The sequence below is a fragment of the Macrosteles quadrilineatus genome, unplaced genomic scaffold (assembly GCF_028750875.1).
Source record: "Macrosteles quadrilineatus isolate MER2022 unplaced genomic scaffold, UCM_ALF_1.0 Scaffold_5__1_contigs__length_97177068, whole genome shotgun sequence".
Classification (NCBI taxonomy): domain Eukaryota; kingdom Metazoa; phylum Arthropoda; class Insecta; order Hemiptera; family Cicadellidae; genus Macrosteles; species Macrosteles quadrilineatus.
In genome coordinates, this window is record NW_026542598.1 from 1,333,616 (window position 1) to 1,470,865 (window position 137,250).

Sequence of the window (137,250 nt, forward strand, 5' to 3'; positions counted from 1 at the left end):
GGCCGTTGGCGTAAATCCGTATCGTTGCGGTAATGATGTTCCCTCAGCCAATCAGAAAATAAGCCTCAAAATAATACTGTAGGCAACACTAAACCTGAAATAAAAATTCAGCGGCCCAGACTGTACCGTTGGAGGTTATGAAATTTGGACATTATGAACCGCTCTGTTTATTTGGTATCTAAACGTTGGAGTTTGTGAAACTTGGACATTGTGAAACAGTGATTATTTGAATGTTATAGATTTGGAGCTTATGAAATTTGGAGGTTATGAACCGCTCTGTTTATTTAATATTTAAACGTTGGAGTTTGTAAAACTTGGACATTGTGAAACAGTGATTATTTGAATGTTATAGTTTTGGAGCTTATGAAATTTGGACATTATGAAACGCGCTGTTCATTTAATATTTTAAGCGTTGGAGTTTGTGAAATTTTGAGTTTATGAAACGCTCCCCTTAAGGATAAAATTAAACTGTCATAACCGAACTAAACCAACCAAACTTGCTGATAATGAAAAAATCTTGGACAAAAAGTTAATGTCACCAGCGGGATTTGAACCCGGGATCATCAGCATATTGGCCTGGCACGCAGACCACTAGACCACCGAGGCCAATGGCCACAGCCCGTATTGTTTGTTACGGTAATAGCGTTGCTTCAGCTAATAAGAAGTCCACAGCCAGCTGTCTAGCTGTCATCGTAGGCTCTTCTATACCTCCCCTGAGTAAATACCGACTTGATAGTCACTAGTCAGTTCACCGGTGGGACACACGGGAGGGACTAAGGCTAACATATCTTGTAGTGTCAGCGTTCGCCGCTAGAACTGCTTAGTTGAAAAATTTTTTTATTTTTTTATTTTTAGTTATAAAATTAACTTTTTAATTATAAAATGCAGTTTTAAAATTATAAAATAAATTTTTAATTTTTAAAATTAAACTGTCATAACATAACCTAACCAACCAGACTTGCTGATAATATAAAAACTATATAAGATAAAAATCTAATTAATGATTACTTATAATTTTTAATTAATTATAAAATTAATTTTAAAATTTAGTATTATCAAATTAAACTGTCATAACCTAACCTAACCAACCAAACTTGCTGATATGAAAAATTTGTTTGATAAAAAGTTAATGCTGCCAGCGGGATTCGAACCCGGGACCTCCAGAATATCAATACGTAACGCTACCAACTATGCCACGAACGCCGCTGAAATCACATCGTGTCGTTACGGTAATCGTGTCGCCTCAAGAGAAGACATTAGCCACTAGAGATATGACGTCACTACACCTTTAGCCTTAGTCCCTCCCGTGTGCCTAATCCGTCAGTTCACTCACTTCACTCTCACGTCTCACTTTGTTCAGTTTCTTCTTCTTCGTGTTCGTGTTCAGTTCATGTTCTTGATTTGATTTCGGATTTCGGTTCGTTGGTTCGTTCTCGTTCGGCCATTTTGAGAATTAGTTTGGGAGTTGAGTTGATAACTGGTTGAAAATTTTTAATAACTTCGTAAATCTGTGAACTGCTGCGCTTTGCAAGTGTTTAATTTCCTGTGGATACTTTTTATATCGTATGTCAATCCAGAACCTCAACACATTTGGTAGGTTGGCCTAGTTAAGTGTAAACCTATTTATGTATGTTGTCAGTGAGTGAGTCTTGGGATAGGCTGCAATTAGTTATTGTTCTGAAATTTATACTTTACCGAGGAATCCTTTCCAGGTTCAGATTTATATTAAAGATACAAGTTTACCATAAAGTAACAACAGTAGACTAGGTGTAAGTTATTCCCGTGATAAGGTAGGGTACATAGGCTTAACACGTTCGCTGCTACGGACGTTCCGGAACGTCAGCCGGGCCACGGCGCCAGGAGCTAAGAACGTTCCAGAACGTCACCGTTCATTGTTGTTTAACGTTGCTATGGATAAGCCAGCACGTCACAAGCGTTCTATATTTCTTTGCAGCTCGTGGGGACGTACTTTTCTGACAATAAAAAATATAGTTTTTCCAAATCACCACCAGGGTCGTTTGGAACAGGGCTTTGTTTTACCTCTTTCCTGCTAGATAGCGATACTACTTTAACGACTGTAACCTGGGTAGTGCTGCTATCTATCAGAATCACTTAGTACTATATCCAAAGCCAGTTGTATTGCAGAACATTGCCATCCAGTATAACTACTGTTGTTTTTATTGTAATTCAGTGTATCGGTGGCAATGTCACGCAGCGGCCGAGCGTTAGTTCAGCAACTGGCGCCGTCCCGGCATCTAGTGCTCAGCAGCGAACGTGTTAAGTCACAAAACATAATAAGTTATGGTACAGCTTAACCTTGGTAGGCTAAGCAAGAGTCTTAAGGCCTTTTCACACCGGCGTACTGGACGTACTGTACGTTTGGTACGGCCAGTACGTCCAGTACGCGCAGTGTTTCCATTCGCGGGGTTATTATCCCGAAAACGGGATTTTTAGACCTTGAGCGGGATTAAAACGGGATGCGGGATAAAACGGGATTTTTGGCTGTGACGACTATTTTTATCTTTTCCACTCAATTTTAGAGAAAACTAACTCAAATTGTTTAAATACTGTAGCAAAATATAATAGTGATGTTTAAACAACTTATAAAAATGATACGTAAAGTTTAATATTGGGAATTGTACCAAAAAAATCATGCGGGATAAAACGGGATTTTTCACCGATTTAAAAGCGGGATAAAACGGGATTTCTCAACCCAGGAAGCGGGATTATTTTTTTGGTCGTGTGGAAACACTGAGTACGCGATCCATTCACACCGCACAGAAACTTTCAAAACGTACACTTGTTCGTTTGCAGTCAGACAAGTAGGCTAACACTGGCTGAGCACGTGGTTTTGAAGTGTTCACTGCGCATGCGCGAGTCCATGTCACGTACGTTTTAGAAAAATCGCTCTCCGAGCGATTCACACAAAACCATCACGTACGTAACTTACTGGACGTTTTGTACGTTCTGTACGCGGTGTGTGAACGAGCTCAAATGATAACATGGGCAGCGATTTGTTGAAAAAAAACGTACCAAACGTACAGTACGTCCAGTACGCCGGTGTGAAAAGGCCTTTAAGGTTTAACTAAGCTCATGCATCACTTAAATTTCATTTCCGAGTAGGTAGGCCTAGGCTATTTTGCTTAGGCCTAACGTGTGTGTATATAATGGATAGGCATAAGGGTACGCTACCGTAAAACGGGGTGAATTGAGGCCTGTGGGGTGACTTGAAACCATAAGCTAAAAAACGTTTTAAACTTTTTTAATTTTGTAACTACTAATAAATTACCTGTACACTTCAACTTTTTTTGAAGCCTAATACCTTAGCTTCAATATGGTATAATAATATCTTCAATTGAAACAAAATTGAATGTAAATGAAAATAAAATTTAAAAGCTAAAAAGTTTCCCGAAAATTTTAACCCGAATAATGTTATACTTTTTTTCAGAACAATAACTCTGTGAAACCTGTGGCATTTTTTTTCTCTTTTTTCAACTTCTCAAATTACATTATCAGCATAGTTTTATCTCTTATCTATTTGATTGTCATAAACCTCGTACCTATTATTAAAACTCAACATAATTTTCATGTCGTCGGGGTGACTTGATACCACATTGACTGTACATGATAGATGCCCTTCTTACAATAATTTTAGTTTCTGGGGAGGACTACAAAATAACTTCAATGAGTGGCCCAAACCATTTTAAATGGCCTACCAATCCAGATGTATGCTGTTATAACAAATGTGATATGAAAGAACCATTAAACCTCCATTACCCATTAACGCGAGGGGAATGTTTGCAGTCCCCGAGATGAAAAAATTGAGGCTGAAGGACAAAATCAATGAATAAATGTGTTTAAGAAGCCCTGTAAATAGTGTATATATAATGAACATTTTAATTAAGTTACTTTAAAGCTGACAGTTCTTGAATTTTAAAAAAAGAAACCTTTTTAAAATTTAAACCACTTTTTCAAGAAGTATAACTGCGGCGACATGTAAAATTTCAACATTTCACTAAGAAGAATAAAATGTAAAATAAGTAATTAAAATTTTGTTTGAACACACCACTCTTCTAGTTTATGTTAAGGTAAGTAATACTGTGTTTCGGTCCAATATTATTTTTTACAGATTTTTTTATAGTTTTACCAACAAACCCCGCGTTTTGGTGTATAATTTTATTAATAACTTCAGTAATAATTATGCTAAAAATATGTAAAAAATATCAAAAGATTCAGAACAAAAAGATGGACTCAAATCACCCCTTAAATAAGCCTAATATTGTATTACATTAAAATCACTTGCAATCATATAGGCTGGTATCAAGTGACCCCACTTGCAGGGGTGACTTGAACCAGCAATATTTATTTTTTTTCTTTTACTTGTAACCATGGTAAAAATATATTACTTTGTAAATAGTTAGTATACGCTAAGACTGTAATAAGTATATAAAAAATATTAGTTTTAATGTGCTTAGTTACAAACATACAATGGTGTAAACTTCAAAAGTGGTATCAAGTCACCCCGTTTTACGGTACCTATTTATTCCCATTAACATGACCATTGGAGCCTAGGGGCCTAACATAGGCCTATATGGTAAACGATCACAGATGTCACGTTAAAATAGTAGGTAGCCTATTTTTTACACTAGAATAGGCCTAGCTAAATGCTAAATTTTTTACTAGTGTTGCCAACTCAAACCGGCCTAGTTAAGTTAAGTTTACCTGTTATCTCCGCAATCAAGACTTGAGTATCCAAATATGACTGAGAATCCTAATTTAATATAACATTTCTGCAATCCTAGGGTTCTGTTTTTTAGCTGGGCTTTGCTAATATCGATTGAAACTAGGCCTACCTATCTTAAGTTATCGAATTAACAATTGAAGTTATCGATCAATAAGTTAATCTTAGCCTATTTTTAACAGGCTCTTTATTAAGTTAGCCTATAATCTGTTAGTTATAAAATGAAACTGTAACGAATGAACTGTAATGAAACCTAACCTAACTAACTAAACTTGCTGATGATGAAAAAATCTAGTCCTATATAGTTTCAATCGATTTCAGAATAACTTAAGCAGGCCCTAACCCAGTTGAAAAACTGTACCCCAATCCTAAGCAACGTTGCCAGTAACGTCAGGCCAGGAGAGATGGTTAGTCTCATGGTGGCAGAACCTTTCACTGAGTCGTTGACCCCGTGGATGATAGAACTCTAGCAGGAAATTTACACGGCGACTAGGTCAATGTGGGGCCTCTGACAAACTAGTGATGTGACGAGTCGAGTACTTTCCCTACTCGAATCAATTCGACTCGATACCACAACTACTCGAGTCGGTACTCGAGTACTGGACTCGATTCTTACCTGTATAGCACCGAAGCTCTGTTGACTCGTTCGTAGCTGCCGTGCGAATACTGGAAATGGAACTTGTTTGACTCGGACTCGAGTCCCTTTACTCGAGTCGGACAGACTTGGCTCGGACTCGTTTTATACTCTGTGTAGATTTAAGATGAGAGCGAGATAGGTTATTTATCTCACATTGAGTTGATAATTAATTATGGATTTTATTCGTCATTATAAAACTTAGATTAATAACAAACAGTGTCTTGACTCGAGTAAGCAAATTACTCGAGCGCTATGTACTCGTAGCGGATAGTTTTGAAACTATATCTTGAACATTCAGCAGTGTATTAATACGAACTGTCAGTGTCAAGCACACTAAGCGCTGTCGACTCGTAGTGGCAAAATCTGGAACAACATCCGAGTCTCGACTCGAGTAGTAGACATGCACCCAACCCAAGCGCTATGGACTCGTAGCGGCGGATCTAGTAAGCTTAGTTCACGAGTAATAGTACTCGAGTATCGCCGATTCGGTATCGAGTCGACTCGATACTTCATTGGACTCGATACTCAACGAGTCAAGTACTCGACTCGTCACATCACTATGACAAACATAGGAAACTTTCTCTAAAGGAAACCTTCGCCGGAAATTGAACCCCGTTTTCAGAAAACTTATAGAACCAAGAAACTTTGAGAATACGGGTGTCATACAAGTTACCAGACGAAACATCCGGCAATGGAGGCAGTGTGCCAACTGTGCAACAACTAACTTAAACCTGTGCCGTTGAGCGTTGAGCACGTACACACGGCACACTAGGCCTACAAAGATTGTTATGTAATCGAGTCTCCCCTTTTATTGATACTGACCCAGACAGGTTCGATGTTGTCCACAAAGTAGGTACTTCTTGAGGCTTGTTTTTATACTTAGGCTTAACTTTAGTTACCCACCCCATCCACTTTAAAAGCTGGTTTCAGAAATGACTTAAGTTATAAAGTGGATGACAAATGACTCCAGGACTTCCTTTCAACCAAAATGAAGGGGATGGTCATTCAAGATCACTGAAATTCCAGTTAAAAAGTTATTTTTCTAGCAATTAATGAGAATATGACACAATAATAATGTAGCCTAACTTTAGTGGGCTTATCTTGTAAGATAAGTGATGGCCGAAAAAACATAACCGTACTGTTAAATCTTAAGACATGACATACAACTAGCCTAGAACTATTAGACACTGTACTAATCTAGTCTTTGTTTCAGACCCCTTTGCTGATGCAATCAAGGGTTCTGAAGATGATGTTCAAGATGGTCTTGTTCACATAAGAATTCAACAGCGCAATGGTCGAAAGACCTTGACTACAGTGCAGGGGCTTTCTTCAGAATATGACCTGAAAAAAATTGTCCGAGCATGCAAAAAGGTAAGCTTGCTTTGCAAGTTTTTTTATAGTATCAGTAATTATTTACACTTGACCATTGAAACCTGCTATAGAACTTTACTAATTTATATTACCAGTAACTTGATTCTTAGAAGAAGATAATGAAGCAAAAATGTTTCCGCGCTCACAAATACCAACTGAACTACAGTTTTGTTTACTTTTTTTGTAATTCTACTGACTAGGCCTATTTGTCTAGTACCTATTTCTTCCAACGATCACATAAGACCAATAGTTGGAGCACGCATATCTAACTAGCATTCAAACAGCTGAAGTCTGGTCCGCCATCTTACTTTAGGATAGTAGCTCTAGATGCCGATGAAAACAGCTCCAAAACCCAATCTTCCGTTTCAAAATAACTTGACATTTAGCCTACATATTTAGACTAAAGGCAAATCGTTGAAACTTCATATGGGTAATTTCAATAAGTCTAGGACACTATTGGTTCTAATTAAAAGCCTAAGAGTTAATATTTTCTATTTTAATCTTCAAATAAAGTCGATACTTTTAAATGAGTTTTAAAATTTGACATGAAAAGGTCGGCCAGTTTTTTCTCCATAAAAAAAGGTAAAACTCTTGTCGTGACCGCAAAATTTGTGGGATATTTTGTTCTCTGTAAACTGAACTTTGTTGTAGTTCTCTAAATTTTCAATAGAATGTGCAGGACAGTTCATTTTTTGGACTAAAGTCTGTTTAAAAATTGAATATTATAAATGGGACATCTTGTGGTTATGGCGAAATAACATTGAGCGACAAGAGGTACCTTTTCTCAGACCGTGCAGAGGTTAACACAATGATTTATTTTGGCCATTTACATCTTCGATTTGATATTTTAACCAAAACTGTCCTGTTCTATGTTAACTTAAATGAGGTACAACAATCGATAAAATCCGAATTTTGATATTTTCAACCTTAATTAGGTACTTATATTGACTGTACTGAAAACTTTGCATCGCCGACAAGAGGTCCCTTTTCGCTTTCCATATTACAAATGTAGGATTAAGAAATTAAACTGTTCTAAACTAGGCCTAACATAGCAAAGCAACCAAACTTGCTACTATTACAAAATTCCATTTAATAACAGAAAAGGCAAGAGGGTAAAATAAGATTTGGAAATAGTAACTTAATACCTGTTTAACGATTTGTAGAAGTTTTTTACATCTTAAAAACATTAGGCTAAATCATTTCTACACTGATTACAGTTTTGTGATGTTTGTGTCGATGCTGATGTGTGACCCTTTATTATCTTGCAAACACTTAAATGTACTAATTTACTAGCCTATTAGAATAATTTAACTTATTTGTGTCCACATTTTAGTAGAACCTACTGAAAAAAACTTAACATGTTTCAATACCACCAAATAGAAACATTAAACAATGTTTGTACTCTTTTGCGGTAACGGTAAAGCAAAAGCTAGGACCTTACTAACATCTCAACATTAGGCTACACAATTTCAGTTAACATATTTACTCATATATAATTTTAAAAACAAGTAGGCACTTGCAGTCGATCCCAAGAGCCAACAGAGCCGTTTCTGGTCCAAAAAATTTGATATCTGAGTTAGTAGTATCATAATTGTTCAAGTTGCACTTGACACATTTTCTTAAACTACCTTACTCTTGTTTCAAACATAGGCCTAACTAGACTTGTACAAAAATTCTGGCTTCAAAGGGGTACCTGGCCACCCGTGTCACCCCTTGTGGACACACCTTTGATGCCTGGATTGGTTTGATGAGAATTGCAGCCAAACATTTATAGTTTTACAGTTATTCTACCAGGGATTCATTGTCTCTCATAGCTTAGGGCCTTCTGGCAGGGGAAGATTAAGACTGCCTACAAGATTTATTGTCCTCTTAAACTTATTTACATATATCAAATCTGAATTAATTGATTATTGAAGAAGCAGCCATACATGTTTAGCCTAATTATATTACAGTGTTTTTGTTTTCCTTTTTGTGTAGGTCTACTTAACTGGTGCTGAATTTTTCTTTTGTTTTCTACAAGTTTTTTTTTTTACTTGTTAAATGTGATTTGAGCACAATATTTCTAGGGTTTAATTTTTAGGTTCTAAAAACCCTTTAGATGTGCAGAATTAGGCTGTCAGAAAGCCATGCCAATTTGTGTATTTAATAATAATTTAAAAGGAATAAATTTAAGGATACTTGTAAATGTCACTTTTATTTAAGTCCCACAGAAGTAATCCTAAAAGTATTTTTTTTTGCCTGTAGGAGTTTGCTTGCAACGGGACTGTGATCGAGCACCCAGAATACGGTGAAGTGTTGCAGTTGCAGGGAGACCAGCGAGAGAACATTTGCCAGTGGCTCACCAAGACTGGACTCGCTAAATCAGACCAACTCAAAGTTCACGGTTTCTAAAGCAAAAATGCAGAGAAAATTCAATTTTTTACTAAATTCCTTACAATCCTTCAAGTAGACATTTAGAACAAATTTTCCGTAACGGATTAACTTGGTATAGAAATACATTTTTACAATCGTACTTTTTTATTTTCCTCTTTGTCTTTTTTATTGAAATCCCAACTATAACTGGAAGTTGAATTTCCACTATGTATCCGCTTTACTGGAGGTAGTATGTATTTGGATGCGATCGACATATTTAGAGAAAAGTCGTAAAAAGCTAAATAAGAATGCAGTCTTTAGGCACAAATGACAGAATCGGCAAAAAAGTAACCTGTTTCCATAGCGAATGGTATCCACTGTGCCTTTACGATGGGGCTTTGGTCCGTCGCTGTCACATGACGATATTTCACTACTCCATAGTTTGCTGTAACGTTCTCAGTACGTACATTAGATCTATCACAATTAATTGTGATGCATGACATTTATTTATTCCTGTATACCATGTCTGTGAATGAACAGTGTTGTATAAAATGCAAGTTGCTTTTTCAGTTGCATATTAATTCCAGTAAAAATGGTGTTAAACGCTAATGAGTGATTTTATTTTCCACCCTTGTCTCATGTTTGTACTTATCTCTGATTGGTCACCTAATGCATTACAGTACACTCCTCATAAACCGAGGTTGGAACCAAGGTACCAAAGTATATATGAATTTGACAAATGGTGTTTTTGGCCTCTGGGGACCTCAACAAGAAAAAGTAAATTAATCTCAGACCCAGGTAAGCTTCATATTCGTAATAGGTCCATGAGACTACGGTAATAGCTAAAAAGAAGGAAAATTCACTAAAAGGGACTTGGAAGAAAAATTAAACATGAAAGATTTAATTATCTACTTTTTTTACAGCCTCCAAATTAATTAAGAAACAAGTTTTTTTACAAATCTTTCAATACCAACACCATTGCCAAGCCACTAAAAGGAAGTTGTTGGGCAGTAAGATTAACTTCAGATTGGTCTACTACGACTAATTTAATCGGTAACCACTACAGTTCTGGTAAACTGAGGTCATTTTAGGCCTAAATGTGTTTTATTTTCTGCCAGAAAAATTACTTATTCTTATTAATTTATTAACATATTTTTCTTTACAAAGAAAAGCAAAAATAGCAAGTAGCCTAGTTTTTGATTTGTTAAATTTATAATGTACACTTAAAATAACCACAAGACATTATATTTACATAAGAATGATCTACAATAACCTAGGAAATGAAAATCACACAATACTAGGTCGGCCGCCAACTGCTTTGTAAACAATGCCAGTGTCAGTCTTTGTCAAGTTAAAGCTCAGGCCAAACTCAAAGAAAATTTAATTTTATGCTTCTTATAACTAACTTTAAAGATCCATCTTATTGTTTTTATTCAAATACTATTTATTGGTTTTGGATGTCTAATAAGACAGTGTTTAAAGTTGGTTGAAGAAGTGTTTTAAGCATGTTTGAGTTATTGTTTTCTTTAATAGCACTATCTAAGATAGTACAAGATTCTTGTGTACATATGTGTGTGTGTGTGTCCATTAGTGTGATAACTCGAGCTTTACTCATACAAGTTTGCGATCAGCATTGATTGGACTATGGGAACGGGGTTTTGTGGGGCATTTTCTTTCTAAACCGTTTGAGTATATAATACGTACATTTTTTCCGGTAGAATTGAACAAACTGAAATAAAACATATTGTAAGTAAAATATTTTATATAAATACAGTTTGATTTAATTTAATTATTGCTGTTTGATATTTATTTAAGTGCTGATGACCAGGTATGCCAGCCGCAACAGACGGTCTTAATGATCATTGTTGTATGTAGTGCTAAGAAAGTCATTGTACTAACTTATTTTGAAAAAAAATAGGACTTTTTCATTCATTCATAAATATTGTAATAGTTATATTACATTACTAGTAGTGATGGTCAAAACCAAAAATTTTGAATCTCAAAACCGAAACCCAAACTTTAAAAAATCGAACCCCGAATCTCAAAACCTAAACGCGAAAATTTTTTACTTAGCTGGTTACAAAGGTCAAGGTTACAAAAAAATACACATAATAATAAAATGTTAAGTATGCAATCAAAACTGAAAGAGATCGACTCCTGACCGTGGCATAACATAAATATGTGAATGTGACTGATAATCTTAAAACCCAATACAACATAATTTTTCATTAACAACAACAACAAAAAAAAAAATTAATTAAACTTCCAACACCAACATAAACATGAATATTAGATTAATTAGAACATTTAGTGGTCAATATTTCTTAGTGTTTAGTAAATATTGATGTGAAACTGAATTGTACTAGTTATAGTATTTAAGATACCTTTTGAAGTTCAGAATAAACTTCAACTTCAACTTGTTTCATTACTGTTAATGGTGATGTTTGCTCTTTTACTACCAGATTGTTTGGAAACAGCGTTGAAAACAATAACAATGGCACAAAAAAATTTCAGCAGTTTCAAAAATAAAACTGCCAAAATCTTTAATTTCAAAACTTTTGAATCTCAACTTGGTGATCGAATCTCGAAACCGAAACTTTTCCTAAGTTTTGATGGTTTTGAGATTCGGTTTTGACACATCACTAGTTACTAGTCCTCAAAAATAGCTGTTTATGGGACGAGTGTGGCCGTTCCTGTGCGAGACGAAGTCAAGTGTGGGATTACCATAGGAGTCCGGTAAACATGTTTTGGATGAGTGATATTTTACACCATACTCTAAGCTGATGGTGTACTATGGATATGTTTATCCTATTCTTAATTATGGAATCATTTTTTTTTTTTTTGGCAATTCTGACAAAAGGAAAAAGGTATTTAAATTTAAAAAACAAATCATTAGAATAATTTATTCTCTCGAAGCTAGAGATTCATGTGAAGATATATTTAAAATCAATAACATTCTTACTTTTCCTAGCCTGTACATCTATAATTTACTAATTTTTATGAAACAAAATCTCTCTAAATTTTCTGTTAGTTCAAACAATCACAATTATGACACCAGACACAAAGACTGCCTTTCATTTACCAAACAAATCTTCTACCTTTGAACTTTTGCCCCACTACTCTGGTATTAAATTGTATAATAACCTGCCTGATTCCATTAAGTCTGCACCTTCCCTCATGTCATTTTAAAAAAAACATTTATTTAAGTTGCTATGTAACATATGTTGCTATAAAGCTCAAAGATTTTTCGCTGACTTTTGTACAGCTTACATTTTATTTTTATTTTGGTATTCTTAATAATTGACACTATTCATGTATATTTTGTACAAAATGAATAAAGGATGATTTGATTTGATTTAACTGAACAATAACAAAATCCTTATACATACCCACTGACTAAAGGACTAACAATCACTACTCATAACCTCTAAGAGAGGTTATGTTTTTGTTTATAACCACTCATTGCCAAATATAATCAGCTGGTTGGTGTCCGGTGAAACTCATTTCAGTACAGTAGTACGTAATGAAACCCCATTTGATTAAGCTGGTGGCAAACAGCTGTTTTCAGGATTAAATCCTTGCGTGGGAAGTTCTGTAGTGTTGTGTAATAGTATATTTCATTACTAGGACCGAAAGTGGCACTTTCCGGCGCGCGCTCAAGTTTTTGTGTGAGGCGAAGCCGAACACAGGGAACACCAATTTCACGTGCGAGGCGAAGCCGAGTACGTGAGAGCTATTTTCACGTACGAGGCGAAGCCGAGGACGGGAATAATGGAGCAAGTGCCGGATAATAACTTTCGGGACGAGTTATGAACGATACTTTTCATCACGACGCAAAAATACACTAACACAGAATAGCAGACCTCATCAGTAATATTACAATAATTATCTATCAAACAATTTGTTTAAACATAAAAATATAATAAAATCTTCTAAAAGTAAACCTATGTTCATTTTTGTTTGATTTTTAAAACATAAAATAAAATAAAATATTCTAAAGGAAACCTTCGTATATTTCTCAATACTTCAAACAAAAAAAAAAAGATTAAAACTACTTTGAACAATACATACAGCTGATTTGAATCATTAAATTAAACCGTAACAAAACACTAGCGCGCGTAGTGAATAAATGGAAAACTAATTGAGAGCGAGGGAAAGTAAATTTAGAGCGAGGGAAAATCAGCTGATCGATTTTCCCTTGCCCTAAATTAGAGCTTAGGAAACGGCTACTTTCATTGATGTCAGCTGTTATCGAAAATAGTTACTTTCGGTGAGGAGTGATGAAAATACATTTCCAAGGCAGTTAAAATAAACTCCTTAAGAACCAAGAGATTTTTTAAAATTTTATTACTACAAATAAAATTATGAACATGAATAAGTAACTAAAACAAGGCTATTGATTTAAAAAAGTATACATGTATATATTAAATAATAAAGAAATAAATACTCTGAATATCAATATAAAATTAATTTATCACCATGAAACAATTAGAAACATTTATGGTCAGTACAATTGAAAACAAATATAAAATCAACAAATAATAATAATGTTAGACATACACAATTATTGTACCTATTGCATATTGAAATAACTATGAGATTAGACTAAAACTATTTAAACAGTATGAAATTATCGTCATATCAACATTTCTTCTTCAACAATTTACATTTAATCCTCTAGTAGCCTAGTATAAATATTTATATGTATTTACACACATAATTAACCATAGTAAAGACTACATAAAATTATAGTAAAAATTAAAAATAAATATAGGCGACCCTTTTATGACCGAAAACAAATTTCATAGCAGTTACAAAATTGCATAATCTAAACAAATTAACTAACCATAATTTTCAAAGAAAAACCATCACTTGCCCTACATAACATTTTAAGTAGCCGAAAATATCGTAAAAGATATCCTATACCTTAAATAATACTACCTGTTTCATGCAACATTTTTGACTAAGGATTCCTCTTGAAAGACTATATATAACCATGGTCTATAAAAGGGTGAGTAAAATTTATTACGATAATAATACACTGAGAATAAAAATTAATGTTATCACAAAATCAACCGAGTGAAGTGATGCGAGTTCAGTTGAACAGCACGGTACTGGGGTCCTCGTTGTCTATTTGCTTGATGTACCGCAACACATCTTTCTTGGTGATCACACCCAACAAGCGACTGAAACACACCATGTAACATATCCAATGAATCCATAAAAACAGTTCTTTAGAACATTTGTAACAATACATACATTGAAAATACTAATCCACCCTTTGCCATGATCTTGGCGTACAGGGCAGGATCGATGGGTTTTAATACTTATAGATGATATTAGTTAAATTTCATAGGTTATTGTAAAAGCCAACCAATCAATAAATATGTTTGTAAAAGGTAGCAAACAAAATGGACACTAAATAAAGGTTAATGCCTAAGGAGCATATACAATAGTTATTTTTCGCTGCACATGACAGAAATGTTAATGGTAGAGCCGCAGGCGTGTGTGGGAAGCTTCTCGAGTGTGTCACGTTACACATATTTTTCCTATAGTTACTATAAGGCTTATAAATAATTAGTCTTTCAAACACTAAACATCAAGTTTTTTCAGGTTAGGTGAAATCCAAGCACTGAACGAAAATAGAATGTTGACACGAAACAACAGGTTAAGTCTTAGTATCAATACTCAAAAGGATGTGAAACACTGTACCAGCTGATCGTAGTCTCAGTATAATAAGTGTTGCCAACTTATTTTCAAGCGTACATGTATTACGTGCCTTAAAAAAGCACACTGTTTTGTTTTGTGTTGTGTGGTTGGAATACTGGACAGCGGCAAAACGTTTCTTACACGTATTGCGCGCCTTATAAAAAAACACTGTTTTGTTTTGTGTTGTTTGATTGGAATACTGGAGAGCGGCAAAGCAGAAAGTAAAGGCGGCAATAAGCTACTTGGCATTCTATGACCTACCTTATATGCATTTTTTCTACGGTGAGCTAACTGCTACCCCTTTATTGAACAAATTAAATTCTTGGCATAGAGACTGTTTTAGCTATTATTGATGTCTTGCATAAAATTATATTTTTGAAAAGTTATTTTTAACTAAAATAGCTTATTCCCTAAGAGGGGAGTTTACGGAGTAATTATAAACAAATTACCCCCCCACCCCTTCACGCTTTGATAAGGGAAGTTTCTTTAGTTTGTTTGTTCTGAGGTGTCAAAGAGCCTATAATATGCAAAAATTAGCCAATGAAGTGCCACGGTGTACAAGAAAAATTAATTTAAGACAATGCATAATTCAGTGTTTATTTTTAGCTATAAAAATGCTACAATGGGTTAGAAAATACTTTAAATTAAACAACTGAAGTTGCTAAAGCATTTTACAGCTCTGTATTATTTTATGGAACAATTTTGGTTAACCCGGGTTTCGAAACCCGGTTAAATTAGGTTAACAGGGGTTTTACTGTAAATTAATGCAGGTAGTCCTCAAAATATGTGGTTCCAGTTTTTGTGGTTTTGTGTACCCGCAGTTCATAATTTTTGCTGTGTTAAAAGTAGACCTCAAATTACGCAGTTTTCTTTTACATACCACTTTGCTGTATCACATCTACCGCATACTGCAAAGACTTGTAGCCTACTGTACACCAAATTTGGTTAGGTCTGTACAAATTACTACTTAGTGAAGATCTAAAAACTCACCCATTATGAGTGACCAGAGTCTGCCGCAGTCCCAGTTTGCGGAACATGTCTATGACAGTCTCCATGGGTGTCTGGTCAGTGATGGCGATGGGTGCCATGTCCAGTATCCGCGCCAGTGGCAGCGGTGCCGGCGCTCCTGGTGCCAACCCTGGCGCTTCCGGCACAAACAGCACCAAAGAGTCTCCCCGTAGGCCTTCCATTGTACGCTTAGCATTCTCTGTACACAGAGTCATGTTGTAACTAGATTGACTAAGTTATACAATTTTGTAAGATTTTGTGTTTGGCAGCTCTTTTTTATAAAACTTAACTACACTTAAGTATTAATCTAATTCGAACATGACTTAACTGCAACACTTACTGTTTAGTGTTTGGCAATCATTGATACAATGAACAAAAGTTACTAGGACAAAAGCACATACCGATGGCGAGATTGAGATCCCTCCTGAGCACAAAACCGACCAGGTACTGAGATTCTCGTGAGACTACGACAGGGAAGCCCTTGTGTTCTGTGTCTTTCAACAGAATTTCTACGTCTTCTACAGTCATTGAGTCCTGAGTCAGGATGCTGAGTGGCTCACTTCTCCTGCAAACACAACGTGTGTCAGTGGAATATTTAATTAAGTTCAATATCAGCTTGTTGTTATGTATAAAAACATAAAATCAATAATAAGCATTAAATAATAATAATTTGGAGACATTCAGTAAAAGTTTTAAAAGGAAAAATGTAAGTTGTATGTTTGGTCATAAATAATGGATGAAGTAGATCTACATCAATAATTAATGGACTCTCCTAAAGGACAACATGCGAGATTAAGTACTGCTTTTATTTCTCAACTAGCTGTTGTACCCGTGCTTTGCAACGGGAAGAGGACACAAAATAGAAACATTTTAATCATTATCTCTTGCATATAATAGTTACAGATCCGCCAATGCTTTTAGAAACAAAATTCGACTTTTATAGCCTTAATAGAAACGTTTAAGTTATGACTTTTAAATCTGGTAAGTAGTGGATACCACCATTTTGGTTTTGATTAATTTGAAATCTTGTGGAGGCTGATATGAGAAAAACTGACCAAATCTTCGAGTAAAACTTGAACATGATTTACCTTCATCTCCCTTAATTACACATCTTTTAATTTATTATTGACATTTTAAATTTCAATTTTGAAGTTGCAAAAATACTAATTATTAAATTTAAATATCTTTATATTAAGTCTTCTTTATATTAACCCTCCGAGTGTCACGTGTTTTGGCCTTAATGTCAGCCTATTTTTTGCTCATTTGCAAGATTTTATTAAAACTGATCTGAGAAGCTTAAAAACAATGTTAATTATACTGTTCTATATACCATTTTGTTTGGAAAATCTTGGGCTTCAATATTATATATAAAACATAAGGAAGATTTTTTTTTTAAAAATTTTTTAGGTAAAAAAAATGTATAATTTCGAAAATTTAAAAAAAAAATAACTTTGCGCTCAATGAAATTGTATAAATTATAGGCCTATAAATATTTGAAAATAGCCACTTTGTTAAAAATTTTATGAGGATTACAAATATATAATAATATAAGGAAGTAGATTTGCAAATAAATAAGTTATGGGCAAAAAACAGATTTCAGTACATAGCGTTTAGCTAAGAATGCATAGCCCAACCATAGCTAGGAATCTGGCTGATAATTTACATCAATATCACTACCTACTTCTTCAGGATCATCAACCAGCACTTCAAAACCACTTAAATCTTCTTATAATGCACCACGTATATCACTACTTCTGATTTTTAACAATAAAACAATGATAAATGTAATAAAACACATCAGTCATCGGTCCGAGGGTAACCTAGCTGTTTACAAATACACGCACGTCAGCTCAGTCAGCTGTCTGCTACAATATTTTCGGAACTAAAATGAATAGTGCTTAGAGACAGACCTCTGGAGAAAGCTTAGAATATTACGGAAAGAACGATACCTAACTCAATCCAGTACAGTCCGATTCAGTTAGTCATAGAGCCTTCGCCGTAAACAGTGTTCGCGAGTCGCTGTAGCGACGCACGACACTATACAAAGTGCGTTACGCGTCGCTGCAGCGACGCATGACACTCGGAGGGTTAAATCACAAATCCTTTCATCTTCAGTTTTTTCACTCACAATAAATCATTAGCAAAACTAAGTCAGCTGTTATAAACTTTAGAAATATTACTGTGCCTTATCAATACAGTCTTTTGAAATATTAAAGAAACTATATCCATAGGTACTATAAAAAATTTCAAACAAATAATTTAGTATTAAAGACAGCAGACAAAACTAATATGATTATCAAAGCATCAAGGACTAAAAAATGTAATAGCAAATACAGAATATGTTTCATTGCATCTCTGATTCTACTATACAAAAATATCAACAAACAACTTAATATACAAACCAGTTCTTTTGTTCAGTTCCATCGTCCATTGCCTTTACATTTTCACACTTACCATTAGGAAAACATAGTAACAGATATTTCATTGATTTTAGAAACAAAAGAACACTGTGTACTGCCATAGACTAACCAACACAAGTAGACTTCTCATCCCATTGTAAATTTTGAAGCTCGTTTTTCATGTCTAGTTCATGTACGCCACACTGGGCGCTAGTGTCAACAATTTTTTTTCTATTATTTTAGGGCTAATTTCTTGGTTTGTGCTTTACTGTTTGGTTAAATAACTAAGGGACAATTTATTGTTTATGATTAGATCGTATTATTTGGTTAAACGAGGTTTTAAATGACTGTATTAACGGGAAACAAATTGTAAACAAAACACGACCTCTACATAAACCGTACAGAACTAACAATAAAATTTGTCTTCAGCTGTTCCATTAGGATGAGAAATCTACTAAGGGAGTATGTTTTATCTATGGTACTGCTTAGTTTTATGATATTTTCCTTGGTTTAATTTAATCAGTGGTGTGGCAAAACACAAACAATAAATTTATCAAATAAAGTAAAATTTGAACTGAAAGCTATGTTAAGATAAAATAAGAGTATTTTGTATTACCGCACATATACAACAGATTTTAGAAAACAAAAATCAAAGACAATTTAGTTATTGATGGTATTCTTTAGTTTAATTTGAGCATAGGTTTAGCAAAACACAATAACTTAATTTACCTAAATATACATATAAAAAACAATGTGATATGCAAATTATAGTTAATCTAACACATATGAAGCAGTTTGAATTTATTTAAAGTAGCCTCCAAATTCATACAAAACATCAATACATTGTAATTTTCATACTGTTTCCATGAAAACATATCAATAACATTATTTTCACTTAAGATTATTAACTTAAGACGCTTTAAAAAATCCAAAGCAGAGCCGGAGTTGATACAGCAACGGTTATAAAATCTTTTTTTCTATAATCATTGACATAGTTTTAGAATAAATAATCCATGATAAAATGTTAGATCAAAATAAACCTACCTCATATTTATGTAAAATATTATTTCTTTGTATCAGCTGTCTGAAATTGTGAAATATGCAGTTTAGCAGTTCTTCTTGTTTATATTTAAATGTCAAAGCAAATGTAAACAAACATTGTTAGTGTTCTCATCACAACCATGGAGACCAATCAATATTTACTTTTAAAATGTTCACCTAAGAACTTTTAAAACCAAAGGGGCGAAGCCTACGGTCAGTATCGAAATGTGAATAGTCCTATAATGTTCCTTGGTATGGTAACTATATTTTTGTAAAATTTAAGCCCAGTTAGTTCAGTAGTTTTTGCACCTATTAGTAATACACATACAGACAGACACCATTAGATTTTTATAGAATAGTATAGAATAGATAGTTAATGGCATAGAATAACAATGAGCAATAGTTATTTGTGTAACTAGTGGTGAAAGTGGCACTTTGCTGCACATGAGAGCAATGTTTACGCACGAGCCGCAGGCGAGTGGGGAATGATCTCGAGTGCAGCAAAGGCCTTTTTCACTCGTGTTACACATTATATTTTTCCTACAGTCACTATAAAGCATATAAATAATTAGTCTTTCAAACACTATACAACACGTTTTTAGGTTCAGCTGGCAACACAAATGGTGCCCTAGAGAAAGTAGTACCCGCGGTCCGTATCACTCCGCTATTTTTCCTCGTTTTTTTTTCCGCGTTTTGAGAATATAGTTCCGTATGTTTTTGTAATTTTAAGTGGTTTCCGCGCCTAAAAAAATGCTTTTAAGGTATTTTCTTGTGTATTAAGATCGTAGGAATGTTTTAAAAACATTTTAAAAGAAATGTCCAGAAAGTTCAGAAATACCGAAACTATAAACACTAAATGACAGGTTAAATCGAAGTTATAATAGTCAATCAGCTGCTCATAGTATTATTATCTTTAAGTGTTGCCAACCTATTTCCAAGCGTACACGGATTACGTGCATTATAGAACCACGCTGTTTTGTGTTGTTTCGTTGGAATCCTGATGTGCGGCAAAGTATAAACCGTACGACAAAGTATAAACCGTACGGCAAAGTATAAATATGCAGCAATTAGCAGCTTTCTGTACTATAAACAGTACAAGGAAGCCAACTTTGTCGGGTGACTGTAGGAAAAATAAATGCTTGGATTTGGTGGTTTGAATGGTAAAATATCTTTTACATTTTAGAGAAAATACAGTTTTTTGGGTACAAAATATCCTGCAGCCTGATTTGACCGGTTAAAAAACTCATTCAAATAGATAATGGTTTACAAGATATATTGAATCCCAAGAAAATTGGAATTCCATCCCCATGTTAAAGTTTTTGTCAGGTTTTTGATCAAATGTGTCTTAGTTAATGTGAGCCACCTACAGATTGCACTGATATGAATTACTGATTTCTGCCAATTACACGATGGTTTTTACCAAGTCAAACTGATGAAATGACTTATTATGAGCTATATTAACTGTTATGACCCAGTAACTACGTCAGTAACAAAAAATAAGGTACAAAATAGAGTTTTAGACACTAGAGCAATCTGTGACTGGCTCACACAACTACACTAGTTTTTAGTAAAAAATTGGCGACAGCTGTTCCATATTAATAGATGGGATTCTTCTTCTGTATCCAATAGTCAATGATATAGGTTACAGTGCATACAGAAGTGTACAAATAATATCATTTGATTGTTTGTTTTTTTTCTGGGAACTATAAAACAAAAAAAGTATAGTTAGTGGACGTATAATGGCTACTTCCCATTGAGGAAATTCACTACGAGTGAAACGAACAACAACTAATTTAACAGTAATTTCATCATAGGAAATAATATATACATGACTAGTTTAAAATACTCAAGAATTGAGCGAGAAAAGTTCATACTTGGGTTGCATGACGTCAGCGGCTAGAGCAGTGTGAGCATACTCTTCCTTGCTGTCCAGGAAGGGATAGCCGTTGAGGTTGATGTGAGCGTCATAGACACCCTGGCGGCCTAGAGCGTCACCTACCCACTTGCTGGCCATTGCTGCAGCCATGAGAGGCACGATGTAGCGGACTCCACCCGTCAATTCAAACATGATCACCACCAGCGACACTACACCACACAAAGTAAATGTTATAACACAACAATACAAATACTAATAGACATTACTTTAATAATGAAAAGGATTATGGTTACTCCCAATCGTCATACTAAAACCTTCCAACTGGATATGATGATTGGTAAAATTGATGTCAAAGATTACGAGCTTTAACAGTAATTCCTGTACACAGGACTAAGATAAATGTAGGTGTAGTAAAAATTCAAAATATTCTGTAAGTCAATGTTATGGTGAAATAATGTGCAAATTAAATAGTTTTCTAGTAGTTCTGAGTCTGACACCAGAACCATCCAAATGTAAAATTATTCTCGACAAACACTGATTAATTACTAATTAAATACTCAAATGCCTAACCATTATACACTTTGAAAGGTGACAAGCATTTAGTCATTGTAATTTTGCGTTCAAACCATTTATCAAGGCCATCGGTCCAACTTGTGGACAATAGACAGTTAGATTTCAAAATGTTTTGCCAATCTTTGTTAAACATCAAAGTTTTCTGATTCAAAAACATAGCATTAGGCTATACGGAACACGTATTAATTTAACAGCTGATAGTTGTATTATTATTTCCTTGAGTTTTTTTTTGTTTACACTTTTTTGTAAATAAAGCATAGTACTACTTTTCCAGAGACCATTGTATTCAACCCTCCGAGTGTCCCTTGTTTTGGCCTTAATGTCTGGCTATTTTTTGCTCATTTGCAAGGTTTCATTAAAACGTATCTGAGAAGCTTGAAAACAATGTTAATTATACTGTTCTACATACCATTTTGTTTGGAAAATCATGGGCTTCAATATTATACATAAAACATAAGGAACATTTGTTTCAAAAAATTTTTTTAGGTAAAAAAAAATATTTTGGAAAATTAAAAAAAAAATAAGTTTGCGCTCAGTGAAATTGTATAAATTATAGGCCTATAAATATTTGAAAATAGCCACTTTGTTCTGAATTTTATGAGGATTACAAATATATAATAATATAAGGAAGTAGATTTGCAAATAAATAAGTTATGGGCAAAAAACAGATTTCAGTACATAGCGTTTAGCTAAGAATGCATAGCCTAACCATAGCTAGGAATCTGGCTGATAATTTACATCAATATATTATTTATTTATTTATTTGGAAAATCTCAAAAATATTACAACATTTCATAAACAAAGCTTGCTGCAAAAGCCAGGAAAAATTGGCTTGTCTGCAGCTCATAGAGATAAACTTGTTCTAGATAACAATGTACTTTGTCCCTTGGTCAGTCTTCTCCATATTACACTCTGGTTTTCCTTGTTTCTTGTCAAGATCTGCTATTTGTTGTTTTGACTTATTCTCTACCTTTCTATATAAGACTAGCTTGCTTTAAAAACAACTTGAAACAATTATCTTAAATAAATAAAATATTAAATAACTAATATAAATTAAATATAAATATTAAATAAATAAAATATCACTACCTACTTCTTCAGGATCATCAACCAGCCATTCAAAATCGCTTAAATCTTCTTATAATGCACCACGTATATCACTACTTTTGATTTTTAACACTAAAACAATGATAAACGTAATAAAACACATCAGTCATTGGTTTAAGGTTAACCAAGCTGTTTACAAATACGCACATCAGCTGTCTGCTACAATATTTTCGGAACTAAAATGAAAAGCGCTTAGAGACAGACCTCTGGAGAAAGCTCTGAATCTGTAAAATAAAACAATACCTAACTCGATCCCACAGCGTGCTCTGTTGCTAGTAAATGACATAAAACTGACTACGAAGTAATGTAGTTTCAAATTTTACTCGGTTACACAGATATTGTTTATTATTTAATTACAAAAGTAAATGCTAAAGTAAAAAACACACCTGTCATCCGGGTGACCCCTCCAAGTACTGCGGCTGCCCCGACCATAGCGTAGAGTCCGGGTGTGATACAGTCATCACCCGAGACACACTCTCCCCCAAACACCCAAATATGAGGGTAGTGATAGGCCAACTGTTGTACACAGATGCCCACTATCCGTCCAATGATACCTCCCAGACATAGGCTGGGTATGAACAATCCACACGGCACCTGCACACAAGCACAACAATACGTTTCATCATAGTGAAAAACATTTTAAAAACCGTTTTGTTAATGGTCCTAAATTGATTAAATCATGATAAAAATAGTATTCTGATTTTACTTTTTCTCGTTACTCATCACAGTACTGAGGTGGAAAAAACATCTAAATTGTAAGGAGATAACCCAAATTAATAACCATTTGGGCTACAACGTTAGATTTATCTGACACAGGACTAACTGAGCCAAACTTACATTACAATTATTATCAATGCCATGTACAACTCAACCAAAACGGCTGTAAACTACTAGCATTGACATACTAGCATTGTGCGTCATCATGGATTGTCAAGACATGATCAGAGATTTAGTGAAGTGTTATGGAAAGCAAAGCGGGTGGTTCGCGTGCTCGCAGTGAGCATTCATGTTTACAAACTAGCTGCCAGCTAAAGAGCTCACCCTGAGGCAGATGGCACGAGGCATTCGCAGCGAGCAGCCTCACACTGTGGATACCGGCCTTTAGTAATTTAGATCAGCGCAATCTGTAGGTGGCTCACATCAACTGTGACGACTTTGAAAAAAAATTTGGCTACAAATTTAACATGGGGATGGAATATCTAGTTGTATTGATAGTCAAAGCTACTAGGTTCAAGTTTTAGAGCTAGGTTTAGGCTCGGTAGGCTGTTAAATCTGATCAATGGCCGAAGATCTAAGGAGTTGCAGACAGGTGATTGAGGATTTAAATCTTATCACAGTGTACACTGTATAACTTTCAAATGGGGTCTCACAGACCGGGGGTTTCGGTTAACGTCAGCCTAGGTAGGGCTTCGGTATTAGTGTTAATGATAATCCAGCTGCTTTCAAACAGACCTACCTTCATGCCGAAAGTGAAGATGACAGTCACCAGTTTGAATATAAGGGCCAATATGAGCAGAATGACAGCATGATAGACCCCTGATCCCGCTGAGGACTCTTCTACTGCTTGTGTCACATTGTTGCGTGTGTACACATAGTCACTGTCAAACATTTACAATCTTCAATTATTAATTATGTTCAAATAGTCCACTTCAAAGATATCTTCAATATGTTCAAAGTATCTTGGTGTAATTGATGAACAATTATGCAATTTTTTTACACAATTACAGGCAAGCAATATCAAATTGAAGATGTTGGAGGTCTTTTTTTTAGCCTTGAATTTGTTCATACACATGGGTCTCATATGTCTGGGTGAAGAGTGTACGAAGCAAAGCAAGGGGCGAGCCTGTACAGTATGAAAATGAACTGTGGAAATTACAGTGATTTTAAATAGCACTAACTGGACGCAAACCCTGCCTTGGTATCACAGCTTATGGTGCGGCTCGACTGACTGAGCCACTGACTCATAAATTAACTTTTTAAGGTAAACTGAAACTCCCTCAATTACTTTTTGTGGGTACCTTGACTAAAAGTTCCTGTAAAAATACCTCATTTTAACTGAGAAAAAGTCTGTTATCAATAGTCTTTTAATTAGGGGTCACTTTACAGTATAGTCTTTTTTTAAAGAGTAGTCTGTGTCTACATACAAAAAGGTTCTGTATTTTTTACTTTCTCCCCCCATACATAGTATTTTTATAGAGGAAGTATTGTTTTCGTAAAAAATTTTGAGTTTGAGTTTTAAGTGGATATATTTGGGTCCCCCTGAAATGAACCCAAAAAAGTGGTTTTGGAGGTGACGTCTGTCTATATGTGTGGATGTGTACAGAGATACAGACCACACCTGTAGTCCGATTTTGATGAAATTTAGTATATAGACACTAACCCATCTCCAGACATTTTTTAAATTTTTTGCAATTTGATGTTTTAAAGGTGGGTTTTCCATAAAAACCCATAAAATAATAAAACAATTGAATTTTCTAAAAAATGGCTGATCGATTTTGATAAAAATTTAGTCAGTTATATCCCTTTTAACTCTGAACTAAATGGTATTCCATTTCTGTAAAAATAACCTACGGTTTAAAAGTTATTGTAACCTATGTTATTTGCAAAAAAAAAACCATAAAATGACGGAAAACCGGATTTTGAAAAAAAAACAGTTTTAATTAAAATTAGTAGGTATGTTATGGCCCTTAAACTAAACAAAATAGTGCAATATACATTAGCCATTGCTGTAAAACTTTCATTTTCAAAGTTGCCTATTGCAACTGTTGTGATTTTCTCTATAAAATATAAAAGTTACTCCCACCACTTACCCAAGATAAAGGTTGTTGTTGACATGCTAATGGGGACAAGTATGTGTCAGATTGCTGATACCATTTATTTTATTTAGCAACTAAGAACTAACATTTGATTTTATAAGTAAATTGGCAGTATTGCTATAAGTTTTTTCTATTTAAAGCAATAAAGATAATTCAGTGTGAGTTTAAGCATGTAAAGTATTGTAGAGCAAAATGTCCTTGATTTTAAGAATTTTTGAGTGGAAAGGAGGCTTATCTAGAGAAGTAGTCCATTCTAGCACTAGAAACACAAAACTTTACACTATACACAAAATTTACAACATTTCATTGTCACAACAAATGATGTTTAATACATCTACTAACTCACAATTTTCTTGGTTGAAGCAACACTGAAATATTCTAATAATTGTGTAGGCCAATGCAGTTTTGTGTTTCTGTGCCAGAATAAATAAATAAATAAATAAATCTTTATTGTCACATAACGTTTACAAAATATAGCAATGCTATAAAACAGGTGACATTGTCAATACAGTATACAAATACCTTAAAACTAAGGAGTTATCTTACTAATATTATAAATGTAAGAGTTTGTTTGTTTGTTTGAAGTTCAATCACGCATAACCCACTGGATGGATTGGGCTGAAATTTGGCATGATGATAGCCCACATCCCCGATTAACATATAGGCATATTCTTATCTCAAAAATGCTCTCGGGCTCCGCCCCAGTGGCTCTGTAATTCCCCATGTTAACCTTATTAGTATTCATATTTAAATGGAATTAAAGAATTTAGTCAGCTGTTTCAACTAAAAAGTTGATTCTATTATATACAAAAGCATTAAATAGTTGTAAGATTTACCAACAGGGTGCAGCACTATATATTTTTTTGCATTTAAGTAAACAGCTAATATGAACTACAGCAAAAAAACACTCTGATACTCAATGAGAACTGTCAAAGTGGAATGGATGGCACAATGAAAAATTGGTGATTTTTTGTGAATTTGTAATAGTTTATTTTTATTTATTGTTTAGGTGAAGTGGTAGAACATAATGCTATGGTAGATGTGTAATCTATATATTAATTTGAAACTGTTTTTCTTTGTCATAGCTAAATTGAGAGAACGGCTGGGCGTAGAAACTCGGTAGAGGTGTCTAAAGAAAGGTCTTGGTCTGTAGATGAGCCATCAAAAGAGAAAAATGGTAAATTCCCTTGGGGCTCTGCCCCAGAGGCCTTTGAATTCCCATCCTATGTTATTCTTATGGAGGAAAAACTGGGTTTTTGTCCCAGCTAATTTGAGAGAATGGCTGGGCGTAGAAACTTGGTAGGGGTCTCTAAAGAAAGGTCTTGGTCTATAGATGAGCCATCAAAAGAGGAACGAGGTAAATTCCCTTGGGGCTCTGCCCCAGAAGCATTTAAAGTTGCCTCTTCAAATTTGTTTACCATATGCATAATTCTACACTACTTTTTAATGAAACAGCTGTTAATATTTAAATTGTGATTTATTGAATTTTTCAAAATTAAGTACAGTATTTGCAATGGGTTTTTCTGATTTTAAAAATGATTTTATTCTGCATCGTGTCATGTTTTGCAATACAATGTTCTATTACCAAATCAGTGGAAAATCCTAATATCACAGTAACTCTTAAAATTATTTCTTATGGAGTTAACTTATATCTATTGTATGGCTTGGTTTCTGCCTTTTTTTACCACTTCATGGAGATTGTACGTAGGTGATATTCTTTGGCCTATTGCATCTGTAGACGAAACTTGGGTTGGTTAAATTATTACAATGGAAAAAAGCGAGAAATCCTGGACAATTTGATATAGGCCTAGGCTAAAAATAAAACTGAATTAACAATATGCTACATTTCTTGAGCAATCATTGAAATAACCGATTTGCGAACAATGGAAACATAAAAATAGTCATAGAACACAACCAAGTAGAAGAAAAGAAATAATGTTTTTTTTTCATTTATAATCGTTATTATAGACAACCTAATGCGGCTATGAGAGGGAAAAATTTGTAGAAACACTAAAAAATACCCCCGCCGCAGCAAACCTGCAGACTAAGCGAATTTCCATTTGACTCATTGGATTTACACTGAAATGTCTACTTAAAAATATAACATTTATTCCCGATTTAAATAGAATTAGTTTAAAAAGTACTTAGGTTTGCTGCATCAGGAAGGGTAAAACTGTTTTTTTTTTTTTTTTTATAAAATGTTAATAGTTAGTAAGAAATAAAAACATTTTCCAAATTTGATCAAAATATGTTCATAAACAAGCAAACTACAACAGTTTACTTATTCTCCATAAGAATAACATGGGAATTTTAAATTTACAATTTTTTGAAATTTTCTCCGTAACCATTAGGCGCATAATAACGCTTCAATATACTAAATTATTTGTTTTTTTAAGCTCTACAAAATGGTATAGAAAGAAATTGCAAAATTTTATGTTTTTTGAGTCAAAAATGGGAAAAACCTATTTTTACCCCATAAAACCCCCCATAAACCCCCGTTCCCATGGTCCGATCATGCTGGATCGCGAACTCGTTCAAATAAGCGTAGGTTTACACGTTTGTACCAAATTTAATCAAAATCGGATCATTTTTGCTCGAGTTATCGTGCTAACGGACACATATATATATATATATAAATATATATATATAAATATATATATATATATGAATTTGAACGAATGGTGTTTTTGGCCTCTAGGGACCTCAAAACGAAAAAAAAAATCGGTCCCGCGTCCAGGTCTTACCATGAGTACTACGGTAATAGCTTATTCCCTATATGGGAAATTCGCTAACAAGATCAGCTTTTTGAAAAAAGATTTAAGATATTTACAAAAGATTTTGATTATATCTAACTGTTGCGTAGATCGTGAGTATTTCCATAATCTTCGCCTGTAATGCTTCACAATTGCTCGAATTCGAGCAACAGGTACACTAGTACCATAGTATACCGTAAATTCAAAGAAGCAAATCTTATCAAACTTTGTCCTCTCCCATTGCAAACGCAAAGCTTGAGTATAACTGCAATTTAAGCATTTTTAACTTATAAGCCAACCCCGTACGAAGGACGGTTACTCTGCTAGTAAAAGAATAAAATAAACTAACGCTATGAAAATAGAAATAATTGTTGTAGACAAAATAGATAAACTTAAACATTGCATTTAAAATACCAAATAATTACACATCTTGATCACATAAAAACTCATCTATACTATTATATGTTTTCCTTAAAAGAAAATTAGTAAGGCTGCTCTTGAAATGCTTAGACTGTATTCTGTTTTTGAGCTCTTGGGACAATTTATTAAAAAACTTTTTGCCCATGTATGTCGGAGTTTTTTCTACTAATGAAAGACGGTGCCGCGGATATTGAAAATTATATTTAAACCTAGTATCGTACTTATGCTTGACATTTTCACTAGATAATTTTTCAAAATTTCCCTCCACCATCAAAAGTGTTTTAAAAATGGTTAAACTCGGAACAGTCATTATCCCTAATTCTTTAAAAATAGGTTTACATGATGTTCTCCAAGGAGCAAATATCATTATTCTTAAAAACCTTTTCTGTATCTTAAAAATTAAATCTATGTTTGATGCAAAGCCCCAGAATTCAATTCCATACTGAAGAATAGAATAGAAGTATGCATAATATAACATCAAACGAGTTTTTAAGTCAATTGTGTTTCTTAAACATATCATTTGATAACATGCCGAATTCAGTCTACTAATCAAATGTTCAATGCTTTTATTCCAATTTAAATTTGAGTCTACGTACAATCCCAGAAATTTTGCATCATCTTGAACACATAAATTTTGGTCACTAAACTCTCTTGCCTGAGCAGTACAAAACTTTACCAATTGGGTTTTATTTTGATTCATTTTTAAACCGTTAATATTGAACCACCGTTCCAATTCCGATAGGGCTTGTTTAACTTTGAGAGATAGTTCTGAATCATTTTTAGATTTGACAACTGCAGTTGTATCGTTGGCATATAAAACAAGGTTGTTGGAAACATTTTTAGGCAAGTCATTTATATATAAAATAAAGAGTAAAGGTCCGAGAATTGACCCTTGGGGAACACCAACTGTAATTCTTTCCCATTCTGATATTGATTTTTCATTATTTTTAAAAATTACTGTTCTTTGAAATCGATTTGAGATTCTTTTGAAAAGTTATAAATTTTTAGCTTTTTTAAAAGTATATCATGGTTGACACAGTCAAATGCCTTGGATAGGTCACAAAACACTCCCATTGTGCTCTGTGACCCATCCAAAGCCCATGAAACCTCACTAATAAAATCTGATAAAGCTTTCATTGTGCTTAAGCCCTTTCTAAAACCAAATTGTTCATTAGCCAAAATAGGTGGCATAGTAAACAAAAAGAATGATTTAGAAATAATACTATCTGATTCTAACATTTCAGTGGTTTGCTTGAACGAGCACTGGCTAAAAAAAGATAATATAATAAATTATATTATATTATAAACTCCAGATATTATATATTATAAACCAGAATAAACTCTTCCCCATTCTGGTAAGCCTACTAACTCGTAGGATAATAAAGATAATTCAGTTGATGTTGATATACCGGTCCCACAAATTGTCTAATACTATTCTCCTGTAGCACCCTTCCCACAACATTTACATGTGATCTGTGGTATTTGACTCACCAGAGGCCGTAAGAGTCACCCACCCCGCACTGACTGAACAACAGCAGTATCAGCTGACTGGTGCTCATGCGTGTGAATCTATTAAGGTAGCCAACAACAGCTGTGATGGCCGTCACTATCAACACCTCCGTCACTGGGTACTGGCCCAGCCTAGACACCTTGCGGTACCGGCACCAGTACAGGTTGGCCTTGATGAATATGGTGGCTATCACACCCTGGAGAAAATTATGACATCACAGTTACAAATTGAAATATGACTAAAGTAAGCAGGAGTAGACATACTGTACTTCAATATTGAAAAACTATTTTTTCCTACAGTCACCCGACAAAGTTGGCTTCCTTGTACTGTTTATAGTACAGAAAGCTGCTAATTGCTGCATATTTATACTTTGCCGTACGGTTTATACTTTGCCGTACGGTTTATACTTTGCCGTACGGTTTATACTTTGCCGTACGGTTTATACTTTGCCGCACATCAGGATTCCAACGAAACAACACAAAACAGCGTGGTTCTATTATGCACGTAAACCGTGTACGCTCGGAAATAGGTTGGCAACACTCAAAGATAATAATACTATGAGCAGCTGATTGACTATTATAACTACGATTTAACCTGTCATTTCGTGTTTATAGTTTCGGTATTTCTGAACTTCCTGGACTTTTCTTTTAAACGTTTTTAAAACATTCCTACGATCTTAATAAACAAAAAAATACATTTAAAGCATTTTTTTAGGCGCGGAAACCACTTTAAATTACAAAAACATACGGAACTATATTCTCGAAACGCGGAGCACATTTCTTGCCGAGGAAAAATAGCAAAGTGATACGGACCGCGGGTACTACTTTCTCTAAGGGCACCATTTGTGTTGCCAGCTGAATCTAAAAACGTGTTGTATAGTGTTTGAAAGACTAATTGTTTATATGATTTATAGTGACTGTAGGAAAAATATAATGTGTAACACGAGTGAAAAAGGCCTTTGCTGCACTCGAGATCATTCCGCACTCACCTGCGGCTTGTGCGTAAACATTGCTCTCGTGTGCAGCAAAGTGCCACTTTCACCACTAGTTACACAAATAACTATATTAAATTTTAATTCACACGAAAGCAGTTTGGCTGGTTAACATTATTTTTAAAAGGAATAGATTTAAGCTAGATTACCTGAAACAATCAAGAGGTAATAGATAAAAATGGTGTGCAAGCCGCTTGATTTTTTGAGCTGAGCCGAGCCCAGCCTAAAAGTTTGAGATCGAATGCCAAGTCAGAAAATCAACCTCAAGACAAGCTTTTACGATCAGCCAAGATAGTGATAAAGAAAATTTCACACTTCTGCCCTGACTGCTGTAGATGAGGATACATTTTCTGTGATTTTGGGAGACAATGATGTATTTTCCACGACCACAGGAGATTTCCAGGATTTTGCCGCAATGATTATTTTCCTGTTACTGCAGAAGATATTCAGGATTTGGCTGTGATTGTGTAATACGACTAATGATGTTTCTGCGACCACAAGATATGTTCCATATTTTGCCCCGAATGGGGTAGGAGGGGGGGGGGGGGGGGTGGGGAGGACAGTGATGTTATCTATACAGCCAAGTGAAATGTTCAGGATTTTGTGGCGATCACACAAAAAAAATGTTGGTTTCTACACAAGTGCGGCAGATGTTCAGAATCACGGCAGAATCCTTGATATCTCCTCCGGTCATCTAGACATCGCCATCGTGTCTTGCGATTATAGAAACGTTATAGACGTCATCCACAATTGCGAAAAAGCAGGAGCTTTTCAATCGCACGATCTTCGCAAAAGCTCGGCTAAACCTTCATTTTCTGACTGGTGCTTAATCTTTTGAGCTTATAGGCAAGAGCCGTAATGCTACAGTTTTAATCACAAAAAGAATAATAAACTCATTCATTTAGGAAAAATTGTTCTTGAACTTTCATATACACTGTATTTTTAAAATTACACCCATTTCTGTGTGGAGCTTACACCCCTCAGTTAAAATCAAACAATAAACTTGTAACAAACATTTGATAACCCTAAAAATCTTCAATATTACAGATACTGTAAAAAAAAACTGTTATTACTTACACCAATAACTCCTAAGCCCACGAAAGGAACCAGTTCAAAGAACATGAACGGCTTGTTGTATTCAACGTAGAACAACACAGAATGCTCGTTGCCGAAGGGGTTGATGGAACGAAGGACAAAAGCGGCGACCAGAGCACAGAAGAAGGATCTCCACAGAGTCTTCAGAGGAAAGTAGTAACTCACCTGCAGAGAATGAGTGGTTTTTTTTTATATCACATAAAATTCGCATGTACAATCAAATCTATAGCCTATGAGGCTTAATAGCCTCACTTAAAGCACTTCACTACTACAAACATCCACAATGTTGATGGAAGCTGACTTCGAGGGACAGTAGGATTTCATAAGCAACTCCTTTCCAGATGGGAATAGATTTTTTACATTTAACCCCACAACTTCCTCGGAAGCAACAGACTTGGCTCAGTTATCAGATTGTTGCCATAGAGCTTTACATTATGGAGCTCATAGTCAATACCTAGGCATCAATTGCTTACTGCCTATAATTTAGGTAGCTCTTTGATTTTTTTTTATATGCATAACATTTATGTCATTTATTTATATCTATTTATAAACAACCTCACTTTAAGACGGTACACTGAAAAGATTTCAAAATGTACTATGACAGCTCTATAATATTCTACATTAATAAAGAATAACTTTAACCTACTATACATTGTAAAAAAACACACACTCATTGAATAGGGTTTCATTGAATATGATATATAGGATATTTTACAATTTATGATTGTTTAACTGTGACGCATAGCGGCACGCTATATTTTGTATAGTGTCAGCAGTTTGCGAGTCAGGGCTTCATGTTGAGCTCGTCAGCCCACCGCAAATGCTTCCCCCCACCGATTCTCTCCCCACTTCTCTACTCCTCGGAAAACGTTGAACACACAATCTAATCGTCTAGAAAGAATCCTTCAGAAAATGGATGAGTATTTATTTATGTTAATTATAGGTTTAGATACCAAGGCTAGTTAGCAAACCAAAGGGGGAGACCTCCAAGGGTCGCCCCGACATTGGTTATGTATACTCCTTGCCACCCTAACTTGAGGCAGCCCAAGGCCGCACTAGCTATACGGCGTACGGTCTTGTGCTGCCTCAAGTTAGGGTGGCAAGGACTATAGGAATTAAATAATTGCCAGTTGAGGCCTTCAGCCTAGACCATTTCCAACATGAAAAAAGGAACACATTTTTCCCAGTAGGCTTCCACAGTTTATCTGAGTTTTCGATTTAGGTACCCTAGTTCATTTCCAACCAAATTATCTCGCACATTGTCATTTTCTAGGTCACCGGTTTTTTGGAAGGATAAAACAGTAAATTAATTCTATTAAGGTCAACCAAAGCTGGCTAGCTAGCTTCCGGTCTGGGTAAAAGATCTCCGTCCTCTGGTCCCCAACACGTCTTTCATGTAAATTATTTGGTAGCAGATTCAGCAAGCTTAAGTTAGTCTCAGAAGTATCACACATTTCCAAATTACACACTCACACACACACCCCAAGCCATCGCTAGGCCTACATAATTGTTGTGGTTCTATGTGCATAACAATTTATTAAACCAGTAGATTTAATGATGAGGTTTGATTAGTAAAATTATGATAACCTTTACAAATTGAGATATTACTAGGCCTATTATTGAAAATATGAATCAGGGAATACAAATGCAAATTATATTTAACATGGTGCTTGAAAATATATCTATGTACAAACAGATTTTGTGATAAATACATATTTGAGGTTGTGTAAAAATTAATTGAATGGACAGGTGGAAAATCCATATCAAAATGAGACAAACAAGTTTTTGGTAGCAGATTGGAAAATTAAACCAATTATTTATTCCAAACAGTGCCTATGTCAACAAATTAAAATGACATTGACAAACAAGAGCTCAATTTACTGAGACAGACTGTTTCATCTTGTATATAACTATAAAATATTTTCCTTTTTTGTATAGATCCCTTTATTATAAAAACATGAGTTCAACACATTATTTGATTTTAACCTTCCTTTATCACCAGTGTAAGGATAATTAACACTCAGTTATTAATTGCCTCAAACAAATGTTCAACTTACTTCTTCAAGACTGAAAAGCACTCCTCCAATCGGAGCTCCGAAAGCAACAGACACCCCAGCTGCAGCGGCAGCTGACAAAATCTCTCGTTTTTTAGCTTCATTTTTCCCATACTTTGGGAAGAGATAGGATAAAATGTTACCTGTAAATAGAGTAAAAAATAATATAATGTAAACCTACTTGAAAATGTAACAGCACTATGTATAAGTATGCTAAGCACACACAAAAGGGTTTGACTGAACTGAAGTTGATTATGCTGGCAATAATGTAAGAATAGTAGTTGGTAGGCATACTCTTTTGTTATACTGACCACACCAGGGTTTTGCTGTTCTATCCACCACAAAAAGTTAAGTTGTAAATTTAAAAATTGACTTTCATTTAAAATGTTTTGTTACTAACCTAACCTACTGGTGTGGTCGGTTTAACAAAACAGTACGGAATAACTTATAAGGTGATTTTTACAAATTTGAAATCTATATATATAATTCCGTAAGTCAAATTTTTGTAAAGAAATTGTGAGTGACTGGATGGCCGTAGAAGGATGGGAGGGGTCTTATTTTAAAGGTCTTGACGTGAATTTTGAGGGAAAACTATTCATTTTCTTATTTTTTTACCATAAATTCGCAACAGAATAAAACTTTTCCCATTAAAACAACATGGGGTTTAATTTGTTTACATCTTTTGAAATTAAAACAGCTGTGCCACAGATTTGAAAACAGTGATCAATACACGCATTTGGTTTACTTTTAGCCAGTCAACTATGAAATGTATACTATAATAAAACTGAAATATTGAAGATTAGTCGGAAAAACGTCTGCATTCTTTGTTTATATTTAAATCATATACCGGTACGCGAGTTTCATTTTTTCATGCTTTTACGTTATTGTCGTGTTAAAGGAATAAACGACATAGAATAAATATTCTGTATAAATAATCAAAGAGTCGAAATTAAATCTAACTTCTGTTTTGTTTTTATTTTTAAATCATATGTTCAAGTTTATTTTAAATGATGTTGATTTGCATTCCTTCGTAAGTAAATTTTTTTAGTGCAGTGAATATACAACGTAGAGTAATCATATTCGATCATACTTTTATAAAATCACCAGGGATTCAAGATTTTTTGGTATGTAGGCTGCTGGATATATATTCTTTTCATTATAAGTACTGTAATTAATATGAACGCCAGGGGAATACCACAAAGGCGGGGAACTGTTCATAGGAATGACAGTGCGCGTAGGAGAGCAAGAGTAGATAATGACGAACTTAATCAAGATATGTTACAACCCCTTTTTAGGAGACCCATGGTAGACGAGAGAAATGTAAAGATCCATGATGCAGGATTACTGGACCAAGAGTGCTCTTCATTTTAGAGAAGAACTAACGAATAATCATTTTAGTTGCCATAACGGACTTATTAACCTTCCTCAGTCAAAAACTAATGTAGAACTTAAAAGTTTGTTTGAAGAGAGCCCACAACTGTATAAATTCATTCGACAATGCAACAGTGCGATGGCTTTTGCTTATTTTTTCAGCCAGTAAGAAAGATATTCCAGGACCATACTGTTTCAAAATTCAAGGACAGATTTATTGTTCAATCTCAGATTTGCTGCCTCAACATGATGAAGACCCCGTGTATGGCCAATTGTACATTATTGACACATCAACAGCAACAGAAATTCGTCAAAGGCATCGAGAAAATAGTGACTTAAAACCTGAAATATTGTCAAAACTAGCTGAAATTCTATTAGAAAATCCATTTGCACAAATTTACAAAAGAGCTTCGGTTGTAGAAGGAAAATGGAAGAAATGGTTGTACAAGGTGACAGTGAATTAGAACTTAGGTTTGTAGACAGGATAAATATGGATCGTCGTAGGTATAATAAGCTACTGCAGATGAAATTGCAGGCGTCTTCAATTCATCTGAAGGCGAACCTCCAATGAATTTTTAAAATTCCAAACAGGGAAGCTTTTATTTATCCTCATTAACCACAAGACCAAAGCTACCTTAGAAAACCAGTATTTATTCACAAACAATGATATGTTTGCTGCCTTTTCATGTTAAACCACTGGAGTGATTCAAATTATTTATTGAAAATGACATCAACAAAAGCAAACAAAGAAGAACAACAAACTGGTTTTTACACAAAAGATATGGTGTAGGGATGCCTATTCTGACACATAGATAATGTTATTCTGAGTTTGTTTAAATACCGGTATTGCAAAAAGTTGTTTTACATTTGAGCTTTTTAGGGACTTATGTCCCTACAAGCCACTAGTTTACATGAAAACTCAAGATCTTTTATATATAAAAAAAAGTCAAAATGACAACTGACTTTAAATTCTGATCTAGGGTTCCAATCCATCACAAAATATTTATAGTTTAGCTCACAAAACGTTCTTAAAACACGTTAATTGGGTGTTAGTTTTGACTGACCTATACAGCAGGCGATGTGCACCATAGGGCCCTCCTTGCCCAGGCTGAGGCCGGCAGACACTGCCAACATGATGCCTACAGACTTTATGATCAATGTCCACTTGCCCAGATACCCTCTGATGATAAACCCACTCAGAATCGTCTTGATCTACAACCAACAACGTAATTATGTAGACTACTAGTAAATCAAAGTTTTGCCTCTGTGTGGGACAACCATTCAACACTTTGGATATGTCTGAAATTTTTGCAAAAACAACTCAATATTAAGCAGATTAAAACAGATCAATTAGTTTTTGTTAAATCCAGGAATTACAGGTAGCATTACATTGACTGGGAAGGTGGTGAAGTCCTGTAATCCAGCTACTAGGAGGTCAAAGATTGTGGATATTTATAGGCATGCACTGTGAATGCAATACTCCCCGGTGAGGATTAACGTTTGCACTAGTGAGTACTACGACAATCCGCAGTAGTATCCTGATAATTAGACAAATTGGTTAATTACTAGGCAAAATGTGGTTCGGATTCCACTGTAAACTGTAGGTCCCCTAGTTGCCATTGGCTATGGGTTTATTAATTAACAGCTGTGTCTGAGGAACATGTCAGCCTTAGTCCCTAACAAGACTACAAGACTTCATTCTACACTCATCTCCATTCATACTTGGCTTAAAATACCTACAATTGTATGGTCACCATTTAAGATTAAAGCATTGAAGTATTAAAGTAAAGTACATATACCGAACCTTTGAAAATATCAATAAGGCTTATTTACCTCAGGAATACCAGAGCCACAAGCGTAAGGGGCGAACATCCTGACTAGGGATGCGGCCAGTAGAGCAAACAGCAATGCCCACAACACGTAGAAGATGTACTGTATGATGTAGGCTCCAGCACCAATCTTTGTATCAGCTATCAGCTCTGACCAAGTAAGCCACTGAAACATTCACATTTCTCGGTAATTTTTATATTCTATTTAACCATCTACTATTTATTTTTGCTATTCTTGGTGTGCAAAAATTGATCTAGGTGTAAGTGGAACTTTTGACTACGGAACAGGCCATTGTATTCCCGTGTTAAAGTTGTAAAAACTTGTAAAAATTTGTGATAGTTCAATTGTGTTTTTGACAGAATGCAGAAAAGAATTTTTACTGAGGAGACAAAACTGAATTCTAGATCAGTAAGTAGACCTACCTGAGAGCAGTTTCCTTTGTCGTCAAACGAGGTTTCATTGGAAGACCAGCAGCATTGCTCCTCGTTGAGCCAGAACGCTTGGGGACACAGGCCATACTTGAGGTCTGACATCCATGTAGCTCCTATGTCTATGACACCAGCCACACAACCAGTGACTAGACCTACCAGCAGCACACACAACCAGCCAGACCAGGCGTCATGGGCCCCTCTCACCTACACAAATAATAATTTTATCATAGATTGGGAGGGGTTTGCAGGACCAATTTATTTTACTTCAAGTCAGATTGTTTTGGAAAGTATTAATTTAAATAAAATTAATATTAACTGTCAAGGGTTTGTATATAACTTTTGTACATGATCTCCCACATATTGCAGTAAAATCGCACATCTTCTGCAGTCACAGCGAAATCATACATGTCTATGATCTGATCACGTGGGTGATCTATGCAAAATTGAGGGGACCACGTCTCGTTGTCCCTCCGTCTCGTTGTCCCTCCGTCTACTTGTACCTCGAGGCCTAGAGACAACTAGTCGTAGGTACAACTAGACGTAGGTACAAGTAGACGGTGGCTCACCCGACTAGTTGTACCTGCAGATTTTTAGGAGGTACAACTAGACGTAGGTACAAGTAGACGTAGGTACAACTAGACGTGTATCCCACCGACAAGTAGTATCACCTAGCTTGTACGGATGCGACCAGTTGTCCCTACGACTAGTAGTCTCTACGACTAGTAGTCTCTACGACTAGTGGTCCCTCCGTCTAGTAGTCCCTACGTCTAGTTGTACCTACGCGTATTTTGCGTCATTATAGTCTAGTTGTATCTATCCTTCAATTCGTTACCCTGTTTAATTGATTACTGCACGAGTACTTTTTAATAATACCCTTAATTAAATCAGGAACTGCAGTGTTCCGAGTCGATTGAGTATGATTGGCAAATATTTTTCACCGCAATACGATGTTTTAGTAGTTTTACAGACGTTAATTGGAGGCTGAAAGCTACGCATTGCTGTCCAGTACCTATATCACCTATATCATGTATAAATAAAAACATACAATAGCATCATGTGTAAGTGTATTCTGTAAAACTTTAAACAAATATTAGTAAAATAGTTTTCAGGTAAACTATTGTTGAATGAATTAGTTTTAAGTTGTTAAATTAACCTCGACCCGTGCTATATGTTTAATGGAGTTTGTCCGGAAAAATACCATAGTAAAATTAAATCAAATAAATAAAATCAAAAGCAATTCATAACAAAAGAATAATAGATACAGAATGAACGTAATTTCTGAAAATCGACAGGGCCCACATATGCGAAGCCTGTGCGTGGGGACCAAGTTGGCTCAATAATTGGCAATTTGTCATAGTCTTGTAACATAATTAACTACCACTACTATAATTATCAATACATTTTCAAAGGAGAAACAAACGTCCGATTATTTCTAGGCAGCCACAACAGATAACTTTAGAAAACTACGTTATAATAATTAGAACAACTCAAAAATTAAATTGTTAACATGATTTGTTTAGCCTAACGAAGAAAATCATGAAAACCAAATTTAACTCCCATTAGAAAAACATGGGGAGCAATTCCGTTTACGTATAAGCCGAGTGAGATAATAGAAAAATATCCGCCGATGCTTGATGGCAAATCTGTGCGTGCATACCTTTAATTTGAGACCTCAATAATAAATACCCCTGTCGCAGCAAACCTGCATACTACGCGAATTTCCATTTACCCGGCTTGATTTCTACTAAAATATTCCCTAAAAATTTACAGATTTATATCCTATCTATAATATTAAAACGAAACAGTGTTTTTTTATTTCACGATTCTGAATCAACCATTCTACGGATTTTCATGATTTTTGTATTGAAAGAAAGATAATTTTGAGAACTAGGGAATGTCGAAGCCATAATTTTAGTTTAGGGTCCCAGTTTTTTAGAAATTAAGTTTTAATTTTTAAAAAGTCTAGCAGCCGACGCTAAGATTCTAAACTAGCTTTTGGCATAAAATAATTTGCTTAACATAACAGCTGTAAACATTCAGCGTAGTGGGGCCTTGGTTTGTAACAAAAATTCAGCATTTGGATAAGATTAAAAGACATACTAAGGGTTGACTTATTTATACTATGTGTAATGCTAATCATTGATACGTTCAATACTTCGATAAGAGGATGACAGATTATTTAAATATACATAGTAAAATACTAGGATGTTCAAATTATTCTTTTAAGTAATCTTTGTTTGTTTTAGTGAAATATAATTTATTTTAACTAACAGCTGGTTAAATATAAAAATTCTCTATAGAACTATGATGAGGTTATTTTATTTAATAATTTGCTTAACATAACAGCTGTAATCATTTAACTTTTGTGTCACAAATTCAGCATTTGGATAAAAATGTAAAGCCATACTTAGGGTTGACTTATTTATACTATGTGTAATGCTAATCATTGATATGTTCAATTCTTCTGTAAGAGGATGACAGATTAATTAAATATACATAGTAAAATACTAGGATGTTCAAATTATTTTTTAAAGCAATCTTTGTAATCTTCGAATTGTTTTAGAGCAATATAATTAGTTTTAACTAACAGCTGGTTAAATATAAACTATGGAACTATGAGGATAATATTATTTACTCTTATTTATTTTGTCATTGATTATAGGAAATAAGTAAGATTAGTAGAGATAATTAGACCACAGTTTTAACCTAAATTAATTAAACCATAGTACAAATCGAGGCTCTGTACACGAGTCTTAATAAAAAAGGATAAATGCAAATTATTTTACTGCTACACTTTTCGAGGAAAGATTAGGAAAATAACAATGCTTACAAGTTTTAATTCTTCATAGTAGCTTTTTGTTTACAATTAATGTTTGTCTGCTTTAACTTTGTTTGGATTAGGCCCGGAAATATTGATGTCATAAAAAGAAGATCAAGAATAATCAGAAATCACGATTTTAAATTACCACCACAACCTCAGCCGGGTTTTATACAAAGATAAACAGATGGATGACATAGATTGAAATCTGTAACGGGTCTTATGATGATAACACCCAGAGTTACAAAGGATTTGTTTAGGCTATGTAATTGAAAAAGGAAAAGAATTAGTTAGGCTATAGGCCTACTAATTTTAAGTAACTAGCCTAGACAGTCTTGGCCTAAGCCTAGTACGATGGCATATTATGATCTGAGATTCTCATAAAAACAATAAATCTAAAGGAAAATAGGGGTAAATACAAATATATATTTAATTAAACGATAAATCAACTCACTTAAACGCCGGTAATAACTTCGAAATTAATAATAAGTCACCATTGCACAATGGATAATAACCGATCATGAAATACGTCGTAACTCAATAAATAACCAATAAAATCGAAATTTCTCAAGAATAAAAAGGTTTTAGAATCACTTTTTAATAAATAATAAACAGTTTTTAACATCAAAATCAATAATAATAATAATTGTAATAAACATAACCTGAAATGTCAAAACAAAATCAATATCTAGATACAAGATGACTGAGGTATCTGGGGCTATCTTTCAGTAAAAAAAAAGTACAGGGAAGACGAAAAATATGTAAAACATAGAGTTTTGATTAGGTGCAAAGATGAATTTTGACCTCTATGACGATTTTTCCATGTCACGTGGTTAGCTCTCAGCCAATAGCAAAATAGAAAATTAAATGAAACCAAAATTCTGAGTTTTGGAAGGGACGGAGATGTCCATTACGTGAAATCATGAGAGGGGACGCCTCGATCGGTCTCCTTTCTTCCCAGACTTGGCTCAGAGCTGTCGCGTTGCGACTTTGCTCTCCGATTTATTATCATGAAATTTAATTAATATTAATCTTTTAAAAGTGATTGATTGTGAAGTACTAAAAATATGTTTATAATTTCAAATAGTAAAAGTGAAACAGTATAAATAAGTGAATTATAAGAGAATTGTAAGTACACTAGGAAATTGCACCACATGCTGCAAGTCAATGAGTAGGGATTAAATTACGCCCTTTGAAATAATAATCTGCTTTTCTACAACAAGGAAGTTTAATACGAGACTTAAAAACATTTATTACACAAAAGAAACTATAAATTCAATAGCCTCTGTGTCACCCTACCCTGTAATATAAGTTAGGTGTAGGATAGCCTCTTTGTTCCTATCCCTGAAATAATATAAGTTAGGCTTGATTATTAATCATAAATTCGATCATAATTTGTCCGAAATTTTTTTTTGTAAAATGAAGTAACTTTTAATAAACCAATGTTAACATCAATTTGCCTTTTTATTGATATGTAGCTCCACCACGCACCCATAAAACGACCCTGAGATATTAAAGAGCCCAAGCCCAATTAACTTACATGTGATCATTTAATAAGAGTACTTTATTTTTATTTTTTACTAAAAGGCATAGACCTTACAGTCAAAGCAAGTAAAGTAGAGTCAGTCAAATTAAAGTAAAATAAAGTAAGATAAAACAAAACGTTACAACACAACGTCAACATTGACCTAGGATACTGCAATTAGACAAACCATCCTTTTATGAAATCGTGTTCAGTTGTGGTTACGTTTGGGGGTGCACTATATCAGCGCCCCCAAACGTGAAAATATCACTTTTATTTCAACTATGAATATATTGTAGTTTAAATTAACCAATATGGGAAATTACGAAGTACATTTATTCAATGAGGGTGGGTAATTATCAAGGATAGAACTGATAAAGGTATTGATAATAAACATTGACAATTATGTCATTAGCTTTACTAGCGTGTTTACTTTTTATATTACTGCTACATGTAACCAGTACTTTTTTTCAAATGAATGTTATTTGAACCAAACAGCTGTTTCAAAACAAACTGTTATTGTTTTTACTTTTCTTTTTTTACGCTTATTTATTTAGCAATTAATGAAATTGATATAAAGGATAGGTGTGACGATTAGTTTTGATGTTAGAACATCAAAGTTAAATTATGTGTACTGTGAATTTTATTGGATATTATCCAATAAAATCTCGAAAATAAAATAAAATTTGCGAATCGGCTGCAAATCTCACTTCAACGCTTTTCACATCGTAAAAATTGCAGAATTGCTGTTTTATTGTAAAATTATCGGATTTAAAATGCATATCGTATAGGCCTATGATGGAATAAAACATATTTGGTCACACAACATTTGTTTACAAGATGATTTTTCACATTAAAACTGCAAGAAACTTTGTCTTTACATGTGTAAACTAGCTGATCTGAATTGTACACGATTTTAACTGACTACTGAATTTCCGTACGTAGGACGGGCTAACACCTCGTTTAAATAACATTAATTTTAGTGAGTAGTTAGGTTTGCTGCTACGGGGAAGATGTTGAGATGTGTTTTTTTCAATTGAAATATTGATAGCTTAGTATGAAATAAGCCAAATTGCCAAATTTGATTACTTAAAATATATCCATAAACAAGCAAACTAGAACAGTTTATTTATTCTCCATAAGAATAACATGGGAATTTTAAATTTACAATTTTTTGAATTTTCTCCGTAGTCAATGAACATTCAAAAAAACTTCAATATACTAAATTATTTGTTTTTTTAAGCTCTTCAAAATGGTCTAGAGAGAAATTTAGAAATTTAAAGTTTTTAGGGGCAAAAACGAGAAAAACCCATTTTTACCCCATAAAACCCCCCATAAACCCCTGATCCCATGGTCCGATTATGCTGGTTCGCGAACTCGTTCGAATAAATGTAGGTTTACACGTTTGTACCAAATTTCATCGAAATCGGGTCAATTTTGCTCGAGTTATCGCGCTAACGGACACATACAGTATATAAATATATATATATATATAAATATATATATATATATGAATTTGAACGGATGGTGTTTTTGGCCTCTGGGGACCTCAAAACGAAAAAGTAAATCGGTCCCGGGTCAAGGTCTTACCATGAGACCTACGGTAATAGCTTATTCCCTATATGGGAAATTCGCTAAAATGGTCGGGTAGCAGAGCCAAACGAATAACCCATTTTCTTAAATTTATAACATTATTTAATTATTTATTTATTTTAATTATTTATTTATTTTACTTGACTGTTAATACCAAAGCAAAAGCTTCAACTTCGTATGCGTCCGGATTACGAATAAACCTAAAACAATCTTACACCAATTTACCAATAAGTTTAATAAACCAAAATTGCACATACTCCGGACAGATTTCTTATAAAGAGATGCTATGACAATATGATCAAATCTCTATTTAATATCGTTTAGGTTGTGTATTGATTAGTCAGGACATTGATTGAATAAATAAATATTTAAACAGTATATATATATATATACTAAAACATAAATACAGCACAAAACAAACATATAAAACATAAATGTAAAACATAAAACATAAATGTACAGTACATAAATAGCCTAATTGTTACAATAAATTAACAATGATCATTTGTTAAATTAATCAGTTCAATGTTATTTATATAATACGACCATAAAGATAGGCGAATGTCTCTCGTGTTTAATAGGACAATAACACGATATACCTTATTGTTGATTCAGGAACACGCCATGAACAGCTATTTCTGAGAAAGGTGAACGAAATACCTGTTGTAAAATGCAGCTAAAGACATCTGCTACACGATGAACAGCTATTTCTGAGAAAGGTGAACGAAATACCTGTTGTAAAATGCAGCTAAAGACATCTGCTACAACGTATTTGACTTATTGTTTAATATAAGCAAAACCATATAGATTCAGTACTTGGAAAGGCAAAGGAAATATTTTGTAAACAGCGTACAGAATGTCCCGTTAATCCCCACACGTTACTCAGAATGGACTTCATTTGCAAATTCTTAGAGTTTCCTTTCACAACAATCCATTCCAGTTATTGGGGTGTTGGGTCAGCCCTCTATCGCGTAGTTGCGAGAAAGTGATTGACCTCCAATCAACCTAAATATTGTTTTGATTTTACAAAAGTAGTACTGTGGTAGTTGCTAAAAAAAAACTCTTTCACTCACAGTATTAAACATTTAAAAAAAAATTTTGATTATATCAAACTGTTATGAACAGTGTGATTTTTTTATTAATAACATAAGCTTTTAGTTGAGTATTTTAAACTCCTTGAATGACAAAAGTTTTAATGTAAAACAGATCTATAATCTGATGTACGCTGCCCAACAAAGACGTTATTTATTTATTAGTTTTGAAATAATTCCTGGTAATACACATAGCTTAAAAATTAGTCGATTTCGAGAAACAGGTACACTACATTATAGTGCAAACAAAACGTAAATAACACTTAGATTTTCAATCCATTACTGATTTTATACTGATTTTAAGTCTAAATCTACACAGGCAACGTAACTTATGAAATACTCTTAGTTTATGAAGGCTGGGACCGCGTCTCGTTGTCCCTCCGTCTCGTTGTCCCTCCGTCTACTTGTACCTCGAGGCCTAGAGACAACTAGTCGTAGGTACAACTAGACGTAGGTACAAGTAGACGGTGGCTCACCCGACTAGTTGTACCTGCAGATTTTTAGGAGGTACAACTAGACGTAGGTACAAGTAGACGTAGGTACAACTAGACGTGTATCCCACCGACAAGTAGTATCACCTAGCTTGTACGGATGCGACCAGTTGTCCCTACGACTAGTAGTCTCTACGACTAGTAGTCTCTACGACTAGTGGTCCCTCCGTCTAGTAGTCCCTACGTCTAGTTGTACCTACGCGTATTTTGCGTCCTTATAGTCTAGTTGTATCCATCCTTCAATTCGTTACCCTGTTTAATTGATTACTGCACGAGTACTTTTTAATAATACCCTTAATTAAATCAGGAACTGCAGTCGATTGAGTATGATTGGCAAATATTTTTCACCGCAATACGATGTTTTAGTAGTTTTACAGACGTTAATTGGAGGCTGAAAGCTACGCATTGCTGTCCAGGGTCGAAATGGCAGCTATAGTTGTGATTACAATTTTCCAGCCCTAGTACCGAAAATCGCTTATTTAATTAAAACATTTATATATATATCATTAAATATACAAGCAGTATATCCCTAATGAATTGCAATAGACCGCTGCCCAGCAATTATGTATTACTATTTTTGCTGATTCCTTTAAATATTTTTTCACATAACCTTAAAGTATTTGCATTGATTAGTGTGCATATCTTATAGTTTACAATGGATTTCCCAGTGATCAATGAACAATGAAGTGTACAATGAAGTTGAGGTCCAGCGGTTGAAAACTCGACAAAAACTATGCAATGTACTACACATACTTCTCCTTTTAACATACACTGTAAATAATAAATGTGATTGGAATATGTTCCATTTGTATTGATTTTATTTTCATAATTAGTTGTTATTTCGTCACCAGCATAGCAACCCGTTAAACCCATGTTAGTTTTAAACATTTGTAATTCTTTTTTTTATGTCTTTTTAGCCTATTTTAATTTATAAAGGCATTCTGTAGATCGACAGGAAAATACATTTCCACCGATATGCGGATATTTTCTCGGTGATGTTCACGAGCTGATAAAAAGGTTGTAAAGAAACATGCTTGCCTACATTATTGATATATTTTCTCAGTTTTGTATAGTTTGGTGAAAAACAGCAATCGTACCACGGACCGATTTCATCTTCGTCTCGAACTTAAAAATGATCCCGAGCTGAAAAAAAGTCATTTTCGGCCCTAGGTACGAAATATACTCTTAAACTATCGTAGGATCGGTGAATACTAAACTCTATCTTGGAATTGCATACACTCGCTCCTATCTTTAAGTTTACGTTGTTGCCATACAATAAATGTATAAATAAACACAAAAATTCACAAGTTTTGTTGTAAGTACCTATATCATGTATAAATAAAAACATACAATAGCATCATGTGTAAGTGTATTCTGTAAAACTTTAAACAAATATTAGTAAAATAGTTTTCAGGTAAACTATTGTTGAATGAATTAGTTTTAAGTTGTTAAATTAACCTCGACCCGTGCTATATGTTTAATGGAGTTTGTCCGGAAAAATACCATAGTAAAATTAAATCAAATAAATAAAATCAAAAGCAATTCATAACAAAAGAATAATAGATACAGAATGAACGTAATTTCTGAAAATCGACAGGGCCCACATATGCGAAGCCTGTGCGTGGGGACCAAGTTGACTCAATAATTGGCAATTTGTCATAGTCTTGTAACATAACTAACTACCACTACTATAATTATCAATACATTTTCAAAGGAGAAACAAACGTCCGATTATTTCTAGGCAGCCACAACAGATAACTTTAGAAAACTACGTTATAAGAATTAGAACAACTCAAAAATTAAATTGTTAACATGATTTGTTTAGCCTAACGAAGAAAATCATGAAAACCAAATTTAACTCCCATAAGAAAAACATGGGGAGCAATTTCGTTTACGTATAAGCCGAGTGAGATAATAGAAAAATATACGCCGATGCTTGATGGCAAATCTGTGCGTGCATACCTTTAATTTGAGACCTCAATAATAAAAATGGTCGGGTAGCAGAGCCAAACGAATAACCCATTTTCTTAAATTTATAAGATTATTTAATTATTTATTTATTTTAATTATTTATTTATTTTACTTGACTGTTAATACCAAAGCAAAAGCTTCAACTTCGTATGCGTCGGGATTACGAATAAACCTAAAACAATCTTACACCAATTTACCAATAAGTTTAATAAACCAAAATTGCACATACTCCGGACAGATTTCTTATAAAGAGATGCTATGACAATATGATCAAATCTCTATTTAATATCGTTTAGGTTGTGTATTGATTAGTCAGGACATTGATTGAATAAATAAATATTTAAACAGTATATATACTAAAACATAAATACAGTACAAAACAAACATAAATGTAAAACATAAAACATAAATGTACAGTACATAAATATCCTAAGTGTTACAATAAATTAACAATGATCATTTGTTAAATTAATCAGTTCAATGTTATTTATATAATACGACCATAAAGATAGGCGAATGTCTCTCGTGTTTATTAGGACAATAACACAATATACCTTATTGTTGATTCAGGAACACGCCATGAACAGCTATTTCTGAGAAAGGTGAACGAAATACCTGTTGTAAAATGCAGCCAAAGACATCTGCTACAACGTATTTGACTTATTGTTTAATATAAGCAAAACCATATAGATTCAGTACTTGGAAAGGCAAAGGAAATATTTTGTAAACAGCGTACAGAATGTCCCGTTAATCCCCACACGTTACTCAGAATGGACTTCATTTGCAAATTCTTAGAGTTTCCTTTCACAACAATCCATTCCAGTTATTGGGGTGTTGGGTCAGCCCTCTATCGCGTAGTTGCGAGAAAGTGATTGACCTCCAATCAACCTAAATATTGTTTTGATTTTACGTAGTACTGTAGTAGTTGCTAAAAAAAAAACTCTTTCACTCACAGTATTAAACATTTTCAAAAAAATGTTGATTATATCAAACTGTTATGAACAGTGTGATTTTTTTATTAATAACATAAGCTTTTAGTTGAGTATTTTAAACTCCTTGAATGACAAAAGTTTTAATGTAAAACAGATCTATAATCTGATGTACGCTGCCCAACAAAGACGTTATTTATTTATTAGTTTTGAAATAATTCCTGGTAATACACATAGCTTAAAAATTAGTCGATTTCGAGAAACAGGTACACTACATTATAGTGCAAACAAAACGTAAATAACACTTAGATTTTCAATCCATTACTGATTTTATACTGATTTTAAGTCTAAATCTACACAGGCAACGTAACTTATGAAATACTCTTAGTTTATGAAGGCTTGGTATAAAAAGTCTTGTAAAGTGCCATTCTTGTGTGTTCTCTGGTTAGGAAACTAGCCTTAATATTTAGTTGTTTATGATATAAGCGGTCTGATTCATACCTACAGTGTATTCAGGTTTTGGACTGGCTAGGCCTATATACAAATATGCATGAGTGTTCGATGTCATCATGAGCGTTGGAATGTTAACCTAAAAAAAATGTCGTAGTAGAGGGTGATAGTGTAAATCATAGCTGTTCCCTGGTCCATCGGCCGGTGCCTCGAGGGGTAATGACCGACGGACTAGGGATAGAGCTGATGACACATCCGGTCATGTGAACATCGATATATTAACTAATACTATTTAATAGTAACTAGGTGAAACCCGTCGAAATCGACGGTTACTTTCAAGGATTACATTAATTCACCTAACTGCGATAAATTGGATGAAATATAGGCTACATATTTTGAGCATTTAGCATTGTTTAAAGAATAATAAGTGTAAAAACAATATTGATATTAATTGCGTTAGTCGCCAAATTCGGTTGATCATTCAATGAATAAAATATTCCCCTTACCATACGTCATCGGAGTTATTATTAGTATGTTATCTGGTATCTCTTCCTTTGGAAGAACCTTTAAATAGTATTAAAATCGTATTGGTGGATCTTTTGTAGTTAAACACTTCCGTGATTTCATCAGTGTAATATGATTTTATTTGAAAAGAAAACTTTTTTTGGGAAGACATATTCAAAGGGAGGTATATCCGTTACAGTGTAAGTTTGATTTTTCCTTCGTCACGTCGCGTCAGTTCATATCTTACTTCTGTGCCAACGAATGCACCCTCTAGCTTACTTTTGAGAAATTTATTTTGAGGTTACTGTTGAAGCTGGAATTTCTTGACATGGGGGATGTCAGTTTCTTAAATAGGTGACATACGTAATTTTGATCACCACAGTCCATATTACAATAATCAGCAATAACATTGCGTACTCCTTTATGCATGCTCAAACCCCCTCAGCTCCTGGACTACAAGGCCTGGCCTTTGTGTCAGTGGAATTTGACAAGCGAAGTTTGCGTACACCACCAAGAACCACGGCTAGGGCTAGGTGTTGACTATTTGACTAAAGCAACCAATCAGTTCTCACTGATCAAATAAAACTTACTAACTATATTAAGTAGTAATAAAAATATACCGCTTTTAAATTACTATCTAGATAAATAAATGTATATGTAACTTGGTCTTATGTGATTGTTGGATGTAACAGCCGCTCATACACTAGACAGAATTGTCACGTATGGAAATGTATAAGCGGTCTTTCGGCCTTGACGGTTTTATTCATATTTACAGTTCTGATTATGTAAATACTTAGCGGCTACTATTACAATTAACGTTATTAGTAATCTACAATAGTACAGTTTCTAAATTAAAACTATTTACATTAGTCAGTTCTTTTGGTCTTAACAAACTTATATATAGTTAAATATAGTTACTACCCAAGTTTGTGGAGGTATAATATCGCTTTAAACACGGAGCTATGTCTCTATTGTAATGATACCGGTATTGTTTGCGTATTCTTTCGATCCTTTGGTCCAGCATAAGATAGCGACCAGAAATCATAACGTAGCCAAAATAAAGTGTCTCCTAAAAGTAATAATGTTTAATGGTAGCTCAACGTTATTATCTGAAGCAACATTGATTGAAACCCAGATTTGTGTATGTTAAAAATAGTATTTATATGTTACTATAACTTTTACAGTTAAAGATATTTAACAAGGGATTGCGACGTTGTATTCCGCGTTGGATGGTTACTACATTTAGCCATGTAAAACAGGTTAGTTAAACCTTCAACCCTAACAGAACAGAGCGATAAATAATTAATTGTAATTAAGAAACTGTAAATATTGTACATTACTAATAACGTTGATGTAAATAGTGGCCGCTAAGAATGTACATGGTAAGAACAGCATATAGGAATACAACTGATAAGACCAAAAGGCTGCTTCATACATTTCCAGACTTGAATTTGGCTTAAGTAAAATTTGTCTAGTAATGTATGAGCGACTGTTACATCTACACTCTATCTATTCTATCTATATATTAATTACGTAAGCCGATTCTTTGCGTCAAAATTGTGGTGAGAGACTGGGAAATCGTAGAACGATTGTGGCATCTGTTGTGGCTGCCTAGAAATAATCGGACGTTTGTTTCTCCTTTGAAAATGTATTGATAATTATAATTAAAAAATAAATGATTTAGGATTTAATGAAAAACTTTTGCTTTGTTTTAATTTCAAAACATATGTTCAAGATTTATTCAATTTTTTTTATATTTTATTTTACCAATTTTAATTTTAGATTAATTTATTGTGGTGTTTAATCAATTATTGTATAAAGGGATAAACCTCAACGGCCACTCTTGGAAATCAACCTGGGAATAAAGATGAAATAGGTTCGTTCAGGACAGGCAATATATTTGTTCATTAATCATCAAGTAAGTACTATGACAAGTTCCAATGGGCGGAAACACATAATTTTTTAGAGGAGATTTTAACCAGGTACTCCAAAAAAGGTTCAAATAATATAGCCCAGCATGTACGGTTTTGAAGTAAGCATCCATATATAACAGTAAAACCTAGAGGTAGTTTCCGTTTCTTAAAACCAACCAAAAATATGCATGTCGATGATTCTGATGAAAAGTAATTAATTGTTTTTTAACTGGGTAATGGAAACCTAACCAGTCGCAAAATAGTTAGGAATCAGCCGTTGAATAGACCCCTTTTTGATAGAATATTTAAAATCAATCGCACCTTTAGGAGGAATACCACCACATAATCTTACACTAGGCTAATAGTAGTTTTTATGTTGATCAGAAACAAATCTAGCGATACGTTTGGTCAATGGGATGCTTTTACTTTACACTAATTTTGTTAAACCTTTCCAAAAGGAGCATAAACGTAGAAATAATAACTTCGTAGGGATGCTAATTTAGCGGTTTTGACCAAGAACTAAGCTTATCTCAACACACCTTTATTTGCCTTTTCATTTTTGACGAAGACGATTTCCAATCTTTCAATCAGGGAAGCCTTTTTATTATCATTATCATCAAACACAAGACCAAAGCTACCTTAGTAAACCAATATTTATTCACAAACATGTTTGCTGCCTTTAGTAGTAGAGTTAAACCTCTGGAGTGATATAAATTATTTATTAAAAATAACGTCAACAAAAGCAAAGAAAGACTAATAACAAACTGTTTCTCAATGAGCTGCAGACAAGCCAAATTTTCCTGGCTTTTGTAGCAAGTTGTTTATAATAAATTGTTGTAAGATTGTATGATTTTTAAAGAAATAAAATAAATCTCTTAAACCGGTGACAAGTTGAAGGGGAGATACAACTAGCCGCAGGTACAACTAGACGTAGGTACAAGTGGGCGTAGGTACAACTAGTCGTAGGTACAAGTAGTCGTAGGTACAAGTAGTCGTAGGTACAAGTAGTCGTAGGTACAAGTAGTCGTAGGTACAAGTAGACGCAGACGTATGAGGTACAAGTAGACGGTGACGTTCCCGACTAGTTGTACCTGTAGATTTTTAAGAGGTACAACTAGACGTAGAGACAACTAGACGTCCGCACCATCGTCAAGTTGTCTCTACAGCTTTGGACGGGGTACAACTAGACGCCTGTCACCAAAATGCAGCAGGTACAACTAGACGCCGGTACAAGTAGACATCGCCCCTGAAGGCTTGGTATAAAAAGTCTTGTAAAGTGCCATTCTTGTGTGTTCTCTGGTTAGGAAACTAGCCTTAATATTTAGTTGTTTATGATATAAGTGGTCTGATTCATACCTACAGGGTATGAATCATTCAGGGGTGAGTGTATTCAGGTTTTGGACTGGCTAGGCCTGGCCTATATACAAATATGCATGAGTGTTCGATGTCATCATGAGCGTTGGAATGTTTACCTAAAAAAAATGTCGTAGTAGAGGGTAATAGTGTAAATCATAGCTGTTCCCTGGTCCATCGGGCGGTGCCTCGAGGGATAATGACCGACGGACTAGGGATAGAGCTGATGACTCATCCGGTCATGTGAACATCGATATATTAACTAATACTATTTAATAGTAACTAGGTGAAACCCGTCGAAATCGACGGTTACTTTCAAGGATTACGTTAATTCACCTAACTGCGATAAATTGTATAAAATATAGGCTACATATTTTGAGCATTTAGCATTGTTTAAAGAATAATAAGTGTAAAAACAATATTGATATTAATTGCGTTAGTCACCAAATTCGGTTGATCATTCAATGAATAAAATATTCCCCTTACCGTACGTCATCGGAGTTATTATTAGTATGTTATCTGGTATCTCTTCCTTTGGAAGAACCTTTAAATAGTATTAAAATCGTATTGGTGGATCTTTTGTAGTTAAACACTTCCGTGATTTCATCAGTGTAATATGATTTTATTTGAAAAGAAAACTTTTTTTGGGAAGACATATTCAAAGGGAGGTATATCCGTTACAGTGTAAGTTTGATTTTTCCTTCGTCACGTCGCGTCAGTTCATATCTTACTTCTGTGCCAACGAATGCACCCTCTAGCTTACTTTTGAGAAATTTATTTTGAGGTTACTGTTGAAGCTGGAATAACGGATAACGAGACCCTTCAGCTGTGGACGAGGATGGCGAGGATATGGAGCTACACGGCCTCGATGAATCTCAAGGTAGGTAGATAAATTTAATGTCTTCATAATTAAAATAATAATGTAAGCTAACGTTTGCATACTTTGTAATTTAAAGCAAAACTAAGTACAAGTATAGATATTTTTGGTGTGGAACCATAAGAAGGCTAAATTAAATTATTTGTAATAATCAAGCGATCTGTTAACCATTCCATCCGTTTGGATTTGTTTCCGAGCTGTACATTAATTTCTTATGAAATTAATATTCAGAACTTTGAAATGTTAACTTTAAATAAGGGACCGAGCATCATGCCAGATTAGATTGGATTAATTAGATTCATAATACAGTATTAGGTATTTCGATTGCAAAGCAATATAAAGGGAACTCACGTTAAATTCACAAATTTTGGCGCTTATTAGTTAAGTTTCAATGGAATTTCAATTTATGATTATGAACAATTTTAACATGGCAACCACAACACATTAATTTATTTACTGCAACAAGAACAGCCGTATTTAATGCATGCGTTGCGAGCAATATTTTTATTCTCTAGAGAGTAAAATGCGTTTTAGCCCCTGGGGAGTAAAAATCTGCTGTTGTCAACTGAGTTGTTAATTTTGTTTGTAAACAATTGCATGTACCGAAAGTACCGGTATGTATATATTGTTTAATGGATTGTAGTTAACTGTCACCCTGTTGTAAATAGTTCAAAATATATTAACAATGTAGTAGGCCTATAATGTACACATTGAACAAAATTGTAATTTTACTATAATATTATAAATGTGAAAGTGTGTGTTTGTTTGTTTGCTGTTCAATCACGCATTAACTACTCGACGGATTTGGCTGAAATTTTGCATAATGATAGCTCATATTCCCGATTAACATATAGGCATATTATTAACTCAAAAATCCTTTCGAGCTCTGCCCCAGTGGATCTGAAGTTTCTCATGTTAACCTTATGATTTACTTCATTTGAAGGAAACAGTCGAAGCCGTTTTCGAGAGCAAACATTGCAAGAGGATAGGATATTTTAATCAACCAACAATTATAAAATTCACACACAACAGTAGTAAGTCAAAACTAACTTTGTTTTTGTACGTTTGAAATGGAAGCCTTTTCATAACAATTAACATTTATTACAGCTTTTACTTTGCATTTTGACAGACCAATCACTGAAAACTGAATATTCGTGGAACTAAAATCTTACTATTAGTTTCGTAATAACACTGATTTAACTGTAGCACATGCAAAGGGTTTTTGAACGATTTAGAAAATAATTGTCCCCGCTTCTTAATAGTATGTCATAACAAAATCTACCAAATTTATCTACGAGTAAAAAGCCATGGATTACGTATAAATTAGACACGAACTCATACTATCAGATTTTAGCACAAAAACAAATCACCTAGGTTTCAGTTGACCTAACTTCAACGAATGGTAAATCTTCTTTGTGGGTTTACCTTACAGCCAGGATAAGCGTTGTAATTATACTATTTTCTTATACAATTTTTATTTTTCCGAAACAGAAGAAACTGTAGCAGTTCCTGTCCTAAGAGGACCAAGACTACAGGTGGGAAGCAACCTACCTACAGGACGAGGTTTTCATGGCTATTGGAACCATCCTCCAACAACTAATGGAAATTGAAAGAGTGCTCGTCGCCGCAATGGATGAGACGCCTGAGCTTGCATCAGAGGGTCAGCAAGCATGCCTCGTGTGCTCCACAAATCGACCAACGAGAGTGTGCATCCCTTGTGGCCACAACGTGCTGTGTTGTGACTGTGTCACACGTTTCGTGCGCCAAGAGGTGTACTACTCCGTCACCACTGCTGATGGCAACATTATGGAGACCCAAACACGCCTCCCACTGACCTGCCCAAGCTGCCGTGCCATAATTGGCCAAATAGTTAGATTTTACAATATTCTATAAATTGTTATTTCATTTTTAATTTCAATAAGTGTTTGATAGAGTTCATTCAATTGTATTTTCCTTATACTGTATATTTCTAACAACATAATATATTTTTTTATTTTTATAATAAGTCTGTTTTGAATCTTGAAATTATTACCAGAAATGAAAAAATAATTATTTCCCAAACGGATTAGTAAGCTTCTTTATTTATCTTTAAGTTTTAACTGAACCTTTCAATAGCTATTACGTAGGAAGGGCCAACAGCTCGTAATGATTAAACTTAACTGAATTTTAATTTCTATTATAGTATATTTTTCCCTTTGAATACATGTTCTTGTTAAATTCAATTATATGTAAATTATTTTTTACATTCATAATTATTTTGTTCTTTTTATATATTTCTTCATTACATTTAAACTATATAAACTAAATTTTATACTGAGCTAGGTATGTGTACACTGGCTATGTAGTCTGCAACTAAACCAAGATTAGTTTTACTAAGAACTAATAAGCGCGCGCAAAAAAAGTCATATCTGGGTTATTTTTTTAAATGGTATTTCAATACTGAGCTTTAATTACGTTTGCGTAGAAGGTAATTAAGATGTTTTTTTTTAGAAAAGTTTGTAGTTAAGTGTGAAATAAACTAATTTGTCAAAGTATATGCATCAACTACCAAACTACGCCTGTTTACGTAATATCCATAAGAATAACATATACATTTTTAATTTGAACTTGTTGTAATATTCTCCGTGACTAATACCGTACAAAAACACTTTATTATACTCAATTACTTGTTTTTGTAAACTCTGAATTTATTTATTTAAGATAATTGTTTAAAGTTGTTGTTTAAGCTAGTTAATGTTAGTTTTATATAGAAAGGTAGAGTTTAAGTGGAAAAAACAATGATAGCAGATCTTGACAAGAAATAAGGAAAACCAAAGTGTAATATGGATAAGGACTGACCAAGGGACACAAGTACGTTGTTGTCAAGAACAGGGGTTTCTCAATGAGCTGCAGACAAGCCAAATTTTCCTGGCTTTTGTAGCAAGTTGTTTATAATAAATTGTTGTAAGATTGTATGATTTTTAAAGAAATAAAATAAATCTCTTAAACCGGTGACAAGTTGAAGGGGAGATACAACTAGCCGCAGGTACAACTAGACGTAGGTACAAGTAGGCGTAGGTACAACTAGTCGTAGGTACAAGTAGTCGTAGGTACAAGTAGTCGTAGGTACAAGTAGTCGTAGGTACAAGTAGTCGTAGGTACAAGTAGACGCAGACGTATGAGGTACAAGTAGACGGTGACGTTCCCGACTAGTTGTACCTGTAGATTTTTAAGAGGTACAACTAGACGTAGAGACAACTAGACGTCCGCACCATCGTCAAGTTGTCTCTACAGCTTTGGACGGGGTACAACTAGACGCCTGTCACCAAAATGCAGCAGGTACAACTAGACGCCGGTACAAGTAGACATCGCCCCAAATTGAGAGCATCTTCTGTGGTCACAGTACACTTGTGAACGTATTCTACCATCACAACATAATCTTCATTAAACTGTGAACTTCCCATGTGATTGTTGATTTTTGAAAGTGCATCTTCGCAGACGCTTTCTACGATCGCAAAAATTAACATTCCGCCTGAAAATTGTTTCCAGCCCAAACCAATTCCTGAGGCCAACTGTCGACTCGACCCAACCCGAAAATATCAGGGGCAGTTTTCTATAGCCTATTTTGGTCTTTGGACCATCAGAATGAACAAATCTAAATTCATATTGCGTGTGTGGTTAAATCTAAATGAAGAATAATTTTTACTACAAATTTTTCTGTCAACAGAAAATGAAGCTCTTTGCACCGAAAGAACCTTAACTTTCAGACCATTGATAAACCGAAAAAATGGGCTATCCGAACCAGCTCTCTTTATTTTGGTTAGTCATGGTTTTACTATACATACTACAGCATTTCAACTAATCATTCAACAACTACTAAATTCATTCTCAATGTGAATGAAAACATTATTTAAATAAACATCTTACCAAATCAAAGATGGAGTTTTGCTTTCGCTTGACGATGTACCTATGGCGCATTCTATCTCTGGCGATGTCTCTCTGCCAATCGATGGTGTGGAAGTCCTCATACTGACCAATGCCCGGAATGTCATCTGTATCTAGAACAGTGCAATACATGTAATACTAAAACATGTAGGGAAATAGTTTCACTGATAAATAATCTAGTATATGGTGATATTATGTTTCCTAATAATAAAGAAGAGCATTGCACAAGTGTTACTATTTTGCTGTTGCATAGAATTTACATCAGAGATTGAACCGCACTCAAAAAATGTTTATTTAATAGAATCATGTGTTTTGTACAAACGTTTTTGGTACAATTGAATGTGGATTGAAATGCAGACTTCAGCAAGTATTCTGTGACATGAATAATCATAATTTTTCAAATAGATATGTCTCAATTTAGACCTCAGTTTCAAAATAACATCGTATATGTAGGAAAGTGATTTCATAGTTACCTGTACATAGTGTGACATTTGTACATTATGAGCTACATATAATTCTAGTAATTATTGTTATTCCTGTCAAACAGAAACAGTGGGAAATGATTCACATGGAGACAAAAATCTAAGCAAATTCTTTTTCTTTAGTTAAGAAATAAGTTATTTTGTTATGAAACTATTTTTATTTAATGAGAAACAAATCTATATAAATAGTATCTCATAAGTGAGTAAGCATCTAATATATAAAGTTAAATCAACATATAAAATATACTTTACAGGGTTATGTATAGTGATATGATTTTTTGTGTGGTAATTTTATAATAAAAAAACAGAAACTGAAAATTAGAATGAATCATGTTTGCTGTTTAGTAAACTGTAAGCTACAGACTACAAAGGTACATTGCATGATAGAGCATGGCAATGTTGCTCAACAGAGTATAATCCAGTAACCTAACGCATTTTACCTTGCATGAAATGGGGTAGTAGGTTTCTTTTTTTATGTTGTTTGTAATAGTACCGAGTTGCTAAATCCAAATTTTCGACCTCGGCGACCTTCCGGATCACCTCCAAAAAGCTTAAAAATCGGCAGAATTACGCACTATTTTTACGTTTGTCCGATTTTGACCCTGAAGCATCACTTTTTCATCAAGAACAACCATGATCATTTTTAAAGTATATTAAATTACCTATCATATAAGACCAAAATGGTTATTACAGGCCTAATAGTTTTCAAGATATGACTCCGCAAACAACGGCTAAAATTACCAAATTTTGAATTTTTTTTATGTTTGGCTAACGTTAACCCTAAAGCATAACTTTATCGTTATTTTTCATTAAAACAACCATAATTACTTTGAAACTGCATTAAATTACTCACAATTTAAGACCAAAACGGTAATTATAGGCCTAACACATTGAGAGATATGCCTCTTCAAGGTTCATAAAATCTTCCATAAATGTTTGTATTTTAAGATTCAAGTTGTTCAATTTGATCAAATTTTATAAAAGAACCATAATAAGAATATAAACAAATTTATTATATTTCAACAACATATTATAAGTTTTTTATGGAAGAAATCTATTGTAATTAAAATGTTTATAAAGTACTATCAAGAGGAATTGATATAAAGAATGAAGATGCAACAGTGAAAAAAGGTTTCAACTTTGCTGTCGTTCTGCCATGCAATATATTACTTCTTTTATGCCAGGATTTACTGGCATTCCTCAGGACCTCCTGTCCTGTCTGTGCTGTATGAATTGAGCAGTAGTGGGGGGAAGGACCAACTTGTTCAAACTACAGCACTGACACTAGAAGGACATGGGTATAGGTATCCTTACATGAACCTGATAAGGAACTCTTACACTGGATCTGCCTGCCTGCATGCCTATGAATTTTCACAATTTCTTGATAAGGAATAAGATTAAACAACCTTTAGGTATGCTTTACCTTTAAGCATTAAATCAAGAGGACAAATTGTAACAAATTTCAAGAATTTAATTGAAATTAAGACCAATAATATGATTTTTTGGGTGAAAAAAATTGTCTCAATTTGAAATTTCAAAGTCCCATAACTTTTGAACGCTTCAACCCATCAGTATGGGATTAACTGCAGGATGTCTATGATTCAAATATCTACAATATCTGACAAAAAAAACTATATGTCATCATGAGTCATATCATGGTTGTTTGTAGGTAATAATAGCACAGAAAACGTACTACTATAACCCAGAATGCCAACTGCATGGTAAAAAGCATTAAGCGGTTTGAGGGAGCTTTGCCTGTCAATCCGTAGGCAGCGCCACCAGCGTTGCCATGCAATAGCATAGCAACGCTGGTGGCGCTGCCTACCGATTGACAGGCAAAGCTCTCTCAAAACACTTAATGCTTTTTACCATGCGGTTGGCATTCTGGGTTATAGTAGTACGTTTTCTGTGGTAATAGTGACCACAGGTGTCCATAGTCCTCTTGGCACTGTGGGTGGTCTTTAGCTCTTTCCTATGTTAAAACTTAATTCTTGCGTAAACTATAGGTTTTTATTGGTATTTTTTGGTTTCTTACCTTGCTCCAACTAGTACTCTTTTGATATATGAGGTTTAAAAAGTCAATCGTGGATAATTTGAAAAATATTAACAAATAATGTATGGTTTGCACAACAAAACTCGCTTAAATTCTTGTAAATCTGACTTTGTTTTTGAATTATGAAGCAAACTATTGACTTTTTATAGTCTAAATTGGTTCTATACCATTAAGTATATAGTCCTTCAGTAATAAAGCATTTTCAAGCGTTAAAAATATATGAACTGCAAGGAAATAAACAAAAAAAGTAAAATGTTAGCAAAAATAATTTGAGTATTTTGTTTACGTGATGTTTTGCACTCATTAAATATGAATTTTTGTTTAAGTTAGAATTGTATTCCATTTATATACTCTTTGTGTAATTTATAATACCATTATCCTATTCAAAATTATTAAATTTAAGCTTTTTTACCATTTTAAAGTTGAAATCAGAAAATCTGTTACGCAAAATCTGTTACGTAATGTTTTTCACCTATTAAATGAGCTTTATTTGTATACCTTTTAGTTGTATTCATTTTATACACTTTTTATGCAATTAAAAAAAACCATAATTGTATTCAAAATTGTAATATTTAAGCCAATTTTAAGCATTTCAAAGTTTAAGACAAAATGTGTTAGGCCAAATTAATTAATTTACGTAATGTTTTTGACCCCTTAAATGGGGTTTATTTGGAAAAAATATAATTGTAATCCTTTTATACTTTTTTTTATGCTATTACAGAAGCCATATCTGTATTCAAAATCATAGTATTTAAGCCATTATTAGGTATTTCTATGTTGTAAACAGTTTAATTTAAAATCAAAACTACGTAAAAATGAATACCGTTCATCACAGGCCTGTCCGAGAACCAATTATTGTAACAATGTACGTGTGTGTTTATGTAGATAGATAAAATAGATTTATTTCAATTTATAATAAATTAATTTTAAATTACTATTTTAAATTAATTTAAAAATAAATTGTTATAACACAATCTGTACTTGAAATGAAATAAATTTGTTTATTTATTGTTATGGTTCTTTTATAAAACTTGACCAAATTGAATAAATTGAAAGTTGAATCTTAAATTACAAACATTTATGGAAGATTTTATAAACCTTGAAGAGGCATATCTCTCAATGTGTTAGGCCTATAATCACCATTTTGGTCTTAAATTGTGAGTAATTTAATGCAGTTTCAAAGTAATTATGGTTGTTTTAATGAAAAATAACGATAAAGTTATGCTTAAGGGTTAACGTTAGCCAAACTTAAAAAAAAAATCAAAATTTGGTAATTTTAGCCGTTGTTTGCGGAGTCATATCTTGAAAACTATTAGGCCTGTAATAACCATTTTGGTCTTATATGATAGGTAATTTAATATACTTTAAAAATGATTATGGTTGTTCTTTATGAAAAAGTGATGCTTCAGGGTCAAAATCGGACAAACGTAAAAAAAGTGCGTAATTCTGCCGATTTTTAAGCTTTTTGGAGGTGATCCGGAAGGTTGCCAAGGTCGAAAATTTGGATTTAGCAACTCGGTACTATTACAAACAACATAAAAAAAAGAAACCTACTACCCCATTTCATGCAAGGTAGACCCTGATTTTTATAACAAGGTTACTGGGTTAAGTAAACTCAAGGTCAAAACCAGTTTGCTGTACTCTTGTATCCTGTATTGAAACTCTTCATTTGAAACTACCTTTGGCCTTCTAAATCTATTTAATAAAACTGGTTGATGTCAGTCCAAACACAGTCCAAGTCTTAGTATTTTATATATTTACGATACGGTATCAATTTTTCCTGAATGAAAATGTACAGTTCCAAAGTTATTATAGGCCTATAATAATTTTTATGGGCAGTGTGGCTACAAAAATCAGTTTCAGCCAACAACTAAACAACAAAGAAATTTCGCTTTACTAATGCTGGGGTTTTTTTTAAGTAGATGTACTGAATAGATAAAAAAACTGTTTTTGATGGATTGGTCGTTACTTTGGGTTGTAATAATGGGTTGTAACATAATAATTTTACTAAAAAATCTTAAAATTTAGAATAATTTAAAAACAAACAAACTGATTTGTGTTACAATAATTGAATCCGTCTGTCTCTTGAACCATACAAATTTGATAAGTTCTGGATTTTGGTAATTATCAAGTGATACGAAACACGAATAAAAAATTATCAGTTTCATTTAAATTATAACTAATTTTAACCTTACCGGTAAAAGATATTGCCTTGATTTGCAGGATTACAAATTGTTATGATAATTACCATGAGTGGTAGCGTCTTGGGCCAAAACCGATAGCATGTATATTATGACTACAATCAACAATGGTAAGGACACCCATATCAAATCAGCACTGATTACATCCATGCACATATAAATGACTCTTGTGATAGGATATTGATTATGTTAGAGCATTTTAAAGTTTCAAGATCCACTTACATTGAGACGAAACAAACTCGTCCTGGAAAGCTTGGTTAGACATTCCTGTAGTGATGTCGATCATGTCGTCGTCTGAACTTCCGGCAAAATGTGTTTGTTTGTCTCCGTTAGATATCTGAAAAGAGGGAAATGAGATGTTAAACTAGTCAAATTCTGCAATCAATCAAAAAATCGTTAAAAAAATGGTTAACAGAAAAAAATATATGTGTTCAGATTAGGATTCAATGTGGAGTAACTTTCATTAGCCATGACATAATGTGAAATAAGATTTAAGTCAACAGTGCATAATTTATCGTCAAGCTAGGGAACCGGTAAAGTAAATAAGCAGGTTTTCATATACACCTTACTATGTACTCAAATTTTAAATAATTTAAAATGCTTTTATAAGTAGTATCCATAGTTCACATGAGATATTTTACATAATCTATAGAACAAATTGGCCTACAACTGTCTAATTTTTTAAAGTGAATTAATCAAATAACAAAATGGTCATGAGAAACCAACATTGCATTCAGTAAAAGAACTCGGCTATGATAGTTTTCCCAAGATCCTCTTCCCCAGCAGAAAAAGGGAAAAAACATTTACAGCATGTTAAACTTCAATTGTTATACAATTTAAAATATTTTAAACTATCCAATTTGCAACGACAAAACATAAGCAGAATATAAACAAATTACCAAAAACCTCTTTGATTATACAAGTGACTAAGTTGATTTTTTGTGTACCGGTAGCAAAAATTCATACAAAAATATTTTAAATATTCTGAGCGTTATTTTTTCAGCTAGACTACAAAAGAAGTTTCAATTCCCTACTATACGTTAATGTAAATCACCAAGAATCTCCTATCTCAAAGCATCAAAAATGTAAACTTTATAACCTTTGTTTTTTTTAGTTAGTAAACCTGCTCATTCACTTACTCGGACGTAAACACCCCGGTTGTGAGAGCCACTACAAAACCTTAAGTGCCACTTGACTGGGATCAGCCTCATAACCCTTGAACAAATTAAAAACCAAAAATGCAATGACTGACAGAAAATAAGCTCACTCACACGCAATGGGGCAGTGCAAAAAAAATCCTACCAAAGCACAGGCCAACAAAAATTCCTCCAAAATACCATATAAGCCAAACAAAGAATATAAAAAAATTCAGACAAATAAAGAGCATTTGTGACCAAACTTTGTGTAAAAAAAAAGAAATTTGTCAAGGTGAAAGAACAACATTGTAGTGAAATGAATAGGTTGGACTAGCTAATTTAGAGTTTCATTTGAGTGAAAATCATATGTTTGACCAGGTACACATTGGTTTGCAAAATCACAAATTAATAATTTTCTGACAGTTTTGTTCGCATTCTTTCATAAAATAATGTTCTTCTAGCCAAATTAAAAGTTGCATGGTTCTTCTCAATTAATTAAGAGTGGCTAAATATTTGAGGATATAAGGTAAAATTATTATTATTATTTTGGTACTTTCTTTCAATGTATAACTGATTAAGCCTATTATAATCTTGTATTACTTACTTGATTCTTGTAAAATGACATGTTACCAACATTTACCACACTATTAAAAGATCCTAAGCCTCAATATCTGTTAGCGAATTATTTGAAAATTTAAACTACTTTGCTTTACACTTTTATGCTATATGCCTTCTAAACATCTAGCTGACAATAGTAACAACCATCTGTTTAAGATTAAGGAACTATAAGTGTACCAGAATAGACCTAGAAATTACAAAATCAATAATCTGCTACAAATAGAAATTACTCAATACCTGTTTGCGCTGTTTTTCAGAGGTCTGTGGCCCATAAAATACTACCAAGTTGGGCTGAAATAGAACAGAACACAAAATGGTTTGAATGCATTAAATTATAAATAATTGTAAACATGCTGCAAAATGAATACAAAAATAAATCAGTACTTGTGGTTCTAAAACATATAGGTGCAAAGACAAACACCGGTATGATTCTGATTGTATTAACAAAAAAATTCAGCAATTGCACAAATGCCAATAATATATTGTCTACAAACTAACTAGTCCAGTCAAGGAATGAGGTGTAGAGTGCATGAGCAGGTAACTAAGCGATTCCTTCAGAAACTTGTTCAGGGGGCTTAGGGTGTTAACATACCAAAAGTCCTGACTCCTAGGTGGTGAGCCAGGGGGTGGAGGGGGGTAAAAGGGGGGGGAAAAGGTACGCATTTTGGGTTTTTTGATTATATCTCGAAAACTATCAACTTTTTGTATAATATAGTAAATTATAAAATTGAAGAAGATTAAATTTTCTACAAGAAAAGTATATAATGTGTTTATTTTGGTTCAACAGATTACGAGTTATAACTTATTTAATTGATATCTTATTAAAATCTCCTTCCATAAGAAATACATGTAAATTAGTATGCGAAATGGGGCAAATCCTATCCGCCCAAAGGAAATATAAATGATATTCTGGAAATCTTGACAAAATTTCCAGTAATTTGACACTTTAATCATTAAAATTGATCCAAAATTAAGGCGAGGGCGAGGTAACAAAATGTCGAGTTTTAGTGTTTTTTTATTGGAAATGTAAAAAAAAACCTTTAATCATCCCATTTTTAAACGCTCACCCTCGCTTTAATTTTTGACAAAATTTCATGATTAAAGTGTCAAATTACTGGAAATTTTGTCAAGATTTCCAGAATATCAGTTATATTTCCTTTGGGCGGATAGGATTCGCCCCATTTCCCATACTAATTTACATGTATTTCTTATGGAAGGAGTATTTTTATAAGATATCAATTAAATAAGTTATAACTCGTAATCTGTTGAACCAAAATAAACACATTATATACTTTTCTTGTAGAAAATTTAATCTTCTTTAATTTTATAATTTACTATAGTATACAAAAAGTTGATAGTTTTCGAGATATAATCAAAAAACCCAAAATGCGTACCTTTCCCCCCCCCTTTTTCCCCCCTCCACCCCCTGGCTCACCACCTAGGAGTCAGGACTTTTGGTATGTTAACACCCTAAGCCCCCTGAACAAATTTCTGAAGGAATCGCTTAGTTACCTGCTTACGCACTCTACACCTACTTTTGGATCATTCATTGACTGGACTAAACAGATTCTTCAACAGAAAAAAATGACAAAGAAAGATTAGAGAGTTTGTTGTCAAAAGAATGTGTTGCATTCACAAAAAATCCATTCAATAGGCCCACATGCAGATTTGTCAACATACTAAATCAGACACTTATACCATAGATAAAACAATACTGTATCTGAAGCCTCTTATTGATGTACCAAAGGGTTGTTACAACAAATAAAAAATACAGCATCCATTTTGATCATAAAATTTTAATTCAGCTGCAGCAAGTATACAGAAAAACTGCTGCAAAAAGTGCATTAAGTCCCAAAGTTGGTAAATATTTTTTTGCCTAGATACTTTGTAGGTTGATGGTTTCACTAGTAAGGAATAAAGGTCACAAATCTTTTTAAATATATGAAACCATATAAATTGTGGTTTACATCAAAATAAATCATTTTTTTACATCAAACTTTATACTAACAAGCTTCAAAATGTTTTTCTAACAAAATAAAAGGAGTTTGCAACCACAACATCTCTGCAAATCATAGACAAAGTTTATTAGATTGTGATACATATTCAATACAAATTATAAATCACACCAGAAACCAATATGTTTACACCTTAGATCCCTCAAATTAAAGTTTTTAAAATATCTATTTTTACCTAGACTCATCAATGTGGTGGCTTAGATACAAACACAAATTCACGCTACATAGTCAACAGGTTCAGTATCCTCTAGGTGAATTTACTGTTTACTCATTCATCAAATCATATCGAGTAGGACTAAGTGTACACTAATCAGTAACTGTACACAAATCACAATTGTACGCATAAAATTCACAAACTTCACAGTACATTCACAACACCTGGTAGCAATTGTATAGCATCAACACCATCACACCGTAGTGCCAGGCGGTATTGGCTTGTATTACAAGTGATAAGATAAATATGACCTGGTAAATATCTCTCTCGCTCTCACACACACACATTCACAACACATACACACTCTGTTGTATGTTACAGATTGATTCAAAATATCCAAATACTTTTGAGTCATTACTGAATCATTCTATGAAAAAAAAAACACATTTAATGTATCTAAAGGGTAATAGATTACATAAAATGTTAGTAAAATAGTATTTAAGATGATGTGTAAGGAGTATAGAAAGAGGTTTGTAATTAAAGATAAACGTTTTTTAACCTTTAAAGAGGCTCACAAGGCTTGTCTGCAACTATAATAATAATAAAAATATAATAACTATAATAAACAAAAGTACTAAAATTTCTTTAGCCAGAAACTTACTTCCCCCCAAAAAAAAATCCTCAAATATGGCCAGATTGGTCAAGTTGATACAATTTATAATATATGTTTATGACCTGCAAAACAACAAATTTTGAATACCGTACACTAGCATGCACAAATCAAATCAAATCAAATCAATTTATTCATCACAAAAATTCATAATACAGAGGCTGAATATCAGCAATGAATATGTGACATGTCAGTACAAATCATGCATTATAAATAGTTTACACATAATAAATATATACAAATATTAAGATTACAGTTGACAGGATAAAAATGAATTCATGTCATAAGGACAAAGTGCAATCAGTTTTTCTGAAAGTTTCTTTTTAAAATTATTAAGGCTCAAAGACTGGTCTGTGAAATAAAAGGACAATTTGTTGTAGACTTGTATGCATTGATAATAGGGTCCATTGTGAAACAAAGCTAATCTGTGGCTTGGAATTTCCAAAAGTTGTTTGTGTCTAGTTTCATAACTTTACAACAGTGCACAGTTACTTTACCATTACTACTTAGTCCTACACATGGTCCTACACAATATCAGATTAGAATCGTGCAAATAAGCAGTTATTTGGTAATAAATCAACACTCAAATAATTTTACTTCTCAATATTACTTCATGCAAAGAGTTGTGATGATAAAGATTAGTTTGTATCATTTTTACAGAACCTTAAACAATTTCCAAGAGAAAAAAATAATTAAATATTTTTTCTTAGGTTCTAAAAAACAATCCCCATGATAATTCTACTAATTATTCAAATTATAACAAAATAACGTAAGAGTTTTGAAATTTCAGTGAGGTAAATTGCAGCATTCTCAAATGTTAAACAGTTACATTAAAGAAGTAGTCTTAAATTAAAAAACAACAGAACGCATCCAAAGTAAAAACTAGCATCTCAATTTTTTTTGCAAGCCATAACTTTATTGTGTATTGTGTATAGTGTGTATTGACTTTATGGTTGGAATTGCCTAATATTACCAACCTCTAACTGCTATAGGCCTATTTCTCTTTGCTTTAATCAAAAATATTTACCCCAGATTTTAATTTTCAAACTAAAATCAACTACTCAATCCCTTGTAAAGACTCTTAAATCGACAATCATTAAAGAGGCTATATATAAATTTAAAAAAAAACCTTAAACCTTATATCATAGAAACCTTTTAAAATCTAAAGATCAATAAGTGGGATATAAGGAGTAGGGCCAGTTATAAATTATTTCACAAATAATTTAGCAATTCTACCAAAATGGGGTATGATACGACTGTTTTAATACTATATTTGCCCATTGATGATTTTGAAAGCTACCTATTTTTGAGAGAAAAATGTGTAGGAAAGCAAAATAATAATATTAGCGACAACGGTCAAGCGTTTAATGCACACTACTGCAACCAAAGCACAATCTGTGACTGCTAATACCACCACAACCAAAAGCGAAACCGAACAAGCTGTGCAGATGAAAAGCCAGTGTGAACAAATACTCGTTAGCGACTTACTTTCTCACCAACAGATTGATAAGTCGGTTTTGGAGGAACGGTCAATGGAATGGATGAACCATTCTCTCTTAGAGGTTGTTTTTCCATATTTCCCATTCAAAGACTAGCTGAAACCACATTCACGATCAATCATGCAACTCCTCAGCAAAATAGTTCTCAAAAAGTTAATTTTTGACAGCGGGATTGTAGCAATTTAAAGGGGTAAAGGGAACATTTTTTATTGAACCAAGGACAGTTGTGTTAGAAAAAATAGAAATTTTTATTGTATTTTCTATTTTGTGCACATTACCAATTAGAACTTTTCACGCTTTTCAACATAGAAGGTATAAACCATCTGTGATTATTCAACACCAATCTGTTATTTGAAAGCATCATTAATAAACAGCCCAGTGACAAATGGGTACATGATTAATCTTTGTTAGGACCAAACCTTAGAGCTTGAAGGCAAGTCCTTTAAATTACTAAGGTTCCCATTCAACACTTTGCTATTGGTCTAAATATGATGCTTTCTAACAACAGGCTTTCGATCATTCCCCAACAAAATGCATAAAATTGACACACTTTGATGAACACAAAAATTAATTAAAATGCCTAGTTACAATTTTCTAAGAACAGCTTATATAAAAATGTGAACAAATAAATGAAGGGTGAAAATTTAGGAGTATCCACTAAAATTGAAAATTACAAGGTATTGTTTTAAAATCAATTTACAAGGTCGATACCAACTAACAAAGTTGCAGGCTTACAGCATTAGGAAGTTGGTTTTAACTAAAAATTTTACTTCATGACACATATTTTTGTCAAGAAATTAGTTTTCATAAATTTAATTATTTAGTAAAAGCATGATAGTAAAAGATTTGTGTTTTCTAGCCGACAAGTTTATTCAAGAATGTAAAAAAGTGGGTTTGGAACTAAATGAGGAAAAAACCAAAATAATAAAGTTTGGACGACATCCCATCAATAGAGGCACCAATTTCAATATAGCCAACTATTTAATTGAACCAGTAGAAAGCTTTAAATACTTAGGAGTTACTGTAAATAGCTTTAACATAGAAGATACAGAAATATTAAGTAAATTAGCAAATGCCAATAAATGTTTAGGTGCATGTATGAAGCTCCTGTCATCAAAACTCCTATCATCTGATACAAAAATAAGAATATATAAAACCATTATTCAACCAGTATTATTGTATGGAAGTGAGACCTGGGTCCTATCCAAGAGAAATGAAGGACGCTTGATTGTTTTTGAAAACAAGGTCCTAAGAAAAATATTCGGCCCAGTAAACGAAGAAGGAGAATGGCGGATTAGAAAAAACAGAGAGCTGCGAGCGTTATACCAGGACCCTGATATAATAGCTTTGATAAAGGCAAAAAGATTAGGTTGGCTAGGTCATGTATTGCGAAGGGAAGAAGGAACAAGACTGAAGGAAGTATGTTCTGCTGTACCAACTGGAAAGCGTCCACTGGGTAGACCAAAAATGAGATGGTATGACCAAGTTAAGAGAGATGTGAGTCAGTGTGGAGGGACAGTGGAGATGGCAGCGGACAGAGAAGCGTGGAAGAGGCTGATCTACGAGGCGAAGAATCGACTGCGATTTGTAGCGCCCCAGCAGTAAGTAAGTAAGTAAGTAAGTAAGTAAAAGCATGACCGGGGATGAATATAGGTAAACCCATGACTCTTATAATAAATCATCGCTCTAATGTCATGTTTTCCTCATTGCTGATAATGCTACCCCGGACCACGCTTGCCTATGGTGGCATGTTGTATTCCGCGTAACTTACCATATGGTTCTTATAAAAATGTCTCTTGTAGTTACAAATTATGTTACAAAACTAGCATGCGGTAAAAATGTTTCAAGGATTAATGAAAATAAGGTAATGTAACATATTTATTCCCTGAATTCATTACATTATCTAGATATGCCTGCTTATACCCCACAAGTTTTAATGAAATTTAGTAACCTAAGGAAGATTTATCAATATATCTTGGACTAATAGTATACTTTTGTGTAAAATAATTTATTAATTAAATTTCACAATTTTTTTGAGTGGAGGGTTAAAAGGACAAGTAGTTAAACATGTGTAACTGGATAATCAATGTCATGGGTTCTAAATTGTTGTCAACAAGTTTAATGGTAAGAATACTTATTTTTTGCGTCATCGGTATTGAACTAAACAATGTCCGAATTGCATACTCAGCATTACACAATATGACAATACATAACAAAATTGATCCCCCACAAACTTACACAACAAATAGAGGTATCATGCATTTTTTAATAAATACAATGTTTATGTTTTATAATATTGCAAACAAATTCATATTCTTGTTACAATCTATTTTACTTACACGTCAACGCTTCAATGTTCATCTAATTTTTTAAACTAACGGGTGTGTCACATAGAGGTTTACGATCTTGAATTTTCTTCAAAATTAAACAACGCTATTGGCAAAAATTACAACAAAATAATTCACTGATGTGCATCAGCTTAACTATTTTTTTTCCAAAGGAGAAAATTTATTTTTACACACTATGATAGTTTATTGGAACATTATAAAAGGATTATGAAGTTTTAGTTAACTTGCCCTTACAATCTGGCATGATGAAATAACCCTGCAGCAGCAAACTTGCAGACTACCGTTTCAAGCAATTCCTATTGCCGGATTGAATTTTACTAAAATTATTTCCTTAAATGAGTCGGGTTCAATCCCTATTTAAATAACGTTAAATTTCATTAGTTCCTAGGTTTGTTGCTGCAGGAAAGGACATTTTTTTTGTAAAATGTTAAAATGGAATAATATGTTGCAAAATTTGTTCAAAATATTAAGCAAACTAAAACAGTTTACTTTCACCATAAAAATAACATGGAAATTTTAAATATACAGTACCTACACAGTTTTTTGGAATTTTTTTAGTAACCTTTAGACCTACAACAACACTTTAATGTACAAAATTACAGATTTCTTTTGTTTTGATATCTCCAGGGACCAAAAACACCATCCGTTCAAATTCTTATAGGCCTATGTATGTGTCCAAACCTAAGGTAGGTACCATGTCTGCACAGCATAAAGTAAATTCAACAAATTTTTATTAAATTTGGTACAAACGTGTAAATTTCCGTTTTTTTTTTCTTCATTGAATTCATTAAACAACTAGCATGATTGGACAATGGGAAGGGAGTTTTATGTGCCCGTTTTAATGCGGTAAATATTTGTTTTCCCATTTTTGAGCCTCCTTGAATGTTGCAATTTCTTTCTAAAAACCAGTTTGTAGTAGCCTACTTGAAAAAAAATTTGCATTATTATTATTACACCATTGAGTATAGGCCTACACGTTTTTTTTTGTGTATACTCAATGTATACACTAAAGCATTATTTAAACGTAGGTATACTGGTTACAGAGAAAAATTAAAAAAAAATGACAATTTAAAATTCCTAGATTATTCTAACAGGGAATGAATATAAACTATTGTAGTTTGCTTGTTTATGGATATATTTTGATCAAATTTTTAAAATTTGTATTTTATAATAAGCTATAGCCTACCTATTACATTTTACTAAAACCACTATATTACCTTACCTTTCCTGTAGCAGAAGTCCTTAACACTCGTTAAACCAAACGTTAGCCTAACTTATTTAAATATGGAATGGAAATTAATATTTTGGTGAAAATCCAATCAAGGCAAATATATAAATTTAGTCACTTAGTTTGCAACAGGGGGTACATTTATTTTACACATAAGTTTATGCCTGCACATAAGTTAAATGCACAGGTGACTTTGTAGGCTAATCTTCAAACATATTTGGTTCAATACTACGAGAAAGAGGACCCTGCACAGTCCCAAAATGCAATAGCCCACACAAAAACACATAATGTTAACGAATAGCAAGCATTAGTTACCAACAACTGTTTCTTCAAAATAGAAAAATTAGATAGCCTACTAAACCTGGAATTGGTGTTAAATACATTAGGCCAACTTACAATAAAATAAAATAAAGAAAATGATGGCTGTGAAATCTAAACCTGGAATTGATGTTAAATAGGCCTACATTAGGCCAACTTACAATAAAATAAAATAAAGAAAATGATGGCTGTGAAATCTATTTAGCAAGTAAAGGAAAATAGTTTTTAGAGTTAAAAAAAAAACAAAACAAAAAAACAATTGCCTACCCAGGTCCGGCTAGTGGGTGTGGCAGGGGGGGGGGCCAGAGCCCCAGGGCTCTCAAGGGGGGCCTGACCCGGTCAAATGTAAAATCTTTTCTGTAGCCTACATGTAATCTGCTAAGTCAAAAATTTTAGTATGGTTTTCCAGTTAACTAAGTAAATTTTGACTAGAATTGTTTATTTCAAGTCTTGACTGTGAGCACGAGAATTAGGGTACCTAATCAAACAGTTTAGGCTAAATAATGTATTGTTATTTGTGTAACAAAACGGCACGTAGACGGCTGGACACTAAATCAGGAAAATAGAGGTCCCGGAATTGCTCAGCCCAGGGGCCTGGGACCGTTCTCACCGGCCCTGTGTCTACCAAAGAATAATCAATTATAACTTATATGTAACTTAAAAACATGATAACTTAAGTTACACCACTATTTTAGATGAATATAGAATTTGCACTAGACACCAACGACTGATGCTTGACACAACTTAGGATGTACCTAAGGACATTTATAGACCTAAGTTATAGAAGCTTGGCCTGAGTTTGTTTATCGGGCTTGTCCATCTCCGTTATTTAGGGATCTGGTTTCTTTACAAAATTTAAATATAAGCTAACTTATGTCCAAATCAATTAGGAATGTAGGCCTAACTTGTATTAAGGCTTGATTTAGCCAATATCAAGGATAATTCTAAATTCTCCTTCCCGGTGTTTATTTATTGAAGCGTAAACAGGCGTTTCTTATGTACTAGGCTTAGTTGGCCATTGATCAAAATATTGCTGATTAAATTCATAACAAGTAACAAAGGTAAGAACGTCTAGGCTAAATTCAGGACTAGCCTAGGCCTAATTGTTTTAAAATCCCTTTGTTAGGTTATGTTTTAAACTGTGAATAAACAACAGTTAGGCCTAAGTTGACAAGAAATACTCATATTGAATAAGTTAAGCTTACCTCAAAATACTTTAATGAACGATACAAATGTTATATAAAACATTGATTCCAAAACTTTGTAAGGTCCAATCTGGATAAATTCGTCAAAATGTCAATGTTATTATAGGTACTAGGGCCAAAGAATGCACATCAGGATGTTCTGCTCTGCAGCAGACCAAGACCTACTGTCAAAATTGAAGTTTTGATTAATTTGACAGAGTTGAAACTAGCCTAAGAGATATTTAAAGAGTTGATCTGTTCATATAACTTACCATTTTGAAAATGTGTATATTATGTAACAAAACTGGAATGTAAGACAAATCCTCTACAACGCGTAGCCTTAAAAAAAGTCAATATTTTTGGCACTGGCACTGACACTGACACTAAATCCTAAATCCAATCCCTGCATGCACCTGACCTCACCTTCTTTACAAACAAACGCATTCGTTCTGTCATTCGGCATAGAATATAACCTAAACCACAAGTGTTTGTTTTCATATGTATAATACACGAAACATTTAACACCGTTGATTATTTATCTAGTGCTATGTGGTATCCATCAAAGACAATGGCCCCCACAAAATTGATTGAAATTATAAGGTCTGTGGTTGACTGGTTGTTAAATAAATCCAAACCTCATTTAAAAGATTTTGAGATAGAGATAACTTAACATTAACTTTATGTACTTTTATATACTTTTATATACTTAACAAGCATTCCGATCTCTGTGGGTGTCATTTCTTGTTAGCTGGATATATCCTGAATCCACATGTTATTGACAGCTGTAACGTTTGGAACCTTTCTTCTCGACAAACTCTGCATATTATCATGATATTATTAACTAGTAAACACGTTGCTCTAATCGAGCAATTGCAAAGAAGTTAAGTAGTAGTTATTTAAACACAAATAAAAGTCATCATAATTTCCACAATTTCCGAGGAGTTTAAAAGACTTAGAATTGAAAAATAAATAACAGCAATTAACTTATACAGCTGATCAAAATGAAAACAATTATGTTCTTCATAAGGATAACATGGGAACTTTAACAGCCACTGGGGCAGAGCCCAAGGGACTTTAACAAAATGTATTGTAAGGTCAGTTTGCAAATCTACGTGACACGCTCTTTCCAATGAGACGTCAATGAATAAAATCGGTTAAGAAATGGCGGAGGAGTTCAACCGACAAAGTTTCATGTACAGTACCGGTATAGCGTATTAATTATATAGAAGATCATTCTGGTGGTGTAGCATACTCCAAATAATAAAATAAATAATCGGATTTGATTGCTTTCACTAACTTGTGAGTGTTGCCTATCTTTCGACAATTCCTATGGAGAGGAAAACAATACGCTAATGGTGTACACAAGATCAAACATCTTGAGCTACTACAGTAACTCGTGGAATGTGTGACCTGGGGCCCATTTCATAATAAAGTACAAACTAATATTATTAGTAAATCAGCTGATCGCCCAATGCAAATCTTATGGAAATTACAAGTTACAATAGTCCAGTCAATGAATGCTCAAAAGGGGGGTGTAGAGGACATGGAGAGGGGGAAATTTTTTTTCTGCGGGAATGTGTTCGGGGTAGTTAGAAGACAAAAATACCAAAAGTCCCCGCCCCTGGCCCTGCTGCTTCAACGGGGGGAGGGGGGGAAAGACCCCATTTTTTAGTTTTTTACTTCTACACTGAAAACCGTGCATCGTACGGAAAAAATGTAAATTATAAAAAGAAAGATGATGAAATTCTCTATAAGAATGGTCATATTCATTTCTTCCGTATATGCATTGGTTTAAAAGATATTCTCAAAATAATATAAAAATGCTTAAATAAATTGATTTTTCACGCGTTTTTTGTCAAATAATTTTATATAATCCATTAGCCTGTTGTTGTTTCACATTAATTAGGATAGAAAACAGGTTTTTGAACACTAACCTATATAATAAGATATATCAATCGTATATATTGTGTTAAAAATAGTTTATATAAACTTAAATAGGTTATATATATTTGTCATGGAAACAAGTAATTTTGGCATAATTATTACATTAAAAATTAAAAAGATTATGTTTGTAGCTATATTTGTCCAGGTTTATTTATACAACAATTACCGAAACCAAGACTTAATATTATTGTTCATGGTCTGGCTCACTTGGGACGAGAGGGTCCGACTTCTGTCCCAAAAACTGGTGCCATCTGGAACTGAAAACCACGTTCTAGGACATCTCCATCATTCAATTCTTGTTGATTAGACTCAATATTGGCTATAAAAAGTGAGAATTCGGTGTAGGCCTGTATATTCTTCATCTTCCTCATTCATCAGAATGGGCATTTCACGTAAAAAGATCCCTTAGCAGTTCTAGCATAACGGAGAACTCTTATTGGACATTTTCTTGCATGCACAAATTGCACATCTGGCACTGTTATAATCTTGAGTACATTTGCAAAAAACTTGGTTAAGGGATTAACTGTTCCTGGTTACTATAATTTTGGTGTCTCTGTTCAAATGAATATCTACTGACTAGTGGCGGTCCCTTGGGGGGGGGGTCTGATTAGAAACTATCTTTGTTTATAGTTTAAATTTATTAGTCCAGTGCAATTAGGTTATGACCTGGACAAAATTGATAACAGGCTGAAAATTGGTGGAAATGTTCAAAACAATGTCCTGAGTGGCCCAAACAAAGTCCCAAGAAATCCCAGTTGGGGAACGGCCGCCATTTTGAAAAAACTGCCGCCATCTTGGAAATTTAGATTTCTTGCTGTATCTTTTGCAGTAATTGTCCGAAAGACCTTATTTATGTCTCAAATTAAACGTTTTGGGCTCATATATTAGGGTAATATATAATAAAGAGTTTATTATGTTCTAAGCATAAATATTATTTATATTAACCTCAAAAATATCTATAATAATGATATAGATACGGTTATGTCACCCCTCTTATACGAATTGTGGATATTTATATGCATGCAAGGTGGATGCGATACTCCCTGGTGTGGATTAACGTCCGCACGGGTGAGTACTACGACTATCCGCAGTACTATTCTGATAATTAGACCAATTCGTAATTACCAAGGCAAAAATGTGGTTCGGATTCCACTATAAACTGTAGGTTCCTTAGTTGCCATTAGCTGTATGGGCTATTAATTAACCTGTGTCTAAGGAATAAGTCGGTCTTAGTCACTAACAAGACTACAAGATCGCGCCACTCATCCTACACTCATCTCATTTAACCTTGGCTTAAAATACCTACTTTGTATGGTTACCATTTCATAGAACAGTATTAACAGTATAGATATTGAGTCTAATAAACAAAAATTGGATTATGGAGAGACCATGAACAATAGTATTAAGTCTTGGTTTCGGTAATTGTTATAGAAAAACCTGGATAAATATAGCTACAAACATAATCTTTTTAATTTTTAATGTAATAATTATGCCAAAATTACTTGTTTCCATGACAAATAAACATAATTTATTTAAATTTATATAAACTACTTTTAACACAATATATACGATTGATATATTATATTATATAGGTTAGTGTTCAAAAACCTGTTTTCTATCCTAATTAATGTGAAACAACAACAGGCTAATGGATTATATAAACTTATTTGACAAAAAACGCGTGAAAAATCAATTTATTTAAGAATGTTTATATTATTTTGAGAATATCTTTTAAACCAATGCATATACGGAAGAAATGAATATAACCATTCTTGTAGAGAATTTCATCATCTTTCTTTTTATAATTTACATTTTTTCCGTACGATGCACGGTTTTCAGTGTAGAAGTAAAAAACTAAAAATTGGGGTCTTTCCCCCCCTCCCCCCGTTGAAGCAGCAGGGCCAGGGGCGGGGACTTTTGGTATTTTTATCTTCTAACTACCCCAAACACATTCCCGCAGAAAAAAAATTTCCCCCTCTCCATGTCCTCTACAATCCTTTTATTGACTGGACTACAAGTTGTAACTTGTAACTTGTAGTTTATTATGAAATGGGCCTCTGGTGGTTACGAGTGCATTACTGAACACGCTATAATTATTATTCGTGGTGATTATACTATAGCATCAGTTAGCGTGAGCTGAATGTGAAAGGGAATGTTTGTGGCTGAGTGGTTATAGTGATATAGCGTAAAGTGGATTATGGACAGGGTAGCGGTAGAAACAGCAAGTTTTAGACGAATTAATGACAAACATCCGTAGATCATGGCAGTTCTGTCTCAGTCAGTGCCGTGATCGGGTTGCAATGTGTTGTAGGCCTACATAATAATGTTTCATTCGTACATGTCAAATGTATGTACAGTTTTGTGTTTATTTGTAAATTTCTACAATTTGACGAGTCCAATTCGGATATTATAATGTTTCAAGTCTCAATGTTTCTGTGTATACCACTTGAAAATGCCAACATGGCGAAACATGTAGTGGATTGAAAAAGACACTATTTATTTGAACTGCAAGACGAGGTATGTTTTAATTTAGTTTATACTAAGCAGTTCAGGGGCTACAAAATGGAATTGAATTAGGTTACTTACTTAGCCAGATGCATTTTATTCATCGTATATTTATCTTGTCTAATGAGGAATTTTCCTTGGTAAGTATGCAGTGAGTAAATACAGCTTACCAACGCTCCTTTAATTCCCGTCTACGATCAATAGCCATGTGTAGCAGTCAACAGATGGCTGTAAAAGTCGGTACATAGCTTCTTTAGCTGTTCGAAACCGGACTCAGCTACCCTAGATCAGCTTGAAGGGTGTTTCGGACAAAGTGCAACCAGCAGTCACAGTTGTCCTGACTCTCAATCATGAACTCACAATCAGATTCAATGGACATCACACCACAGATGTACCAGGTGTATCATATTCTAACGTGGGCAGCGGAAGAACGTGTGGTGTTCCGCCTTCCGCGTCGTCGGGAAGGCTTGCCAGTATTATATTCAACCGGGGAAATAGGATTTTACTATCAAGTGCAGTTATGACTAAAACTAGCCGTTACTTACAAGAACCACGTGAAAAGGTCGTTCAACTCAACTAACCATATGCCACAACCGCTCCACCCACGGTTGGACCTCTGGCAGTCCATCGCCCTTGTGTTCTCTTCCAGTCATAACCAAAATTGGTAGAGTAAAGTATAAAGAATACTTTGTAGCAGGAACCATCCCTCTCCCTGCATAATTTAAAGGGGATGATTTGTTTCTTTAATGTTACCTATATTCTTTAGGGAGTATATTTTAGAGCTCAATCAAATTTAAATATAGCTATCCTCGCCCACCGCACCAAACATTCTGGCTAAGCAAATGTTCACGTGCCTGATGAGATTTTTACTAAAATATTACTTTAAACATGCAGCCTTATCCCCTATTTAAATAAAATTAAAAGTTTAACATGCGATTACTTGACCATACTAGCTGGTATATAATGTGTTTTTTTTTCAGTAGTTAAAATTTAATAATTCTCTAAATAATTTATGGTCATCTTGATTTGACCTAGGGTGTCTTACTCGGAGGGAAGAGTTGTCTATGCTGTTGATGGGCCCAAGAACATTTTCATTATGATTTTAGTGTTGATGATCCAACTCTCGTGAGATGATCATTTCACATCCATGATTTTTTTAGGGTTAGCGGTAAATGATGACAGCTTCATCTTCTACGTAGTATTCTACGCGTATATGGTTGGATTTTGGATGTAATAAATAACATGAACAATAGCAACGTGGCATATGCGTTGGACGTTGGACAATTTATCAGACTTAGCTTTTGTACATGGTTTGGCCAAGCGAATCGCGAAGCAGCTCCTTGTCCACGGAACTCCTGTCCGTCGTCATCTATAACTACAATCACAGACAAAGTATTGAAGTATGCTACAATCTAAACATATAAAATGCAAAGCCCTCATTGACTGACTGACTGACTCACTCACTCAACTCATCACTAATTCTCCTACTGCTCATTTACATAGGACGCTGAAATTTGGTACACTGATTCTTTAGGAATTAAATAAAAAACTAAGTAGTTTTTATTCTTATCGGACTCTCGGGCTACACCCCAGTGGCTCTGGAGTTTACCATGTTAACATTTAAGTATTCATATTTAAAAGGACTTAACAGTTGTTTCAACTAAACAAGTTGGTTCTCTGATGTTGAATAGCATTATAAATTTACAAGGTTTACCAACAGGATGCAGCAATGTTAACTTTTTGTTTGAATTTATGATAACAGATAATTTGAATCGTTTATTTCAAAACCCTATAACTAACATTTTTCCGATTTTAAATTTTTAGTATATTAATGGTGACGTTCAAATTGATACATCGTTTAGTGCAGAAATCACACAACTGCGAAAAATGTTGGTTATGGGGTTTCTGTAATATTCAAATGAACTAATCAGCAGCAAGCTGTGATTCACAATGAGAACTGTCAAATTAGGATTATTTAAAGTTATGTTCATGTTTTTAATTTAATGAATAATTTGTGGCATTGAGTGAGTGGGCGATTGTATTTAATGTGCATAATTAACCTACTTATTGGCTTTATTTTCCCAAAGGTTTTATAAATAAGTATTGTGTTTGTTTTTACCCAAAGAATTTCTGGGAAATAGATGAGCGTGTTAATAATTTTAGTGCATTACTGATCAAGTCAATGACTTGGACAGAAGGAAATAATATTATATATAAATGTTTGGAGTATGTCAATAACGTAACGTGAAAACTACTTGACCAATTGAGATGATTTTTTCCCATGAGTAGAGTCAATATAACCACAGGCTAATAGGACATAAATCTTTTATTTCAATACTCTACTAGGGCTCTGCCCTGGCAGCTTTAAGTCCAATGTTGTTCTTGAAAGTAACCGTAAAAAGCCTTTCGGAATGCCACCCAAAACTGGTACGGCAATAATTTATGTAATACCTATGAAGTCAAATGGGTAATAGCTAGTTCAATATAAATAGTACGTAATAGCACAGACAATAGCAATACCTTGTTCATAGTATGATTAACTCATTTCATTTAATCCGGACTCTAATAATCTTTTCCCGGACCATGGAATCCCAATATTTCCGGATTTAATGTGGGCTATCGTATTAAAAATCACTTTCCTTATGAATACTTATTACATAAGAATGTATATATTGCATAGTTATGTAAAATATACTTATGAACAATTTTTTATTAAAGAACAAAATGTGTACAAATTTAATATTGTTAAAATATGGAAATTATTAATGTTTCTACGATTTTATTATCCCCGGTGATCAATAACTATGTTTATCGAACGCGACCTAAATCCCTGTGACCAGCATAATAGCTTTATGACCTGATTTCGCCTCATTTAATGGCGAGTTAATTTATTTAGGCCAGGTTTTTAAAGAGTTAAAAATACTAAAGGCGAGAGTGGGGAGGCCAGCTCGGAACAGTCGAGCTGTGCGACCTGTGGAGTATTGGTGACTGACGCTACAAACTCTCCTCAACTCAGGTATGGTAACATAGCTTAAGGTTGGCTTCCGATTGGAATACATTACCCCAAACGTTGCCAAAGTTGGGAGCCAAGAGCGCGATGTTTGACGACGATGTAACATTCGACATTCCATCACCTAATATCCAACGCGAGCTAAATCCGGCGGGATTGGGAAACAGCGGCGTTAATGGCGGCAAAATCTGTCCATTAGTCTTCAAGGGTAGACGGGGTACTTCATGTAACAAGACTAACACACATTAGGAACATCCACTGTATCAAATTCATAATTATACATCTTTGTAATGTAAAAATGGAAAATATATACACATCGTTAATCGTTCATGATTAGTTTGATTCGATCTTTACCACGAATATTTTTATGAAGGGTTGGTATAGCAGTCGTCTTTGATCACTAAATAGGTAACTATCTGTGAAAAAGTGTTTTAGCTTTAGTAAAGTAATATAAAAAAGACATGTAGATTTATTTAATTTGTCTTTGTTAATATGTTTCAGTTCAACATTTACTCATCGTATTCTGACTACACAGTATCATGAATTGTATAAATTATTCTAAATAGACTCAGCCGCTTACATTGATGTGTATAATAAAACGAAATTATTTAGTTCGCAATGAAGAGTATTTGTAACATACAAGATATTCTAATAGACGAAAAATTGAAACAAGTAGTACAGATCAATTAATTAGCATGGTATTAAACATTTTTGGGCCACATTGTAAAACATTTCGTAGGTATAAACGTCACACTAGGTACAGTCAATGTTATATTAATAAGAGCTTCGCTCGCTCCACTCAATAAATGCAGTTCAATCGAACATTTTACACAGACAAATATTTAATCACACTAATGTTTAGTGAAATTAAACACGAAACCCAGGAAAGGAATGTTTTCCTTCAGCGTAGTTAGATAGATAAACATTTATTTTACACTCGTCTCAAGTAAAATAAGGTGGACAATTTTTCACTTACAAAAATACACCTTAAATCAATACGCACAGATGCAAATACGGTAGACCTATGCCGGGGCCAACGTAAACTACAACGTTAGTTTACGTTGGCCCCGCCTATGCATATCGATGTCTAGGTATTCAACTGATTAGGTTCAACCTGACTGTCTGTATTAAAGTTACCACATAAAATAGCTGCATATGATTTCTTCTTTATGTTTACAAAGCCATCTTGGCAAATTCTAGGAGTGGATCTGAATAAAATCTATGTCTGGGTAAAAAGAATTTTTCTTGATGTAAACTAATTTCCATTCTTCAAACAAAGTAACTAAATTTCCACTAAACCAACACAGTATGTTTTATCATTGACTACTCAAACACTATTTAGTGATACTATTTATAGTGTTTATATAGTCATATGGTTTTAACTATTAATATACTGAAACTAGAAGGTAGGCTCTTAAAGTTCACTGTCGAATATTGGTATTTTGGGGGATGACAACGTCAAGAAATTGGGCGAAAAATTGTCCAACGTTTGTGATGCTTTACAGCAATCCATCTATAATCTGTATGGTGGATCCTGTCTCCTCACCCTCCATCAACCTGGAGACTCGCCAATAGTTTGAATGCACTGGTACTCGAAAGGTCGGTATTCAGGGCCGGATTTAGCATTTTGGCGCCCCTAGGCCCAATAGTATTTCCGCCCCCTATTCTGGTCACAGTTTCTTTTCTACAAACCTTTATTAAAAACTATATCATGCATAGGCCTATGTTAATTGCTTGAACACCACTCATCGTCAAAATTTTATCATTTCAAGTTTTTTTAAGAATTGTCTTGGTTAGCCTTAACAAAATGCCGTCTTAAACACTTTTGGCAATTTTATGTTTTTAGCAAATGCTCACGCTTGTGGGATCGAAACAAAAAAAAAACCAACGCACAGAGCATTCCTGCAAAAAAGCATGTCCATTGTTTCCGAGTTCAGGCCCCAAAACATGAACTACATAACAGTATGTGATACCATAGATTAAACATACTCCTTTAGTAGATTTGTCATCCTTAGGGATTAGCTGAAATCAATTCTTTTTATTGAGGTTTTAAAACCTAGTTTGTCCAAAATAAAACGATCTAAGCATAAACAATAGGTCGTACCCTGGTTATATATATATATTTTTTAACAAGTATTTATTTACAATCTATTCCATACTAGAACAATAAGTAAATTTAATAACCGTGGTTATATTACAAGAAATTAAACACACAACATAGAACTATCCCTAAAATAATAGAAACAAGATTACGTCAAAACTAACTTCCAGTGTTACCAACATGAACTAGACATGAAAAAAATATTTAGAATTAACAATATGGTAAGAAGTCGACTTGAGTTTATAGTTAATCTATGGTAGTACTGCATCCAGATTATATTTGCAAAGCAAAACAAAGCAATAGTCCGGCCAACCATAATTATCCTCAGGTCTGAGCTGAGGAGAAAATGACACCATTATTGGTGCTTTGGAGGGAATTAAATTTTTCTAAAGCCTGTTGCAAACTCAGATAAATATTTTTTCGTTATTGAATTTTAAAGGTAAACTTATCGTATTTTTAATATTCAACAAAACGTTTCATATATTTTAACTTGACCCTGCAGGTTGTTGTAAACTGATCAAAAGATTAGTTAATAAATTTTCTTTATGTGAGGTGAGGGTGGTAACACGCATGCCCCCCTAATCACTCTGATCAGTAGTGCCGACCCCGAGGCAGCATAGTGGCAGTGCAAAGAGAACAGTGGCAATACGAAGCGTACCGCTCGGGCGCTCGACAACATCCCTATACAGCCTATAACCAATGTTTGTTACAAATGTTGTAACGAAATTGATGCGTAATGTTGAAAAATAGTTTAAATATTCTAACAATTATTTCTCCCAATGAGTTTCAAAATTATAATGCTTTATTAACAAGAGTTTTTTTTTATCAACTTGCAAAATATTTTAAGCTATGGCTATTTATTATATTTTTAGATATGAAAAAAATATTTTTCCTCTCGGCCGTGCGCCCTCTGGGAGCTTGCGCCCATAGGCCCGGGCCTACTGGGCCTATTGGGAAATCCGGCCCTGTCGGTATTTTTCTAGTATTCGTGGTTCCATCATACAGACCACAGGGGACAAGCTATGATAGGTTAACTAGTTGAACTACATTTCCAATTAGGTTTAATATATGTGACTTATGTTCATCCAAGGAATTGCTTGATCACATTCGAATCCTCTGTCAGTAAAATCAAAATTGCTTAGTATTTTTTCCTTACGCGGTCATCTTCCCAAGGTCAACAATCTTCTATAAATTTTTGCACATAAAAATAAATAAATTCCAGCTGTGCTTATTATAAATACCGAAAGTTCATAGTGAGAAAATAATTAAGACAATAGTTCCAGACGTAAGTAAAACAATAGCAAAAACATCTATTTGGTTGATATATACATTCGCCTATTGGGTCTGATGATGATTGGAGTGTCCAATCGAAATCGATCACCACTTACCATCTGTTTTGTATATTTACCTAACCCGCCATGTTAAACTTCCCTATCCCAAGCGTGATGTATATAACTTAGTTACTTCTCGAGTGATGTAAAGTTGAAAAAAAACTCACTCGGTGATGTAATGAAACCCATTTAAATAACATTGAGTGCTTGACTTAAAAAATATACCTCTATGGAGCCAACGACGTTCAACGCTAGAAATCAGCTGTGCGCTTGAATTTTATTGTTATGTTTTGAAGAATTTTCCTAACCTAGCTTTTGTTTCTAAATGAACGTTACTGTTAGAAGACGAGTGAAATGGATAGTGAAAAATAGTGTTCGTAACCTCCTGTATATTGTTGGGTCAGGTAAAATCTTGTACGTTACACGTTACGAAAGAGCGTATTTACATCACTTAGGTGAATTATGCAACGAGCGGAAGCGAGTTGCACAACATTCACTTGCGTGATGTAAAAACGCTCTTACTACACTTGTAATGTAAATAGCTATTACGCCACACTACATTTATTTATTTTATTTATTTATTACATAATTATTTTGACGAACTTCCCACGCAAGGATTTAGTCCAGAAAACAGCTGTTTGCCGCCAGCTTATTCAAATGGGGTTTCATTGCGTACTACTGTTCTGCAATGAGTTTTACCGGACACCAATCAGCTGATTATACTGTATTTAGGTGGCAATGAGTGGTTGGTTATAAACAAAAACATAACCTCTACTTAGTTGGTCTTAGTGATTTTTAGTCCTTTAGTTGGTGGAAATATATAAGGATTTGTACAGATTTAGTAGTATGGCGTAAACTATCGTACGTAACTCGTCCAAAATGACTCGTATGGTAATCCCGTACTCGACTTCGTCTCGCACGGGAACAACCACACTCGTCCGGTAAACACTTATTTTCAGGACTAGTAACGTAATATACTATTACCGTCTTGTGAGTAACAGTATAAGCGTAAATATATGTTTTAAGTGTTATAAGACGTTTCTTTTATTTACTTTCCGTAAATTTAATAACACGTACAATGCTGATCAAGAAGATATGTAGGTAAGTCGAGAATTTTGTATTGTTGAAAAAAGACTTAATTTACAGGAAATAACTCGCGCGAATCGTTTTGGAATGATAATGCACTTTGAATTCATAAATCTCCGTTGATTCATTTCCACTGAAATAAACGATCGTCTGGTGTTCAGACTAACTACCGATTGTTCCAGTACTGTAATGAGCTGCATCGTGTGACTCACACCCACATGATGGCTATGTGCGACTACTGACTAAGCGCTGGATATAGCTAAAACTGATACACAGCTGATTGGTATGCCTACGAGGGTTTTCATAGAGTCTTGCCTGAACGTCGACAATCTTAGGTACATCAGCCTGCCATAGTTCCAAAACACCTTATGTTAGATTAGATACCAGTACCTGGGGACCGAGCTTTGCTCGGGGAAAATCATTAGTTCACTCTGAAAGCACCTTAGTATTGGAGATGCATAAATCCATTCCCAAACTCCACACGGCTCGCCTTCACCACCATTTCCTACGTCATGGACCTGTTTCCCTCCATTCCCATTGCATTTAAAGATTGCAAATACCTTAATCTAATCGTCATAAACAGTTCCCACACTCCGGACTACTCGCCTTGACTACTTCCTTCACCACTTCCTACGTCGCGGACCTGTTTCCCTCCCTTTCCATAGCATTTTAGGATTGCAAATACTTTAATCTAATCATCATAAACAATTCCCACACTCCGGACTACTCGCCTTGACTACTTCCTTCACCACTTCCTACGTCGCGGACCTGTTTCCCTCCCTTCCCATAACATTTTAGGATTGCCCATACCCTTATCTAATCGTCATAAACAGTTCCCACACCCAGGACAGCTCTCCTTGACTACTTCCTTCACCACTTCCTATGTCGCGGACCTGTTTTCCTTCCTTTCCATAGCATTTTAAGATTGCGGACACCTTAATCTAATCGTCATAAAAAGTTCCCACACTACGGACTACTCGCCTTGACTACTTCCTTCACCACTTCCTACGTCGCGGACCTGTTTTCCTTCCTTCCCATAGCATTTTAGGATTGCAGATACCCTAATCTTATCGTCATAAACATTCCCCACACTCCGGACTGATCGCCTTCACTACTTCCTTCATCACTTCCTACGTCACGAACCTGTTTCCCTCTATTCCCATAGCATTTTATGATTGCCTTTGTTACTTCCTTCACCACTTCCTACGTCGCGGATCTGTTTCCCTCCCTTCCCATAGCATTTTAGGATTGCCCATACCCTTATCTAATCGTCATAAACAGTTCCCACACTCCGGACAGCTCGCCTTGACTACTTCCTTCACCACTTCCTACGTCGCGGACCTGATTCCCTCCCTTCCCATAGCATTTTAGGATTGCCCATATCCTTATCTAATCGTCATAAACAGTTCCCACATTCCGGACAGCTCGCCTTGACTACTTCCTTCACCACTTCCTACGTCGCGGACCTGTTTCCCTCCCTTCCCGTAGCATTTTAGGATTGCCCATACCCTTATCTAATCGTCATAAACAGTTCCCACACTCCGGACAGCTCGCCTTGACTACTTCCTTCACCACTTCCTATGTCGCGGACCTGTTTTCCTTCCTTTCCATAGCATTTTAAGATTGCGGACACCTTAATCTAATCGTCATAAACAGTTCCCACAATCCGGACTACTCTCCTTGACTACTTCCTTCACCACTTCCTACGTCGCGGACCTGTTTTCCTTCCTTCCCATAGCATTTTAGGATTGCAGATACCCTAATCTTATCGTCATAAACATTCCCCACACTCCGGACTGCTCGCCTTCACTACTTCCTTCATCACTCCCTACGTCACGGACCTGTTTCCCTCTATTCCCATAGCATTTTATGATTGCCTTTATTACTTCCTTCACCACTTCCTATGTCGCGGACCTGTTTCCTTCCCTTCCCATAGCATTTTAGGATTGCAGATACCTTAATCTAATCTAATCGTCATAAACAGATCCCAGACTTCGCACTGCTGCCCTTGACTACAATCATAGATAAAACCATAGACTATAAAACATACTCCCTACAATGTATCGAGTAATCTTCAGTATAATCTTTGCTAAATATTATGCTAATTATTAAGTGATGTTTTCCTTTTGTACTGTATTTGTAATTTGCTAGTATACTGTGGGTAGTTGGCTTACTATGAACACATGCTACAACTTCAAGTCTTTTGTTTACTTTATCCTTGTTATTTAATTCATCCAACATGGTTACCTAGCAACCCATAAGACTAATGTTAAAAAAATGTGATTTTCAGTTTCATTTTTCTACGTAATTAGATTTTTGTTGGCAGTTCTATCTGCATGAAACTCGTTTTTAGGCCAAAAATAAACTATTTACAAGATTTGAAGAAAATCGTCGGAGCCGTTTTCGAGATCTTTCTGCAAGCAAGCAAGCAAGCAAGCAAGCAAGCAAGCATACAAGCAAACATTGCTCGTATTAGAGTATAGGATTAAAGTAGGATGGAAAAGTATTCATATTTGTCCAGTGGACGTCGACACTAATGATGTTGTGATTAAATAAACGGTATCAGCATTCTGACACATACTTTCTCCCATAAGTTTGTCAACAACCTTTATCATATTGTGTAGCGGTGAGAGTAAATATACGGAAATGGGATTTGTACGATTTTGTTCAGAATTTAAAGGACTATAACATACTAAATCTTTATCAAAATTGTTCGAGCCAATTTTGGGAAAATCAGATTTTTCCGTTATTTTATGGGGTTTTTATGAGGAAATAACATAATTTACAATAACTTTTGAACCGTAATTTTTACAGAAAAGGGATTTGTACCATTTTGTTCAGAATATAAAGGACTATAACATACTAAATTTTTATCAAAATCGTTCGGACCATTTTTGGAAAAATTCTATTTTTCCGTTATTTAATGGGGTTTTTATGGGGAAATCCCCATCTAAAACCAAAATTTCTAAAAAATGAGTAGTGGTGAACTAGCAAAGATACCCCACTTTAGGCACGTTTTCCCCATAAGAATAACATGGGGATCATTTTTTGGCCACCAATTCCAAAAATCCTGATCTTTGCCTAAATATCCCTATATAATTGTTAAACCTTATTTCTTACTTATTCCCTATATATATATTTGATATTAAGCAAAAAAAAAATTATTGACCCATGCATGTGTATATGTATAGTAGTATAGTTTGTCGCCGCCGTTTTTTGGGGCTCGACATTTTTGGGCCAACTCCCCACCCATGCCTAATTGCTAGTACATCTACCATTCCCCTTTCTAGTTGATATGTTGATATATTGTTGTCTATATTTCTGTCTTATCTATATATATTAGTTGTATGAGTTGTTTAATATTTTCATTTCTTTGTCTTTTGGGATATACCTCTTAAACTTGCTCTTGGACCTATACAAGCCTATATAAATGTACAACTCCATATCTATATTGTATAATTTCAAATCCATCTCCAACACCCATTCACATGTATATTCTCAAAATCATCAACTTGACAGTGCGAGGTTTGTACGCGAACACAGGCGCGCTCCCGACTCATGGCGCGCTCCCTTGGACATCCTTAGTGGAAATCCATGAATTCTGGCTACTTGGGAACCCAAGCCATTTGACATATAATAAATCACCTTTTCTCCTAATAACCTTTTCTATCAAATACATGTCTTTATATTTGGTTTAACAATTCCTCTGTATAGAAGCCTCCCCTGATTATATTACCATTTTCATCTTTCAAGATATAAGTCACAGGCTTTGTATTCTTTACTTCTGCTATTGTAAATAGCTCCCCTGTCCAATTCGGGGTATATCCTTTACTAAAAACATGTTTATACTTGGAAATTCTCACACTATCACCTACCTTATATCTTGGCTTTTTAACTTGCACTACTTTAGAAGTCAACCTCTCATGCACATATTTACTGTTCTTAATATTCACTTGGTTAGGCTTCATTCCTATAGATCTATGCACCTTATTATTATATTTTCGAATTAACTTTGGAAGTAAATCCAACCATTTATAACTCCCCTGAGCACTAAATTCCCTATATAACCAATTCTTTAAAGTTCTCTGAAACCTCTCCACAATTGCAGCCTTAGTTGTAGAAAATGTGTGATAGTGATTAATATTTAATTGTTTCATTAGTTTGCTAAAATATTGATTAAAAAATTCTTTTCCATTGTCAGATTGAATGTTTTTAACCCCCTTTGGTAGAATGGTTTTAATGGCTTCTGTAACCACCAAACCCGTCTTATTCTTTAGCGGAGCAGCATAAGCTTTTTTAGAAAATGTATCTATTAAAGTTAAAATATATTTATTGCCAGAATTCTCTCTAGCATAGTTTTGCATATCAATTAAATCTATTTGTACAGTTTCGTTTATACCTAATACTTTAAAAGACCTTCTAATGAAATTCTTTCTTGCAGGCTTATGAAGTTCGTATGCAATTTCATTCATTTTTTATAACATCACTCTTTCCTTGTACTGTAAATATATTACCATTAGCCCCCAATCAATAGATTATCTTCCATTCTTTTAAATACATAGTTTTCTGGTATATATGGTCTATTATCTATATACTTAAATCCACTCAAAGATGTGGGGTCGGCAACTAATAAATCAGGATTGTATTCCATCAAATTAAATTTTCTTCCTCCATATACAAATTTTGATCCATCATAATACATAGCTTGTGACATTAAACAAATATCATCTAAATATTCCCCCATTGGCAGATTTCTTATATATTGTTTTTTGGCATCCCAACATTTTTCTTTTTTATCAAAAGTTATAGTCTGTTCTTTTGTAACACAGTCAGTGTCATCAACGGCAGGTTTAACACGTACTAACCTTTTATTATTAAAATCCCAATAGCCTGCTTCCATTTTTGGAACTTGTGAAACATTCACAGCATCTTTACTATCTATACCGTCTATCAAATTGCTAAGTTTCTGTTTCTTAGCATTCCAAACACCATTCTCTGATTCTAAAAATTCATAATTATTATCGTCTTGTACAAATTTACCATCTTCTTTTCGTATTAAAGTCTGTTGTAAAGTGGGCACATCATTTAAACTTTCACCCTTTTCTACATTAGTAATTTTCCGTTTCTTAGCATTCCAAACACCATTCTCTGATTCTAAAAATTCATAATTTTTATTGTCTTGTACAAATGTACCACCATCTTTACGTATTAAAGTCTGTTGTAAAGTGGGCACATCATCTAAACTTTCACCCTTTTCCACATTAGTAATTTTATGTTTTTTAGCATTCCAATTTTTATTCTTAGATTCTAAAAACTCATATTTAGTTTTACCTTGTAAAAATATATCACCTTTTCTAGTTAATGTCTGACCCAAAGTTGATACATCATCTACAAACTCCCCATCTTTAACATTACCAATTTTACGGTTTAAACAATTCCAACTATCGTCTTGTAAATTTAAAGTAGGTTCATTACTAGCCCTGGGTTCTGCAGGCTTATTATATGGATTATATAAACGATAAAATTTATCTATAAACATATTTTTATTTAATAAATAATTCCACTTTCTCTCAATTCCTCAATAATGGAATCTATTTCATTATCCACTCCTGAGTTACCGGCTTGGCGACTTAGCCAAAGAAGTCTTAACCTATCTACAAGCTCATTAGGATCATCCCAATAAATATAGTCTATTTTATTACCAGTCACTTGTCTCAAACCTTCACCAACAGATCTAAATAGAGGTTTAATTATATTAAGATATTTAGTATGTCTATTACTTGAAATTGGTGCACCATCTTTGTAACTCTTTAAATGTCCATTTGTAGCTTCCAAAATGTCTTTATAATTTTGCAAATCAGCCTGAGTATAATCCTCAGGTTCTTTTAAAGTTAACAACTGCCACAAGCCTTTTGTCCCCTTGTAGGTTTTATTTGCAACTGTAACATCATCATTGGCAATATCAACTTCCTTATTTCCAATAAAAAATTTATTTGCTTCTCGTCTAATACCATATGTAGTGTCTGTCATACTACTTTTACTGAGGTAATTTCCTAAATAGTCTGATGCTAAAAGACCAAAATCTAATTTCTGTGGAGTGGATTGCTGTAATGGTTGTAATGGTTGTAATCTTGGTATCATTGATATTCTAGATGGAGTCATTGGGAGTATCTCCATTCGAGGACTCTCTGTTTTACCAATAGATGTGATTTTTTTTAATTCTTGTAATGGCTCTATTAAAGGTTGGAATGTTTGGAACCTCTCTTCAGCCTCTAGAAACTTGCCACGTTTTAAAGCTTTATATTTCTCTCGTATTTAATTTGCAGAGTCAACTAATTCTTGTTGAATGTTTTTCATCTTTTATTTACATTTTATTTATCTCATTTGACAAAGGATTGTACTCAAACACTTTATCATGTATAATCAAACAATATGCAGATGTATTTGCTGGAACATTTTCTGCAGTTTCAATCTCTAATTTAATATCAACAATTCCTTCCTTCACTGTTTCGTTCTGTCTAGAACAGTCTATTACAATTAGTGGATATTTCTTCATAAACTCAGCCCTACTAATCATAGGATCTGGGATAGTATTATAGTAAGTCTCTCTAAACCTCATAAACATCTCATAAGTTGTAGAGACATCTCCATTTTCAAAGTCGAGATTTAAATCACTATAAGGATAATATTCAGAGTTTAGAAATACTTTGAGATTTTTTAATTTACAGTGATCAAATTCATCAGTTCTTTTTCGTGCACTATTATCCCTAGCTGTTTGGAAACCAAATATAATATACCTAGGCTTCTCCAAACTTGAAGACGTCTTTACTGACCATGTATGTCTTGTGGTATTGGGATATGATGGAAGTTCATGCAGCTCTAAGCTTCTAAATGCAATTTGCAAATTTTTATTTTGCAATAACATCTTTTGTAATTGTAACTTCTCCCCATCAGATGGTATTACATGTGGCATTACCCATTGAATTGAGTTAAGTGTAATTTTGGGAATTGTATCAGCAGCGCCACTGGCTGGAGCACTAGTGGTTGTTAATATACAATTCAAATCATTTTTAGATCTTTTCAACACCAATTCTTGTTTGACATTTACTAATACCTTATTAAAATCCTCAAATACACCCATTAACAGCTCTAATGGCAAACATGTACTAAACTTGCCACCTTTATGGAACTCTTTCAAATTCGTGTCAGAATCAAATGCCACATTTGACAGTTTAGTTGTTTTATTGTAAGAGCTCAATATTTTCATAAGACTAGAAATTCCTGGGTTTCTTACAATGTCTATTTCTTTACCTGCGACTTCGTATCTAATTTCATCAAATAAGAACGCAAATGCATTATTTATAAAATGACCTTTATCATGATTCTCAATTTCTCCCTTAATATACAGATAACTTCTACATGGGAGAGTTAGCAAATCTTGATTATTAATACATATTCGAATTTCATCAGAATTATTTATTGCCAAAGTGTTGTGGGGAACATAGGAGTGATTTGTAATTTTAACCACACTATCGTCGAATTGGGATTTCCCTGTAACGTCTAGAAAATCTTCCATTTTTATTAATAGAAAATTTTAACTTTAGTCCTATTGATTTTAGGAACCTAGCATTTTGTACACTTATAGATAAATTCTTATAAATTCTCATATCTTTTTTATATGACAAGTAATTGTAGTTTCTTCTCCGTTAAAGTCAATTGCCTTGTCATGTTGATCGGCAAATGTAATACTGACAACATCTAAACTTCTCTTATTTACAGGAAAATATATAATATTTCTTGGAACTTCAATAATTTTGTAGCCAGGAGGAGCTTCTGGATAAAAGCTATGTATGGTGTGTGATTTGTTGCCATTTAAATAGGACCCGTTTGCAATATTACATTTTACTCTAATCACATTTACATTATTAATGTTTATTTTATTTGTAGATTCAAACTGAACACCAGGAGTAGAAACACCTTTAAATCCTAATAAAATAGACTCTAAACATGGTTTTGTAAAATCAAACACGTGGCTAGAAAGTAGTGTAGCTTTCATAGTTTTATTATTAGCTGTAAGGAAAAAGTCTGGGACTTGCTTTTGAATTTCCTTTGCAAGCTCAACCACCTCATATGTTCCTTCAGAAATTTCTATTGTAACTGGAGCATTGTGGTCATAATAGAAAACATCATCACCTTCACTAATGGTTAATTTGTTGCCTTTAAGTTGATTTAATTTTGGAATAAGCCCTTTGAATAAAAGTTTGGATTTAGTATTAATTAATGCTTCTCCATTTTTATCTATTATAGCTTTAAGTTTGCCATTTAATAACTGGTTTAAATCATCAACTGAGATCTCTCCTTTTGGTAATGTCATTTTCTCTACTTTGTAATATGTTAAAATATTTAGTGGTTTTTTAACATTAAATATAGAATTATAACTTTGAAAATCTACCAATCCAATAACATAATCATCATTTAATTCTATGGGAGGAAAGAATACTGACTTTAGCTCTGGCTCTGTACCCGAAAATGTTATAGTAAATGAATCCATTTTTATAAAGAAATATTTTTTATGAATGATAAACATAAAATTCCACAAATGGAACTATTTAAATCTTGTATTTGATCGGTTGTATAGTAGATTTTATATCCCTCAAAATATTTAATTACTTCTTTTGGAGGTTGGATTCCAAATGGGTCAAAATAAATTACAATATCTTTATTTTTACGATATGCTGTCCAATGTGTGCCAGATGAACTGTCTAAATTAACTATTCCGCACTCTTTTACTTGTGTTTTTTGTTTGTGTTTTTTTGTGTTGTGTTAGATTTTTTAGCTCGCTTTTTAGGTATACCCCCCTGAAGTGAGGCACGTCTTTTGCGGCCTCTAACAGCTGGTAGTTGTCCATCTTTTTTATTAAATTTTAATCTCATTCCCATTTTTGCTTTTGCCTTCATCAAATTTGTCACGGCATAAGCAGCTGCTCTTTCAGCAAGATTTGCGTCCTTGGCCGTTACTCTAGTCCAAGCTAAGTCTGCTAATCTCATGTCTGCTTTGTTCCGAGCAGCAGTATCAGGATTATTCATGTAGAATATGTCATGCTCTTTACAATAAGAGTCTAGTTTATTTTTTGGAGGTACATTTTTGGCTAGATTCTCACGTATATTCGTTCCAGGTCCACAGTACCGATATGATGGTATGTGAAGTGGGAATGGAAGGTTATTTATAAGAGTATTCAATAACCCTCGACCCCTGTAAGGCTTTAGGAATAAACCTTTGCCCTTTTTAAATGTTTTCTTATTAACATTTTTTACCATTTTTATTATATAAAAAATGTCTTTTATTCAACAAAAACACAAATTTAAAATAGTACATACTAAGGAAAATATACCAAAGAAGTTGGGTCTATTTCCTACCAATATTCGATGCGTTATTTGTGGTCCAAGTGGAAGTGGGAAGACGGTTGTAATTTATAACTTAATTGTAAGAAAGGAAGGATTAAAATTTACAAACTTATATTTAATATCTAAATCTTTAGAACAAGAAAAATATAAAAAAATAATTGAAGTATTTAGTTTGTGTGATGAAGTGAAATTACACACGTTTACTGACTGTGAAATCACACCAAATGATGTAAAATCACAGTCAGTTGTTGTATTTGATGATATAAATAGTCCAAATATTACACAATTTTTCTCAATGGGTCGACATAAAAATATTAACTGTTTTTACTTGTGTCAATCTTACAGCAAAGTACAAAAACATTTACGTGATAATGTAAATTTCCTAATATTATTCAAACAAGATGATTTAAATTTAAAACATGTATATCACAATCATGTTGGTAATGACTTTTCATTTGACCAATTTAAAAATCTCTGTCATCAATGTTGGGATAAAACTAAATATGTAAACTAAATATGGCTTTATCATAATAGACAAAGAAAGGTCAAAGAATAATGGCAAATATAGATTTATGTTTGACCAATTCTATCAAGAGGATGGTAAGGGTAAATAAATGAAAGACTGAAGTTTTTTAACATTTGCATTTTATTTTGCAACATTAAATATATCTACACATACAATTTATGTTTGATCAATTTTATAATGACCAAGCGCAAGAGTATTGATGCCATCTTCAAGAATAAACCTCTTGTCATTGTCAAAGGATAGTACTTTCTTGTTCATGGTCAAGGTTTGAAGATGATGATTTGTAGATTTAATTCTTGTCACATTCTCATAGTAATCTTGCCCAGTTGCAAGATAGTTCAAATAATGTTGATGTCTAAGGAGATGTTTAACTGTAGCACCATCAGCTCCTTTAGCTTTCTTCACCTCTAAAGCTTGCTTGTCTTCTTCATATAACCATTTTAGAGGAATATAAGAATATAACTTTGGTCTTAAACCACAATATTCATACATAATATGACCATCTAATTCGTCTTTAAACTTGCCTGTGACTTTTTTATTTTTATCAGAGTATAAGAAATGTTCTTTACTATATCCAGAGGTATCAAAATAGTGCAAGTCACATTCTATTTCCTTGTAAAAGTCCTCTGTAACTATAGAATACATTAAAGAATCCGTATCTGTCATAAGAAATCTTTTGTTCTTAAATTTTGACATATAATTATAGTGGAAATCATACATTATTACTTTACTGATATCCAAAATTGTCATTCCTAAATATATAGGTTTATTAAACTTTACAACTAATTTATTTAAATGTATAGCATGTAAATTGTTATCAAACTTTTTGCTACAATCAAACCTTGGATTAGTGACACATTTTGTTAATAGTGACTCATCCTTGAGATATATGTCACGAAACTTTCGTTGATTCATAATTGTTCGACCAAAGAGACTATTGTTTAACAATTTGTAAAAGTCTTTTTCGAAATCAGTTTTAGCACATTTGCGTTTTTCAATATTAAAATTAATATAGGGCGCAAGCCATTTAGACTGTCTAAATTTTAAAATTCTATGGTATTTTGTAACAATCAAACCCAATTCCTCATATTTTTGTAATGCTTTATAATGTAAAATATATTTAGTTTTGTCATTTAAATTTGGTATTAATTTGTCATTCATTTTCTCAGGTGCTAATGGATAGTCATTATGTAAATCATGTAAGCTTTTATCATATTTTAAATCAACTTCTAAAATGTATCCAAACTCATCATTTTGATTGTATTTGTAGTCTATCTCATTAGTCCAACGGAATATATCCACAGGCAGTGGCTCGCACATTGCTGTAGAGTATAGTGTGTTACAGTCTAAATATATTAAATAGACACTCTCTTGATTGGGATCATAGTGTTCACCCATATATCTATTATTTGCTTTAGCATAACGTGTAGAAATCATACTGACTCCTCCTCTAATCGCACTTTCTATGAACAAATGCATGTCAATATCTTGAAATAATTGTAATTTTATACCAGTCATTCTAAGACAGGCCTCCCATGTAAGTCCAGGAAGTGAATACATATGTACGGGGTCAAGTTTGTAATCTTTTAAACACAGGTCTCTAAATGTCTCAAACACATCAGCCAGTAGCAATACATCTGTTTTAAGATATAAATCATGATATTCTTGTAAATTATTTATATTAAAATGGGCCCATACATTTTTAGCATGTTCATATTCATTGGGAGAGATATGTTCTTTAGTTAGAGCACTTCTCTGTGGTTAGAGTGCTATAAAATGTTTCAATTGGGGGTAGAGACTCTGCGAACTTATATGGTCCCGTCAAATATTCATAGGGATATACACCTTTACGTTGTAGTAGTGGATTTTGTATGAATCTAAATGTGTTTAAATTGGAAGCCAATTTATATAATGGAAGGGACAGAAAGTTGTATGAATCTAAAAATACTAAATCATCAACAGAGAATGATATATATTTTTCCATATCTTTAGCTATGCAATTTAATTTACGTTTATTAAACTTTCCCAAATGTTGCATTATTAAATGTCCATCGTAATTTTTCAAGTTATGGAAGAATACTGGGATTTTCTTTGTTACTTTATAGTTTAAATTACAATCATTGTGGGCAGCTCCACGGTATCGACCAGATGAATGACAATGATCTCGCACCCTATCAAAATATAGGGGCTTTTCACAAATATGACAATGTGTTGAGTTTTGGAAAGATACCTCTTGCTCAGGAGTCATTTGAAGAGGAATATATATTGCCATTTGATTTTTAATATAATCATAAGTCTCAAACAACCTTTCGAAAAACACATCCATAACATTTGCACCACTATATAACTCTTCAGAAATAATTTTTGAATCTTTTACTACGACAAATGCAAATCCCGATGGAATATGGTTGTTTGAGTTTATAAAACATTCAAAATCTGCATAAATTACATATGGGGCTTTAAGTTGATATTTATAATTTTTAAATTGTAATGTATCTTGTTTAGACATTTCCACTCGTTGGGCTTCAAAGTTTTTACAATATATTGTGTGACGTTCTAATATATTGTTAGTGTAAAAATGTTGCAAACACAACTTGCAAAAATGCTTCTTATGGTAATATTTTGTAGACCGCAGCATTAACTTATCAAAATCACGAATTAAACAGTAATGTGATTTACGACCTTCTTGTAATAACAATAAATCGATGTGGGTATTACTATTCAGTTTGGTTGTTCTTAATGGATATACACATTTCTGGCCTTCAACTCCAAATACATTAACACTTATATTATTTTGTATTTCAAATTTATCTATATCAGATATTTTCACAGGATACTTTATGTTTGTCATATTCAACTGATTTTCATAGGGTGTATAGTTTGAGACCCTTTCAGCATGTTCATTAAAGTTCCTTGGGTATAAAGCTGCTAAAATTGACCAAAGAAAGCATTTATTGTCAGAATTCTTTATATTTAAAACAGCATGTTTTGATTGAATACTTTTTGGTGTGGGGATATATGACTTTGGAGTTAGGGGCTTATACTTGTAAACATGCAACTGCCAATATTTAGTATGGTCATATATCCATCCACTGCCTTGGGCTTGATATTTGTGTATGGAAGCATCAATCTTTAAAAGTGCATTTTCAATTTGAGGCTTTAAATCTCTCTTCTCAATAGTTAAGGTAGTAAGACTTCTAAAATCTGCTATACATTCTTTCTCATTAACTAATTTTCCATTTTGATCCATTGAATATTTTATAAATTTAATTCTCCTTACTAAAGTCCATTTTATTGGCAGAGGACAAGACTTGAGAGTATTTTCAAGTTCAGCTCTAATTGATTCACCAACAAATTTAATCATTGTGTATGGACATTTGTTACAAGAATTGACATGTCTTCTAAAATGTCCAACAACATTTTTCTTACAAAAATTACAACTCTTGTGACTTTGTAATATATGCGATTTTAGAGCCAAGTTATTATCACAGATTAAATCACAAACCTTGCACAGTTTCACATTCATTTGATGCATTACCTTATAGTGACGAATCAGGTTGCTTTTGGTGGAGAGCGACACGGAGCAGTGTTGACATGACGACTTCATGTTTAGGAATGAGGTCTCGGGCTGATGCCACCTCTATATATAGACTTTTGGGAAATTTCCAAATTTTTATAAAATTATAAATTTATAAAATTTTAATTTATAAAATTATAAATTTATAAAATTTTAATTTATAAAATTATAAATTTAGAAAATTTTAATTTATAAAATTATAAATTTAGAAAATTTTAATTTAGAAAATTTAACTTTAGACATTTTAATTTATAAAATTTAACTTTAACATTTTTAATTTATAAAATTTAACTTTAAACATTTTTGAAATTTATAAATTTTTTTTTTAAATTAAGAAATTACTTCAACAGGAGGTTTCCCACCCAGGACTCAATCAAGAGCTACCACTAGAGACAAGGAGCAAGAAGCAGGAGCTTGCCCGTGAGCCAGGAGCGCGCCATGAGTCGGGAGCGCGCCTGTGTTCGCGTACAAACCTCGCACTGTCAAGTTGATGATTTTGAGAATATACATGTGAATGGGTGTTGGAGATGGATTTGAAATTATACAATATAGATATGGAGTTGTACATTTATATAGGCTTGTATAGGTCCAAGAGCAAGTTTAAGAGGTATATCCCAAAAGACAAAGAAATGAAAATATTAAACAACTCATACAACTAATATATATAGATAAGACAGAAATATAGACAACAATATATCAACATATCAACTAGAAAGGGGAATGGTAGATGTACTAGCAATTAGGCATGGGCGGGGAGTTGGCCCAAAAATGTCGAGCCCCAAAAAACGGCGGCGACAAACTATACTACTATACATATACACATGCATGGGTCAATAATTTTTTTTTTTGCTTAATATCAAATATATATATAGGGAATAAGTAAGAAATAAGGTTTAACAATTATATAGGGATATTTAGGCAAAGATCAGGATTTTTGGAATTGGTGGCCAAAAAATGATCCCCATGTTATTCTTATGGGGAAAACGTGCCTAAAGTGGGGTATCTTTGCTAGTTCACCACTACTAAAATGAAAAAAAACTATCAAAATTGTAAGGACCATAACCTACTATGTTAAATCAAAACTGGATTTTTGTCTAAAATCCTATTTTTCGTTATTTTATGGGGTTTTTATGGGAAAATAACATAATTTACCATAACTTTTGAACCGTAATTTTTACAGAAATGGGATTTGTACCATTTTGTCCAGAATTTAAAGGGCTACAACATACTAAATTTTAATCAGAATCGTTAGGGCCATTTTTGAAAAAATCCGATTTTTTTTCACTTAATGGTTTTTTTTCCGAATATGGTTGATTCACTTAATGAAACCATAATAAAATTATACGACAAACACGCTCCAATTGTGAACCGTAGGGTTAGTAAAAGTCGCCCCGTTCCGTGGATCACTGAGGAGATTATTAGGTTAATGGCTCGGCGGGATTCAGTCCATCGCAGAGCTAAAAGAACTAGAGACCAGGGGCTTATGGCCCAGTATCGCCAGCTTAGAAATCAAGTTAAACAACATTTGCGCAACTCTCGACTTCAGTACTTTCATAGTAGTCCAGGCAAACTAAACAAACTTACATAGGGACCGTTAAAAAAATTGCAAGAAAACATTTTATGGTTTTATTTTGTAGAGTTGGGTTTGCAGAATGACATACTAAAAGTTGCCAAAAATCGGTGCACGAGAAAACCACTAAAATCACAATTTAAAATGGCGGCTTTTTTCAACATTGGACAAATTAAAAAAACACATTTCACATGCATTTGTTATGCACATTTTTCGAGATATTGACTTGGAACCACCGCCTGTTTTTATTGAGTGGTTAGTACTTCATTTTGATAGGGAACATGTTTTGGCCGCCATCTTGGATCCGCCATATTGGACATAGATAATTTTTTTTCAATGTAATGATAGTGTTGTGACACATCATTACCAACTACATTTTTACACTGATTTCAATGCCGAAATCCGTTTTTAAATATATTTATTCATTTAGAAGATATATACAAAAGAAAACTCTGCACCATACATTTCTTATGGACGTTTCGTAGTTTGATATTTTTTTTTAAATTATTTTTCTTATATCTCCAGTTCTTATTAACGCGTGTAGTTCGTTCTAGGCTTAAAATATTCAGTAATGTAAGGGCTATCATTTGAGCTCTTGATCATTAAAATCAGACGAGTTAAAGACCAGCTACAAACCTCAGAACAATATTAAATTTAACTTTTTATAAATATATTTTTATTAAAAGATTTATAACTCGGGTTGTTAATACGTCACCGAGTTCTTTCTGGTCTCAAATTACTCAGTAAATGTTTGGCTTTAATTTTATTGATCATTAAACAAAATCTGACAATTTTAAAATGAGTTATAGACCATAATTTAACATTAAAATGTGTTTATATTGAAATTTGTCTTTAGTTAAAGACGCATATCCCCAATTCTAAATAGCTCCCAAAACTCTTTATAGTCTTAAATAATTCGCCAAATTATTGACTTTTATTTTAGCTATGGATTACTTTCCGGAAGTTATTAGGGTTTGGGATGTATGTCCTTAACTAAAGACAAATTTCAATATAAATACATTTTAATGTTAAATTAAGAACCATGACTCATTTTAAATTGTTTATATTGTTCTGAGGTTTGTAGCTGGTCTTTAACTCGTCTGATTTTAATGATCAAGAGCTCAAATGAAAGCCCTTACATTACTGAATATTTTAAGCCTAGAACGAACTACACGCGTTAATAAGAACTGGAGATATAAGAAAAATAATTTAAAAAAAAATATCAAACTACGAAACCTCCATAAGAAATGTATGGTGCAGAGTTTTCTTTTGTATATATCTTCTAAATGAATAAATATATTTAAAAACGGATTTCGGCATTGAAATCAGTGTAAAAATGTAGTTGGTAATGATGTGTCACAACACTATCATTACATTGAAAAAAAATTATCTATGTCCAATATGGCGGATCCAAGATGGCGGCCAAAAACATGTTCCCTATCAAAATGAAGTACTAACCACTCAATAAATACAGGCGGTGGTCCCAAGTCAATATCTCGAAAAATGTGCATAACAAATACATGTGAAATATGTTTTTTTAATTTGTCCAATGTTGAAAAAAGCCGCCATTTTAAATTGTGATTTTAGTGGTTTTCTCGTGCACCGATTTTTGGCAACTTTTAGTATGTCATTCTGCAAACCCAACTCTACAAAATAAAACCATAAAACGTTTTCTTGCAATTTTTTTAAGGTCATATCCTATATTTACCCGACTATAGATTGTTTTCCGAAGGAAAACAATCTTCTGCTGTTCGCTGGCGTAATCTGAAACGTTTTGGACTTGGAAAAGAAGTTAAACCTGTTTCAATAACAATACCATTGAATGATTTAAACGATTTTTTCTTATCAGTTTCGTCAAATGCAAACGTCACAGTAGTACAGAACCATTTAACTCAGTTAAAATCACGTCACTTGCCCAATACTATTCCTCAATTTAACTTCAAGCCAATATTGCAGATTGATGTTTTGAAGGCTATAAGGCGGATAACGTCTGATGCCACTGGTTCTGACAGAATCTCGATTTCGTTGATTAAACGTATCTTGTTTGCTCTCCTCCCAACATTAACCTTCATATTCAACACCTCACTCAGATCAGGTATTTTCCCAGAAAAATGGAAGACTGCGCTTGTCCGCCCATTGAATAAGATCTCATCCCCATCACTTCCGCAAGACTACCGACCAATTAGTATTCTTCCAGCTCTTTCTAAAGCTCTTGAAAGAATTGTCCATTCTCAAGTTTCCGAATTCTTGTCAGTAAACAATATCCTCAACAGTTTCCAATCTGGATTTCGTAAATATTACAGCACTGAAACAGCGATGCTTCATATAACTGATGAAATACGATTTGCTATGGATCACAGCCAATGCACTATTTTAACCTTATTTGACTTCAGCAAAGCTTTCGATACTGTAAATCATAGCATTCTTCTAGCCAAACTCCAACTTTTAGGTTTTTCTGATAATTCACTAAAATGGATGAGATCATATCTTCAGAGCCGAAAGCAGTGTGTATGTCATGACAACTTGACGTCCGACTGGAGAAATGTTCCCTGTGGAGTTCCTCAGGGTTCAATTCTTGGCCCACTACTTTTCACTGTTTACATTAATGACATTAGTACAGTACTACACCACGTAAAGTTTCATTTTTATGCTGATGACCTGCAAATTTATTCTCATTTTAAAGTCAGCGATATAAATGAAGCTATAGACATAATGAATCACGACATTGACAACATTGTTCAATGGGCAGCACAGAATGGACTTAGACTCAATCCTGACAAAACAAAACCAATCATTATAGGTCACTCACGTTTACTAAACAAACTTGAAGAAGACAATTTACCAAAACTCACTGTAAATGGAATTACTTTGCAATATCAAAACAAAATCAAAAGTCTTGGATTGCTGATGAACCGCACATTAGACTGGACTGACGCGGTGGTAGATACTTGTAAAAGAGTATTTGCCGCCATTCACACAATGAAGAAGATGCAACGACTCCTTCCTTTTCACATTAAACTCTTACTGGTCAAATCACTTGTGTTTCCACACTTCAATTACTGCAACACTGTGGTTAATGATATGACTGTGGCTTTGGCAACAAAACTACAACGTGCACAAAATTATTGTATTAGATTTCTGTTTGACCTTAGGCAGGACGACCACGTCACACCTTATTACATAAATGAATCAATTTTGAAATTAGATGACCTCAGAAAACTCCGAATACTTTCAATCACTCATTCGGCTATCAATCTTGGAATTCCAAATTACATTGCAAAGAATTTTGAATTTTTGAATGAAAGAGGTGCAAGGGATACTCGCTCTGGCTCGTCTACGTTGCGCATTCCTCGTCACAGAACAACTATTTATAATAAATCATTTGTAGTCACAGCATGCCGCCTATGGAACTCTATACCCGATGCCATTAAATCCATAGAAAACCGATCCCGACTGAAGGCGACACTGAAAGAATATTATCTCAACCGGATGGTAGTGGCGTGGCGGGATGGCGTGCGTTAGGCTTAGCTGCTGCAAAGAGTGTATGTGTGTGTGACTGTATGCTAGGAAAATAAATGTATGTTATGTTGTTTATTATTAATTATGTTACGAAATGTGTATTTTACTTTTGTTCATATCATGTATTATTGTTATTACTATTATTATTTAGAGGTTAACTGTAAGAAAGGACCATGAGGTCCTAAGTTCGCCTCAATAAAGAAGGATTTTCATTTCATTTCATTTTTCCGGTTTTTTATGGGTTTTTATGGGAAAATCCCCATTAAAAATCAAAATTTCAAAAAAATGAAAAAAAAACGCCTGGAGATACCATGGATTAGAACCTACATACCAAATTTCATCGAAATCGGACCACAGGTGTAGTCTCTAGCTCTGTACACATCCAGACACACACACACAAAGACATCACTTCGAAAACCACTTTTTTGGGTCCAGGGGGGCCCAAAACGAATATGTCCACTCAAAACTCAAACTCGAAAATTTTGACGAAAACAATACTTTCTCCATATACTATGGTATAGGGGGAGAAAGTAAAAAGGAAACATATTCAGGCATACACATATTAATACATACTGTTCACGGAGTAATTTGAAAGCTTATGATTCAAACACGCGGTTTTCATACATTTATACACAGTAGGGTCTGGTATTGTGATAACTAAACAGATTAGACAGTAGAATAACTAGACAGTAGCACAGAAAACATACTACTATAACCACAGTAGTAAATAGGCAACAAGCTACCCCGATAAAAAAAAATATTAATAAATTGGAATCATTCCATCGCAAAGTAGGCTACTTGTCATTTACAACTAAAAGTGTAAATAACTTCTAACAATGGTAAAACAAAGAATGAAATAGGGTAAATGGAGCAAGTTTTGTTGAGAAACGTTATATACGTGACAAATTGATTCAGAGAATATATACAGTGTGTAAATTAAGTATGGAAACAAATCTGTATTTTTAAAAGCGAAATAGATAGAAATATTCTATTTGTGGCAATAATTGTTAACAAAGATTCCGCAATTTTTCACATGAAAAATATTTTTTTACCCCCCTAACAGGGTAGGTGGTAGGGGGTGACTTATTTTTTTCAAATAGCAACCCCTATTGAGTGACCCCTCATTTTGAAGAGTTTGTCAAAAGAAACACAATGACGCAAATCCGAGGTGAATATCTCACTCCTAGCTAACATGGCGGATATTCCAAAATGGGCTTTTTTTTACAAAAATTAAATTTTTCATTACCCACCATTTAGGCTAGGGGTGAAATATCTACCTCGGGTTTGCGTCATTCTTTTTCTTTTAACAAACCCTTTAAAATGAGGGGTCACTCAATAGGGGTTGTTGTTGAAAAAAATAAGTCACTCCCACCCCCTACCCTGTTAAAGGGGTTGAAAAAATATTGTTGATTAAAAAAATTGCGGAACCTATGTCAACAATCAATTCCACAAACAGAATATTTCTATATATTTCGGTTTTAAAAATACAGATTTCTTTCCATTATTTGTGAAATTGGTGCTTTTCACGTACAATAAATCAAATTTTGGAATATCCGCCATTTGGGCTAGGAGTGAGATATTCACCTCGGATTTGCGTCATTGTGTTTCTTTTGACAAACTCTTCAAAATGAGGGGTCACTCAATAGGGGTTGCTATTTGAAAAAAATAAGTCACCCCCTACCACCTACCCTGTTAGGGGGGTAAAAAAATATTTTTCATGTGAAAAATTGCGGAATCTTTGTTAACTATTATTGCCACAAATAGAATATTTCTATCTATTTCTGTTTTAAAAATACAGATTTGTTTCCATACTTAATTTACACACTGTATTTCCGGGACAGAATATTAGAAAATAATAACTTCCTTATAGATTCGATTGTTTACAAATCGATAGCAATAAACATACATAGATAAATATCTCAAGATCAATTAGTTTTTGTTATTTTTCCATTTTTTAACTTGACCGCCTTTAGTTATTTGTGCAACTAGTGAGCAATTGCCTCACTCGAGAGAAATCCTTATTCACGAGCCGTAGGCGGATGAGGAATGGTATCTCGAGTGAGGCAATTGCACTTTGCACTCGAGTTGCACATTATATTTTTCCTACAGTTACCATAAAACAAATAAATTGGTAAAGAAACGTAACATATTTTTACACAGAAGTGAACTTTTAATATGGCATTTAATTGAACAGTACAACAGCTGATCAGCTGAGGTCGTATGCGCGCGAAGTACGTTGGCAGCACTGGCTGTAAATCAGCTGGTCAGCTGTTGTACTGTTGTATCATTAAATGTCATATTAAAAGTTCACTTTTGTGTAAAAATATGTTACGTTTCTTTAACAAATTATTTGTTTTATTGTAAGTGTAGGACGAATATAATATCAAGTGCAAAGTGCAATTGTCTCACTCGAGAAACCATTCCACTCGCCTACGGCTCGTGAGTAAGTATTTCTCTCGAAAAAGTCAATTGCTCACTTTGCTCACTTTGCTCACTAGTTGCTCAAATAACGATTGATGCTACTTCCCACATAAACAAACAAAATATCTAACATGACATAAATCAAGGTACTTAAGTATTATACGGAGGCCACCCTTATACAGCGCACTGCGGTGGTTATGTTAGGCTGGGTTATCTTAAATATAAAGCATGACTCATCTGGTAATACAAATATATACAAAAATAGTAATACAAAAATACAAACATATATAAGATAACCCAACCTAACATAACCATCACAGCGTGCTGTATAAGGGTGGCCTCCGTATAATACTTAAGTACCTAAATGGATTTCAAAATCAGCTGACAACGTTGTTGAACAGCTGCATGATGAATTCAGAGCTGATGATACGTTGCCATCGTATACGTGTTTTGGCGTAGGCCTATACTTGTGCTTGTGATAAGGTAGAAGAGAGCTATTTAGTAATAGTTTTATGATTGTACGGTTTTAAAATATTTTTAGTTTTATGCTGCTCCAAACGGTGTTAGGTGTTATCTATTTATTTTTGCCTGCAACATCGGTCGAGCTAAAAAATGGTCTCACTATATGTGCAGTAAACATTTTGACCTTTACCTTAAAATCAATTAAACGAGCTCAAAACATAAGCAATAAATTAGAAAACTTTTTAAGTCTCTGCTATCATATAGTAACACCATCGTCAGTAGCACACGTTTCAACTGTACTCAGAATGATCAATTTTCATCTAGAAACATTTACCCAAACTATTTTGTGGGTCAAATACTTTAACCCAACCTTGTACTCATTCGATAATAATTAATATGGCCAGCCAGCAGAGGGCTCTGCCAAGCCAAATCTCAAGACAAAGACTTCTCTGGTACAAACGTCTTACTCACCTCCTCGCATCGTGCTTACTTTAATCTATTTCAGGGCTCTGCTCGTCTATTCTCAGCATCAAATGAACCTCGTCCATCAGGCCTATTGGGTTTCACAACATTCTGATAGAGCCGTTAAAGATATCAAAATTTAGTTTTTAATGGGGTTTTGCAAGAGATCCTCGAAGGTCTTTACATTTGTTTATAAACTTTGAAAATAAACAATACCAACCACACTATAACAAATGCCAGCTTTGCCTACTCTAACCCTAACAAACCTACATAAAAAAATACCCAAGATAATTTAAGCCGTTAAAAATTTACATACTGAATAAGTAAACGAAACAATTTCAGAAAACCCATTAAACTGGAAGAAACGACATTGAAACGAGTTAGTTTATGACGAAACGAACGCTTACTATAATAACTGATTAGTTACTCTAGGCCTACTACTAGCACATTGCCTATGTAATCAAGCTTTGGCACATAACTGATTTATTAGGGTGTCAAGTGGAGAGATCACCTGCATAATATGACCTAGAATGATAACAAATGAACTTTTTGAGCAGGGTATTTGTGGGTTTAATTAATCATGCTTCCGCTGAGTATTTGGGGAAATCTGCCATTTAGGAAAGCGTGTATCAATTACAGTATACAGTATTATAAAACTCTACCTACTACCAGTCCTATTTACAGTAGGACCAATGTCAGGTCTACAGTTTTTGAGTTTCCGAAAACCAGAAGCAGTAGTAATTCAGGTGCATGACAGTGGGGGGGTAACAGTTGGCTAACCGTAGTCACAGTAGCGCTTTTAATAAATTTAGAGTTCAAAACCAAATTGATCTGACTACCGGGACTATATTTAGCGGGTGACTGAAGGTTTTGCGGTCAGAACTAATTAGATTAAACTAATGTTATAGATTTTTAGAAAATGTGTTGAGTCAAGGATGAGTAAATCTGCAAACGACATGTCTCGCAGAATTAGGTGCAGTCCTCTGCCAATTCAATTGAAAATACATTCAACACGTTTTGGATAGTACATACCCAGGGTTTGGACCGTTCCCTTAACCCTTTAGAATGTGCCAATGTCTAAGAGAGACAATAACGTGACATACTTAAATATGTCTGCTTTTTAATAAACTGCTTATATGTTTACTTAAATTATACTGCAACCGCTTTTTTGTTCCTCTCAATGATTAGATTAAACTAACGTAATGTGTACATCAGTACATAAAATATTTTAAGCCAATGAGAGAATATACAGTTTTGACAATGTTATAAGTACCGGTACCTGAATTTAAAAGACAAACTACAAAAAGAAATACTTGTAAAAACACTATTGCTTGAAATAAGTGACCAGTATAAAATTGTATTTTCTTACAGTCACCCAACAAAGTGTGCTTTCTCGAACTGATTATAGTACAGAAGGCTGCTAATTGCTGCATTTACTTACTTTGCCGCACACTTTTCACTTTGTCACACAGTTTTTACTTTGTCGCACACCAGTATTCCAACCAAACAAAAAAAACATCGTGCTTTTCTTATGCACGTAATCCGTGTACGCTTTGAAATAGGTTGGCAACACTTAAAGATACTACGACTACGATCAGCTGGTGCAGCGTTTCCCATTTCGTTCAATGTTTGGATTTAACTTAACCTAAAAAAGTGTTGTACAGTGTTTGAAAGACTAATTATTTAAATATGCTTTATAGTAACTGTAGGAAAAATATAATGTGTAGTGCGAGTCCAAACTGCCTTTGCCCACTAGTTACACAAATAACTATTTCCTGCCACTGCATGGAAATTATCACATTGCCACACCTGTAGACAGTACGCAAAATAGTTCGCAATACACTCTAGAATGGGAAATGGCAGGAATGACCTTTACCACCAATGACCAAATCCAACAACCTCCTCAACAAAAACCTCCACAACTGAAAAGTCCGTCTATGTGTTATGATATATCAATAAGTGAATAACGGTGATAGAAAAATCTTGTGTGTATTACGAGCACCAACAGTCATAGTCGCTCGAGAACTATGGATGGCCGCACGAAGCTTTACAATAGCTATTTCAATTGTATCTAATAGGGCCTATGCTAAAACAGAGAACGGGTCTTTTGGTAGACACATTATTAATTATTATAAATGTGCATTCAAATTCAGGGAGGTCCCGACTGAAAAGAATATTAAAAGAGCTGGAAGAATATACTGGTTTGCCCCCCCTCCCCCCTCTTAAAAGGGAAGCCCCCATTATTTCGAGTTATTCTGTTTACAAGAATAACTCTTGATTACAACAAATTTTAATATAAATGTAATGTTTACAAATTATTTTTTGAGTACACCGGTACACCATAGTTTCAAACTCCCACAGTACCGAGCTATTGAAAAACCACCAAACATCATAACTTCAAGCGCTCATAACTCACAGATAAACTTTTCCTAACGTTTTCTTAGCACAGTGCGTAATTTTCTATGCTCTGTGATCTTTAGTGTTGGTAAAATTCATTGCGACTTGGAAGCATTCAATTTTTCAATGTTTAAGAAAGTGGAGTTTTGGTGTTACTTCGGGGAAAATGTGTGCTGTATTATTAGTAAAGAAAATCGTTACGTTTGGAATTGTGAATTTTTAAACATCACTTGGTTATGTGAAACTGCACTTGGATATACAAAACTTGTAACTTGTAAAACTTAACGTGTGAAACTATGAATTTTTACATTTTACTGCACTATAATTTAGCTTATGAAGTTCAGTAACCTAGCACAATGTCCCGAGGATGTCTCTGAGTTGAGTATACCAATCATACATCTTTTTCAGTGACACTAGTAGTAAATCATTTAAATCAGGGATATGTCGGTCAGTAAGTCACTGGGGTCGGTGTAAAATTACCGTAAGATGAGGTCATGCAGCGCTCGCTCTAAATCTGTTTCTGGCAAACATCTTCTATTATTCTCTTACACTTGGTCCAAAGTCGATTATTTCTGCTTTTAAAGGTCAATGACACTGATTAGTGTTTATTTGCGTGGCGAATTTACAACACTAGGGCATGTTTGAGCTCGTTGGGACCATAAAATCGCGGAAATGTTGTAAGCTATGGTTTTCTTAAAGTTGGACCTCCTTGGACTTTGGACTATGGAGTGTGTAAAATATAACAGAACTCTCATACAGACAATGTTGGTAAAATTCTCCCCATCCCCACCTCAAAAACACAAAAATATAATTTTTTAATACAACACCATGGCACGATCTATTTTTTGTGTCCCCTTCACATCGCAGGACGTCGGCTCTAGTCTGGAACAGTTGTTTTACACAATAATATTAGAGCAGACGTGCGTTTTACTATAAATAGTCAATGGTCTTACCACGTTTTACACATTTTTCTAGTGGGGCCTTAATTCATGGCCCAACTGATTATTGCGTCACTTCATTTACCAGTAAGTTGTGTAAAACATGGATTTGGATCTATTTATGTACTGCACTTCTGTATTTTTCGTTTTTTTATCAGCTGAAGAGATTGTTGTAGATCTAAACATACTCTACACACCGAACAGTAACATACCTAAAATTTGTCGAATATTGGTCTTCGAGTGACAACGATTTCACAGACTACTTTAACCATGGTAGTCAATCATCAACATCAAGATACTTAAAATCGTCTTCAGATCATCCAAAAGGATGGAAAATCCTTAGAGGAGCTTATTTACCCTTTGCTTTAATGCAGATTACAATCATCTCGACGAATTTGAACGAGGTTTATTCATTTTATACACAACAAACCCATTTCACGACTTGATTTTAGTTACGTAAGCATCCCTTCCCACGCTGATAGGGTAGTAAACAACAGCTGCCAAACAGAAGCATGTAAAACAAAAGAAGCTGCCAGATTTGACGGTTCTGGTGACGCCGAGACACGTGCGTCAAAGGCAGCCTGCCAGACAAAGCGATCGTCTACTTGACCGGCTGGTTATACATCGACGACAAAGTACAGTAGAATATGAAAATTCACAATTCCTGATGTCAAGATTTTCAAATAAACTTACAGTTAACTAAATATTACAGTTACACTTTATTCCTGGTGTTCATACATCGAGTAACATCAAAACTTCACTTTTACAAGGGAGAAATATTTCAAGCACAAAAAAACTTGGAATTGGAACCATGGAAATTTAAGGGTGATGCCTGATATATACCAAGCACGATTGAAGTATATTTGAAGTGTATTTGAACGATCTTGATTGGTTGATTGAAGTATCTTCTTCATTTGAAATCAAATCAAATCAAATCATGTTTATTAGCACATAAACGTACAGAGGTTTTAGATAAATGCACAGGTGCTTCGTCATTCTTCTTATAGTCTAATATTCTAATATTATATAATGTCCTTTTTTTACAATGTATTTATTAATAATAAATAAAATAGTTTTTAACATTTGAGGAACTCTTTAAATAGACTAGTCAAAAGGTTTAATAAAAAAGATAACGTCAAGCTTAAAACTAAATAACAAGATTTATAGAATTTAATTATAAATAAAACATAAAAAATGTACAAAACATGTAATTTTAGTCAATAACGAGGTCTTCATTAAAATTTCACAACAAAAACGATATACAGTGTGTAAACTAAGTATGGAAACAAATCTGCACTTCCAAAACCGAAACAGACAGAAACACTCCATTTGTGGCAATAACAGTTAACAAAGACTCCGCAACCCTTCACATGAAAAATACTTTTCCACCCCCCCAACAGGGTAGGTGGTAGGGGGCAACCTATCCCCTTCAAATGAAAGCTAAATGAAAATAATTGTTGACTTTGTCATAGCACTCTTTACCACCGAGTTCAGTGCCGCTAAACTCGCACAAATCTTTTAGAAAAAAAATATAGAATCAGTATTATTTTGACATTCGGGTTTTGAAATACGAAGCTCCATAAGGGAATTGAATCCGGGGACGTTTAGCACTCCTAGTTCGAATATTTTACAAACGGCACAATGCTGTATTATGAGGTTTTAAACATTATATTTACTTACTACTTCTTTAACACTTTACTGATGTCTGTTATCATAATTTTCTTCAGACATTTTCTTTATACATAGCCTACTATGAACATGAAAATTTAAAGATTCTACTTAACAATTAGTTCAATTTTTGTATGGAAAATGTAGACATTTCTAAAATATAACAGATATGATTGATCTAAAACCATACTAAGCGCGAACCTCTCATATACCTAAAAAGGTAAGACTAAATTACATTTATTAGAGTTCTACTTGGCTGACCTTATTTTCTCATGTTCCAGACAAGATGGCCAGCAGATGGAGACGACCCCGGACCAAGGTGTACGACTGCAACTTCAACGTGGCAGAACGTTACTACAAACCCGTCATGGACAGCCTGGACCGCAAACACGGACACTCCAGCCTGGACCCCGTGTCTCCACTGGACGAGCGGGACTCCACCCCGGCGTCCCGGGTATCCAGACTGATGGACAGGGAGTCGTCGACCGGTAGAGAGTCGGTGGGCGCCAGAGCTACCAGAATGATGGCGGAGTTCGAAAACGGATTCGAGGCATCACACAAGAACAGAGCATCACAGTTGAGGGACGACGAAGACGCCGACGCGGAGTTCGAAGCCACCATGAAGAAGATCAGAAACGCCAGGAAAGCGAGGAACGCAGAGTTAGAAGAAGAGTTCGACAGCATCGCTTCTTCCTCCAGAAAAAACAAGATCAATCTCGCAGACCAACTTTTGGACAGCGTCGGACTCAATAGCAAAACTCAAAGGTCTATTGAGGAGGATGTGTATTCCAAACACAAGAGGGCAGCGAAGAAATTCTTCGAGGAGGATGATGACTCGATGACCAAGTGGACGGTGGTGAACCCGGCGGCGAAGGCGTTGAAGGATGCGGAGGACGCTTCTAACGAGTCTTCAGCAACCGCGAGGGCCAGGAAGTCCAGGGCGAGGTTACAGGATATTGACGCGGAGCTGGAGGAGCTCGATAGGAAGAGCGCAGCTCGACAGAAGAGGATAGCTGACCTGAAGGTTCTGATGGCTGAGAACGACTCTCAAGACTCGTCATCAGCATCTTCTGTCAAAGTCACTAAGAGGATCACTGTCAAACAGTCCTCGGAGAAGAAACAGGTGTCTTTCTAAACTGTGTGATTTTAAAACGTGTTTTTAATGTAATGGAAGCTCACACATTTTTTATATGAATTTATTCAAGCTTTCAAGAAAATTTACATGTTTAGTAAGTTTTAGACCATTATGTAAAAACGTGTATATTTGCTATGTATGGATGTCTAGAAAGTATGTGCATTTGTATAAAAGATAGTAAAGTAAATCGATTGTAAATATGTTGTTTGGTGTGTTTAAGTTATTTTACATTGTGTTTTATTTTTGCTTTAATGCCGAGTATTTCCCTTCATACTGATGCAAAAAGGGCATTTTTAATAGTTCTGTGGAGCTAAAATAATAAGTTGTATTCAAAGGACAGAAATTTGATCAAAAATGAAAAATATTCACTCCAAGGTATTCCGTTTTGTGATTGACCAATAAATGCTGTTTGAGTTGATGAAATCGACAATTAACAAAATTAAAAGTGAAGTAAAATTTTACATAAAGCCCGAATTTATTATCTACAGTTTCTACACAATTAGTTGTTTTTACTTCTTAACTTTTATGGGATTAGCAATTCGTCATATAAAGGACACCCATGGTACTAATTAATTGAGACACCTATACCTTCGTCTAGAGGCCATAGAGTCTCAGCAGTTATTGTTAAAACGAAATTATATGCTTTTTCTTATCAGAAACAAACAAAATAATACAACTTTGTCGTCGTCACTGTACGTGATTCACAATTAATAGTGATATCACGGACGATATTAAATTAAGAAATGACAAAATGCTAGATTAAATTTAGCAGAATAAAACTGAGCTTGTGTTCTTTACTAAACAAAACAACAAACTAAACTTTATTTACATTTTGAAACAAATTACCACATGACTATAAATTTCAATTGACAAACAGTCTTTCAAAAATAATTCAAAACCAGACCTTCAGCAAAGGTTATTTTAAGTAGATTTTGAGGTTTTAAAACTAATAACCAGTTAGGCATAATACGACAACTTGTTTTAACATATTGATAAACGAGTGAAAACAAGTAATTTAATAATAATAATAAATTTGATTTAGTTGATAAATACTAATTTATTATTTTACTGGATTATTATCATTAAGAGAGATGACCTAAATTAAACCAGACAAAAAGGTAAAGGATGTTACACGAAAATGTGTTTTGCTGTGTCAGGTTTTCTTATAGTATTGATAGATTTTTTTTAATCTTATAAAAATGCTTGATAAAATTACATTTTTCTAAAGACAGCCTCACAGTATATATTTTCTTAAATGTTGTCTTCTACAATCAACACAAAAATATTATATATAATAGCAGGAATAACCTTGAAGATTGTAATTCGGTGAAATGTGCATATCGTAAGTTAGTTGACTATTAGTATTCAAAAAGTTTGGCAATCAAGGCCAAAAATTTATTCGGATAGCATGTGGTTCTCAAAATTGGCAATACAATCAATTTGGAATAGTAAGGTTGACAATATTGCGACAAAATAAATACGACTTTAACCACACTAAATAAATGAAATCAAACTATTCTACAATGTAAAGTAGATTCCAGATTCCACTGCTACACACGAAGTACTAGGGATGTCTAGATTGTCTACAGTAATGGTCTACAAGACTTTAAGTCACAGAAAGGCAGGTAGGTTCTATTCTTGTAGTATTTTTAGCAGACTCCGAAATGTATTTGCAGCCTGTCGAGGCGCTCCTCTTTGCACCTCCTTGTTTTGGCCAAGCACCAACTTAGCCACCAGCAAAACCACAACCGCAACAATGAATGGAATTTGTAAACTGAGTACCTATGAATAGCGGTTATTGACAATATAAAACTTCTAGAGTCTTTGTAATAAACGAGCACACTATAAATTCCAACTTAGCCACCAGCAAAACCACAACCGCAACAATGAATTGAATTTGTAAACCGAGTACCTATGAATAGCGGTTATTGACAATATAAAACTTCTAGAGTCTTTGTAATAAACGAGCATACTATAAATTCCAACTTAGCCACCAGCAAAACCACAACCGCAACAATGAATGGAATTTGTAAACTGAGTACCTATGAATAGCGGTTATTGACAATATAAAACTTCTAGAGTCTTTGTAATAAACGAGCACACTATAATTCCAACTTAGCCACCAGCAAAACCACAACCACAACAATGAATGGAATTTGTAAACTGAGTACCTATGAATAGCGGTTATTGACAATATAAAACTTCTAGAGTCTTTGTAATAAACGAGCACACTATAATTCCAACTTAGCCACCAGCAAAACCACAACCGCAACAGTGAATGGAATTTGTAAACTGAGTACCTATGAATAGCAGTTATTGACAATATAAAACTTCTAGAGTCTTTGTAATAAACGAGCACACTATAAATTCCAACTTGGCTACAAGCAAAACCACAAACGTAACAATGAATGGAATTTGTAAACCTATGGATTTTGGGTATTGTAAGAGGGCAACAAATTAGAAGCTCCAACTAAGTAATAATGTAGTTAACGTTAATTCAATAACCTTTATTGACTAGATGAATCATCTAGAGCTATTGCAATTAGGGAACCCTATAAAATCCAGTGCAATTTATAACAATCGCATGCTGACTTATATACCATGCTTTGAGAAATTATCATAGGTATACAGTGGTGGTTCCAAGAGGACTGGCCACAGAGCTCAAACCCCACATTGGACTTTAGGAACATAAATTTGAACATACATTTCGTCCAACAAATGTAATGGAGGTTTTGAGTACAGTTTTAGACATTAAAAATGGCTATAGAAAGTCATCAAACGGCGTGTTTCTAAAACACCAAATTCTCCAAGAAAGGAACCCCTGAACCCCCCCCCCCTCTTTTCTTGGGATGTGTGGGACATCCTCGGCAGCCTCCCTGACAAAGCTTAATGACTTTCTAAATCATGCGCATATTTCTACATAAATATTGTAAAATGTTTTATCCAGTTACTGTAAACCACTATTAATTTAACAAAATATGGCAAAATATGGACACAGCTCAAATCCGGGCACCGTGGCCTTCTGCACTTGTATTGTTTTGTATTGTATTACACAATAGAAGATTATTCCAATGATTGAAAACATGTATGACAATAATCTCATGACCCTATGATGATCTTATGTCTAAAATAATATGATAAAATATAGGCAAAGTGGTGAAAAAGGCTGACACCAACCTGTAAAATATATAGGATGGCTGAAAAGTAACTTGCACCCCCCCCCTAACTTTTCAAACATTTGAGATATTTGAAATTGGTTTGCGGCAACCTTCTTAGATATGAAGGGCTACAATAATTATGGTCAATTTTGAAAATTTAGCCCTTAGGGGTAGCGGGGGTAGTGGGTAGCTCAAAATTTTCAAATGACAAGTATAGTCGAGTTTGGTATCATTTTACAGGTATTGACGAAACATAACAATTAGAATTAACATAAAGGAAGTAGAAATCGGACCATTAACTAGGTGGCGTTCGCAGAGGCATCCACAAAATTGAGCGGAGTCATCAAGGGTTCATATTATATTGTTTTTTGCCATACTGTAGTAAAAACAGTAGTTTTTAATGCATGCGTTGCGGGTCTAAAGTAGCATTTTGATTCTCTAGGGAGTAAAAATCGTTTTTAGCCTCTATGGAGTAAAAATCAGTCGTTGTCAACTCAGTTGTAAATTTCGATTGTAAACGATTGCATGTATCTAAAATATGTATCGATTCGTGCTTCGTAATCATTTTAACCTACACAGTCTACATTCTCTTCCCATAACATTTTAGTATTGCAGATACATTAATAAATTCCCACACTCAACATTGCTAACCTTTACTACTTCCTTCACCACGACCCAACGTCGTGGACCTGTTTCCCTCTCTTCCCATTGCATTTTGGGATTGCAGATACATTAATGTAATTGCCAAACACAGTTCCCACACTCTGCACAGCTAGCCTTACTAATTGCTTCACCATTTCCTACGTCATAGACCTGTTTCCTTCCCTTCTCATAACATTTAAGATTACAGATACATTTATCTAACTGCCGACACGGTTCCCCCACTCTGCACTGCCAGCCTTTAATACTTCCTTCACCACGTCCTCCGTCGTGGGGCCTATTTCCTTGCCTTCTCATAGCATTTTAGGATTGAAGATACATTTATCTAACTGCCACAGACGATTCTCACACTATGCTCATACTTTACTATTTCCTAATCCACTTCCTACGTCGTGGACCTGTTTTCATCACTTTCCATATCATTTTAGTATTTTAGCTACGTTAATCTAATTGCCACAAACATTCCCCAGACTCTGCACTGCTAGCCTTTACTACTTCTTTCGCCATTTCCTATGTCGTGGGCATGCTTCCATCCCTTCTCATGGCATTTCAGCTTTGCAGATACATATAATCTAACTGCTACAAACGGTTTCCAGTTCTCACACTCTACACTGCTCACCTTACTACTTCCTTCACCACTTCCTACGTCGCGGACCTGTTTCCCTCTCTTCCCATAGCAATTTAAGATAGTAGATACCTTAATCTAATCGTCATAAACAATTCCCACACTCCGGACTGCTCGACCCGACTACTTCCCTCACCACTTCCTACGTCTCGGACCTGTTTTCCTCCCTTCCCTTAGCATTACTGGATTGCAAATACCTTAATCTAATCGTCACAAGCAGTTACCACAGTCCGGTCAGTCACCTTGACTACTTCCTTCACCACTTCCTACGTCGCGGACCTGTTTTCCTCCTTTCCCATAGCATTTTAGAATTGTAGATACCTTAATCTAATCGTCATAAACAGTTCCCACACTCCGGACTGCACACCTTTACTACTTCCTTCACCACTTCCTACGTCACGGACATGTTTCCCTACCTTCCCATAGAATTTTATGATTGCAGATACCTTAATCTAATCGTCATTAAAAGTTCCCATACTCCGGACTGCTTGCCTTTACTACTTCCTTCATTAACTCCTACGTCACGGACCTGTTTCCCTCCCTTTCCATAGCATTTTAGGATTGCAGATGCCTTAATCTAATCGTCATAAACAGTTCGCACACTCCGGACAGCTCGCCTTTACTACTTCCTTCACCACTTCCTACGTCACGGACCTGTTTCCCTCTCTTCCCATAGCATCATAGGATTGCAAATACCTTAAACTAATCGTCATAAACCGTTCCCACACTCCGGACAGCTCGCCTTGACTACTTCCTTCACCACTTCCTACGTCGTGGACCTGTTTTCATCCCTTCCCATAGCATTTTAGGATTGCAGATGCCTCAATCTAATCGTCATAAACAGTTCCCACGCTCCGGACAGCTCGCCTTTACTACTTCCTTCACCACTTCCTACATCACGGACCGGTTTCCCTCCCTTCCCATAGCATTTTAGGATTGCAGATGCCTCAATCTAATCGTCATAAACAGTTCCCACAGTCCTAACTGCTTGCCTTTATTACTTCCTTCACCACTTCCTACGTCACGGACCTGTTTCCCTCCCTTTCCATAGCATTTTAGGATTGCAGATACCTTAATCTAATCGTTACAAACAGTTTCCACAGTCCGAACTGCTTGCCTTTACTACTTCCTGAACCACTTCCTACATCGTGGACCTGTTTTCATCCCTTCCCATAGAATTTTAGGAATGCATATACCTTAATCTAATCGTCATATACAGTTTCCACACTCCAGACTGCTAACCTTTACTACTTCCTTCACTACTTCCTACGTCACGGACCTCAAGCTAGTCATTTGATTATATTTATGATCCATACTACTAATATCTGTGCAATAATGCTATCAGCTATTTCTTTATTTACTGCATTCAAAAACAGCTGATCATATGTCTTTGTTTATGTGTCAAATACTGCTTCCATAAGGATTACATTGAAACTTTGAGACCCAGTGGGGCGGATTTCTGAGAGACTTTTTTAACGCCATATAGATGTTGGCACTCACCGATATGGTCTTTATCACCATGCAAAATTTGAAAACGATTGATTCAATAACAAAATGGCAGTTCAAAATTACTTTAAATAACCATTGTCTCAATCATTTGTAGCTGCCATTTTGTTATTAATGGTCCGATTTCTACTTCCTTTATGTTAATTGTTATGTTTCGTCAAGACCTACAAAATGATACCCCTAAAGGCAAAATTTTCAAAACTTACCATAATTATTGTAGCGCTTCATATCCAAACAAGTTGCTCAAACCTATTTCAAATATCTCAAATAGCTAAAAAGTTAAAGAGGGTGCAAGTTAATTTTTTTGCTACCCTCATGGTTATTTGGATTTGAAACGTTTTAGGGCGCCATTTTGTTATTAGTGAGCCGATTTTTTTTTCTTTATGTCAATTTTTATGTTTCGTCAAGACCTGTAAAATGATGCCAAACTCGACAATACTTGTCATTGAAAATTTTGAGCTACCCCTTATCCTCGCTACCCCTTATCCTCGCTACCCCTAAGGGCAAAATTTTCAAAATTGACCATAATTGTTGTAGCCCTTCATATCTAAGAAGGTTGCCGCAAACCAATTTCAAATATCTCAAATGGTTGAAAAGTTAAGGGGTGTGCAAGTTACTTTTCAGCCACCCTGTATATAAGATAGTTCAATAAGAAATAATTGTAAGAGTTACTGTGATAAAAGAATTTTCCACAGATTTCGTAATGTAACGTTATATTGCAAAACATGACATGATAGAAGAAAATCAATTTTTCCTACAGTCACCTGACAAAGTTGGCTTCCTTGTACTGTTTATAGTACAGAAAGATGCTAATTGCTGCATATTTATACTTTTCCGTACGGTTTATACTTTGTCGTACGGTTTATACATTGCCGCACATCAGGATTCCAACGAAAAAACACAAAACAGCGTGGTTCTATTATGCACGTAATCCGTGTACGCTTGGAAGTCGGTTGGCAACACTTAAAAGATAATAATAGTTTCTGTATTTCTGATCTTTCTGGACTTTTCTTTTAAACGTTTTTAAAACATTCCTACGATCTTAATAAACAAGAAAATACCTTTAAAGCATTTTTTTGGCGCGGAAACCACTTCAAATTACAAAAACATACGGAACTATATTCTCAAAACGCGGAGCACATTTCTTGCCGAGGAAAAATAGCGGAGTGATACGGACCGCGGGCACTACTTTCTCTAGGGCACCAGCTGAACCTAAAAACGTGTTTTATAGTGTTTGAAAGACTAATTATTTATATGCTTTATAGTGACTGTAGGAAAAATATAATGTGTAACGGGAGTGAAAAAGGCCTTTGCTGCACTCGAGATCAGTAAACATTGCTCTCGTGTGCAGCTAAGTGCCACTTTCACCACTAGTTACACAAATAACTATTTATATCAGAAAATAACATTGCAAATACTTTTTTTGGACAATAGTAACTCCCAATAAATGTGTGTTGTTTAAAATACAATTAAAAATTAACAGCTGTTTCATTAAAAGGTATTATCCACGTGGCCAAAATGTAAACAAATCTGTGGAGGGATCTTTAAAGGCTTCTGGGGCAGAGCCCTAAGGAAATTTACTTCGTTTTTATTTTGATAACTCATCTACAGACCAAGACCTTTCTTTGGACACCTCTACCAAGTTTCTACGCACAGCCGTTCTCAAATTAGTGGAGACAACGTTTCCAATTAAATTTTTAGATTCCCCCATGTTAATCTTAAGGGAGAAAATCCAACTTTGATGGAAGATCCTGCCCAAACTAACATCGTTGGTAGAACAAGGTTACCACTCAAGTTAGATTCCTTTAGAAACACTCCCAGTCTCTAGCGTATGGTTTTGACTTTGTGTTGAAAGATGAAGACGGCACAGGAGTGTAGTTCACACCTTCAATTCGGCTTATCAATCATTAACTAGTGTACCTGTTGCTCAAATTAGAGCAATTGCTAAGTATTACTGCCGTTATTTTAAAACGAATAACAGTAATAATTTCCGATGACTTTAAAATATTCGACTCAAATATTATGGAAATACTAAATATGTACCTAGTAGATCGATATAATCAACATTTATTGTAAATAGTGTTTTCTACAAAAATAGCCTTACTCATAGCTGCATTGGGTTTCCAGACACATTGTGTGTCCAAAAGCCAGCACGACTCCCTTCCCCATACCGCCCTGAGCGATAGGGATCATTCAGATTCGCTCTAACCTCCCCCCCCCCTTTATGGGCAAGTTTTCATCCCTTGTTTGTTTCTTTTTTTTAAATTTTAATGCCTGTATGTATCCTTTGTCTTTTCCTATTTCCCTAGCTACTTTACTAAACGTCTCAATTGCTTCCTTGTCACTCATCATGTTTTATTTTCTCATCCCTAGGCCTATCTTATCCAAGACTTATTCCTGTTCTCACCTATTTGTCCCCTGAAATGAGCAATTTATAAATACGTGACTCGTGGTTTTTATTTCTCCACATCTACATACTTCCTCTTCCACCATGTCAAAAAAACCACAAAATCGCCTAGAAATGTTCAATGTCCTGCGACAAACTGCGTTTCATAATGGCCCATCTTCCAATCTTGTTCCAGCCTCTTTCTGATTTTAGGTAGGCTATAGAGGCCTATATACGAACGTTTACCTCTAAAACGTTAACATAGAACACTCTGCTCCCAACGCATTTGCCACTCATCTAATATCTCCTCTCTTCTGTTTTCAAATTAGTCCTACCCTCCTCCTTGTCTTCCAAAATCAACAGCTTATGCAGAAATCATCCAACAGTCCTAAATTGAATGTGAAATCTTCAAGCGACTGTTGGAGAGCACGCTTAAAACCAGCACGGAAGGATGCTTGCTGTATTCGGCTATCAACGACAATAGTATTTGTATTTCGTTCGCGTCTACCAGTTAGGCCGAGCGCACACGGTGTGACTGTTTTACAACTGTCGTTGCAAACCAGTTGCGCTTGCAACTGTTTTGCGACATCGGCAATGTATTGCAGTGGGGAGCCGCACACGACGCAACTGGTCGTTTGCGATTTTCAGAAAAGTTTGAAACCAGTCACATGCAACGGTGGGCCCGACGTTGCAGCAACCAGTTGCACGAAACCACGGGGTGTTTTTGTGGTGTTTGGTGGAAATTTGTTGTTATTTTGACGGCCGTATAGTGTTCATCTCAAAATGAATGATCAAGAATTCAACTTGAAGCTCGTTGGAGAAGTGGAGAAACATGAAGTTCTGTACAACTACAAACTGCCAGGATATTCAAGGAAAGATTTGACTGATAAAGCATGGCAAGATGTGTCTGTTGAATTGGGTTTGCCAGGTAATGACGTCTTCTTCGTCTGAGTCTGACATTGTTATTGTACTTAAAAACACTTAAAAACAAGGAAGGCCTTAAAAACAACGTCACTGCACTTACAATATATCACTCCACTGATTGCAGAATATACGCAACTGTAGTTGTAACACAGTTCCACCGTGTGCGAACAGAAGATCTTTTTCAGTTGCAAACTGGTTGCAGTCGCAACGGGTTTGCAACGGTTGCTCTCAAAACAGTCACACCGTGTGCGCTGGGCCTTAAAGTTCGTCGGCCTCCTCCTATTGGCCGTCCTGGTCAATTTCTTATAGTCTCCATTATGTGGGTCTGACTTAGGGGAGGTACGAATGAGGCATTTAGTTCAAAATTCCTCCGTGAACAGCGCTGTAGTAGAGAGCCCATTTTGCAATGAAGGTTTACTAATCGCAAACATAGTTCTGTTCATGAAATAAAATTATAAATGCCTCAAATTCAATTTTATTATTTTTTATTATAAAATTAAACTGTCATAACCTAACCAAACTAACCAAACTTGCTGATAAAGAAATAATATAACAAAAGTTTAGTAATCGGAAAAATAATTCTGTTTATTAAATAAAACTAGAAATTGCTCAATTAAAATTTTATAATTACTTAATAATAAAATTAAACTGTAATAACCGAACCAAACCAACCAAACTTGCTGATAATAAAAAAATCTTGGACAAAAAGTTAACAATACCAGCGGGATTCGAACCCGGGACCTACCGCATATCAGCCCGGCACGCTATCCATTAGACCACCGAGGCCGATGGCTATCAACAGCTTTGTTACGGTAATGGCGTTCCCTCAGCTAATAAGAAGCCCACAGCTGTCATCGTAGCCTCTTCTATACCTCCCCTGAGTAAATACCCCATTATGTCGAACGTTTTTTGGTTATGTTTTGATTTTGTGCAACATTTTAGTATAACCATCTGTTTCAAATATTAGTGTTAATTTCAAAGTATTCATCTGTTCAAATATAAACAAACATTTTCTCCCTAAAAATAACATGGGAACTTTGAAGGCCACTGGGGCAGAGCCCTGATGGAATTCCAAAGTTTTTTGTTTGATGGCAAAACTACATGCTAAGACTTTTCTATCGACACCTTGAACATAATGATCGGTAGCACCACCACTCCAAAACAATTATGACAAAAATATGCCTAGCGTATTAAATATATAGATATCTATTGTCAAATTCCAAGCTGTTATGCCACAGCTTCAAATTTCTGGATCGAGCTCAGACCGTTTGAACAAAATTTTTCATACAAGGTCCATTCGACTTGCGTTTACAATTGACAAGCATCATCAACTTCAAATTCAATAAATGCCTCGAATTCATTTATGGTTAAATGGTCTTTTGGTATTAATTTTTCCTAAATAAAGGATATTCAATTTCCTTTCAAATTCACATTTGAGAACACAACCTTCCTAATAATCCATTATACTATTTCTGTCTAACTTATTCTAGACTTATACAAGTTATTTTAACACTCATACATCACCAGGAAGAGTTGAGTTGTCAATATTGTCAATATTGGATCAGTATCAAGGACGATTGTTTCCTCGCCTGTAACCGAAGGCTTGACAAGACTTGACACCGGGCCAGTGACTTCTCTGGCATCGTCTACAGTTTGCAACAAATCTCTACTTGTGGTTGCTTTGGATCTCGCAAATGTACAACTCACCATACAAGATGTAAGATAAAATAGTAAGATAAAAATAGTGTTTTGTTCATAATTCAAAACGAGTAAAAAGTTAAATACCCCCAAAACCTTCAGCAAACCTTCAGACTAAGCGAACTCCCATTTCCCCGGTTTTAATTTTCACTAATACAATACTCCTCCTCAAAATGATATACTGATCACCATTAAAAACATTAATTTAACGAGTACTTAGCTTTTCCGCTACAGGGAATTCAATAATAATAACGTTGAATTCGATATACTACACCCTATATTTAAATGTAAATTTTATTTTAATGTTTTCTCCATGAATAGTATTTTGGCGGCCATTTTGTGGGATCAAAATAATGAGGTCAAACTTCATTTTAAGTTGCAGATTTAGTTTCCCCACCCTTGTAAACATTAAAAACGATATACTACACCCTGTATATAGCAATAATGTTTTTAACTATTTTTTTCTGGGAGAAATTATTATTTTAATTTAAATACCCTAATATCAGGTACTTCCCCAAGTCAGATTTCGGTAGACTTTTTTTGTGTTGTGAGGAGGTATAAAAGTAATGAAATCCGCTGAGAAACCTTTTGAAAAAATGTTGTTGAACTTCCACTACTCAATGTCTAGCTGACAATGACTACAGTACTTAGCTTTTCCGCTACAGAGAAGGTTATATGGTGTGGTTTTAGCGAATTTCCCTATAGGGAAGTAGCTATAACCGTAGGTCTCATGGTAAAACCTAGGCCCGGGACCGATTTACTTATTCATTTTGATGTCCCCAGAGGCCAAAAACACCATTCGTTCAAATTTTTATATATCTATATATATATGTGTGTGTCCATCCGCACGATAACTTGAGTAATTTTTGTCCGATTTTGATAAAATTTGGCTTGAAGGTGAAAGGCGGGATAAACTTGAATGAGTTCGCGAACCAGCATAATCGGACTATGGGAACGTGGGTTTATGGGGGGTTTTATGGGGTAAAATAGGGTTTTTCCATTTTTTACCCTAAAACACAAAATTTCACAATTTCTTTTAAAACCATTTTGTAGAGCTTAAAAAAAAATAATTTAGTATATTGAAGCGTTATTATGCGCCTAATTGTTACGGAGAAAATAAAAAAAAATTTAATTTTAAAATTCCCATGTTATTCTTATAGAGAATAAGTCAACTGTTGTAGTTTGCTTGTTTATGAACATATTTTGACCAAATTTGGAAAATACATTAATTTCTTACTAAACCACAGTAACTTTTAACATTTTACATAAAAAAAACTTTTTTACCCTCCCTGTTGCAGCAAACCTAAGTACTCATTAAACTAATTCTGTTTGAATAGGGAATAAATGTGATTTTTGTAAGGAGACATGGAAATTCGCTTAGTCTGCAGGTTTGCTGTGGTGGGGGTATTTTAATTACAATTTCGACTAAGCAAATTTGCCAAATGACATAAAAATGTGTTGATTGTTCATAAACAAGCAAACTGTTTACTTATAGTCTCCACTCATGGAAATTTTAAATTTACAGTTTTTTTTTAATTTTCTCCTTAATAACAATAATAATTAACAAATAATTTAGTACATTTATATGGGCTAATAAATATACTAAATTATTTGTTTTTTGAACCCTACGGAATAGTTTAGGAAATAGCAAAATTTTATGTTTATAGAGTCAAAAATGGAAAAACCCAATCCCCATAAATTCAAAATCAACCTCTGTTTCTATGGCCCAATCATACTGGTTCATGAACTAGTTTGAATAAATCTAGGTTTACACATTTTTACCAAACTGCATGGACATCGGTCGATAGTTTTCGCTCGAGTTATCGAGCTAACGACCACATATCTATGCATATGAACTTGAACGGATGGTGTTTTTTGGCCTCTAGGGACCTCAAAACGAAAAAGTAAATCAGTCTCGCGCCCAGGTATCACCATGAAACATACTGTAATAGCGTATTCCTTCTATATTGAAAATTCGCTAGGAAAAGACGTGACTACTATTATTAACACCTACTTCAGTTTACAGTTCTACCATTTTAACACCTTTTGTATCAAGTTTTGAATCAATCTTCCCCGTTACTTGTTTTTAATAAGTTGTCTGGTAAAACAAGAGTGTAAACAGCTTGTAACGTGAATATTTCAGTGACGGTTAGCAGAAGAATTTTCTCTATACAACTGATTGTTATTTGATGGATTTCGAATGTAGCCTAGGAGAAAATGTGGCCAATAACGCACAAAACTGTGTTCTTAATTTGATTTTAAAATAAGTTATGCAAGAGTTTAATAGCCAGAGAAATTGAAAAAAGTTAATACAGTACAGGAAAAGGAGTGCAATTCAGTGCTCTAGTGTTCTCGGAGTAGACAGATGAATTTCCATCAATGACATCACCGAAAACCACACAAAAAGACAAACGTACAGACGGGAAAACTTATATAAAACTTGTTTTGTGTTTGTAAGGCTATGAAATGTAAAATTAACTAAAAATTCACGGTTCTACGAAAATCACAGTCAAAACATTTAATACTTTTATTTTAAAGTGCAACCATACGAATGTAGGTATTTTATGAATGGGGACGAGAGTAGGATTAGTGGCGCGATCTTGTAGTCTTATTACTGACCAAGGCCGACAAGTTCCTTAGACAGGACTGTTAATTTATCACTTATCAATCACTTATAACTATCAATTATTATGAATTGTTTTGTGGATGCTTTGTAGTAAGTTCATACGTTTTAAATCCAAGCAAAGCGTTCGACATTGTAAAATGGAATGCAATAACAAGGTTCTGTAAAAAATACTTTTCTTTTGTAGTCTTCGTACGTGACATTGGATGCGATGTTTCTGCTTTGTCAGTTCTCTATGCATATGATTCGATTCTACATTTGAACACGCTGGTATATCCTTTACAATTTACAAACAGGATTTTTCTTTGTAAACTTACATAGAATACTGTTGTAATGTACTGTTTACAACTTAGTAACCATATTATTACCATCTTATAACTAACTACATTTAGTTCAAACACAGTTATAATATGGTAATAATAAATTACGTTGCTAGTCCTAAAAATAGGTGTTTACCGGATGAGTATGGTCGGGATTACCATACGAGTCCGGTAAACACATTTTGGACGAGTGACGTACGATATTTTACGCCATACTATTCTAAGCTAACTTAACAATAAAAAAATCCTTATAGTTACCCACCGACTTAAGGACCAACAAATACTACTCACCTCTAAGAGAGGTTATGTTTTTTATAACCACTCCTTGCCAAATATAATCAGCTGGTTGGTGTCCGGTAAAAACTCATTACAGTACTGTACTACTGTAACAGTAGTACGTAATGAAACCCCATATGATTAAGCTGGGGGCGAACAGCTGTTTTCTGGACTAAATCCTTGCGTGGGAGGTTCGTTAAAATATTTTTACGCCACACTACACTATTTTGACGAACTTCCCATGCAAGGATTTAGTCCAGAAAACAGCTGTTTGCCGCCAGCTTAATCATATGGGGTTTCATTACGTACTACTGTACTGTAATGAGTAATGGGATTACCATACGAGTCCGTAATATTATTTTCAGGACTAGTAACGTAACATACTATAATACTTTATCTATCTATATATTAATAGGCAAGCATGTTTCTTTAAAACCTTTTTTCTCAGCTCGTGTGAATCGTAGGGAAAATCTACGCATACCGTTGGAAAGCTATTTTCCTGTAGGTGTGCAGAATCCCTTTATAAATTTAAATAGGCTCAAAGATAAGCACAAAAAATGAGTTTAAAAATTTGAAAAAATTAACATGGATCTTATGCGTTGCTATGCTGGTTACGAAATAACAACGAAATATAAACAGAAAATCAAAACAAATGGAGGAAACTCCAATCACATGTTTTATTTACAGTGTGGGGTGAAAATAGATAAGTGAGTACATTACATATTTTTGGTCGAGTTTCGACCACTGGACGACCTCTCGTAATACTTTAATACACACTTTTCATTAACAGTGTATTATGGAGTAAAAATAGTTATAATGCACTAGTAGCCTATATATTTAAATTAATTTTAAGCTCTCATAGCAGTAACGTGTCAAAATACGTGTTTAAGCCTTTGTCAATTGGTAATTTTGCATTTAATTAGTGTAGGTACTTGTGCTTTATACTGACACCCAAATACGATTTTTAGATGGCAAAAATGCTTTTGCATGAAAAAAGGAATTCGTCAAGGGTATGTCTGGGCTGCAATCGTCTGATTCCTATCTTAAAGAAGGTTGTCTAGGATTTTGATACAACAATACATGCTTGTACTTTAAATTTATTCTAGTAATCTTCATGGAACATGGAAACATTAAAAACAGGAAAATGCGATTCTGAATTTAAAACTCGTAGTTCTTGTTTCAATTTCCCAACGGTTCAATTACAACGATTTCCGCTTCATTGTTCGCTCTTCGTAAATCGGATTACAAAACAAAGGGACCAGCAATCATCAGCAGGAACAGCATCAACTCGACTGTATGAGTTATGTAGTTTTATTTCACTTTCTTCTCAACGCTTTCAGGTATGCATCATTTTTACATTATTAGTCGTTAAACGTTGTTAGATTGCTGGGTTCTGAGGGGCATGGGCATCTATCAATGTGTGCAAGGGGGTCCCAGCCCCCATTATTAATTCACCATAATGTGCTTTTGATTACTGACACCCGTTGTATGTACGCATGTTACTTTCCACCAAGCCAAAATGAAAGATCAACTTACCCGAGAATGTGAGGAATAGGCTACTGTAATAGCTGACATCAACGCAACCGACCATTCCCGGTCGGTATAAAAATATACCTTAACATTTTCTTCACATTTCCAACACGATGATAACTCTATAAGTATATAATCAACAGTTTGATTTCTTAGGCCCAAGAATTGTATAGCTAGAACCTCGACATTTTCAAAAGATAATAATGCTTTTGGTGATGTTGAACGTAGTTGAACGTAAAGTTGAAAACAATGTTCAAAAACGGAGGTCCATAGAAAAGAAACTTTCTGTTATTTGAGTAATTTTTCTTATATTTATATTTGAATTTAGTAGTGGAGTGATTACGGTTGGAATAACAATACTGAAACACTTCATAAAATATGTCCTAATCTTGTTCAAAATCACACGACAGGAAAACAACTAGCTATTTATGAAGTTCTAAGAGTAAACCAAATATAGTTAATGAACTATGACTTATTGTTCAATACAGCAAGTAGGCTATAATTCAACCCAATATGGCCCGATCGTTACACCTAGTGCATTCTATTAACCTGACAACCACATTTTCATGCTTCCTAGCCGAAGCATTTGGTAAAATACTACCATTCACCTCTAAGGACGGCCTGAACCAAAGATTCCTCTTTAGCCAAAATCCCCAACAGTGCTACGTTTGGACAATAAGCTCGGCTAAAATTAACAGCGACGAGATCAGTAGTTAGGCCATTCTCAAGCCGAACACATCGCTTCCGTGGATTGGTTTGATTTTGACAAAATTAAAAATAGGTAAGGGATCGACCTTCGGGCGGCAACTCAGGCAGCGAGTGTCAAAGTTTGGGCCAAGACTTAATTAGCTCAAAGCCTGCAGTTGCTAGGAATGCTACTTGATGCCTGGTGGGGTCTGCGAAGGTCCGATTAGCAGCCTTGGCATAGACGTTTAAACTAGCGGCTGCTACTTGTAGACGGATCCTCCGTTAGTCTTTGGTCTGAGAGAGGAGTCTGCTGCGGCTGCGAGGTAGGTAACTAGTCCAATGTCAATATTTATTGCTACCAATTTGTTGTGGCTTTAAGATTGTGAATTCCTTTTTAAGGATTTATGAATCTGAAATTTGTAACAATAAAAATAAAAGAGTATTGTATTTTTAAGTGGGTGTTGGAGTTTTAAACTAAAATAAGTCTGTAAACAAAGTTTTTGTTTTTGGATTAATAGTTTTAAAAAGTTTTGTATTTGTTTACTAATAAGCATACAGATAAAAACAATGTACATGATATGGTAAATATAAGTTACGTGTACCACAACCTAGAACTTTCCAAAATGGTATTAGCATATACTGGCAACTCACTACATACTCTCATACCAAAGTGTTCTAAATTTTAGTTGTGTAAATTAATCTGGGATATGTTAGTGACAAATACACTGTTAACCTGGGTAATTTAATATCTTTGTTTTGAGTCGGGTTTTGGTGTTTTAACCATAGCATAGAAGAATTGTAAAAAAAACTTTGTGAGAGTGTAACAAACGTGACTTGTTTGTTGGTATTGGATAGTACTGTAATGTCATAATAGAGTCTTGACCATTGACGTACTATTCATTTTTAGAACTAGTACACAATGAATAATTTTAATTGTTTTTACATTAATTTTGACTTAGCATAATTTTGAAACAAAAGAATACCTACAGCTTTAAGATTATGTGAAGAAATATTTTCAGGAATCAGCAAAAATAATAAATAAATAGTTTCTAGGCCGTGGTGACAATAAAACAAGTTTATTGCAATGCTATGGATAATGACAGTGTATTTAATATGCATTAATGTTTTAAGAAAATATAAAATAAGCGAACAGCTGAGCTAACCTGAAGGAAAGTGAGCGCAGCGAACGAGCTCCAACCTAAAGGTGAGTGAGCGTAGCGAACGAGCTCCAACTCAAAGGTGAGTGAGCGTAGCGAACGAACTTCAACCAGGACGTGATTGAGCCATGCAAACGAGATCATCTTGAAAATTAAGAAGTTAAACGGGGCAAAGCCCGCGGGTTACAGCTAGTATAAAATAAGCGAACAGCTGATTTTCGGCCCTAGGGATGTACAAACCTGCTCGGCCCCCAAATGACGATGTCAGCTAGCATGGACAGCAGTAGCTTTCGGCGGCTAAAAACATCGTAGTGTGGTGAAAAAATTATTTAACGGTTGTAAAAATTGTGATATCTTCCAACACCCAATTAATTGAACTTAATACATAACTAAGATAGGTAGTTAAAATGTATGTCAAAATTATAAACATGATACTGTAAAATGAAATGTTGATATAATTGGTTTACAATCTAAAAATTCAGAACCTTTTATTTTAATTTTATTAACTACTAGCTGTTGTACCCTTGATTTTTAACGGGAAGAAGACACGAAATAGAAACATTTCGATCTTTACATCAGTTGTAAAAAAATAGTTACACATCCACCAACGCTTTAGAAACAAAATTCAACCTTTTGGGCCTTTATAGGAACATGTATGGCTTTTTAATCTGGTAAGTAGTGTAAACCAAAATTTTGGTCTTGATTTGATTAATTTTAAATCTTGTGTAGGCTGAAATGTGAAAATCTTACCAAAATTTCAAATCACATTCACAATTCACATACATTATTTATTTACCTTCATCTCCCTTATTTAAATATTATATTTTTCTTTACATTTGACATTTTAAATTTCAATCTTGAAGTTGCTAAGCTAAACTAATTATTAAATTTAAATTAACAACATCAGCAGTTATAAACTTAAGAAATATTGTTGTGCCTTATCAATAAAAGGCTTTGTCTTTTGTTTGTCTTTTGCAATATTAAAGAAACGATATCTATACTATAGAAAGTTGTAAATTATTAATTTAGCATTAAAGACGGCAGACAAAACTAATATGATTATCAAAACATTGAGGAATAAAAAATGTAATAGTAAATACAGAATAATATAATTAGAATCAGAGTAATAATATGTGTCATTGCATCTCTGATTCTACAAAAATATCAACGAACAACATAATATACAAACAAGTTATTTTATTCAGTTCCATAGTCCATTGCCTTTAGATTTTTACACTTATCATTGATCAAGTTAACATATCAATAGATATTTCACTGTTTTTAGAAACAAAAGAACACTGTGTAGTGTGTATAGTTTAATTTAATCAGCGGTGTAGCAAAACACAAATAATAAATTTATCGAAATGCAATAAAGTAATTATTGTGAACTGCAAGCTATAGTAAGATCAAATAAGAGTATTTTGTACTGCCATTTTTTAAAATTAAATGTATAGTTACAAATCTACCACAGATTTCAGAACACAAAAATCAATGGTGTACAATTTAGTTATTTATGATATTCTTTAGTTTACTTTAAGCATAGGTGTAAAACACACAATTACATTTACCTAAATATAAAAAAGTCAACGTAAAATGCAAGTTATGTTAAATTAATTAATTACATGTTAAGCAGTTGAATTTATAAAGAAATCCTCCAAATTCATAAAAAACATCCATACATTGTAGTTTTCATACTGTTTCCATGAAATACAGTGTGTAAATTAAGTATTGAAACAAATCTGTATTTTTTAAACCGAAATAGATAGAAATATTCTGTTTGTGGAAATATTTGTTAACAAAGGTTCCGCAATTTTTTATATCACATATATTTTTTAACCCCCCTAACTAGTGAGGGAGGTGACTCATTTTTTTCAAATAGCAACCCCTATTGAGTGACCCCTCATTTTGAAGGATTTGTCAAAAGAAACACGATGAAGCAAACCCGAGGTGGATATCTCACCCCTAGCCAAAATGGCAGGCATTCCAAAATTTTATTTACTGTATGTGAAAAAGCACAAATTTCACAAATAATGGAAAGAAATCTGTATTTTTAAAACCAAAATAGATAGAAATATTCTGTTTGTTGAATTTATTGTTAACATAGGTTCCGCAATTTTTACATCAACATTATTTGTTCAACCCCTTAACAGGGTAGGGGGTGGGGGTGACTTATTTTTTCCAATAACAACCCCTATTGAGTGACCCCTCATTTTGAAGGGGTTGTTAAAAGATAAACAATGACGCAAACCCGAGGTAGATATTTCAACCCTAGCCTAAATGGCGGGTATTCCAAAATTTTTTTTTTAAAAAGCACCCATTTTGGAATATCCACCATTTTGGCTAGGGGTGAGATATCCACCTCGGGTTTCTTTTGACAAATCCTTCAAAATGAGGGGTCACTCAATAGGGGTTGCTATTTGAAAAAAATAAGTCACCCCTACCCCCTACCCTGTTAGGGGGGTTAAAAAATATTTTTGATGTAAAAAAATGCAGAACCTTTGTTAACAATTATTGCCACAAACAGAATATTTCTATCTATTTCGGTTTTAAAAATACAGGTTTGTTTCAATACTTAATTTACACACTGTATATCAATCACTTTATTTTCAAACTTAGGCACTTTTAAAAATCCAAAGCAGAGGCTGGGTTGATAGAGCAACAGTTATAGAACCTTTTTTATTTATATAACCATAGATAAAACATACTCCCTTAGTAGATTTCTCATCCTAATGGAACAGCTGAAGACAATTTTATTGTTAGTTCATGTACGGTTTATGCAGAGGTCGTGTTTTGTTTACAATTTGTTTCCCGTTAATACAGTCATTTAAAACCTCGTTTAACCAAATAATACGATCTAATCATAAACAATAAATTGTCCCCTAGTTATTTAACCAAACAGTAAAGCACAAATCAAGAAATTAACCCTAAAATAATAGAAGCAAAATTTCGTTGACACTAGCGCCCAGTGTGGCGTACACTGAACTAGACATGAAAAACGAGCTTCAAAATTTACAATGGGATGAGAAGTCTACCTGTGTTGGTTAGTCTATGATATAACCATTGACATAGTTTAGAAAGAAATATTCTATTTATTTTTTTTTATCAGCTGCCTGAAATTGTGAAATAAGCAATTTGGCAGCTCTTCTTGTTTACATTGAAATGTCAAAGCAAATGTTAACATTGTGATTGTTCTCATTACAGCCATACAAATCAATATTTACTTTATAATCCTCACCTCAGAACTTTCAATGCCAAATTGAAGTGTGAATAGTCTTATGACCACCCTTAGTGTGGTAGCTATATTTTTGTAGAATTTAATCCCAGTCAGTTCACTAGTTTTTACGTTAAATAGTAATACACATACAGACAGACAGACACCATTATCTGTATATAATAGTATAGATTTGTATTGATGTAAAGTAAGACTCTGTTAAAGTTTTTTAATGCAAATAAATAGGTTTCAATTCAGTTTTCCAGTAAAATAATTAAGTTTTCTTATGCTGAACATTGTGTTTGAAGCTTGAATTAAAACAAATACATAATTTTGTTGTTATAGTCTTAACACATCTTGTTAAAAATGTTACGCTAATAATTTAAGCTAATAAAGTCTACTGTTTAATTAGTTTTTTTATCAAAATAAATCATGGTAGATCAAATTTAATAGGTGCAGTACAAGTGTAAAGAAGATGATAAATGCAGGTAAAATGAACAGTATCAGCAATCTGACAAATACTTTCTTCCATTAGCTTGTCAACAACCTTTGTCATTGGTAGGCGGTGAGAACATATGTTAAGGGAGAAATCACTAAAGTTGCATTTACTTTTAACCGTAATTTTCACAGCAATGGGGGGTTGCACTATTTGGATTAGAATTAGAAGGACCATAGTATAGAAATATAATTTAAAACCGGGGTTTTTTTTATTTTATGGGTTTTTATGGGAAAATAAATAACAATAGTTATAATAACTTTTGAACAGTAATTTTACAAGAATAGAAGAATTAGTAAAATTTTGTTCAGAATTTAAAGGGTATAACATACAGTACTAAAGTTTTATCAAAACCGTTCGGGCCGTTTTAGAGAAAATTCAATTATTTTTCTGTTATTTTATGGAGTTTTATGGGAAAATCACCGTAAAACCCCGAAAATTAAAAAACCTCATCGGAATACCATGAATTGGTACAAACATACCAAATTTCATCGAAATCGGACCACAGGTGTGGTCTGTAGCTTTGTACACATCCACACATACAGACAATCCACACACACGGACAGACATCACTTCCAAAAGCTTTTTTTGAAAACACAAAACGGATATATTCACTCAAAACTCAAACTAGAAAATTTTGATGAAAACGATACTTTATCCATATACTATGTATAGGAAGGAAGTATAATTAGAATTTTAAAAATCCTAATACGACTGTTTGTGTTGCAAAAGCAAAATAATATTTCGTATGGATAGCAAAATATTTAATGCAACAGACTGGATGCATGGGCCAAATTAAACAATTTGCATGGAATTCGGTACCACCTGTGACATAATTACATAAGTGTTGCATCAATTAATTTAATAAGAAACTATTGTTACCACTAATTATGAATATTATATTATTTTTTCTTTATATGTTTTTATTTTTTTATGTTTTATTTCACATTATGAGCGTAACTAAAGGCTGTCTCATGTTAAGTTGAGGCAGACTACCTGACCAGAGGGTAGAGAAGAACAATGGCTAGACCGGTCCTTCGACGGACCCTCCCGGCTCTCAGAGTAAATCCCATTAACCACGCTTCAACGAATACTTCACATAACAGCGTAAATATATTGATTAATAGAAAATATAATCAATTCGTCATATCTGAAAATAATGTATTCTAGGTTATAAAAAACAAAATTTTGCATGTTCGTACCATGCTAATCGGCCGACTTTAAGTATTAAAACAAACTTTTACTCTTATAACTAAGTACAATATTTAATTTTAAATTACTAACAATTGATATTCTGTATTATACTTCGTTCATAATATTTAGGTGATTTTAGGGGAAGAAATCTATCACCTCCACTTGACCCTTACCTTTAAAAATAAGCATTCGAAACGCCGTTAATGAGTGGAAACCTCTATTGTTATCAAAACTGGAGTAGGATGCAACTTGATACACACTGATTCTCCGGTTCCCGACATAGATGGTGGCTAGATTTTTTTATTTAACTAACAATTACATATTGCCCTTGCGATTAATCAAACCCATTATTTAAGCCACGCGGTTATTAATCTCACTTCTTCAACGTATAAAATGTAAAAATAACAAAAAATATATATAATTTTGAGCAATCTAAGACAAAGCTCTCATTTAATTTACATTGATAGATGCACTATACAGACTTATAAATTAATTTTGTACTACAAGAGACAAATTAGCAGTTTGTTTTAATACTTCAAGTCGGCCGATTTGCATGGGACGAACATGAAACATTTTGTTTTTTATAACCTAGTATACATTATTTTCAGATATGATGAATTTATTATATTTTCAATTAATCAATATATTTACGCTTTTAAGTGAAGTATTCAGTGAAGCGTGGTTAATGGGATTTACTCCAAGGGTCGGGACGGTCCGTCGAAGGTTCGGTCTAGCCATTGTCCTGCTATACCCTCTGGTCAGGTAGTCTGCCTCAACTTAACATGAGACAGCCTTTAACTATTGAATTTATAGAGTAGGGTAAGAAGGTGAAATTATACGCAAGTTACTCATTCTTTCCACTTAATTTGGAATTAATCAGTTACTAACCATTTAGTTGTAAGTGTGAGCTGGGAGGTATACCACAAGCGTCTACAGCCCGATAATTTCACACATTCACACAATATCGCAGCAAGGACTCTTAACTTATAGATTCTAATTGATTTTTTTTATTCAAGAGATGGCTGAGGCAGAAGCAGCACCCCCCGTCGAGGCGGCACCGGAACCTGAACCTGCACCTGTGGAACACTTCCCACCACCCCCGCCAAAGGTAACACTCCCCACCAACCCCGCCACAGTTAACACTTTTCCACCACCCCTGTCAAAGCTATAACTTTCCCACCACCCCCGCCAAAGGTAACACTTTCACACCACCCCCTCCAAAGGTAACACTTTTCACCACCCCCGCCTAAGGTAATACTTTCACACCACCCCCACCTAAGGTAACACTTTCACACCACCCCCACCTAAGGTAACAC

The 137,250-nt window shown here is 34.2% G+C and overlaps 4 protein-coding genes across 5 annotated transcripts in view; 3 read left to right on the forward strand and 1 right to left on the reverse strand.

Annotated features, from left to right (window-relative positions):
- The first annotated feature begins 1,415 nt into the window (after positions 1-1,415).
- Positions 1,416-9,710, forward strand: LOC128994467 (eukaryotic translation initiation factor eIF1). Its single transcript, XM_054419042.1, has 3 exons — positions 1,416-1,593; positions 6,592-6,749; positions 8,994-9,710. The coding sequence occupies exons 1-3, from the start codon at positions 1,566-1,568 to the stop codon at positions 9,138-9,140; spliced, it is 333 nt and encodes a 110-aa protein (XP_054275017.1). The 5' UTR covers positions 1,416-1,565; the 3' UTR covers positions 9,141-9,710.
- A 3,721-nt stretch (positions 9,711-13,431) lies between these two features.
- Positions 13,432-73,822, reverse strand: LOC128994468 (H(+)/Cl(-) exchange transporter 5-like). The gene is made up of 17 exons (XM_054419043.1): positions 73,700-73,822; positions 68,339-68,445; positions 64,249-64,302; positions 62,480-62,594; positions 57,504-57,634; positions 38,077-38,289; positions 37,658-37,819; positions 36,889-37,036; positions 34,457-34,596; positions 32,382-32,564; positions 30,295-30,509; positions 24,271-24,412; positions 23,201-23,408; positions 21,133-21,343; positions 16,220-16,383; positions 15,801-16,017; positions 13,432-14,287 (listed from the first exon to the last, which is right to left on the reverse strand). Exons 2-17 carry the CDS (start codon positions 68,432-68,434, stop codon positions 14,197-14,199), a joined length of 2,490 nt encoding a protein of 829 aa, XP_054275018.1. The 5' UTR covers positions 68,435-68,445; positions 73,700-73,822; the 3' UTR covers positions 13,432-14,196.
- A 6,973-nt stretch (positions 73,823-80,795) lies between these two features.
- On the forward strand, positions 80,796-113,689 carry LOC128994462 (uncharacterized). Of its 2 annotated transcripts, none has more exons than XM_054419038.1 (2): positions 80,796-80,892; positions 112,630-113,689. In XM_054419038.1, the coding sequence occupies exon 2, from the start codon at positions 112,635-112,637 to the stop codon at positions 113,481-113,483; it is 849 nt and encodes a 282-aa protein (XP_054275013.1). In that variant the 5' UTR covers positions 80,796-80,892; positions 112,630-112,634; the 3' UTR covers positions 113,484-113,689. The 2 variants fall into 2 exon arrangements, with proteins under 2 accessions (XP_054275013.1, XP_054275012.1); XM_054419037.1 differs by lacking the exon at positions 80,796-80,892 and adding an exon at positions 82,403-82,485.
- Positions 113,690-130,070: 16,381 nt separating this feature from the next.
- LOC128994466 (flightin-like) overlaps positions 130,071-137,250 on the forward strand; it is a 17,509-nt gene continuing 10,329 nt past the window's right edge. Inside the window, exons 1-2 of the mRNA XM_054419041.1 lie at positions 130,071-130,199; positions 136,951-137,042. Coding sequence (XP_054275016.1) covers positions 136,953-137,042 — 90 coding nt within the window. The 5' untranslated portion in view covers positions 130,071-130,199; positions 136,951-136,952. The remainder of the gene's footprint in view (positions 130,200-136,950; positions 137,043-137,250) is intronic.

Coding starts and splice junctions, on each gene's coding strand:
- LOC128994467 (XM_054419042.1), top strand. CDS start 1,566: ATGTCAATCCAGAACCTCAACACATTTG. Junction 1,594..6,591: donor CCAGAACCTCAACACATTTG/GTAGGTTGGCCT, acceptor TCTTTGTTTCAG/ACCCCTTTGCTGATGCAATC. Junction 6,750..8,993: donor TTGTCCGAGCATGCAAAAAG/GTAAGCTTGCTT, acceptor TTTTGCCTGTAG/GAGTTTGCTTGCAACGGGAC.
- LOC128994468 (XM_054419043.1), bottom strand. CDS start 68,434: ATGGGAAATATGGAAAAACAACCTCTAAGAGAGAATGGTTCATCCATT. Junction 21,344..23,200: donor AGGGGTCACCCGGATGACAG/GTGTGTTTTTTA, acceptor TGTGTGGTGTAG/TGTCGCTGGTGGTGATCATG. Junction 14,288..15,800: donor ACTCTGGTCACTCATAATGG/GTGAGTTTTTAG, acceptor GGTGTGTTTCAG/TCGCTTGTTGGGTGTGATCA.